Here is a 104,333-nt window from a genome sequence, read left to right on the forward strand (position 1 = left end):
TCTCGAAAATTTTCCACGCAAGAAAATGATGTAAATATAAATAATAACTATATGGTCTCAATGAGCCAAGCTTATCAATTTAGAAATGAACAAGTGAAAAGGTGTCAATGTGAAAGCAAACCGGGTTTTCTTTCATGTAAACTGTATCCATGATTCATGTCAGCCCTGAATTGATAAACACTACCTACCGTATTCAGTGAAATGGAGTACCAGAAAAGGAAAGGAGAAACAATTCCTGTGAGAAAATATAAAAAACAAAGGTAAGAAATATAAAAGATATGGGAACACAATGTGACATACGAACTGAAAAATCAACAGAATTCTGTGTAAACTGTAGATCAAGAGAAAACCCTGGTCTAGCAACATCTGATCCCGGATATTAAAAAATATTCTAGGATATTCTCTCAACATCAGAAACAAACACTATTTTTCTCTCATCAACAGCTGAGAAATCTGCACAGTGCTTCTCGTACACATTTGAATCGGATGAATTAACGCCTGTCAAATTAATTACTACCAAAGCTGACCCACATTTCTCTTTCATTTCATTAGATGAGTCAACAATTTTATCAAATTTATCAAGTAATAAATAGCAAGATGTTAATCCTACTGAGGGTGCAAAATTTATTGTCTTTCGGTCATGTATCAAATCTCTTTCTGTATGTTAATGTGCCAAGTTTGCAAACAACGGTTTGATGCCAATACTACAAACCATTATGTCAATGGGACAGGATTGTCTGTGGAGTTTAATTGCATGAACAACAATAAATTTACTTGGAAATCACAACCCTTGGTAGGGAAACAACCCATTGGTAACATTATGTTATCAGTAGCCACATATTTTAGTGGATTAACTTTCTCAGGCATTTCAAAATTTGCTAAGTGCATGAATTTACAAATAACATCTAGAACAACTTTTATCAATAACAGCAAAACATTAGTGTTACCTGTCATAGATATGTACTACAGAGAATAACAATAAAAATAAATAAAAAGAAAACCACTAGTAATTTGTGGAGATGGTTGATGTGATTCTCCAGGGTTCAACGCTAAAACCCAAAAGTCCAAAGTTGTTTTAAAAACACAAAATGACAGCGCTATTAACAAATATTGATATTGATATTCATGATTTGTTAATCTGAGGAAGATATGCTTCGACAAAGGTAGATTAATATTGAAACAGAGGAAATTCAGAATAATTTTTTCATTTTTCTTATTTTCTCTTAAAAACTTTCTGTCGCTATGCTATTGCAAATGATAAGTTTCTATATGTTTTTTCATATCATTTTACATATTTCATGGTTGTATTTACTCGTCTATAAATTTAATCATTGGCTGGCACGCGATTGGAAAAATACTTAAAATACATTATATCGATTCAAGATAAAATAACTCGAAATTTTGACCTTATATAATGTTAGTGTCAACATAATACAGGCAATAAAAACAGTTTTAGGCAATCAATTGTTTGGAGCTCCTATTAGTCAGTTTTTGTGAAACTCGATCAACAATGGATACAATTTTGGAAATTAACAGAGGAAATTCGGACTAAATTAAACTCAAAACATGAGCTTCAAACGATTCATTCAAAAATAAAATTAGTAAAGGTATTCATATTTTATAATTTCCCAACCTACAAATTGTTTTATTGTATCTAATAATAACAAAATAAAGAAAACCTTGAAAATGGTGGACAATTCTGACATTTTTGACAATTTTTTCAAAAAACATTCAGAGGTCACTAGCAGAAAAAGTAGGTCATTGACCTAGTATTTTGAAAGTGAAAAATAGCACCACCATAGTGGGGCTACAATGTACAATACGTAGTTTTTTGTTCCTATTAGTGGATTTTTTTTCGCCCCTGAGTAATCGTAATCCTTTGGGGTATGTTTGGAATCCACTCTGTTATACTGTACCTTTCAAATACATTAAAAACAATGATTTCCATTAAAACTTATTTGCAATTGAGATATATTTTAAAGTACTCCTAAAATACACTTTCACAAGCTTTGAATAATAAATCTAATTAGTAATCACATTCCTTCCTTTTCTATAATTCATGTTGATAATTTGCGGAAGCTCTTTTCATTTTAGACTCTCTCTCATGGCTTTTAACAAAAATATTGAACGTTTATATATAAAATGATACCTTTTTGACGGCAAAGTTATATAAATGTGTATAAACTTGTAGAATTAGATGAATCGCAAAGGTCATGTTGTTTTCAGCAAGATGTTATTACTTAAAATCAAATATATCAATGATTTTTTAAAAGCTAATTTATGTGTCGATTATATTTAATAGCATTAAAATAATTATGTTTTCTAATGCTGCACATCCTCACCGCAGCTCTGTTTTTTCTGTCTGATAAATGAACTCAACACTTGTGAGAGTTAAAATATGTCATAAAGAAAAATATAAAAAGAAAAACAAAATATAAACAAAATAGTAGAGGATCAGACCAAAATCTGTTCACACAAAATGTTAAAAAAATGTGCCAATATGCCAATTTTCTTAAATTACAGATATGAACAACATTATTCTGGTCAAAATTGTATGCAATATATATAAAACCAGCAAAAAGATGGCACCTCGAAAATAAAATATGCACCAATCGGAATTGCCTTATGAGTTTAAACCACTGTGAATGGTTCGTTCTACATTAATTATTTATATTGAGAACCATTTTATAAAATTGTAAATATTTACAATGTTTTCAGCAATTATTATTTTTCCCATCCACATTATATCACCGAACAATATTTAGGCGGACGATGTATGTAAAATAAATCCAACAGATGTTGTGTTACTTTTTAATAATTCAGGGGGGGGGGGTGTACATTTAAAGTTTTAATATTAGATGGTATGCTAAATTTTACAGTCAACTGCCTCATTTTGGGTTTTACATCATAAAAACAGAAAAAAACAACAGTTGTTCAAATGATACATGTACATACTTTTTCTAAAGCATTTCAAACTTTTGCAATTTTGTCTTCCTAAAAAGCGTACAAAACAGGCTCATACGTACATGAAATAATATCAAATTTTATAGTGCTTGCGATACTTTCCCGCTGCAACACATTACGATCAAAGCCTGGATGCGAGAGATCTGTGGAAACCTCCGTTGAAGAAGTATATTTGTGACTAGGTCTAGAATCATCACCGGAACAGTAATTTTTTGTGGTATCGTTTTTCGTATCTATGAAAACTTGTCTTTGCTCTCGTAGTGGTGAAATATTTTGAGATGTTCTCCGTTTTATAACATCTCGATTTTTTAGTCGCCAGATGACAAGCGTGATAAAAGCTGAAACAAAGATGGATGACAAGACAGAAACAGCAACAATAACTGCCATAGAACTTTTTTCGGCGTTGTGTTGCATCGTGTTGTGTTGCGTCGTGGTTGTGTATAAGTAGCCAGAACTCTGGTTAATATCTAAAATTAGAACAATTAAAATTATAAGTAGGAGATTATTTCTCTTGCTCTGTTAAAATTTTATGGTTAAATAAGAAACTTTTATTAATTTTTTTTTTATATATTGGTAAACTCATTTTATTTGTTTATCCGTTTGAATTTGTGGTTACATACCTGTAGAAACGTAACATCCAGTCATGAAATTGCGGTTTGGTTCGATGCACTGACACGCTTTCTGACAGTCCTTCCCGTAGGTCGGATATCGACATCTGTTCACACATCTGTCACCAAAATATCCATTTTTGCAACCAACTGTTGAGTTGTTTCATTAGTTTATTTCGTAATATTTTTTATTCTATAAATACCCCCCAAAACAACAATTGTTTTCAGAACATTTGATACTGAAACTAAACATTGATACAATTGAATCATCTCAAAATTCACTTCAGCTGATATGCATATACACGTCTGAGTTCTTTCTGTCCTTCCTACAGTTCGTTCTTTGCATTCACAGAGCCCCTGACAATATTTTCCGTAGTTAGGATAGCGACATTGCTATGATATCCGGGTAAACAATCTAAATCCAACAGAAGTTAAAGCAAAGGTTATCTAATCTCGGTCTCAATTAATTTTATATGTTTTATTTTTCAGAAAAAAAATGTTTTCAAATATAATTCAACACAGGTATACTTTTACATACATTGTATTACTCTTAATTAAATACAAATAAATAATTGTAAGCAACCATGTACTACGTATTTCATCCAATATAAAATGTTGTGTTTCAATCTAATATCTTATCATATTGAGTAAGTGTATTATTTGTTGATAAAAATGAAACATTACCTTCATTTTCAAGATTTTTTTCATCCATTACTTTAAAGCAACCAGTCCTTTTTCAAATGAATAATTTTTCTAGTTCAAATAAAATGCATCAAAATCGGTATCATTTTGTTTTATTGTCTAGTTTTGACAATCACGGTGATATTTATTTTGGCAATATATTAGAAAAACTATTGATTTACAAACAACTACTACATTGTAAGGGGCAGAATATGGTATGGGAGGCTTTACCCACAAAAGCTACAAAGAGTTTAATTATATGCTTATAGATACTAAATAATCATGTTATTAAAATTTAGATAATGAAGTACTTATACGATATAGAAATCATAAAGTTAATTTGAAGTCAGGAATAATATCTTCAGTTAATTTTTTACTTGGGTAGCCTTGTAAATTTGAATTCAAAAGGCCAAATACGTCAAACAAAAAAAACTGTTTTTAATTCTGTTCAGTAAAAAAGAAGGCATCTGCCCATGTTTATGACGTTATAACCCATAAAAGCTGCTGGAGAAAAATATCTTGCAAAAACTATTTTTTTTGTTTACTTTTAAAGATATGCATTTGATATTGTAAACATTTTTTTTACTTTTATTTGACTTTTCCCTTTTGAATTGAAAATGATTTTTAGATTCAACAGCAAAATTAAAATATTAATACTGAATTGATAATTTAATGCACAACTTCATATTTAGCCATTTAAATGTATTACATGTTCATGAGTTGATATAACATTATCAATGTATATATCAGAATCAAAAATACATATAACAGCCTTACCTTTTGCGGCAAGTATAGATGAAAAGAAAACAGAACAACAAAATACGTGTGGAATCCATTTTGTAGGAATAGCTATCATCTGTTAACGCTATGGTGTCGTTTTTTTCCTTTTTTAGGAATACAGACCCACACCTATATCCGTCGGAAACTCAAATAACAGAGTTTGGCAATAATTCAAGTTCCTGTTTTTTACTTTATATGGTTCTTGCAAGACTACATTTTAATGTATATTTCCCTTATTTATTTTTACCCTGTGACATTCTGATGTCACGTATATGCACTTACAAACTAAAAAAGTAAACACAACTATTTTATCAATCAAAGCAGCATGTTGCCATGTATCTATCTATCTATCTAATCTATCTATCTATCTATCTATCTATCTATCTATCTATCTATCTATCTATCTATCTATCTATCTATCTATCTATCTATCTTTTAATTCACACGTTCAAAAACTGTCTAATTAAAAATCAACACCTGCTGCCAATGGGTTTAACAGTAATTTGTATAAGAAAACCAGTCTATCGATTTCCCTTTAGCAGAAGTTTATCAGGAAGAGAAATACTCTTGCAATTTTTGGTCGCCGTAATGACTACCTACTGAGAACAAACATTTGTTGGGGTTTGTTTTACTTTTCAAAGAGCTAGCTAGCTAGAAATTCATTGAACAAGAGGCCCAGGGGCCACATTGCCCACCTGAGCAACAATTGCCTTTACACTAATCAAATAAGCATTACAGTATAAAAATCACAATATCTTGACAACTAAGTACAGTAGATGTTTCCATAAAAAAATCTAGCAATTTCTATCCATATATTTTATGGTAAATATCAAGCCCCTTTTGTTGTTGTACCTGTAAGAAGATTTTTCTCTATTCCTATATACCCCCCCCCCCAATTTATGCTTTATGCCCCACTTTTCTTTCGAGAATCATGGTTTGATTAAACTTTAATCTGCACAACCCGTGCTTTCACACAAGTTACTGCCTTTTGGACTAAAAACTTTCCCAGAATATTTTAAAACATTTTCTCTATATATTCCTACGTAAAAATTCAGCCCCCATTATGGCCCCGCCCTACCCCAAGCGTCCATAATTTGAAGAAACTGGAATCTGCATTAGCTGAAGATGCTTCCACTCCAATTTGAGCTTTTCTGGCCTAATAGTTTTTAAGAAGAAGATTTTTAAAGATTTTCTCTATACATTCTTATGTAAAAATCCATCCCCCCATTGTGGCCCCACCCTACCCCCGGAGACCATGTTTTAAATAAACTTGAATCTACACTACCTGACGATGCTTCCATACAAGTTAAAGCTTTTCTGGCCAATTAGTTTTTGAGAGGAAGATTTTTAAAGATTTTCTCTATACATTCTTATGTAAAAATCCATCCCGCCCATTGCCGTCCCACCCTACTTCCAGGGACAATGATTTGAACAAATTTGAATCTACACTACCTGATGATGCTTCCATACAAGTTACTGCTTTTCTGGCCAAACAGTTTTTGAGAAGAAGATTTTTGAAAAATACCAACAATTTTTCAATAATTCTACATTATCTCCCCTTTATAGAGGGTGTGACCCTTCATTTGAACAAACTTTAATCCTTTTCACCCCGTGATGCTTTGGGCCAAGTTTGGTTGAAATCTGCTAAGTAGTTCTGGAGAAGAAGATGAAGATGTGAAAAATTTACAACAACGACAACTGTATATCAGTAAAGAACTCTTACTCTACTCATCGATTCAAAATATACGACGACTAAACGGGTTAGTTGGCAAAGTTTTGATCGTACACATAAATGGACCTAGCTAGTGCATAAATGGAACATTGATTGGCTTCTAACTAGATAACTGGTTTTACCCTTAAATGATTTACAGGGACATTTTAATCGTACGGACTAATAACATTGATTTTTTACTCTGACTTAAAATGTTAATCATGGTTGTCTAAGATATTTCTAACTAGAGCAATGGTTGAACCCTAAAATGATTGCCAGGAACATTCTAATCGTAAGGGCTACTAACATTGATTTTTCACTCGGATTTAAATGTCAATAATGGTGTTTTAGATATTTCGGTCAAGTTCCTTGAGATATTCGACAATGATCTATTTATTATAAATACTAAATTTTGAGATCATGTTCTATTGTGACACAATAAGACAAAGCGGATGGGTTATGTCAAAACTTTAAAATAAAAAATAAATAAAAACGGCGCACAACTTCAATTAGTGGCGGAAAGTACTACAACTTTGTCATTTTCTTGGTAAATACAATTTGCCAAAGTATCTGAATTTTGAACTGCAGGATGATTCTAGCCAGTCACACAGCTATGAAGTTGATTTAATATACTTTGGTTGTATGATTATGGTATTTTCTAATTGTTTAACTAGTCACAATTCCTTATAAATTGTGATTTTTCTTTTTTAACCTAAAATATGTTTTGCATGTTATAAAACTTATCAATTTTATAAAACTCATTAATTGGCTTCAAGAAAAGCGTTGAGTTATATAATATCTGAGTTTTATTTAAATGAACAATGCAATGTAATTTGTTCCACCTAACATCATTATGATAAAGGTATTGAGGACAAGTATAGAGCTTGAAGTACAAGTTTGTAAAAAACAAACAGGACTATAGCTTATAGAATGACATAACATGCAAGTTTAAGATAACAGAAATCTTTTCAATTTGTTTTAATTACAAAATTGATAGAGTACAGGTATTGGATAACAAAAATATCTAACACTATTACGGAGTAAAACTTTTATTACATTAGTAAACTTTGATCTTGATACATACTCTTTGTTTCCTATCTTATTAGTTAAATCCAAAAACGGAAACCACATTTATTTTCACAATAGAACTAGCTACAAACAGGCTTCAGTCGACGAAGTGGTTTCCGTTTGTACATGAATAAATGCAATTCAACATGCTGCACAATCAGGAAAATTGTGCATTCGAGAATTAAATTTCCTTGTAAGAATACTTACAACTTCTAAAAAACTGGAAAATTAAATAAATGAATTTCTAAAATACAATTATAAAAACACTACAGTTAATATGGAAGTATTAAAGGCTTTGTACATATTTACAGCAATTTTTAAATTCCTCACTCATGTATAATAACTAAGTAATCGTGGCGTTTCAGAAAAAAAAACGTTGCCTTTTCAAGTAATATATATATATATATATATATATATATATATATATATATATATATATATATATATATATATATATATATATATATATATATATATATATAATTTAAAGATATTATGTTTTGCTTGTCTACAATTTGCTATATTAGTTATAAACGTCTCCGACAACTATCTTGATTTGACTATAAGAATTTAATAGAAACACTTGATATGCATGTCCATATTGTGATTTATGTATTTATGACATCCTTTTTTTTGGGGGGGGGGGCTAATATAGCCATGAATTTTCAAATACACAAACTTAATTATGACCATTATCAGCCAATATACAATTAATTGGAACCTGACATATTAAGTACAAGCAGTGTCTGAATACGTTACATTAGTGAACATTGCCATTATGGTGAAGTAGTTTTAATAAAAATGTATTTTGATGCACATTTTAAAGACCATGTATATACATTATTGAAAACCGAGGACACAAGGTATCTGAGCAATATTTATAAAAATTATGAATCTATCAATCCTAGAAAATAACATCTGCATCAGAACAAGCTCCGTTCAAAATAACAATATAGTATTGTATAAATATTAAAGCAAGGAATTTGTGCGAGTTTATTTAGATATAAAATCTAATTACCATATTTTAGACTGTATCAATTTATCATATAAAATAGGTATGGACAACTGGATCAATGAAAGCAGTTGCAAGATTATGTAATTAGGTGTATGTGAGAGGGAAATTTTATTGTCCGATTCAGGAAACAGTTGAAACTGAAGGTTAGAGATTCTCGCGTATGCTACGATTGAAAATGTGAAAATTATAGTTCTTGATTTAACGATGTGAGAGTTTTCGTTCTTCCCAATGATTATATGCGTGAAATAACAGGGTTTAGCCATTCTCAATAAAAACTTCTTATTGATTGTTTGACATATTTTCTTTCAATGATAATAATGTCAGAATGCATAATTTCCAATCTGTGAAACTTGTAGTGAAATGTCAAGAAAGAACTTTATATGATATGAGTTGAATTTGGCCCCCATAATTCGCCATTTTTAAAGTGTTTCGGGAACAATAAAATGTTATGTTAATTTTTAGAAGAGTTGATATTAGATTTATTTTTCACCTATTTATTTGATTTATTTGCACTCACTTGCAGTATATGACGTCAGAAGTGATGTTATTTCTATAATTCAATCAAAATCAGTCAAAAATTGACATTTTTTCTTATCTTTTAACGAGCGATATAGAGCGCATGCTTGAACAAGAAAAATTTGTTTGTTAGTTATTAGGTTTGGCTAGTTACATCTCTGAATAAAATATTTTGTTTGTTCAAGCATGCGCTCTATGTTTTCTGAAAGAAAAACTGCATGAGAACAAGCTGTTTTATGCTCAAAATGCAAAATTGGCGGGAAAAGGTTGTCTTTATGATATCATATTTCTAAATTTTAGGCATTTGAATCAAAATGAACCTAATGTAAAAACATCACATATATATCTGTACAAAGAAAACAAAGAATTACAGTAAAATGATGATGTTCATTTTAAGGGGCCATTTTAGTCCTTTAAATATACTGTTCTGTTAACAAAATTACTTCTCAAATCAGAATATTAAACTCTTGCATATCTTGATACATGAACTGGTAAAACGTATAAAGGATACTGATAAAAAAAATAACGGATTGTTTTTTCTTTCTTGAAAAATAATGAGACTTACAAAGATTGATACTCATAACAACTTTTTAAAAAGTGTAAAATGTTACTTTTTTTACCCTCCCTTCTGTACATACAATTAGTGCCTATTACATACATTGGCATCAGAATTTTTACATGGGACATATTCCCGTTGAAACACATTGAAATGTCATTCTGGGTTATTTAGGCTGGTGGAGATTTCTATCGGCGAACTATAGAAATGACTGAGTCTAGCATCGTCATTGAAGCAGTAAGTGTTTGCTGCTCCCAGCGTCGTTGCTTTGTTCGATGTCTGTTGTTCTTGTAATGGAGAAGACGCTCTCATGATTGTCCTATCTGGTCTTTTTAGTCGCCAGATGACAAGTGAGATGATAGCTGACATTAAGACAGAGAACACGACAGATACTGAAACAATGATCGCCATTAAGGGGTTTCCTGTGATTTGTTTCACCATTGATTCATGGGACTCGTCCAACTTCAAGACATTATCTAAAATAAAATAATTTTAACTAAAGAATTTACCTTCACAATATGTTTTTCTTTTCTATGTAAGAAAAGTGACTATTTGGGGTTTGTTTGTCTTGTTAATAAGATATACGTACGTTTGAAAGTGTCACATCCGGTTGTAAAATTGCAAACAGATTCGGCACATTCACATAGTTTTTGACAATCTTTTCCATATGACGGATATTGACAGCTTTGTCTGCATCCTTCGCCAATGTATCCATCAATGCATCCTTCTGAAAAAATACATTGATATAAGTATTAAGGAACAACTACCCTTATTCGTATAGAAAAAATATTAATTTTCCATACGAAATTTGCCAATTTAATAGAAAGGAGTCAAATATCAAATTCATATCATTGCTGAAAATATGTTCATTTGTCTATGAGAAACACTTTACACAGAGACCAAAAATCCCTCCTCAACTTTTCAATTAATATAAATATTCATGAAAAGATTTACTCCATATTAAATGTTGAACATGTTTCCTAGTTTAGTCTTCACATATTCAATTAATAATTTCTTTATTCACTAATACTCTCTTGTAATATAACTCCATGATTAAAATAATCGATTCCACATGGCTATGTTTTTTTTAAATATTTCTTGCAGAATTATTGGAATCATGTAAAAAGTTTTTCTTTTCTTTGCATAGGTTAAACTTATCTTTTTATTTAACTAATAAGCTGAGTATCTTTTAAGAATCATTTTGTAAAATTAGTCATTTCCTGAGAATTTTTGGTTAATATAATGTATTGCCTATAAACAACTGACAATTTACAGATTATCATTTTCGTTTCTATAATGCATCTAGTTCATAGCTCAGATAATTGTCTAATAAATTCTTGTTCATTCTAAGAAGTTTTTGAACAATTATGTTGCATTTCTGCGTTAATAGGATACTTCAAACAAAAATGAAATAAAACCAAATGTATGGATGTAGTTAGATCATATTTAAGGGTGTTCACTGTTAATTACGTTAAGAAAATGTGTAAGAATACCTCCTACGCTTTACAACTACAATGTAAAATATATTGACTAAGAAAAAAGAAAACTGTCAAAAAATCATCAAATAGTATCTTATCTAGGATATGAAAATTTCAGATGGTGTACCTCATACCGGCAGTAGGATATACTCCCGGAAAACTGGATATATAATACCCCTTCCCCCATAGGAAAACTACTACAAAGTACTATTTCCCGCTCATATGGCCTTCTTCCTAACGTTTTTGGTTCAGTTTTTAGAAAGACGTTTATAAAAAGACAGGATTTGTGCATCCCTAGGAACAAGTTATTGCTTTTTAAAAAGATACGAAACTAGAGCATTTTGATGTAAATAATCATAGAGAATTAAGTTGATAAAGTGAGGTTTTGTGTTGTGTCAGAATATTATGTTGTACTGAATGTTTGAAACGAAACTTTGCTGAATTGGTTATTTTCTTATTGAATAGTTGGAAGGCTTCAATCCCTTCATCAAATTTACAATATATAACGCTCTTGTTAGCAAAGACGTTATAACGTTCAGTGAATATTTTAACAAGGCAACTTACACAAACTAATATATAAATTTTGGTTTTTGTCTTTCATTATAATTCGTGATTGATACTAGACACCCTTTACTTCCTTTAAACAAGGGAATACTACATTAAAAAAACGTGTACTATAACTTAAACTTCAAATCATTCTACATAAGGTGTTAAAAAAGTGGTAGTTCAGTTAGTTTAAAAATTAATAAGTTGAATTGTAATGGTTAATCAGGTTAAAGAGGGAACGAAACATTTAAGTTCTTGTCAATGGAGGTAAATTACGCTGAATATAAATAAAAAAAATCAAATCTTATTTTTAAAGTTATGTTCTATTTTGATGAATGATTTCAACTTTACAAAAAAGGAAAACGGTACCGTCTGGTGAAAAACACCCATTAGCGATATCACAAAATCGCTCCTCACACTCGCAGAATCCCTGACAATGGTTTCCGTAATTAGGATAGTTGCATTGTTTTGAACAGTTATGACCTAGATATCCTGAAGGGCACTCTGTCCGTAAAAAGAGGAAACAATTAATTTAATTAATGAACCTCTTTTATAATCCGTTAATTAGCCACAATCAAAAGTTAAACTAAATTTTGATTTTGTATTGATTACCAAGGACTTTTTCTTACATTTTTTAATAAACCTTTACTTTATTCATAATTACTTTCATATAATTTCATAAAAGTGTTTTCTCAACGCTGCGTTAATGCACTTATCCCAAAGTTCATTAGCAAGTCTTTTTGATAAGTGTTTTGCGCAAATCACAATTCAAACTAAAAATTTATCAAAATTGATCTTGATACCGATTTACAGTTTTAAAAAATAAACTCAAGAGTACCGTCAGCTGGTGAAATGCATCCAGTGGCGACATCACACAATTTCTTCTCGCACTCACACAGTCCTTGACAATCTATTCCGTAGTTAGGATAGCGACATCTCTCCTGGCAGTTTTGACCAAGATATCCTTGGGGACAATTTGTCTCTAAAACCAGGAAACAATTATTTTGATTAACCTTAGATAGTTAATTACACTAAAACTTATAAAAATATTGTATCGAAAAACAAAGAAGAGCTTTGCGTTTGTTTAAGTCTTGTTTTGTTTTTGTTTTTTGGTTTTTTTTTTATTTTTGTTCGTTCTTTTTTTTAAATATATTTTTTCATGAATATAAGTATCCATATTTTTTTTTTTAAAGTTTTTTTAACTAAATATATTTTTCTATAGCAGCTATCCTAAAAAAAAGTATGTTGATGGTTTTTTCGTTAATTGCACCAATCATAAGATAATTTAATATCCTTGAAAAAATATTTATTGGTGCGTGTCTAAATTTTACAAAAATAGACTAAAGAGTACTGTCTGGTTCTATGCATCCAGTGGCGATGTCACAGAACTTCTCTTCGCACTTGCACAATTCCTGACAAAATCTTCCGTAATTAGGATAGCGACATTGCTCTGAGCAATTCCAACCCAGATATCCTGGATAGCATTCTGCAATATGAGGAAAACAATAAACAGCACATTTTTAAAATGCGGTGCTCTCTCTCTCTCTCTCTCTCTCTCTCTCTCTCTCTCTCTCTTATTAATAGAATTTATTCATAAAATAAAATTTGACTTGCAATTTTGACTTTTCAACGCGATTTTTTGTAAAATAATTTAATTTAAAGCATATAGAGTTATTGACTAATGTTAAAACAAGACTTCCTGGTAATAATACTTCTTTTGGCGAGACAGTCCATTCAAAAAGATATCTTCGAACTGAACTTGAAGACCACTTTTCCAGTGTCGATTTTAATTCATCTTAATGAATTACAGTAATAAACATATACACTCACAACGTGAAAACCATGCATTCACAGCACATATATAAAAAAGAAAGTTCTAAATTAAAAATTAATTCAATTAGTGGACTTTTTTATGGCATGAATGATTAAACACACTGGATACTTGCTACAAAGGATTAAAGGAAGGAGTCTTTTCTGGTTTTCGACTTATCAAACGTCAATTTGATTAATTGTCCATTAAATCAAGATGAAAGGAAATTAAATAACATATTTTTCTTTCTTATTTACTATCATACAACTTGGCATAGAAATAGTAAATAATGTTTAGAATCTAAGAAGGACTATATTTTAAGCGGAGTATTGACGTAGGAAAATATCAAATGTTTCGCAATTCAGAATTGCTGTAGATTAAAGAGTCTGTTCTAGCATTTTTAAAACAATAACATTATTGTTTGATTTTTTTAACTCATTCAAACTAATGATATGATACTTGGGTTTTAGAATTTGTTTTTAAAATAAGATTTCCCTATCAAAATACTTTTTTATTAGTTTTTTTAAAGCGCTCATTCTATACATTGATTTGTGTGAAACAATCACTAAAATCTGTTTTTCTCTCTTATAAGATTGGCAATATATTAGGTTTTCTGTCAATTTATATCTTTCTATAAAGTCCTTATAATACATAAAAATCAGAAATATTCTAATATTTGAAGCATAAAAAAAATAATCAAAATATTTTCATATTATTTGGTTAAATGATCTGTTTTACTGTGTCAATATTTAATGAATTTCTTATTATAAGAAGAATGTTTCATAACGAGAAGACTCTTTCCCTAAGATGTTTTTTTAATTTACAACAAATAGACCCTTATATATTTAGAAAATAAAATTTCATATACGGGTCAACGATGTAATAATATATAACAGTTCGCAAAAGGAAAATTTTTCTATGGATATCCGTCTAAAAATAAATAAAAATGTTTAGAAAATAAAATTTCATTTACGGGTCAGCGATGTAATAGTAAATATGTATAACAGTTCCAAAAAGGAATATTTTGATACGGTTATCCGTCTAAAAATAAATAAAGATGTATCAATACACAAATAAACTTAAAGTGTTTTTTTGCATTAGAAAAAAACATAGAAACAGTTTATCTGTTGATAAAGTCTATTAATATGGAGACTTTTAAAGAAATCACCATTTTCAATAATATCTTAATCATTTCAAGACTCTTTTTTGGAAAATAGTTTGATTGAAATAAAACTATCCAAAAATATATAAAATAGTTCATTATACAAGGTTTTCAGACCAAAGGTAAATACAAAAGTTTTCAAAAAAGCAAAGATAGGTATTTCAAACCATCCTTTACCTTTGCAGTGCAAATGTTTTTCGTCCCAAATTCTGCAACATTCAGTCCTGTATAAAATATATAAAATCGTGTGTGCCTATTAAGAAATAAACCTACCTATCATTATCTAAACTCTTAAAATCACACTTACATTTAATCAGAAGAGAACTATGATTTGAATTTGTATAATTTTTGTTGAATATAATCTTATAATCTTAAAATATAACTCATGCTACAAGCACATTCTTACCTCTGACAGCAAATATTTATTAAAACAAAACAGAAGAATGCAAGATAGCCACCATACATGTCCATTTATGGTTCGATATTATACAAGGTTTAAGGAACCTTCGTATTTCCTTTTTGTAAGGGCAAGAAGCATCAGAAATATTGATCGAATTATAATTTCCGCAAAACTATATGTAAAATACGATCTGAACTGTAACCCCTTGAATGCCGTTTGAATCGATAGGAAAACAATCATTTTTATATCTGAATGTTTAATTACTTTATTTTTTCCTGGTCCGCCGTATTAAACCTTTTCCTGCTGTTTAAACGTACTTGAATAACAAGTTGGTTTAAATGTCTAATTAAATTAAGTTTTCATAATGTTTTAGATACATATGAAATTAATTTATACATGTGATTGTAGTTAAAAAGTTTAAGTATATGATAATAGCCGGAAACTGTCCTTTCTGTGAGAGAAAGAACTGATCATAGGTCAGAATGAACAATTTGGGCATATATCTGACTTAAAACATTTACTTTTGTTACAAAAATGGACATCAGTTCAATTTTTAGATAATGCTGATTTTTTTAGAGAAGAAAACCATCTGTTTCATAACCTTTCTTTATTGTACGTTAGAATGATGTTGACACAGAATGCAAAAACAATTGATGATAATAAAAAAATGTAGTACATGTATATGTTACAGAACTTTAACTATTGTGATATATTTTACTTTCAATAAACTGGGTCAATAACCGGTATTTTGAGTAAGAGGTCATTGAATATTTGTGGATGTTTTCAATCGAAAAGTGTTTTTACTATTGTTGCAATTTTTTGGTTATAGATATTGGCAAATAAATTCTTTCAAACAGTGTTGCTAAATAGAAAGAAAAATATAGTTATGGAGAAAATATTTCAGCTCAAATTACCTCTAAAAAAAGTTCTACCTAGCAAATTCTCCATTCAATTTAACATCAATCTGAAAATTGATAAAACTAAAACACTTATAGTAAAAAAAACTTATTTTGACTTTTTCTACTGACATTAACATTTCTATGAAATCAATAATTAATACTTTCAGATATACTTATTTTGACTAACAGATTAAAACTTAGCTTTGTGTCAAATTATGTTAATTTTTGGGTCTGGGAGTGGTGGGAGGGGACAGAATTAGAAATCAATGTCAAATTTTCCTTTGTTCTGCCACATGACTATTTCATGTATAGTTTGTTTAGAACACATAAGTAATTAAAAACTAAACAAGAGGCCGATAGGCTTTAACGATCGCCTGAGTAGCATTTAACCCATGCACAACCTTGTCGAGGAGTCTTATAATTATATGCATTTAATTAAGTTTTTTTCTGGAATAGAAAAAAATAGTTCCAAAACTCTAATAAAACAGATTTCCCTTTATTTGTTTACTTTTATGATAGGTTCTATGTGCATATGTTTCGTGGATAAACTAAAATAATGTAGCTATCGGACATGTTTTATCTAAAACAACCTCCAATCCCCCATCCTCAAGGGCAGACAGTCATTCTGCCTGTGGCATATAGGCAAAAGACAAATAAACAGCTTTAAAAGCTATCATGAGTAACTTACTTCTCCTGTTCCAGCTTTTGAACATTCAACCTTCATTGACGATTAATCACCATCTGGCATTTATATACTAAAATCATTTTACATATATCAGCGATTTTAGTTTGCCAATTATTACTTTACTACATGTATTAAGAAGTCTATTTATTTATCTAGAAAGTTAAAAAAAATGTTTTTGCTTCATATGATCATACTACTTCTTTATAATTATATTATATTCAATGATAATTAATAAATATGATCCAGCAAAGAAAAATAACTCCATTATGAAGAAGCAAAGGAAAATAACTTCACTTACTGTTACCCCCCCCCCCCCCGAAATCTCTCCAAATGCTTTCACAATTTCTAAACTTTGATAGACAACTCCATTCTTACTCTTCTCTATATTTGTGAATTAACTTATTTCTTTTATTGAAATTCCTGAGCAGAATAAAATAATAAGACAAATATATACCCCCTCCCAGCTTAAACCCTTGCCTTATATGTAGGGGACAATACTACTCAAGATGACAGCTCAATTTTTGTTATAAATATGCAGACAGTTTTTATTCTGTGTCAGTAGGCGTTTTTAACATTGTATATATTAACACTAAATTACTATTTTGGCCACATCCTGCATTAAGAACCCTACCCTACACACTGTGTTTTGACCCCGCCATAGATTCAAATCCCTACATTGGGTGACATGCAATTTAAAATTTTGATAGTTGGCTTTATTTTGTTTCTTTATATGCAGTCAGTATCAATTCAGTATCAGCTGAAGTTAAGAAGACGAGTTTGTAAACATTAAATGCATTAACACTATATGAATATGTTGGCCTCGCCCAAGAGTCAGATCCCTACCTCGGGGGGCATGAAATTAAAATTTTTGGTAGAGGGCTTCCTTGTTTACAAATCTTGCATTCAGTTTTCCTTACAGGTGTGTGGGAGTAGAGAAATAATTTTTAAACATTTTATGCATTAACACAATAAATACATTTTGACCCCTCTCTAGATTCAAAATCCATACTCCAGGGGATATGAAATTCAAAGTTTTAGTAAAGAACTTCCTAGTAAACATAATTATGAAGTCAGTTATCTTAAATATTTGTGAGAGTAGGTAAGAATGTTTTAAACATCATATGCATTAACACTATATGGCAATATTGCCCCCCTTTCGTAGGTCCTGAACCCCTGATCCAGGAGCCATGAATGTCACAATATAGGTAGAAGAGTTATTAGACATCATAACCATGTATTCAGTTTTATTCCCACATATGTAGGAGTAGAGATGAATATTTTCAAAGATTTAATACATTTTCACTATATGGCTATAATGGCCCCGCCAAAGAGCCTAAAGTGCTGTCTCAGGGGTCGTGGAGATCACAATTTGGGTAGAAAACTTAATGGACACCATACCATATATTTAGTTTATAACAAATATATTTGGGAGTAGAGAAGAAGATTTTCTAAGATTTAATACATTACCATATGGTCATATTGGCCCCATCCTTGAGTCTGAGCCCCTGATCTAAGCGCCATGTATTCTAAACTTTTGGTAGAGGGCGTCATGGACATCGAAACCATGCATTTTTTCCTCTCGTGTGGGAGTAGAGGAAGATTTTCAACAGTGGGACGGACAACTTCGGAATGGACATTTTTCCGGCGTTGCGCACCCCTTTCCATTCACAATATTGACCAAAGTTTAGTACCAAATGGTGGGGTTTTTTATTCTAAATAAATTTATGGAAAAAAAATTGAAACATTTTTAGATAGTTTTTTAGATATTTGAACTTAAAAGTTCCAACCCCATGGGATTTAAGTTTGGAAAAAATACCCCACAGAAAACCCCATGCAAACCCCATGGGGTTTTGCAATAAACCCCATGGGGCAAGAAACCCCATGAAATTATTTATGGGGAAAAAAAACCCACCATTCCCGAAAAAAATCAGATGGGGTTTTTATCCCCATATTTAATGCTTATGTTGGGTTTTTTCCCCCATATTTACTAAAGTAATGATAATGGGGTAAAAAAACCCACAAAATATTAATCTGAAGTGAAGTAATAGAATCTGCTTAATGTCTGATATTAGGCCGATTGCATAGTTGATATACCTTACAAATTTTTACTAGGCAATTTTCAAATAAAGTTGAATTTACTCATCAAATGTATGATGGATCTCTTTGTGACAGAACAGGTTGCAAGTGATTTTAATTTTTGGTTGTTTGAATAAATCTGTAAAATATTTCTATATTAGCTAGTTTATGCTTAAAATTAGCATTTAAAAATCAAGGAAAATATATAGCAGCCCAGGTGAAAACTTAACTAACCTAATGTCAATTGTTGGAAAGTACCTGTTCATGTATTCTTACAAAGTCTACTTATTAATTAATTTCCTAAGTTATCCTAAATTAATTGTGACTTTCACATTGCAATGGCAAGATGTGGTATTTATCAAAATTTTGGTCAGCTAGGACGTATTACATGTAGTCTGTAATGTTGCAATCAAAAATTTTGCTGGCAATGAAGTTTTAAAAGTAAAAATATTTCAACAGCAAAACGATTCGGTAAAAATCACAAACAGCAAAATAAAACTGGACCAGTTAGCCTATTCAATATCAATCTACAACATATATATACTGTCTGGGGTTCTGTGCTCGTCAAGAAGAAGAACTCGTGATATTATGAGTATATAATGAACTACGAGAGCAAGTTTCACACGCAAAAATCTACAATCCCTTATTTTGTACTTACAGCAAATGAATTCTTTGAAGGTGTTGTTTAGTGAACTGATTTTGTACTTACAGCAAATGAATTCTTTGAAGGTGTTGTTTAGTGAACTGATTCACGCCATCGAAAATTAGATTCTCGGAAAATTATTTACACGAGAAACAATTTACAAATGCATGATTCAGTCCAAACACTGTGACTCTTGTTCAAATGTTGCATCGTGTTTGTTTCAGATTGTTTTTTCCAGACTGATAATAACGTAACAGTAAGCGCTTTTAAGACTATGACAGGTGTTGACTAAAATCAGAACATGCAATTGGGGAAGCTAATACACGAAACTGTCTGTTTTGAAGTTATTTCATTTAAAAAAATATATTTTAAAATATTCTAGAAATAGATCAGAACATTGTATAAGGCCGGCGGAACTGCGGTACGTGACGGTTGTTGTCTCAGAAAAAAGATCGTTTTTTTTTACATTAGTGTACAGTTGTATCCTCGACCATATATTGGAGTACAGTACTGCAGTGTAATGGTGAATATATTGTACAACGGCTGCATCAGCGAACAGTGGTCATAAACTCTGTTGTATACACAAGCGCGGGGCGTGGTAAAGATATTTACTTCCGAGGCAAGTGTATGTTGACATTTAACATGGCATTTTAAATTGGGTATATCTTATTGTAGTAACTGCAAACTGTTTGAACTTCTCTGAGAGCTAGCTAGCAACTTAACATTGCTTATTGTTGTGATTACGTAATATTGGTTACGTAATGTAACGTAAATAAAAATATCCAGTTTTAAAATTTAGAATTTATTAAAGTTCAAAATCACAATTCAAGAAACATCATTTTAAAAAGAAATCCAAAGTGAGAGTGTATAATAATTATCAATCCCGCATGTCTCATCTTTGACAACTCCTCCCCTTTTTCTATAAAGGACCAATGAAATAACTCCAAGATGGAACCAAAATTTGGGGAACGCTCAAAGACATAAATTCTCAAAACAGGATACAGGAGGGAATTACTATAATAAATTCAAAGACACGCAAGTCTTAAGATCTGACCATCAATCAGATAAACGAAAATAAACAAATGGCAATAAACAGGGGATCACTGTGAGAAATGGATAAGGGAGAGGAGGGAGATGTCAACATGAGAGATCACAAACAGATGCGGCAATGTATTTCTAAAATGATCAAACAAATTAAATTTCAAACATAAAATACCACTCGGTCTACAAAAGGAAATTAATTCAATATGAATGAAATATATAAAAATGTTGTCTTTATCAATAAAATATACGTATGTATATAACATCCGCCCCGAAAAAAAAATTGACATTCAATTTTAGATATAAAAAAAATTGATAAAGACAATAAAATCATACTGCACAAACATAAAAAAAATAAACATTACTCACCATATAAAAACACAAAACTCAAGTCATGCAAGTAAACATTAAACACAACTGAAAAGATAATGATCATGTCACCCGAAAATTATTTTTATCACTTTCACACTGTACATGATTTGCGCAGTACATGTACTCACACATTCTCCTTACACTGCAATGTCATGGTCATTATCCTAACTTTTAAACTTTTTTTTTTTTCTTTACTTTTTTATTCTTTGCACACAAAAACTACTGAAAAGTTTAACAACTAAATTATATCAATCTTGTCTTGAAAATATTTCAGTCACCATAGAAATGCATAAAATATAACCCTGTCGGAATAACACATCCTTGGTTAGAAACAGCAATAACTATGTCAATTATTCAAGATATCTCAAATACTATAGAATTGCATAAATTATAACCCTGTCGGAATAACACATCCTTGGTTAGAGAGAGCAATATCTATGTAAACCACAACAAAAAGTTGCATATATTTTTATATGACATAAACAAAATGAACTCTCAATATATCTCGACTTGTATCATAATTGTTAAACCTTGTCGATGCATCCATCTAAGTTAACACAATACAGACAAGATACATTTCTATTCTAAACAATTCATTTACATTTCAAAAGTTGTACATGTAATCCTTTTGGAATAAAACATCCGTGATTACATTCAATGACAAAATTTGTAAACAGTTATCTTCATAAATTACTACAGGTCAAACATACTCTGCAGTAAAATGAAAATACACACAACTAAATATAGCACACTGTCAATAAATATATCAACAGAATGCATAAGAAAATTACAGATTAGGTGGCGGTCTTATTTCAATTGCGCGTCTGGCTTTGTTGTTAAGTGCAGACCACGGAACCCAAACTGCATTGTCTGCCGGTTCACCAACGATTTGAATTAAATAATTTGAATCGCGTTTTCCTAAAACACGTTTTATTTTATGATAACCGTCTGATTCACTCGAAATGGAAAAGTTTGGAAGTTCGTTTGGATTCACATGATCGTCGTCTCTAAATCTTATGGGTTTTCTTCTTGCTCTGTCTGACTTACGAACTTCAGTGAGCGATGGTTGATGTTGTTTTTCTGTTTGTGTTTCTATCGATTTATAGGTTTTTGGTTTGGCGCAATTTGAAACTGTGAAAAAATTGGTTGGTGTAGGTTCCCGTATAAACGCAGTTTTGAGTCTATCCCGGTGTACAGGGTTTAGGAGCTTGTTAGTCGCCGGGTCACGCAGTACCACCATGTGCGGACTTGACAATTGTTCAACAACATACGGACCACTGAATCGATTTTGTAGTTTTTGTCCTTCTCCTGATGTTTCGGTTTGTAGGTATACATAACTTCTTTCTTGGATATTAAGTTCTTTGGATGTTTTATTTGCCGATGTTACCATTTTTTCTGCTTTGTATTCCACATTTTCCTTTGCAATTTTTCTAATAACATTAAGTTTCTCTGTGTGTTCTTTCATGTAGGTTTGTATACCTTTGTTCATTGTTTCAAAATTTCTAATGGGATTTGTTAAGGGAAATTTTGGTCGCTGTCCATAAATGATTTCATAAGATGAAAATCCTGAACTGGAGTTCGCAGACGTGTTCATTGCAAACACCACAGCTGGCAGGAATTTATTCCAGGATTTTCTATCATTTGAAATATATGGTGTTAATTTTTCAGCTAATGTTGAATGCGTTCGTTCGCATGCCCCAAGACAATGATGAACAAAGCTTGGCGTAAACTCCTGAGTGACATGGAGAGTTTTACACAGTTCCCTGGTAATTTCTGCGATGAATTCACTGCCTTGGTCACTAATAAGTGTATTACACACACCAAAATATGTAAACAATTTAAACAGTGCATTAGATACCGTTAACGCATCTTTGTTTCTAATTGGTGTTGCAAACAAATACTTTGAAAACAAATCCACAGCTGTGAAAATGTAAGAATCGCCATCCGATGTCGGGGGTAAGCGCCCATATAAATCAATCTCCCAGACTTCAAAGGGTTCTGATGGCATTCGAAATGCTGTTATGTTAGATTTTGTAGCATCTTGTGTCATTTTTCGTTTTTGACAAAAGTCGCATGATTTGACATATTCATACACAAGTGTGGCCAATTTTGGACAGTAGAAATGTTCTTTTATTTTGTCCAATGTGTCCTGAATTCCTCCGTATCCGCCCATTGGAGAATCGTGGTATATCTCTAGGACTTTTAATACTAAATCATGGGGTAATACCATCTGGTATGGATTTAAAGTTTTTGATCTCTTAGATTTCACGATTTTTGAATGATACAGAATGCCGTCAAAGATTGCAAAGTCTGTATGTTTCAGTAGAATTTCACGGGCTGCTTTTTGAGATTGCGGTAGTTCACCATCTTTCAGATAAGAGATAAGCTGCATAAGGGTTGGATCATTTCTTTGTAATTGGATAATAAAATCCTCAGTCACACCAATTTCATTAATTATCTGCGGACGCGAGCGTGTTGATGTATCCAATTCTAATTCACCACGAACGGGCTGATCGGAACTGACCTCATGAGAAGTGTGCTCATCAGTTACATCAAGATGGTTGTGACCAGTACTGCTGCATTCCCCGCCGTCGGTCGCAATTAAATCATTATCGATATTAGGCGCTAAGTCCTTAATTTGTATAGACGTTTCACGCATGTGTGACTTAATAGGAAAATTTACACCTGCTGTTTTGGGATTATAACAGGGAATTTCTAAATTGTCCTCAGTGTCTGCATCATACACATTTTCAACATTTACAAAATTGCTACAAACAAGATCTTGGCTTAATAAAGACTTGAGGCACTGTCCGTTTGGTAAAGTAATTGACGTTTGTGGTTCCGATACATACGGGAAAAACGGGTCGTCCTCGTCCGGACTTGCTTCCATCACTGACGGAAAATTAGAATTTCTGGACAATGCATCAGGTACCACCATCTGGGCTGCGGGTTTGTACTCGATGGAAAAGTCATAACGTTGTAACAAAGCTAGCCACCGTTCATATATCGCACCGCGTAACTGCTTTTGAAACAAGGGTTTCAAAGCTTGGTGATCACATTCTACTATAAAGTGCTTCCCGCTTAAATATGTTGAACAATCAAGAATAGCGGTAACCATGCCTAAAAGTTCTAATTTTGTCGGTCCATATGAACTTTGCCATTTTGTTAGTCCTTTGGATCCAAATCGTACGACACGGGAAGTACCATCAGGATGTTTTTGGTATAACATGTAGCCTATTCCTTTGCTAGACGTATCTACTGCTAGTCTAAATTCCAAGTCAAAACGCGGAAAGGCCAGCACAGGACTTTGTAGCAATAAACGTTTTAATTCCACAAACGCTGATTGTTGCTCATCAGTCCAATTATATTTTGTATTGGACTTAAGAAGTTTATTCAGCGGGTTAGCAACTGCAGAATAGTTTGGTATAAATTTCCGAAACCAGTTAAAAAGTCCAAGAGTACGGCGCAATTCATTAGTGTTCTTCGGTTCAGGTAACGTTTCAATAGCTTGTAATTTGTCGGATGGGGGACTAATTCCATGTTTGGATACAACATGACCAAGAAACTTACACGAAGATTGGGCGAATACGCACTTTTTAGGATTGATTTTAAGTCCGGCGTTTTTCAAACGTTGAAAAACTTCGTTGAGGTCTTTAATATGTTCTTCAAATGTTGATGAGGCAACAATTGCATCATCAATATAGCACAGTACAGATCGGAAAGTCATTCCACTGAAAACTTTATCCATCAACATTTGAAATGAATTCGGGCTCGTTTTCAGTCCCATCGGTAAGCGTTTGAATTTATAAGTTCCAAAACAGGTGTTAAATGCAGTATACTTTGTTGATTCCGGTGAAATACCCATTTGAAAGAATCCGGAACTAAGATCAATACTACTAATGTAGTTCGGTTTTTTCTCAGAAAAGGATTCTGTGAGTTCTTGTAAATTCGGTATATTGTACCGGAAATCCTGACTTTGCGAGTTTAGGTATCGAAAATCGCAGCAAAATCGGTATGATGTCATACTGTACTCTTTTGTAATAGATTCCGGTTTTTCGACAGGTTTATTTCGCTTTGAAATTAAAACAATGGGACTTGTAATCGGCAAATCTTCGTTTTCATTCACAGGTACGATTATGCCTTGACGTAATAATTCATCCAACTGGTGACGTAACACTTCCCGTTTTTCGGGTGGAAGTCTGTACGGCTTGTGATGTTTAGAGATCGCGTCTGGTTTGAGATGAATTGTGTGTTGAACAATATTCGTGACACCAATATCAGGATTTTCAGCGGTAACAAAACAGTCTTTGTTTGCCCAAAGTGTATTTTGCAACGTTATCTTCTCGTCAGCATGCAATTCAGCATTAACGGTAAAATTTGTCATAAATTTTTCTAAACTTTCAGATGACTCGCCACCAGTATTATTAACACATACATTTGCACACATGTTTAAGGCATCATTTTCAGACAGGTTGGAGATAACATGATCATTCAAAGGCTCAAAATAAGCAATAACATTGTTTCTACCTATATTTACATTCTTGTCAGAAACATTCAAAACTTTGACTGGCATAGTATGCCCTATATCTACTAAAGCAACTGACTTAGCTACCATCAAACCTCTATTCATCATAGCTTCACTGGGTAAACATACACCAGTTAAACCAATACTAACATGTTTTGGTATTTTTGCTTCGACAATCATGCTTGAATGCGGAGGTAATGTTACAAAATTTGCATTCCTTACCTTAATATGCGAGTAAGAATCCATATATACAGACATTGATTTAAAATCTAACACAATCCCTAATGACATTAAAAACTGAGTTCCAAGAATAATTGGATGAGATAATTCCTGAAGCACAAACACTGGAATCACTGAATTGGATTCCCTATCGGGTAACTGCATATGAATTCTGGTAGTACCTAAAATATTAACGTACTGGCCATTTGCTAATTTGACTTGAGGATTTTCAGAGGGTGAGAGAGCACTTTTTGATTTTGAGCCCAAACTTTGGTAAAATTTTGATGAAATGATATTGATTGTACTACCCGAATCCAAAAGTGCAGAAACTGAATTAGAACCAAAACGTACAGGTAAATACACAAGTTTTCCTTGCTGAGAAATGTCACACTTATCGGCACCATTTGACACGTAATTCTTGGAGCCCAAGACAGATGCCGCATTTATCCCGGGCGCTGTGCGTTTTTTGGTTCGGAATTACGGACTGTTTTCTTTGTAGCGAACAGACGACATTCCGCGGCGGTATGTCCGGTCTGGAAACAGATCTGGCACTTTGCTTGAGACTTTGGGGAACCGTGCCCGGTCCAATTACAGCTTCGTTTCAAGTGGCCTGCTCCCCCACACGCGTGGCAGGTAGGCAAATCCCGGTCACGTCCAGTCCGCGGTCTAGAAGTTGGTGCCTCTAATTTTTCTAGACGGTGACTGATGTCGCGCAACATGCTAAAGAGGTGTTGATTATGGCCCTGGTTGATGTTCGACTCTGCTGGCTGTACGGCTGCGACCATTGGTGCTGTGGCGGAAAGGGATCTATATCCATAGGCCTCGCCTAACTTGGCTTGTTGCAAAGCATCCTTGAAAGATTTAACGGACGCTGTTCGTACGAAAAATGCCAACTGATCAGGTAGTTCGTTGACGAATTTTGTGATTAAATCTCTTTCGGGTTTTTGCAGGCGGGAACCCTTTTCCATTATCTTACTGTGAAAATCTTCCAAGGGTTGTGAAGATGCCAACCTCAGCGCTTCGAAAACTGCACTCTCTGCAACCATATCAGGGTCAAACATTCCCTGTTTTGCATACTGCTCTGTAAACGCATTTTTTAAGGTAAACCATGTGCGTTTTACAGGGATCTCTAACGAATTAAACCAAATCAATGCCGGTCCAGATAGATGGAGATGGAAAGCTGCAACACGTCTATCATCAGTTGTAAGATTTTGGTATATACAAAATGATTCGAATTCCATAAGAAAGTTTTTGCCATTTTCGGAACTAAATCCACTGAATTTTTTCAAAGATACTTTGTCCGAAATTGATGAAACATTGTTTCCTCGTGAATAATTTAGTGAACTTCGAGGATTGAAGACAGGAGTGTCATCTAGCCCTGCTTCCATATTGATAACAGTTGGAGGTGTACTAAAATCACTGTTTAGTCCTCGTACAGGCGTAAACATTGTTTTGTTTTTTTTAACTCAATAAATTAACGCAAAAATAGTCCAAAAGAAGCACAATACGAATTTAGATTCTCCACCATGTTGTGATTACGTAATATTGGTTACGTAATGTAACGTAAATAAAAATATCCAGTTTTAAAATTTAGAATTTATTAAAGTTCAAAATCACAATTCAAGAAACATCATTTTAAAAAGAAATCCAAAGTGAGAGTGTATAATAATTATCAATCCCGCATGTCTCATCTTTGACAACTCCTCCCCTTTTTCTATAAAGGACCAATGAAATAACTCCAAGATGGAACCAAAATTTGGGGAACGCTCAAAGACATAAATTCTCAAAACAGGATACAGGAGGGAATTACTATAATAAATTCAAAGACACGCAAGTCTTAAGATCTGACCATCAATCAGATAAACGAAAATAAACAAATGGCAATAAACAGGGGATCACTGTGAGAAATGGATAAGGGAGAGGAGGGAGATGTCAACATGAGAGATCACAAACAGATGCGGCAATGTATTTCTAAAATGATCAAACAAATTAAATTTCAAACATAAAATACCACTCGGTCTACAAAAGGAAATTAATTCAATATGAATGAAATATATAAAAATGTTGTCTTTATCAATAAAATATACGTATGTATATAACATTATTTCTGGCAAACCCTATTTCATATACTTCCCAGTGTAAGTGCATGCATTTCCAGGTTAAAAGAAAGAACAAACCCCAATTAAGATACCTAAAGACACCCCCCACACCTTCCCCTTAGTGTGCTAATTACCCCTTAAAATTGGTTTTCATCCTCCTCCTCCCTCCCTAGGAATTCCCCCCCCCCCCCCCCTATTACTTCTACTGGTCTGCATGGGTTTGATCCCTAATGATGAATACATCCCTGAATGTTGAACTTATTTTATAGACAATGTCATATTAGACTGATTTTTTTGCAAATTGAAAAACCAAAACTTTATGATTGCAACATGTCATATAACCTGGAATTAATATAGCAAATGGTATAATATATATTACATAAGTAAATAAGGTTTATCCCTTTCCATTTTTGGATTTATTATATGATTTACTGATTTTATTAATTGTCTTGGTTTTTATATGAGGATATTAAATTTAATAATTAAACTAAAATATGAATTATACATGTTATATGGCAGCAATTTTTTTAAAAAAAAGTTTCAGTTTGATATGAATACAAATCATAACTGCCATGAATCCATATTTTTGTGAAAATTATACTAAATGAAAATGGATCAGTAAACTTTCATTAAGTTATAATAAGTGCAGTTGATTAACAGCAGAAATGATCATAAAACTGTAACAGTTATTTTAAGTAATTACAATTTATGAAATGCATTTAACTTGGAATAGGGTTTCAATAAACCTCATAGACCCCTTTACTGTAAGAGTGGTACTGCTCTCTTGCAGGTAAATATGATCAATTATGGTGAAGTTTAAGTACTTGTGATGTTCATGCAGACCAGTTCGAATACCGGGGCGAGATAGCTCAGTTGGTAGAGCACCTGACTAGAGAATCAGGAGGCCTGTGTTCGAATCACGACCATCATTATTTCTCCCATCCTGTTACATTTGGTGCCGTGACCAACCCCTGGAACTGACAGGTTAACTCCTGCCAGGGGAAGAGTCTGGGTTGATCTTCAAGGGCGAAGATCATTTAAGGGGGGAGGAATGTGATGGTCAGACCTGTTCGAATACCAGTGCCAGATAGCTCAGTTGGTAGAGCACCTGCCTAGAGATTCAGGGGGCGTGGTTTAATGGTACGTCATGTTTCACCCAATAAAGTCATTTTGCCCTGCAAAAGAGCAGTCATCACAGTTACCGTGAAGGGGTCTATGACCCTAGCACAAGTGTTTGTTTCTGTTACAGTAAAAAAAATAATTTTGAAATTAAGTTGACATATAGACAAACAAAGTTATCATAGAAAACAAAATGAGAAAAAACCCATGTTTGCTCTGTTGCTTCTTCTGTCCAAAAGTTATATTTGAATAATATTAAATACATCTAGTACATGCGGAAAATCACCTCATCCTTCAGTTAACATGTAGAAATGTAAATGTATCTTTGACTGTAAAAATAACATCTACTTTGAAAATTATTTTCAAAATGAACAAAAAATATATACTGGTATATTTGGAATATTTATTTAATATACATGTAGAAAAACATAGGTAAAACATTTTTCCATGAAATTCTATTATCACCATGCAGCTATCCAGCTGTATATTAATCTTATTTTACTTAAAAGCATACATCACACTGGTAGCTATACATGTAGGTCTTATTGCTTTAGCATGGTTGACAAGAGAGTAGAAACACCATATAGCTATAAGTATATATATTAGATATTCACTAAAAATTTTCATGGAATCAAGAAATATCATATGCCGGATGGAATGTCTCTTTGTCTGTGGCTATGTATAAATATATATATGTAAAATGCTACAAATCTAAAGGTCAATTTTTAGTTTCTATGACAATTGTTTTCAAATGTGTGTGAGAATTGACTCGAGGAAATTGCCATAGGTTTTATGATCCTATATGTGAAAGGTTTTTAACATCTAGCTGCACTAAAGTTCATGAAAATCAAAAGATAGGGGGAGGGTATACATGTAAGGGTATTTCTATGTGATGTTATGCTTTTATCATCATGATAATATCATGAAGATACCAGGTACTTGTAGTATTGAATAATTAAGGTTTCTTATTAGAGGAGACTGAAGAGCAATTGACTTCTTAATGATTATTTTAAATAGTAAAAATGTTTTACTGCAGGAAATTTAAACCCCATGAATCTGTGCATGTTTATACTTATAGAAAGATGATTAAGTGAAGTGGAGATAGTGGGATCACTTAAATGGTTATATTTTTTCTTAAACCTCAATGGAAATGGCATTATGGGGTTTACTTTTTTTTTTAGAACTGCATATTCTTTCTTATTATAATACAAAACTCTTTTTTATAGAAAGTTAGTGTAAGTGAAAGGTAGCAAGGGACTGTTTTAGATTATTTGTACTGTCAATTATTTGGTGAAATGGAGAATTGCTCTACTTTCAGGCTTATGTTGTGTTGCAAAAAGTCATAAAATAGTTTTTAATGATTAGCATTAGTTAGAGAGATGTCTCCTATTGAAATTGGTATGTGATATGTAGGTCCTTAATGACTTATATTAGGTTCATTATGATCCAAAGTACCGGTAAACTTTTAATTGATCATCTTGCAGCTATGACTGTTGTGTTGACTTTAGACAAGGGGTAAAATATAACATGAAACATTTTATTCGAAGGGGAATAGTCAATGTGTTTACATCGTTTAAATGTACAGAATTCTTGCATGATGTAACTGATTGTAATAAAAATGGCTTTTGAATTAAAAGTGGTCATAATTAATCTTAAAAGCAATTTACAGAAACTGTTATTACACGGTACAAGGTGATTGGTTCAGCCGGGAATGGGGATGTTACTAAAACAGAATTAACTTTTTTATTTTTAAATGAAATAAGATTAAATTTGAAAATTTCGACTTAAAATTGCACAACCTAAGCATTCTGATTATAAAGTGTTTTTGTGAGAAATAAACTCTTAGACTTAATGTCAAAGATGGCAGTGGATATATTTATAGTTTTGTCTGAAAGACCTGTCTAATTTATGAAAAAGGAGGGGGGAAACCAGACATTTGAATGGTTATTTTAGGAGTACAGTCAGAATAATTATTGCAATCATTTGTTTGGGAGTGGAGCACATGTCCATTGTTCATATAATGACACTTTAATATTGCATGGTTGTTTATTTTATCGAATAGATTAAGAAAATGCTACTGTAACAATGTTGCCAAAATTTTCACTTTTTGATTTTTGCTTGAAAAAGAGGATGTATGGGTCCCCCCAATAATTGATAATTTTTTGCATGGGTAGACAATATCCCAAGTACAGTTGCTTCCAGCAGTTACTTGGGGCTTGTGCATGCTGGCCAGTAAGAAAGGTAAAATTTTTAGAGAACAAATTGAGATTGGGCTCCTCTAGTTAGTGTTTACCTTTGCATGCAGAACAATTTTAACAACCCCGCCCCGACCCACATGTAAGAAATACACTATATCCACTACATGTATATATCTAATTGACATATTTCTTTAATCGACAAAAAAACCTGTCTCAGTTGTATTTAGAAAATTAACATAGATTGTATCTCAGTATGCATGTATGTGATAAAATTATACATGTATTTAAAAAGTTTAACTAGTTCTACATATATAGTTACATGTAGATTGCGGCAGACAACCCTTATTCTTGAATATATATTATGAGGTGTAATAAGGTATCGAATACAACTGATAACTGATCAAGAACTTCTAATACCGGTAGTGCATTGGCAGCTCATTTTCCCTGATTGTCAATATAAATATTAATTAGAGCAAATAATTGTTATCTCAATCTTCATGTTTAAAAAAATATTAGAACCTTAAATTGATCTTCACTAATACAAAAAGATTGATAAGAAAATTAGCCACTTAGTCATTGAATGTATTTTTCTCCTCCTTGACATTTACATGTATGTTTACTTAATGGATAAAACAATGCAGTCATAATTTGAATTTCATTATCAAAAAATCCTGCTGGTATGATTCCATAATATCAATTTTATAAATCTGAGTGACAAGTACGAGCTATTCGGTTGAATATAAAATTGTATTTTGATATTACATGTACATCTACATGTACAATCCAAATTCGCCATTAGGTTACTGATTATCTGGCATAGTAGCATATGGCAGTGTTTGTTTTATTGCAAAAATTATGTGTTAATTATGATCAACAATTTTGTGTGACCCAAATAAGACTTATCATCTGAGCACTCAAAGAATACCAGAGATACATGCAAATTACATGTAGTTATTTATAGCTGACCGAGTTTATAGACTTTTGAAATTTTAACTTGTTTAGTTTAAGTTATGCATTCCCAATAGGATAACATATTAATGTATCAAGTTACAGAGCTTGATTAATAATGAGATTATGAAAATAGCAATAATTTTAAGAAATAACCTCATTACTACAAAATAATGCATTGTATGATAGCATATATCAAAGACTGAACTGGACATTTTTCTAGGAGATTCAAGAAATGCACAATGGGTTTGCGTATTTTTAGAAACACTTCATTGAAGAAACAATGTAATTTGTTTGCATATCGGGATAATTTTTTCAGGATGTATAAAATTGAATTAAATTGATTGAGGCCAGGATGATATTGATATAAATGAAACTTGACATCCATGTAAATACATGTATGTACCCAGAATATGTACATGTATAGATACATTGTACATTCAATTAGAGATTTAATAGTCTAATATTCTAATACTGTAAGATTTTCTATCATTGAAAACCTAGGTGAAATTAATCTGCAAAATTTGGTGTTTGTACATATATTATGTCTAAATAAGAGTATGAAAGTTAAAAAAAATTCCAGAAATCCTTCCCAAATTAAGGAAAATGCAGCATGTATGTTTTAACAATTTTACATTTGTCTTCTAATATTGTGTTTGAATGAATAATTTAATTTCTAGAATGTAGCCTGGTGTGTTTTTGTAACTGAGAAGATGAGAGTGCTGGGCTGGCCTGAGATGAACCAAGGAGACACACTGTGTATACCTCATTAGCACCTATTGTTCTTTCACAGACCTTGCAATTAACTTAGAAATCTTATGTGTCTTTGTAATGGGCACATTCTGTGTATACCTATTGACCACCCTATTGTTCTCCTAATGCTACAATCAACAGAGCAATTAAAGCACTATATACACACGACATATGAGAACTTGAGAATTTGTAAGAAATTACAAACCAAAGGGAAATTCTGAATGAATGAAATTAAAAAGTTTTTATAAGAATTTATAAAATAAAAATGAAAACATTATCTATAATCGGAATTAAATTTTAACATACATTGAAATAAAACACTTAATAATAATAAACAAAGAGACTCCTTAGAAGGTGAAATTTCCTTTGTGGTTCGATCATTAAATTAAATTTAATGATCGAACCACAAAATGTCCTATCTTATTCCAAAAAACTTGATAGAATTCTGTTGTAAATCCATCACTGCCTGGACTCTTATTATTTGCCATATTTTTTATATGGGTACATGCAAAGTTCGGGAACTATGTCAAACAGAAACAAGGAATAAATACCCGTATCCCAAAAGATGGTATTTTAACAAGTGGAGACCAATAACACTTCTAAACATTGCTTATAAAATAAGATATGAGTGTAATGCTCAGAGAATTAAAAATATGCTTGATATAATTAGTAGTCCCGATCAAACAGGTTTCATTCCAGGAAGATATATTGGTGAAAATACTAAGCTGATATATGATCTTATGCAACATATGGGTGGGGGGGGGGGACATTTCTGGTGTATTATTCATAATTGATTTTAAAAAAAAAAAGCATTTGATACTTCACATGGAAATTTATTCACAAATATTAAGATTTTTTCAACTTTGGAGCATCCATTCAATCTTAGATATCTACTTGTCAATGTAATATAGAATCATCAGTCACACAAGCTGGAAACCTTTCAAAATTTTTCAAACATAGCAGAGGATTTCACCAAGGCGACCCAATCTCCCCCTATTCATTCCTACTGTGTGCAGATATTTTGGCATATAAGATTAAAATAACTTTTATATTCGGGCTACACCCTGAGCCTATTTCTATAGACATTTATTCTATCTTCTTGATTATGAAATCCCATATCTATTGGAAAAGGTGTCTTAAGGAAATACTATCAATTCATGAATTAATAATAGATATTGAAAGACATATATCGACTCTAAAATATATTGCTACAAAACATTGCAGATTAGATGATTTCTATAAGAGATGGGAAACTTGGCTTTTTCTTCTTTCTTTTTAATAGACTTACTCAAATTTGACTGTATAATAGAGATTATATAAAGCTGTCAACCAACTACTAACTCATGTTCAACAACTACTCTCTCTCTCTCTCTCTCTCTCTCTCTCTCTCTCTCTCTCTCTCTGTCTCTCTCTCTCTCTCTCAAGGAACAATTTGGATTTGAAGTAAACATACTTAAAAGCTGTTGTGATCACTTTATTTTATACAAATGTATTGGATTGTTCAACTTTAGATTAAAAAAAAAAGAAAAAATAGTCTAATAATGTAAAATTTTCTATCACTGAAAAGTGGACCTAGGTGAAATTAATCTGCAAAATTTGGTGTTTGTACGTTACGGCTAAATAAGAATATAAGAGTTAAAAAAAAATCCATAAACCCTTCCCAAATTAAGGAAAATGCAGCATGTGTGTTTTAATAATTTTACATTTGTCTTCTAATATTGTTTGAATGAATAATTTAATTAGAATGTAGCTCTGGGTGTTTTTCTAACTTAGATTCTTTCACAGACCTTGCAATTAACTAAGAATTCTTACCTGTCTTTGTAACGGGTACGTTCTGTGTATACCAATTAACCACCCTATTGTTCAACGGAGCAAAGGTACATACACACGACACGTGAGAGCAGGTGTCCGATCGAGCTGTGCACGTGTAAGCAGGAACAAAGTAATGGACAGGGGGCTGCAATTAATCTGGATGTCAACTTGGGGGCCGGGTGGGGGGGGGTCTATTTCTGTAGCAAAGATTTTTATTATAATTGAGTTATCATAGAGCCCACCCACCCCCACCCCCACCCCTCCCACACACACTCTTTTGGGGGAGAATATTAAAAATTGGAAAACAAGATGTTAAGAGAGGAAAATAAAGTTAAAGGTAGATTACACGCTATCACCCCCCCCCCCCCCCCACACACACACGCATTTTATAATCGATGTTAAAATATATGCAACTTGGACCTTTTCATAAAACAGTGCATTTTGAACACACTTAAACGGCTCTGATCAGGATGTATATCGCTACCGGATCGGGGGGTTGGGATTAAAGGCAATGGGTTGGGACGTAGATTTAAATTTTAAAATAAAACTGTACTGGGTACATGTATGCGCTTGAAATTAATCCCTGGGTATTCATTTAGTTGAACTCCTTTTGGTCGCCCTTATTTTCTAGGGACTTTTATCAGAGCAATAATTGAATGGTTAAACGATATGTTATGTTAACCATCTATTTAATGACCTTCGTCGGATTTTTTCTGCAAAGATGTATCACTGTTGACCAGTTTATTGCAGCGGCAATGATTGCAGCGATCTGTGTTCAATTGAGCACTGAACACTGGTGAAGTGTTTCTGGCGTGTGATCACAATTAACAGGGCATTAATTAGATAAAAGTAAAGAAAATACGTTCACTAGCTTTTATGATTTATAAAAAGATGCAGGCCATTTCCAATTATCGGAGAATATTACTGTAACAATGAATAAGCATATCAAACATTGTGCATTGTACTGAAAGTTAGTGTAGTAAAAATATCTTTATACATCTTAAACAACTTAATACAATTATCAGTAATGAATTATTTCTGCATTCTAATATCAATACTGGAAGGATAAATATAACAATCAGTATATTTCAAAGTTTTTTCGGCAAGAATTAGACGTTCTGGATGTGCAACAGAGACTAATAAGTAAATGATCATACATTAATATAAACTAATTAAATTAAATGTCGTAAAATGGAAACAAAGATCAAGTACAATGATTTTGCATTGGTTCTGATAGTAGTAAATATGTAACAATGATATAACATTAAATGTAAAAATCATTGGACACGTCGTAGAATATATCATTATTTCGAGTCAAATTAGGTTTAATCTCGACCCCCCCCCCCCCCCCGCTGTTATCGATAAAATTTGCCGCACGGGTATGAATACCTTCCGACGCCCAGGGTAATTAAATAAACGATTATTGAATACTAAATCATATCTGATGAGTATAAAAATAGGTAATGAGATTTTAAAATATCTTAGTTAAAAAAACACCATTTATTTATCATTTTTCCGTAATCAGTTAATGACCCTTTTTGATATCGTTTAAATATTTAATTACATCAGAAGAAATTAATGAGCGCCGTGGCGCATATGGTAGCGCATTGGCCTTCAGACCCAAGGGTCGTGGGTTCGGATCTCACGGCCGGCAATGATTTTTCTCCAAATTTTCTTTCAGTAAAATGCCACAAAAATTAAAATAATATCAATCCAGTAACAGTTCCTTCTCGGCTCGATACAAATTTGACAACATAAAATCAAGCATGCATTGATATATTTAGTATACACAGCGTTCCGATGATATGTATACACATGTGTTGAAATATAGACAGTGAATACAATTCAATTCAATTTCAATTCAATTTATTCTCTCAAACCATTATCATACAATGGTACATGAGGTACAATAACATATTTACATTAAATTGTGATGTCAAGGGTCTAATACATTATATATAAATTATAATACAACATAGTATTACATGTGTTAGTAAGCATAAGTAAGTAAGAGAAAAAAAAAATAGTAATAATACAAAAAGTGGTAGAAAAAAAAAAAAAAATAGATCATCATATAAAAATTTAATACAATGTTTCATTGGTGTTCAATACGCGGAGAGTAATAATAATAATAAATGCTAATATAGTTTAGGCTGGACAGCAGAATTGCTCTTGGATATTCAATATAAAAGAGCTTAATTTTTTCAATGTTTTGATGTTCGTTGTCATCAGCAGTTCCCTAAATTTTAATGTACTTGGTTTTTGAAAATACTTGGTACATAGAAATTGCTTACGTAAAGTTAAAAAAAATTTACATTCAAGAATAAAATGGTATTCGTCCGCTAATTTACCACTATTACAGAGTGTGCAGCTTCTGTCATTTACAGGAATTCCATACCATCTACCGGTTTCAATCGGTAAACGGTGATTTGCTGTTCTGAATTTAATAAGTGGTTTCCAAAATTTTTTAGTAAGAATGCCTAAGTATTTTTCAAAACCAAACTTTTGTTTATAAATTTTATATATTTGACCTTTAGATGAATTATCTATATCTTTTGCCCATTTCTGAATGAACTGGTCCTGCAATCTTTGTTTGATGGCGGCAGAAATCCACTTATCATTAACTATTGCAGTACATTGTTCTGTCCAGATATTAGAGAACCCACATGAGTCTAAAATATGTCGTATAAAATCAGTCCATGGATTTACACAGTCATTATTATACATATATTGGTTTGCTAAATATTTGTAAACAGTAAACACAATCTTATTGTCTTGACCTTGGATCATTTTTGTCCAATAAGAAATCATTCGAGAATATACAGTTACGTATAAAGGATAACGACCTGATTCACCGTAGACCATATACGATGGAGTACTACTTTTCATACATAGAATATATTTTAAAAATTTCAAATGGATTTTTTCAATAATATCTATATTCTCGTAACCCCAGATTTCACAAGCATAGAGCAAAACCGGCACTACTACTTTATCAAACAAATCAAACTGTTGTTCCATGGGTAGATTAAAAAGTCTTATTTTTCTTATAATACTATACATAGCTTTCTGTGCTTGCTCAACCAAGTGTTTTTTTGCTTTACAAAAAGATCCACTTCTGGAAAATACAGTACCCAAATATTTGAATTCACTCACAATTTCAACAACGTTATTATTATAATAAAAAATGTTTTTTGGCTTAGGGCCTTTTGAAAAAACTAATATCTTTGTTTTTTCTACATTGACATTTAGTTTCCATTGGGAACAGTACACATGGAATTCATCTAGTGCTTTCTGGAGATCATCAGCGGTCTCAGACATAATAACCGTATCGTCTGCATAAAATAATAGGCAAAGTTTCAAGTATAACATCAACTCATCTTCAATGGAAGAACTAATACTTTGTAACCCAACAATATTTTTATCTAATAAAAAATCTTCTAAGTCATTAATATACAATGAAAATAAAAAAGGAGATAAATTTTCTCCTTGACGCACACCTATATTACAACAGAAAAAATCAGATGACATACCGTTCATACATATCTTAGATTTTATTCCTTTGTACATATTTCGTATAAAAGCATAACATTTCCCCCCTATTCCATTATCTAATAGTTTATACCATAGACCATTTCTCCAGACGGTATCAAATGCTTGTTTAAAGTCAACAAAAGCACAGAATAATTTTTTCTTTCTACATAGTAAGGTATTTGATAAAAATTGAAGAGTTAGAATATGGTCCAGAGTTGAATGATTTTTCCTAAAACCTGCCTGACTGCTAGTAATGAGGTTGATTTCAGATGCATACGTATCTAAACGCTTGCTCAAAATGCATGTAAATAATTTTCCGAGGCAACTAAGCAATGTTATCGGTCTATAATTTTCTGGCTGGGTGGGGTCGCCCTTATTCTTAAATATAGGTTTAATAATTCCTATCAACCACTCGTCTGGTACATAACCTCTATCGTAAATTAGATTAAATAGTTTCCTATAAACTGGTAAAAATATTGTAACTGTTGTAAAAATGTGTTCATTAATCACTAGATCATGTCCTGGTGATTTATTGTTTTTAAGTTTCTTAACCGCTTCTAAAATTTCTTCGTCGCTAATAGGGAGGTTCAGAAAGTCATATGTATCCGTAACGGCCACTTCTGGTAAATTTTCATTATTGTTATCGACTTCACACTCATTCATACCTTTCAGAAACTCGAACATATCATTAATATCTACAGCACTCGAGTTGTTTTTACTACCTGCATTAAGGATTTTCCAATAATCTTTTGGATTATTGGAATGCAAGTTCACTAATTTTTTTGTTAGCTCCGACTTATGGTTTTTAATACACTTATCCATTATGTTTTTATAATTTTTGTTCGCTGATTTTAGAGTTTCTTTGTTTTCGGCAGATTTACATTTAGAATAGTTCTTTGTGGCTGAGTGGAACTTTTTTCGTGCGGATCTACATTCCTGATTAAACCATGGTTTATTGCATCTTACATGTTTGGAATGTGGATAAACGACACCAAATGTTTCCTTAGCAGCGTTAGAGAAAACATTACAAATATCACTAGTTATATCAGAAATATTGTCTTGATTGAAATCACGCGTTCCTCTGGCTAGGTCATCTAAATTGAGGTCAATATCATTGACGGCCGCGGTATTAATGTTATGGCAAAAGTCCTTAGCTTTATCCTGTGACCATAATTTTACGCTTGGCTGAGTTTTACCTGTGATATCATTCAACGGTGTTTGTGTGTTATTACAACTTGAAACAGTAAAAGAAATTGGATTGTGAACATCAGAATATAAATTATTAAATTCTACAATATCAAAATCCTTGAAAAAAGCAAACATGTGTACACTAGATAAAACGTAGTCGACCGTGCTACTGCTCTTACATGTAGTACCACCTGTATACTTATCATTGCCTATACGGCTGTTTACAATATAGAGTTCATTATTTTTGCAAAAATCTATAAGCTTATATCCAAAATTGTTTACGTGAAAATCTTGCACTTTTCGTTCCAGTGGTATTTTCAGCATTTGAAAAGCTTGTGAGCGGACTGCTATATCAGTATTATAAATATCTTCACACATATTTAATTGCGTTAAAAAATCATCAGATATAACATAATCATGTAAACAACCAACACGTGCATTAAAATCACCGAGTAAACATACATACTTAGAATCTTTTGCAATATTGATAAGCTCCTGTTCTAATTCAATAAAACAGTCAGGTGAAGAAAATCTACTACATTCAGGGGGGATATAAACGATTCCACACAATAGATCCTCGTCATAGTTTAACAGTTGTTTGCTAACTTTGAACCATAAGACATTTTTGCAATCAGTTTTCATGATTTTGACATGCTTGGCTAAGTTTTCTTTAACTAATAATATAATTCCACCAGATCTAGTTTTAGAAAGTTTCTGCCTATTTTTCATAAAAGTAACAAAACCAGGAATAGCTATTGTATCCGAATCATCTGTTTTCGTTTCTGTCAAACCAAGAATGTCAAAGCCAGATATGAAATGGTTAAATTCATCATAATTTAATTTATTTTTAATGCTACAAACGTTAAGTGAAAGGAAATGAAGTTTTCTATGACAGTCATCATTAAGTGGAGTTCCGGTCTGCTCTCCGGCGCGTCCCTAGTATCGGTCAGGCGTCGATCCTTGGCGCTGCCTCTTTAGTGGTTGGTGATCCTTGGCGGTCCCGCTCTGATGACTCTGAGCTGGGGTTGTATAATTCGACACGGCGCGATCTGGATAAAAACGGGGAGCGGATTCTGTTGATGGGTCGTATTTTTCTCCCTCAATGTATAGAGTATCACGAATCAGACTCGCGCGTTTGTGATCTTTCTTAGCTTGTCTTAACACTGGATAAAGACGCTTTCTTTTTTCTTCAATTTCTGGAGGGAATTGTTCATTTACCCATATACGACTTCCTTTGAGCTTCCTTGCAGCATTTTTTCGGATGAATTCGCGATCTTTAAAGTAAGAGAATTTCGCAATGATATTTCGGGGCTGCTCCTTGAATTCTGACCATTTGCCCATTCTATGCACTCTCTCAAATGGAATATCGTAATCTAATTTGTATTTCTTTTGTAGGAGATCTTGGAGTACCGCCTCTGTATTTTCCCATCTCTCCTCTGGAATTCCAGTGAAGATAAGATTGTCCCGCATGGAACGTGTTTTTAAATCCGTCAAGGATTCTTTAATACTCTCACTGGCTTCTCTCATTTCTTTCAGTTCCTTATTCACTTTGTCTTCGAGGTTCTTTTGGGCTGTGGTAGTTTTTAGAATTTCATGTTTATTGCTGTTGGCAATTTTTTTACTACTTTGTGCTTCTTCTTTAACAGGGTCAAAAACATTTCCAAGATCTTTTACGTTAGATTCCAGACTAGAAAGATCCTTTTTTGTTGTTTCAAGACCATTTTCAACATAGGCTATTTTGTTTTTCATAGTGCCAAGAGATTTTTGCATTTCGTTCACGACGACAACTTTTTCTTCGATCGCTGACAATCTTTCTTCTAATGCATTGTTTTTGGTTTCAATATTGGATAACTTAGAGTTTATTTCTATGAGGATAGTATGGATGGACACCAATGATATCTGATTTTCGTTGTCCTGAACACATTCTGCATTTTCACTGCGTTCGCCATATATGATGGAGTGACTTTGGGACAAAAGTGCCGTAGTGTCGGACACAGACATTTTAAATAAGTAATATTGGTTGTCTTTTTAATGCAAACTAGGGTACCCGAACTCACAAATCGAAATATTAGTGATGTCGTACACCCTGGGTGGTGTCTAGTACAGAATAACACACAACACACTGTATTGTATACGGTGCGGCTCAAGCTAGACAATGCTGAGTGAGTTGATCTCACGGTCACACACACACAATTGAAACCTACATTATGTACATAGCAAGTTTTTTGATAGCGTAGATTATTCATACACTATAAAAAATACAAAAGTTTCTGAGGAATTGGGTTCTCATTCACATGGCACAAGCATATACAGAAATACAGTTCTTTTGTAGCTGATTAAGACTTGTATTTTGAAGTTTTCGCCGGAGCCCAAAACAACAACGACTTACCGGCTCGGTGACCCTTGACTATGTCCGTGAATACAAAGTACATGTATACACAGGGATTGGTCTTGTTCAGTTTATTATGAAATCGTGGGGATACATTAAACGATACAAATGTGCAATGGGCCTCATCCTTTGACTTAGATTGTGATGCCTTTTTGTCGGCCTTAGACTCTGTTATTATTGCCGGTGTGGAAATCACTCCAAGTATTCTCATGATTAAGCTTTAAAATCATTACAAAGACTGCATGATTTGTTCTCCATGACTATGTATTTCAAGCACTGGTTTATTTTGTATAAAGGTTATCCTTTATATATATTTGCCAAATTAATTGCAATGGGAAATTCGATTTTAAATAAAATTCCAGCTTTTGCTACAGCTTTTGCTCGCTTGAGATAAGTCCTATACAATGGAAGAGTGGGAAAGAAATAGATAAGAGGTACTTACCGGTATACATGCTATGAATTAATTTAAAAACAAAATAATTATTGTGAGAGGCTTCTACAGTATATTTAAACGCACTGATTTTGTCACATGCCTCTGATGTACTATAGCCATGGTATCTATTTTTTATTATCCAAAATAGCTCCTGGACATTATCACAAAATTTATACTCTTTCACTAAAACATTCTACGGAAAAGAAAAATCAACGGGACTTTTCATCAAGTACCCCCCCCCCCCCCGCCATGAGAAAACATGTACACACATGCAAGCTGAAATTATCCGTCGAAAAGTATTATTGTACATATATACCTTGATAACCACCTTACTATCTCCTGTTAAATTAAGAATTTTATAATAATTATTGGTTTTACTAATAGTATAATGATATAAAACATTTTGCACACTTTATTTATTAGTTGTTATAACCCCCCCCCCCCCCCCCCAACCCCCACCATTGACACTAAATTCATCATGTTTATAGTTAGATGAATAATCTATATAATAATACGGTGTTCAGGATGTTAAATAACTAATAGGATTTTCGAGTTCATTAAACGGCATTATACTTGAAATTCATGAAATTTCGACTGCTCTAATCGAAATATCTGTGTCCCGATTTGTCTAACTATTTCGACATCCGGTTTTCAACTCCATCGCTTGGTACTTGATAAGTTGGTAGGGCTAGTGTTGCTAAGTTTGTGTTTCTTCTATCCATTTCCAAAGGTAATTCCATTGACTGCAAATCAGTTTCATTTTAAATTTATACGTCTATATATTCTTTAATAACTTCCAAGTGAAAAGCTAGGTAATGAAAAAAAAAACCAACATTTATTCTTGGACCGAATTTTCTCGAAATAGTGAGACCATAGATTTAAGACTGTTTTAATATGCTATGATATTTAACAGAAGTTTAAATATTATATGTAATCTTTGTGATTGCATAAACCATAAATTTATGCATTTATTAGTGGATCATATAACATTGGTACATACAATACAGTTCAGTATTGATAAATATTTACAACCTGTCAGATTTTAAAGAATTTTATAATAAGCAGGGCAATACTTATTTTGAATTAGTTATATCTTTTAAACATAATTTACATAGTTTTCATGACATATTTTTAGGCAAATTAAAGGATGACAGAGCATACCTCTGATGCTGACACTTGTCATTTGAAAAAAAGGCATTTTTGGAAGACATTACCAACATCTGTGGATTATAATTCAATGCAAGAGAAAATCTAGAGTCATTAAACTAATGCAAACATGAATAAATCAGTCTCGAGTAACTTATTATTGAGAATCTGATTTATTTGCTTGGATTGGTTTAGTTAACGTCACCCCATACTGTCTGCACTGTGAGTACTGGTATTTTAATAGATTGGTAAAATATTTTAGTAATTTTATATTATGAACAAATGGGATAAAATACCCCATGCATATGTGGGATAATAAATCCCATGACATCTATTTTATGGGATTAAAAACCCTAAACTGTTATTTAAGAAAAAAGTGGGTTTTTAAACCCCACATTATTTTCATGGGGTTTTCTGCCCCATGGGGTTTATTGCAAAACCCCATGGGGTTTGCATGGGGTTTTCTGTGGGGTATTTTTTCCAAACTAAAATCCCATGGGGTTGGAACTTTTAAGTTCAAATATCTAAAAAACTATCTAAAAATGTTTCATTATTTTTTCCATAAATTTATTTAGAATAAAAAACCCCACCATTTGGTACTAAACTTTGGTCAATAGTGTGTATGGAAAGAGGTGCGCAACGCCGGAAAAATGTCCATTCCGAAGTTGTCCGTCCCACTGTTTTTCCAAAAGTTGGCATTTTTCATAATTGGCCCCACCTGTGGCGCCCCGAGGTGGTAGAGCCATAAATTTCAAAAATTACATCTCTAGTACCATAGAGATGCTTCACACCAAAAATGGTAACAACTGGCCTTGTCGTTTTAAAGCAGAAGTTAAAAAAGTAAAAATTCTTTAGGCACGACGGGCGACGCACGTCGACGGACAAAAACAGATAGAATAGTTTTTAATTTTTACATTAAAAATGAACATTAAAAAATATAGATGTTTTAGTACAAAACCTTAATGTTGCAGTAGAAACATTGTTATTATAAATTAATTGCTAAGATATAATCTTAATACATTTATTATCCAATGATACAACGTTCATATTAAAATATAGAGATTAATTCCAGACATCTTTTTATATAAAAAACACAATTCATTCAATGCATGCATGATTTGAACAAATTCTTCGATAGACAGGGAATGTTTAATAATTCTTATCAATAAATTTACCAATCACATTTCCATTATTGATACTTTATATCAGACATCTAATGCATTCATTATTTTTCACTTAGGTTAATGAAAGCTAACCAGAATATCACATAAAATGTAAAACAATGCAGTTTTCAGTCTTATTTTTTTTTACTTTTCCCATCTTTGCATGATATGTGCATTTTGTTCGCTAATATTGCTAATTCCGCAAACTTGCTCCATAATAGTCTGTTCAGTAGTATTTTGACATTTACATTCTCATCGTTCGTTAACGTATACAAGTATCAAGATTTGTAGAGTTATGAGTCTCTATGACGACAAGACCCGACGATTACGTCACACGTTCTTTAAAACATTGTATACTTACTAAATCAATATACGAACACGAGAATTGCTACCCACAGAATCTGAGTTGTGTTTTACAAAAGAACTTACAGCTTACGACCAAATTAATAAATGTTAATTAATCACCAACTGAACAATGATTTATTCTTATGGTTTGAAAATACAATTATGGGAATTGAAATATTTGTAAACAAATGATTTTATGTCAATTTTTATCTTTCAAGATCATTTTACGAGGCTGTAAATATTTACGACTTTTCGTAAGTACTTCTATAAAATGCAGCCCTGACATCTTGCATGACTGTAATGAACTTCCTATAGATAAATATTAACTTTAAAAAAATCATACCTCAAATTCTTTGTAGTACAAACGATCATTTGTGATATAAAATCTTATTTTTAGATAGAAATTACCACATATGAATTGTCTTATTAATAACATTACAACCTGTTATAAGAATTGTTTGCATTGATAAACTTTCAAGGATGGAATAAGATAAAAATGTACAGTGTAACAATTTACTTATCTAGTACTTTAATGCTAATGATGAATTCCCCAAGTTGCTTTAACAATTTAGCAGCCTTTCCTCTTGAGCATAAGTTTGTTACAATGCATATAATGAATATAATATTATGCATTATCACTCTCTATTTCACTCTCCATCGCTTTTGTAAACTCAGTAGACTCAAATCAGTTCAGCAGATGATATATTTGCGTCGTTTTCTTCCTCGTCTTTGTTTTCATTCTCTTGTGCTGTAAAATAGAACAATTCATGTATTGTCTTTGAAAGTTAGATTTGTTTATGCATGCACTGCCTATTACAAATAGTGACATTGTATATTACAATCTAGGAACAAACTCTCTACTTGATATTTCATACTTTGTCGATTTTATAGAAATTTAAAAAAAAAAAGAGCATCATTTTTGGGAAAATCGGGAAAATAAAAGTCAAACCACAAACATTACATGCTAATAATATCACAATTCCGTACAAATAACATATTCTAGAAGTTCTATACTCTGTTGTTAGAATGTAAACATAAAATATGATTTTGAGAGGCAGGGTCACCATGTCAGAAACTAAAATTAAAATCATCAAAAATGAAATAACAATTGCCATTTAAAGTAAGACAAATTTGAGTTTTATTACAGTAAGATAATGTTTCAATCCAATTCTTTGTTTAATAAGGATTGTTTTAAATATATTGTTTAGTAAAGCTTATTCTAGATGAGACGGGTTGAAGATTGAGTTAGTATTGTTATTGCGATGTTAGATTGAATTTGTAGTGTTAGTTTGATATCGATGCAAACAACTAAATTTTGCAAAGACTTTTAAATTCAAATTCTGTAGCTTTTCTCCAGCAAATAAAAAACAAGAGGACCATGGGGCCACATCGCTCACCTTAGCAACAATGGGCGTTCAAAAGATATTGTGCCATATGGTTCCTCGGTAGAATATCAAAAATAAATATTGTCAAGTATTCGAATTTTACACTTATTTTTGCATACACGTAATCTTTGACATTGTACCTTCATGAAATACTATTTTTACCAGAATAAGAAAATCCTTCGCAAGATATAAAACTAAACATTTGGTAGGGGTACACTGGTAAGTTGTTAACTTCCTATTCCCTATATTTTCGTTCTACCCCCCTCCCCCCCCCCCCCCACACTTTGTAAAGCGATCAAAATATATGAGAGCATATAGGTACATTTTTTTCATCAACTACATACTAGTTTTTGTATTTTAAAAAAATATAATAGTTATTGTATTTTATTTTTAAAATCCTACATGTATAGATGTGAAGAAAATTGTACCTCAATGTGCTCAATTCCTTAAATTAAAAATATACATTCAAAAATTTAATTTGTCTTCTCCATTGTAATTAAAGTAAATCCACCCTCCTGTGACGTCATACATTTTACATAAACCATGAATTCATTAAAATTCTTGCCAGTAGATTTGTAATTTCTATGTTATCATAGGTGCACATCAAAAACTCAAATCATTGTTTACTTGGAGATATTTAAGAAGCGTTTTTCATCCTTATATTCGACATAATTCAATAATGACAAAGGGAAATAACTCTTTTCTACTTTTCTCTAAGTGATATATCTAAATGCTACAATTTTTCTAATGTAAACAATTTTTTCTTTTTTTTTGATTCATTTTAGTTTTCTGGCTTAGTAAGCAATTAAATTTAAATAGACAAACAAGTATCCATCCACTTATATTTAATTTTTAAACAAAAAAAAGTGTGATTTTCAGATGATAATTTCAGCCTTTGGTTTTTATTACCTTCCATCTTAAATAGTATGGATACATATATATTTTATTTATTTTTTGATGAAATTCAAGTCCAATAAGTTAAAAAAAAGTTAAGTTTTTAACTTTGAACCCATGATTTTATAGGTACGGAGTTACCTTAAATGACTGTTATTTACCTCGCGTACAAACCAGGATAATTTTCCGCTGTGATATTTTCTTAGGAATAGCGATAATTACTTTATCCCCGCAACAGAAATGTGTCAGACCTATGGAAACTGTTTTAAATATGTCGTTTTTATTTACTCGTGTCTGAAAAACTATCAAAATTGATGTAGATTTCACATTATTTATTGTATAAAGAGGGGGCCCCAGAGAGTAGGTATATACAGAATATCATTCTTTAATTTTGTTTGTACAAGTATTTAACATACTCTAATTCATATAGAATTTCTAACGTTCAACCAAAATTTCAGCGTCAATCGTAGAATTATAAGCAAGATACAGAGCTCACAGTTCGCCTAGCTTTGAGTCATATTTTGTTCACATGAGTTTATTACATTCAGCTTAAGATTTTTAACTTGGTTTTTCCTATTCAGCATTTAAAATGGAAAAAAAGAATGGCCTAAGATTTTCAATTCTTTTATTCACTCAAGACCAGTTCATTGGTATTTGAGGCTCAAAATGAGTTTATACAAATGTACACAAACACAGTCAAAGATCACATGTACAGTAGGAGTAATAATGACGAAAAAAGGTTAAGTTTACAATACAATAAGTTGTTAAAGTTGGTTTCAAATATGGTTAGTAAATAGAATTCGTAAACAATTAAACACAAGAAACATGCACTATAACAAATAAAGAACACAATTTATTTTTTCGAAATGAATTATATATATACATGTATATACCTACATATTTCCATCAGCGATATCAAACTCTATTTAAACTGAATAAACTAGGGAAAATGCCGAACATCTCAACAAAACCTATTGCATTAATATACCATTACGCAAAAGATAATGCCGAATTACCGATAGAATGAATTGTATTTCAGTACTCTTTTGATACATCAGATTTTGCTTAATTTGCACAGGTAAACAGTTAACTGTTTGATTTACCGAAGTCTCTGTTTGATTTGATACGTAAAAATCACGAAATACAGACGATAGTTCCCAGGTTTCAAAGCATAAATAATGAAAACGAAACGAAAATCAGAACAATCTAACACCAACGTTATGTGTGAAAACTGTCAACGCATTGAAATATTTAGCCTCAATTTACTTCACAAAATCGGCACCAATATATTTTGCATGTTTCAAAAATTTCCCTTCATACGCGAACTGTTGCATAAAAAGCAAATTCATCATAGTCAGATCGACCTTTTTTCGTATAATTTTATGGCTGCTTTAAACAAAGAACCTCGTTTTAGAAGTATGAGTACGAGTCTTGGTAAAATGGGTATGCAAACCCGGGCCGTGGCAAAATAAAAGCCGGGCAGATCGGCAATCGTCAATTCCAAATACGCACTATTTTGCAGCAATATTTACAGCGAATACAAATATACTGGTCCATCAAATATCCTGAAATTTTAATGAGATTGGCAGATTAATAACTGCCAATCTTTTGTTTTGCCCAGGCCAAGTCTTGCCTACCCATTTTACCGGATGCCGAACTCGAAGCTGAAACACGCCTTTCCTTTATTATTATTTTCGTAATAACTCAGATTTGAAACAGAATTAGCACTTAATTTTTGCAATTTATATATTTTCCTTCCCATAAGGATAATTTATGCTCAACTACGTTGAATTGGAGTCCGTAGTTCGTGAGAAGAAGATTTTTAGCACCCCCCCCCCTTTTTTTCTACAGTTTCAAGGTTTTCACCGCTTTGAATACAGATCGGACTTTTATTTCTGCAATTTATATTCGCCCTTCCATAAGGATGCTTTGTGCCAAATTTGGTTGAAATTGGATAAGCGGTTTTAGAGAAGAAGTTCAAAATGTAAAAAGTTTACAGACGGACGGACAGACAGACGGACGACGGACAAAATGTGATCAGAATAGCTCACTTGAGCTTTCAGCTCAGGTGAGCTAAAAACTCGTCATAAGACGTTTTTCGGCCTTGGATTACCAACCACATATAGGATCACCATGCACATATATGACGTCGTAAAATAAGAAAGAAGAACCGCTGCTAGGATAAGAAAAATGTTGAATACAGGTATTGGAAAAATTTTAGTCCGCAGACAGTATATAATACAGGACATGCTAGAAATCGTTTTCTTATAATTTTCAAATATGTGTCAGAAAACCAAAAACTGCATAGTGAATGGATAAGCTTGATAAGTAAAGAATGTTATCTTACCGGACATTTTCGGATATAGATCGTAAATGTTACTAGAATAGTAAATGATTGAATCTTTGCTTTTGTTGGGTTTTTTTTTTTTTGGGGGGGGGGGGGGGGGGGGTAAAAACATAAGGGCTTGTAATTATTCGAAACTGCAATATGCCGCCTAACAATACACTGATTTATAAATTACTATTCTTATGTAATAAATCATGCATGCCATTATCATTGCATTCGCTTTTTATATATTGTTGAATAAAAAAAATACCTAATATATTTCTGTTTTTCTAATCACCGAATCTTACTAAGTGAACATTTGTAACTCTAAGTAGGATTGGTTTGCATGAATACATGTACAAATAGATTAACATGTAAATGGCCGAAAAATCGAAATAATAAAATCTATATTATAAATTGATCTTCGTTGTGCTGTAAGCAGAACAATAACACACTATTTGCAGAACAAAATCATTATCATAATCCTATTACAATGTAATAATCAAATTCTATTATTTAACCCTATCGCTTTGATAACATTGTTTGTTATAGCATCATCAATTACGATTTCCTAACAGTACCAATGGCAGTTTTTTTTTCTACCAAAGTCAATGTTTCAACAATGATTTTAAACACTATTCATTTTAATATTTAAAATCTTTTATAAAATATAACAATTTAATAATTAAACTACTGAGTATGAAATCGCAATTCAAGATAACTTTCAATGAGTTGATTATGTTTAATACATGTAATAACATTACCTCCTGAGTCTTTCTTGTTTCTTTGTGGAAAGTTGAAATGTATCCAACCAATCTTGTATCCCAGAAGAACTATCATCACCAAAATCATCGATATGCACGCAAAAATTGCCAATAAAACAATTGAAATAATTGGAGTGGATTCATTTCTATAAAAATGGAAAAAATAATTTGGCTTTTAAAGAACATGCATAGAGTTCCTCGTCATGAATCGAACGAATGTAATTTTATACTGAAAATATATTTTTAATAAAATTGGGTTTGCTAAAAAATCTTACTTTTGTAGATCAAATCTTGAATGAGCTTCAACATTTTCACCCGCAGTCTTGTAGCACATTTGGTCTAAAAGAAAACATGTCATTTATTCTTTTTTTCTATTTTATTTGGGCAAGCAAAGCACAATCTTCCTTCCACACAAATGATAGACACAATGAACACAAAACAGAACTTTTAAGCAAAACTTCACTACGTACACTTGTAAGATTCATTGGATGGAAACCTTGACGGACAGGGAGGGTCGAACTTCGTACAGTCCAGGCGCGGATCGTTAATGATTCGTGTGTCAACCTCACTGAAACGGGCGCAGTACCCTAAATGTAAAACGTAACAAAAAAGTAGAATGAAATGATGCATGTAAAAGCCAAATAAAAAATAGATCGGTCAACTTTAAAGTTACTGTAGGTTTGTTATTAAACAGGACATGTATTTTGTGTAAACTATTTCTACATCAGTAAAAAGTATTACATGTACCAGTAATTTGCACGGAAATTTTTTTGCTCAAAAAATTTTTTAGTTTCGAGTCGCTTCTTGAACCATTAAAAACTTAAAACAGATATGGATGAATTAAAAAAAGCACAGGAATCCAATTCAACAATATTTATTCATTTTGTTTTGAACAATCCACGGATATATTCATTTGGTATTATGTACGAGAAACAGCTTAATATCTGCACATCTGTAAACCATTCTGTACTCGACTCAAACTGGGTCAAAACTGCCACATCATTGACAATTATCCAAATAAATTGTAAAAAGATAATTTTAGGTTTTTTTTATTTATTTTGAACTATATTGAATTATGCTTTATTCACAGCAAAAGTAAAAACTTTATAACCTGTAGCTCCTTTTTGTTTATTTGTATCTTCTGAAAGAATGTACATGTATATCAATGTATATCAAGATATATATTGACTTAAAATCTTTATTGCAATTGATTTTGAGTATGTTTAGTTTAACTAATTTTTTTTGCTTTAAACAAAGAACACCAATTTTGGGGTTTGTTTAACCTTATACAAAGAATGATCTTTCTAAGGTTGATAAAAAACCTACCAAAACATAGGGCTAGGACTTCCAGGAAAATACATTATCATCTCTTTTAGGGGGAACTAAAATTCAGCCAAAGACAAAAGGTCTATTAAAAATTCGATTTACTCACCGTTCATAAAATGCACTGGTGCACACAATTCTAATAGCATTGTTGCTTCTTTATTGAGGACGCAATGATATGCAAAGGTATCAGACTTTGTAGTACACGTTTGGACCTTTCCTATATCATTGCAACTTTTTCTTCTTGCAGCCGATGACCATTCCATGGCATTGGAAGGACAGTGGGACACAACGGAAACCGTCGATATGGACTCGGGACACATATTCAATTCAAGTGACTACAATTGCAAATCAAATGTTGCACTTATGGTCTTTAAACTGAAAACATTCAAGACTGCTTAATTCATCAATACTTACAACAAGAATTAAACTTGCAAAAACTGTAATTTGCAGTACGGACATTTTTATATCATTGCTGATCGTCCTTCTTTACTGAATCCTAGAATTTAAACAAAAGTACATGTATTATAAGACATGTTTGACTATAATTAATCAAAGTACAGAAGTACTAACGGGAGTTGATTTTATGGCTTATCATTTATTTTAAAATCAACTTATCTTGCATGGCAATTAGTTTCTAGTCTGTATTTGAATTACGCTTTTTTATATTATATGAATTTTTATACTTTTCCGACAAGAATTTCGAGAAACCCCATATAAATCATGTTGTGTAATATTAAGAGATAGATTTCAAACTATGTATAAGTAATCGAAACAATTCTAAGAATCGTATGGATCCAGGCACTATTGATGTCGAACTCTAGTCTCGTTCAACCAGACGCTCGGCTGTCTCCGTTAATCTCCGACAAGCAAGAGAGCCTTTCTGCTTGTCGGAGATTAACGGAGACAGCCGAACGTCTGGTCGAATGAGACTTTATTAAACTCTAGCGTAGGAACACACGAGACTACAAAAATATCTAAATTGTTCGTATTATATAAAATCTGACTATTTTCAAAGTGTTTATAGATAGGTTTCCTTGAAAAACAATGCTTCAGCAAACATTACATCTAATTTTTCTATTATTTTCAAGAACTGAGTCTTGTCAGCGGTGATAATTTGTGCTTAGGTCCAAACACTGTTTCGATCACTTTCGGTTTGCCAGAGTAACTGCATAGGAGAGTTGATTAAAATCAAGTCCCAAAAAATGGTAACCATTGCTTGTATGGTTTGATTTTAGAGACATTTATTGAATTTGGTTACATTTATCTGAAGTGGTGTACGTAAGGTTTGTACGTCATATATAGAAACCAAAAGTTAAACAGAGAGAGAGAGAGAGAGAAAGAGAGAGAGAATTTGCCAAAATCATACATGCATTAAATGTATATGTGTAATAGACACATAGAGAATGAATATTTTGTTATTAGTGTATTAAACATGTAACAAAAGATAAACTTACTCCATGAATGGCGATTTCAAACGTTCTCTGCAAAACCGAAAGTATGAAAATATTGGGAATACCCTGGTACTTTCGTTTTCTACGAAAAACGTACTATACATTCCTTGCGAAATTTCAATTTAACTAACTTAAAGATTTCATTGGTGCTTAAAACATGTATTTTGGGGATTTAGTTTGTTTGTATTGGTCAAATTACAAACCTTGATCAAACACGGACCTCCATTACATTGGAGGTGGGATCAGGTACCTAGGAGGGTAGATAGAATGTTCTATCGTTAGAATGACAGATGTTCTACAGACCAGGTTTAACGACAGAATCCCCTATACTTGCTTCGTAGCAAATGAAAAACAAATTCGCATTGTATATCGCCAATTTTTTTTATATGATAGGTCTTAAAACCATACCTACAATGTTGCTCTTTTATTATCCCATTTTACCACATAAACTGTTTTTGCGAGGAATTACTGCCACATTTAACATCATGTTTGAAAATTCGCTGTTTACGGTTGCCATTTTAATGATAAAATCCGAGATATTCCTTGTGCGATTTCCGACAAAATGGCATGCAAATTCAATCGACCCATTAAATGAATATTTATGGACTTAACCACATATGCATGATCAAAAACGTTTGTAGTATATAAAAATATGATTTCCCCTGCAGATTATTTTTAACAAACATAAAATCGACGCAAAGCAGATCCGCTTGGCAGTTGCTACATCGCAAGTATTTTACACGAATTCTTAATTACGTACTGTGACATGGGCATAGCCTGGTCACGGTAAGATTATTTTTTCTATGGGGAGTAAGCACCCACTGCCAACCGGTTGCATCTCCCTTGTGCTCATTGTCAAGATCATGAAAAAAGGAAGAAACTTTAGTCAGTCCGCTGTATATATATTATATTCAATGCTTGCTACCATCACACTCACACAAATCAGCAAATATAGCATTTCCATGTTAAGTTAGTATAGTATATATGTATGTTACATCTACAATATAACTACGTTTAATGATGCATAATGCATACACAGACTGACGCCCGACATCCAAAAAAAAAAAAGTTGCAATAGATTCTATATTGAAGGAATATTATTTCTTCTTTTTTCTTTGTTTGTGATACGTAATGATTGACAAAAACAATAATATTCTAACTTTTATTCAATGTATATGAATGCTTTAATAACGACACAAAGAAAAGTAAAATCACGTGCATATACACAAATAGGTTTTTTTTTGTATTTCTTTGTTGATATACAGGTCTTAAAACTCTTTTCATTGCTTGCTTTCTTCACGCCATCATAATACAGTAATGAAAAAACATTCTATTGTTTAATGAAGTAAAAGTGTGGTTGCAAAGAATAATGTAGGCCTAATTACACATTATATTATGTTTACATGTACTTTCACTGATAATTGATTAAGACAAATGTTTTAATAGTCCAAACAGGATTGCGATATCATAATACTGTTCTATAATCTAAAAGTGTATATTCTATATATAGTCGACTAAAACTTGTTCTGATTACATTGTGTTAACAAACCAACAATATTTTTATTAATGAGAGCATGATTATTGTAATTAAAATATTTCATAGTTTTACAGATACACAACATAAATCATTCGCATTACGCAAACAGTTCTGCACATTTTAAGCATTTTCATCTTACCAATCACTACAGATTTCAGATATTACCTGATGTTGAAACTCAGTTCTTGGAGAAATAAGTTTCATGAATCGGCACTTAAAGTAGTGCACTCATATTTGTCGTTAGCTTATCACTTGTAACGATGTTCCTGGGGTGCTTTCTTATCAGAAAGCGTACGCTCTACACAACTCTGTCCTGACAAATTGAAAAACTCAAATACTGCTGTAGCAGTTGCTTAGCAACCTGCTCAAGGAAACACAAACACAAACGTGAGTATCGCGAGAGTGGCACGACTGTTTCTACGCATTTTTTTCAATATTTCTTATTTTACAAAGATGTATATACAACACATATACAATGAGAACTTGAGGATTGGGAAGCAACATCTACATTTCCTCACGCAATTTGTCCCTCACTCTGGTTAGGATCTCTCCCAGCAGATTTTTTCCTTGCCATGTTGATTTACTCCATGCTCTTGGATCATTCTTGCGTAATCCTATGCCCCAAACTTTGTCATATGGGCTAGCTTCCACCAGTGTTTTTGGATATGTTGAAAACAATGTCATTTTAAGGTCATCATTTTGTGAAAACTGGAAAATATAGATAGATTGAAGTTAATTTTGAATGATTATATACATGTACCTAATTGAGAGGGATTTAATATTTATAACATGATAGCACAAGAAGCACTAGTATATTCTTAAAGATTATTGTTGTTGTTATTCATCAGTAACTTTTATGGTTTATTTTTCAAATGTAAGCAAACTTTAAAATTGCAAAAAAAAAAAATCAGTTCTCAAACACCGTTAAAATAATTTATCCAATTATAAATCGATTAAATAGGGTCAAGCAATAATATGATTTTTTAGTTTTTGTCATAAATATCAACATACAACATACATATATATACATTTTAACTGTATTTTACTTTTTTAATAATTTATATGTTGATACATCTTTCTGATATTATTCTATACTGAACATTTAAAACAGCTATAAAATCAGTCTTAACTGATATTGTTTTGATTCACTTTTATCAAGGGCTCAATAATTATTATCTTAATTTTAAACTTAAAAATCTGTTTTTAACCATATAGTACATTTCGGATCCATGTCGTGTATTGACCATACAGACCGATTTATGATGAAACAATACCTTAGCTATGTTTCCTTTTTCAACAATTCTCGTACAATGTTGATCCCACACTGTTTGGTTAAAATTCTTGACATATCTCCCGGTCTGCTTCATTTCGTTGGGTGCGTCCAACGCCATGATGATATCAGCAGTCTCCATATCATTCATCAAAACTACAGTAGATAACAGGTTGTAGTGTTGTTATTGCCTTACATACGACCAAGGAAATATAATTTGAATACAAGTTATAATGCAATGCTTAAGTGAAAAAGATGTAAAAACTATGATATACTTAAAAAAAGAAAGATACTCCCTAAATCTTCTACCACTTGATGAAATATATATATATATATAGAGAGAGAGAGAGAGAGAGAGAGAGAGAGAGAGAGAGAGAGAGAGAGATGAATAAAGCCTTGGTACAGCAAAAAATACTTAAATAAATAAAACAGAATGCAACAGTCCAAATTGAATTAATTTAATGTCGCATTCTGTTTTTATATATATATATATATATATATATATATATATATATATATATATATATATATATATATATATATATATATTTGTTAAGCAGGTGCTGCAAATTTAAAAAATTGCAAATTTGTATTGTAATCTGGTCTAGTATATTGTGTCGGTGACCCTTTTCTTCTAAGATTAAACACATCGGAACGATATCAGTGCGGAATGTTGACTTTAATAGATTAACACGCAAATATTTGAATACAATGAGAGTACTGCATAATTAAAACACTTTAATATTCAGAACCAAAAATGTAGTGCAGCTAGATTTGCGATGACAATTAGAACAAAGTAACATCGTACTTGCTTTCTGCTGCATCATGTACTGCTCTGCACAGCTATACTCTACTCCATCGACCACGAATTTACTTGGGTACCACTGACTGAACACTGACTCTTTTTGCCAAAAATATTCATACTTGTCTTTCTCGTTCTCAGGTTGTTCATTTTCTTCACGAAAATAGCTATACTCCGGAGTAGTTGGTCGTCTACTTTCTCTTTCAAATTCTTCAAATAAATATTTGGTTTATTCTTTCAAATTCTTCAAATAAATATTTGGTTTTTAATGTATAAACACATGCACTGGTTTTTTGTAATTATATTGTTGATAGCAGGGGCAGATGACAGTTTATCATGTGAATTAATACCTTTGATCATTTATTTTGTTATAAAACGTAAATATATCGTGAATACCCCTATCAAACTTAATGATTTAATTTAGTTGCAGTATGAAGTTGTCTCCTCTTATTCAAATGCAAATAACCTTTGTTATGGACATCGTTTACAATAAATGCTTCTTTATTTCTTTCAGCGTCTTCAGTCTCCTTCTTTTCATCTGTAAAATGTATATAAATAAATAACTGCACAATTCAAAATTAATCACAGGCACTTTAATTCCAGCAAGCGCTCATACATTTGGAAATATGCATCTATCCTTTTTCCTCTTTCTTTAAAACTAAACAGGATGCTTATTGATTTTCAGTAGTCACCGTGTTATCACTGGTAAGCGTTATTTATTGTGTTTTATTCTGACGTACCTTTTTCACTTTCCTCTGCATTTATTTCATCCATATCCCTGTACAAAAGACAAAGCATTTTTTTTTACATTGTGTCATCGTTTTTTGAGCAAAAACCCAAGGATATTTTGTATGCCTGGACTATGCTTACACATTAACTATTATATAAATAGTGCCTGTTTGGGAGGATAACAGTTGAAATTGACACCCCGAGAAAACCATTGTCAACCGACGCGAAGTGGAGGTTGACAATGGTTTTCGAGGGGTGTCAATTTCAACTGTTATCCTCCCAAACAGGCACTATTTATTTTGTTATACTGAATGTCTTAATTTTTAAGAAAATTTTACTGCTTTTATATAGGAATAACGTGAATTCTACAGCGAACCGTACGCGCATAATTTTCGCGCATGTAACAATTTGTAATGTTACCCGTTGCTAAGTGCGTTGCTAACGCTGAGGGTAATAGAACGGATTATGAACTGCGTCTTAACCAATCATATTTCAGTATTTAACATGAAAGTATAACAATATGTTTTGTTCATAATTTGCCTTGTAGCAGTAATCCAACTGCATAAACAAAACTTTCACTTTAATTTCCAAAATACATTACCTTTCTTTGTCCACGTTTTCTTTCTTTCCAACTTCGTTTTCTTCAGTCGCTGGATAAAAGCAAATTAAAATGTGTCATACCTCTGTCATATATATAGTGTGCAGTTCTCATTTATATAACTATGGAATATGCATGACTGTGATGCTTGAATATGTTACTGACCTTTTGAAAGTTCAACATGAAAATTTGATATTTTCATTTCTTCATCATTTTCATCTGTCAGATCTGTAAAATTCAAATATACTGGCGCATTGATAGTAAGTAGGTGCTTGTGTGTTTTTGTGTATGTGGGCATTAAAGAAATTCACTACATGATTTGTGTACTAGTATAAAGCCTATATAACCTTTAATATGCTCACTTTTTCCAACTAGAAAACCTTCTTCTTCCGCGGTTCTTTTCTCATGCTTGCCATCTGTAAATGGAAAACACATTAACTATTATCATTAGAACCATTTTAACAAGGCCTTGGACTTTCATTAGGACGTTACTATCAATTTCTTGCGTCAAAAACAAGTAAAAAATGACGCTGGTTTCGAGTGAAATATACACCGATTGCGTAGTCGTCTTCGCCCAAAAGCCAGACAAATCTTGTTGAATTCAAAGAGCCATGGCTAAGTAGCCTAAAATGAAATAGACAGGCCTACGTCACATTGCTGTTTGACACAACTAACCAAAGTCCAAGCTCTTGCTAAAATGGTTCTCAAACAAGTCAGAATGATTTAAAATCTTTCACCAGATCAATAACAAATGCTTGTATAGTTAGCTATTATTACATGTACTTTGTATAATTAAATTTTGGAAAACAAACAAAACTTTCTTTATTGCATTTTGGAAAACAAACAATAACTATTTTCCAAGATGTGTACTATTTCTACTTTTTCACTTTGAGCTTTTTCATACCACGATTAAATTCAATCCAATGAAGCTTAAATCCGACAAGGATCAGAATTATCAACGCTACTGTGATGATCACAAAAATCGCCAAGAAGGTATTGACAATTATAGCAGCGGTGGAATTGTCTCTACAAAGGAAAAGGTAACATTATATAATGCTATATATTTTTCTTGTAGTTTATTCTTGTACAATGTTAATTGCTAGAGATGTTGTTAATATTGAGTTAATATATATTTTTATTCGGCGAAATAGTTTTATTGGCAGTTTTATACTAGTTATGTTTAAAATGAAGAATATTTGCATTAAAGGGTTGTATTTACTTTTCTGTTTGGTTTTCCTGATGGTGATATTCTGGACTGGAGTTGATAAGTTTAGGTATAATCGAATAGCACGCCTGATCTAAAACAGTAAACGGCTAGGTACATGTATATAGTTACATCATTGTTCCATAATTTACGATTAAAATCTAATTGCTTACAAAAAAAAATAATGATAGAATTGTTAGTAGCTACATTAGCATAGCTGTTTGCTACGTTTCACCACCTACACTTGTAAGATTCGTTGGACTGAAACCGTGTTGGACAGGGGGAATCAAACTTGGTACAGTCCAGACCTGGGTCGTTGATAATTCGTTTATGTCGTTCACTAAACCGAGCACAATACCCTGAAACAAAAAAAATGAGTATGTTATAATGCCTCTGCCATATAGTCAGTTTTCCGGACTTGTTAGTTTAAATTAGAATCATTTTAACAAGACCTTGGACTTTCAGCACGGCGTAGCTATCTATTTCGTGCGTCAGAACAAGTTAAAAATGACGCGGTTTCAAAGCCAGACACATCTTGTTGATTTCAAAAAGCCGTGGCTGAGTGGCTAGCAATGAAATAGACAGTGCTTTTTTGACACAACTACCCAAAGTCCAAGCTCTTGTTAAAATGGCTCTATGTTGACTGCATGGCGGTGCTTCTTATGTTGGTGTTTAATTTTTTTTTCATAAATTAAACGATCTAAACATGAATACTACCTGACATGTAATGCATCGGAGCACAGACTTCCAACAACATTGTAGCGTCTCTGTTGAGAACACAATGGTACATGAATTTGTCATCCTCTGTACAGTTCTGAATCTTTCCGAGGACATCACATTTCTTCTTCTCCGCTGCCAATTTCCATTCCATGGCATTGGAAGGACAGCGAGGTACAATGGAAACGGTGGGTATTGATTCGGGACACATCATCGATATCGATGCCGATACCTAACGTACGAAGTATAATTAGGTTGATGCTTGCAAATGTAGGCTTGTACATAGAGAAAAATGATCGGTTGAACTAGCAGACACTTACCATTAAAGTTAAACAAGCGAAAACGATGACTGATATGAGGGACATCTTCATAATTTCACAGCTAGCTGTTTTTTCACTGCACCATGCAATAATAAGTAATACATTCATTAGTTTAAAAGCTTAGTGTTAAGTTTATTTATAAGTAATTTCACCGATCAATTGTACATGGAATTCTGTAATACAGTTTTGCTACCTATGTTAAACGATAAAACACAATCTTGGAACAAAGCCGTTTCAAGCGTTAAGTGACCAAGGTTAGGAACGCCAATTGAAAAATACTGATGTATGAAGACAATGTGGCTGTCTATCATATATTTTTCATAAAAGTCATAACTGACAGAATAATCTATACACTAACACTAATTTTATTGATTTGTGAAGTTTCATTCCATTTAATAAAAAGATATTTTTATACTTCATTTTAAAAACGACATGTTTCGTCACCACGGCGCAAGGTAACGTTGAAAATTGACGTCAATAAGATGACGCATGCACAGTTTAATAGAAATACCCAATCTTTATATCACCCTGAGTCTTTTGTGCTTTTCGCCATACAATTGAAATCGGCACTATACTAATTGAAATATAATTTGTTCACATTAATTTTGTTCGAGTTAGTTCCTCGAAATTTTCATTTTTACCGCATGTTTCTTAGTTTACTGTAAAAACAAAATAAAACCTTGAACGTCAGATGACGTTGTTTATCCTTTTGACCAAATATTTAGAGATATTATACTCTCTTTAGTACTTTTGATGTTCAAAATACAAATAGAAAATCTTCCCAAAAAATAAATTACAGTTAAACACAAACGTACAAATAATTTTTGACTTATTTTCACTTATTACATCGGTCGTTTCCCCAAGTTAAATCCACAGGTTTATAAATACTTTTTGTTGCGCTGTGACGTCTGGCGACGTCAATGTTTTTAGTATTTTTTTTTCAGTCACTGATATCTGTACAACGAACATATACATCTCGTCGTTATTTGGTACGTATAATATCATGACAAATCTTAATTCGAAGTTTCAATATCATTAGGTTTTAAGCCAAACTTATAGAGATCAGTACAAGAGGCCAATCCATAGGTCACTTCGCTTATCTCTGCAAGCCAACAGTTCTTAAGTGAATTTTTGTACCTTTTTATATGAATGAAAATGGAGTACGTTTTTTTTAATAAATAATTATGATTTCCTTTATCAGTGATGTAGCAAAATTACCGCAACAGTCATATGCATCGCTGCTTTAAAAAAATCTCAGAACTGAAAGCAACACGTAAAAATGAAAGTAAACATAGGTGGGACTTTAGGCGAAGGAAATACATTTAACCATCCCCACCCTTATCCCCTGGTTAATAACAGATTATAGGAAAAGAGCTCAAGAATGAATTCTGAATGACTTTTAAAATATTCATTTACTTTTCAATTTACGCGTACATTCATACGGTAATTACTCAACAAATTCTCAACAATCAGCTGGTTCCTGGCAAATTGAAATTAGGCTGAATGTGATTGACGTATATATGTAGCAGCTTGAAAAAAGCTCGAGAAATAGTTTTCAAAATGTGGGATATATTACACAATTGTATTTTTTTCAAACATTGGTTTGCTTTTTCTTTTCATTGAAATTTTGTTTTTCTTTTTAAATATTAAATGTTTCATATACTACATATTAATCATTGTCTTAACCTGCTTAATTTTATTTCAATTTCTTTCCATGTTCCCTATTTCATTTGCATTTTTGTGTCTTTAATAGGTAAATTTAAAGTAAAACATTTTGGTGCATAAAGGTATTTTTTAAGGACTGAAAACACAGTACTACCTTGCGAAGGAAGTGTAGGGCGACAAAGCTAAAAACACCTCTCTTTCTCCATCCGTTCATCTTACTGTTCGGAAGACCTTAAAATGAAAAAGAATACATGTATCACAACTTCTCATACGTACAAGTACATGCAAGCGGATGTCTTGCTTTTTTCTAATAAAACGCAGTTTTGATTTTGCGTTGACTGTAAAACGTCTTTATTTCCGTTTGTTTCAAACCATGGCCATGCGCCAATCCAAAAATAATTCTTAGGGAGGAGGGGATTCTGATGGTACATGTATCTATGTTAATTTCCAATGGGGGGCAGTGACTATTATAGTATTTTCGGTAATTTTATTATGTAAATTAACTATGTCTATAGATATTTGAATTTTCCAGGGACGAAGTTCGGACACACGCACACACCCTCTAGATCCGCGCATGCAAATGAACGTACAGGCATTTTTGATCTGTTTTGATTTTTAAAAATGCAACCAACCGTAACTATAATCTTGAAGGGAGTAAACATGCCATCAGTACTTAATAATCGATTGTTAATAATTTCATCTCTGTTATATTTAGTTTCTGAACGAACGAGTACATTTGTACCGGGAAAAAATTCCAAATAAAGATATACGTGTACTTCTTGTTTCGATTTGTGTTGATCTTTAGCCGTATCAATCACTGACCAGATAATTTTGGTCACATAAAACAAATGATCATTACATTTCACTAAAATGATATACATATTTTTAAAACGTTAGTTTTTGAGGTTTTCTTTCACTGATTGGTTGTCAGAAAGTAAAGAAGCTTACCTTAACATGTCAACTGAGATATTAAACTACGTAAAACGAAACTGAAAGTAGGGAAACCCTAGACATTAATAATAGGAGAACCTGTCTTAAATAACTTGATGTAATTCTAGACACGGTGATTCTTGGTACCTTTTTTCACACAACCATTGATGACTTTATTCAGTTTAAAACTGAATAGTTTCACTATAAAGGATAGAAATGGAAGGAATCATTTTACAAAACGATTTTACAATTGATTTTGTCAAACGGCAAATAACTATTGTAAGAAACTAATGGCACTTATCAATAATCGGTTTTTCTAATTGTTTTTGATACCAATTTAATGTTAAAGCAATAACTTTAATTATATGTAGTTATTTAAAACGTCTATACATGACTGTGTAGTTTAAAGATTTACCTTTCGAGTTTTCTTTCCTTTTTCAGCACTTGGCGTGTGTTTTAAGATAAAGACATCGACGATGACAAGTATTTTTGGTGCATTATCGCGTGGGTTTTAATCTTGAATTTTTCTAAGAAACGCTAGCTTATAGGGCGTGTGAAAAGGTGTTCGGAGATTCGTACTGCAAATGTAATCAGGGATTCAATCTCACATTACTAAAATATATATTCACAGAATAACAAACGCTGATACAGTGTATGTGCATGTATATTTAATACCCTTCACTTTTTATATCATGAGAATTATGCAACTTTTATCGACACATATATATTTACATTGGCCATTATCACTTTCTTATAAGAGTTGTGTTCTTAAATTTACATCTGAAACGGAATATGAATATTATACAATTAATTTAATGCTTGAGCAGTCAATAAACCAGAATATTTTTCCCTTGGTGCAGCGGGGAACAGCTCAGTATGATCTATTGTCCGAGGCCAACTGCTGAGGGCAATAGATCATATTGAGCTGTTACCTGCACCAAGGGAAAAAAATTCGAAAACTATCTTTTTAATAAGAGCAAGTGTGTAAAAAAATTAATGTAACAAGTAAAAATATTATTAAACAAAATCCATTGTAACTTTCGCCCAACACTTTTCTTACTCTTTCTCAATTTATCACTTCAGTCTATGAAAAATAAAATCAAATGTGTTCGTGATTTTGATTAACATAAGGTACTAGATGATGACAGATCGACCCTTACACAAACAACAATTCTTAAATGTAGATACATGTAAGACATACATGAAATGATTTTAAATCTATTGAATTATTTTCATTTAAACTTCTCATGGCCTAGCGATCAATTGTATGCAGAGGAAAAGTTCGGATAAAACACAAGCTTTCAGGCTGGAACGCGGCAAACAAAGTAATGGTGCCCAATTTGCATTTTATTTGATGCCTGCTAATACTGATTAGTTTGCGTTCATTATTCTTTGGGAGCGCTAGTTATCTATGATAAAAATAATTTTCCAAAAAGGCCGCGGGTCATATATATTTAGCATTTATTGTCACTTACATTTATATTGCATATGATCTTATTTTCGGTAAAAATGGTATTCCATAAATGTACCGGTAAATATGTCAAAAATTAAGTATTTGCAAAAACAAGTGAAAATTCGGATATTCATTTTTGGTTAATCTACCGAGGGGCCACATGGCAAAATATCCTTTGAACACCCATATAAAGCCAGTGTTGCTCAGGTGAGCGATGTGGCCCATTAGGTCTCTTGTTAGCATTAATATGATAAATAATTTTATGAATTTGAATGTTGAAATGTTATTCCAAAAGTGGACCTATTTTTCTTTAACAGCATATTCTATAGATGGAGGACAAACCTGATAGACTTTTGGGCCTATTTCTCCATGATTCTTGTTAGATGGTGGAAACCCAGACAGAAAGAGGGAAGATTTGTTCATGACTTTTTCCAAACTTTGTCTCCTTTATCCTGAGTAGGTAAATTCTTTGATATAACATAGAGAACAAGAAATCATATTGACACAAGCGTCAAATGGGCCGCAAAAAATATAATTGGTGTATGAATCATTGGTCGTTTAAAATGTACATAAAAACACACTACAAAGTAAAAAAAAAAGTTGGTTGTACTTATTTTTATGGTAAATTTTTTAATATAATACTTTCAGCAACTTTTTTGAAGGCAAACATTTTATTATTATCATAAAGAATCGAGATACTGTAAGCATTTCTAACGGTAATTGTATGATCATTGCCATAGTATGAAGTAATGGAGGACACATTGATTTGTACATTACTCAATACAAAGTTCAACTCATCATTTTTCTCTTGGAGATTAATTATTTCAAAATATTATGGATTTTTGTTGTTGCATTGTATTGAATTAAAACTTAATGCAGTTAATTAAGTTTACATGATTTGAAGGGACCACATGATAAAACAAAAATGGATTAGTTCAATTCAAATTTTCCAGTCAATTCAAAGTTTCATTTCTGTCATATTTTTTGCGTAAATAATTGATATGGATGTCATTTCATGAAATTTTCTACCACATTTTACATGTAAATATAATAAATACACACACAAAGCCATTTTATTTGACACGGCGCATAGATCATTGATATAAAATTTAATGACATTCAGGTCATTAGTATTTCACGTCTTTAGTATGTCCCGGATACCGATCCCGATGCATTGTTTTGAAAGAATGAAGAAATACCTTAGAATATTGGTATTTGTATAGTCTTAAATTCGCCTGCTAACAACGAGGGCGAAAGGGGCAAAAATAATATTTCCCTGTATACAGTAGATGATATATGGTTTTATCCAACAAGTTGTACGTTTCCCGGGGCCTTTGTGAGGAGATTGAAAATGCACCAGCTGGATAACAATCAAATCCTATCACAAACTCAAAATATTCTCTTTACTATACATGTATGTTTGAGAAAGATTAAAAGATGGGGGTTTTTTTTCAATGAATGCATAAATGATCAACAATATTACATGTATTAGTGGCTACATCTTCCAAATTATATTTGTAACTAAGAGTACTAATACAGCAGGAGAAAATGAATTTTCAGCAGTCTTTGATTTTTACGAAAAATCCAAACTTGTATAAATATTTCTGCTTAGGTTATTACCCTTTGAAGTAAACAAATCTGTTGTTCTACTGTATGTGTAATATAAATTATTTTAATTACATGTATATAGTAAGTAAATTGTCAAATAATGGCAAAATTGATAAATTTAGAATATTTAGCTTATTTGATGAACATTAACCAACATTTTTTCGATGCATTTTTTTCCACGGAAGATAGCAAGTACATTTTCAAATCACAATTTATTTTATTACCTCTATAAAATTGTGTATGTACTAAATAATTTATAATTTGCTGATGAAAGCTGTTTGATATTTTCGTTTGTAAATGTTTTGCAAATGGCTAAAAACGCGAAACGCGGGGCGAGTAATAAGTAATATCCCTAATAACCGGACCTTAAAATTAGCGGCTTTGGATTGAAATAGTATAATAGTCGAAAATTAAGTTCACTTTTTAAAATCAACGATAATAATAGTATCTCTATCGTAAATCAGTATTCTGTAATGTTTTCAAAGAAAACATTATATGGGAATCAATCCCGTGTTCGTTTAAATTGCCAGCGTACATTAATACACATTATGCTTTCTATGACAGCCGTGTATTGTACAAAAGTTGAGTTTAATTACCATGCATTGGAACGATTTTATTATTACATCTCCCAGTACAGAAACAGTTCAAGGTGTCTTCGTTACAGTAAAACCGTAGGGCGTTAAACATATGAACGGCCAGCTCTACAAGACATGCACCGTCGTCTGGACAACGGCCTGAATACAGCTAGCGACTCTCCTATCGATCGGTTACCTAAGTCTCGAAATGCATCTAAATATAGAAAGGGGCACAAATAAGGTCATAGAGGTTCATCTCAATGAAATGCAAATGTAAATATGAATAAAAACATTTAGAATTTAATGTCGAATCATCTTTACGCGCTGCATGTAGCAGTTAGTGCATTACAACAAGCCCTTTCATAACTTCCTAAACGTGCACACACCCACAAAAAATGGACCGAACTGACACAAATTGTTTCTATTGACTATAAATTACAAAAACGTAAAATTGAATACTACGGAAGGATTTGGAATTAATTTCTTATCAACTTTGCTTCAATAATGCATTTGAAATTTTTATTCCTTTATAAGTTATTGACAAAAAACTGTTGATGCCTCTAACTCCCTAATTATATGGGTAATCCCCCTTTTCTGTATATCGAATGAAAGGTATCGGTAAGACCAAGAACTTTTAAATTAAATGTTATAACAAACTAGACACGATCTCGTTGCGAGCAACGAGGAGGTCTTCCGTCCGATTTTTAGAAGGTGAAATGACGTCATCGACTTTAATTATCGACAACAAAACATGATATGGAAATAGGGGCGAAGAACTAATGCTTTCCTGTAATGCTTTTTATAAGTTCTTTTACGTTGCTTTTTCAAATAGAAAAAAATTTTCCAATTGAAATAGAAAAGATTAAACTATTTTACCTCTGGCCCCTAATATCCCTAGTTAGGTAACGCATGAGAAAATCATTATATTGTTGGGATATATAAACGTATTATACATAAAGTCTGTCCCAAGATATTTTTGCCACACATTTTCTCAAATTATTCGATATTTGTAAATATCTCTTGATTCAGACGAGGTTCATTCGATAGTATGAAAAAATCCCAAGATTTCCCTTTTGTAACGTCCCCTCTAGCTTGTCAGGTTTCAATACACGGCTAAAAAAAGAATGTCTACGGGGATTTTGCATTGCATCGGCCATTATAAAGCCCGGATGAAAACGTTGAAAAATTGTACTAGATATTCCGTGAGACTTCCGAATTGAGAAAAGATGTAAACATTCCCCATTATAAATCTCCGTAGGAAATCTGTTTTTGATCCTGTGAATGTTTACGAAGGAAAAATAGTAATTTCTGAATGAAGTTTGACCCCCTAAAAAACGTTAATACCTAATTACGTAACACATGATAAAATCAATAGATTTCTTGGATACATAACAGTTGAGATCGACACAAAATTTAAAATTTTGATTAATTCATGTGATTTTGAATGACCATAGTTGTGAATGGAATTGTAGATCATTTTGGAGAATAAGCGGGTATTGAACATAATTAATGCACATGATCATGCACATGACAAATAAAGTGTCTTACACATGTAAATCTTAATGTAAAAGCTGCTTGGTCCAATTTTCAATAAAATAATTGTATGCTTTTAAACGATGGTTATGCTAAGTATGTGTGCAATAATATACGTTGCAGTAGTTTTCCCGGTCAATTAAGCCATATTTAAATAAAAAAAATTATGTACATGTTGAAACTCGTTGAATCCGGATGTTGTGTATTACGGCATGCTGCCCAATCCGGCGACATTATTCAGCCCCTTGACATTTTCCCATCATTTTTGTTTTAAAAAAATTCTGCAATCCCGATCCTGTCTATTCTGTAAACCGGCGAAATGAAAAAACATACTGCTTATAATTAGTGAGAGTTATCTCCCGTAGTCCGTCTACTTATCGATCGGTCGGCCTTCTGCGAGATATTTTAAATGCTCAATTATCGACCAATTTTACTGTCGTTGCTATTGATTTAAATAACTGTAAATATAGATCCAAACTAGCAACTCATTTTAGTTAATACCGTAAAGTCTTGTTATGAATTGCAAAAATTAGATAATTAGATTATGATTCACCCCATTTTTTCAGGCCGTGATTCAGGATACTGTGAGAGTAAGACTGCCGATATTGTCTGTTATCCCCGTTGTATGGCTACACGTACAGAGTTGCATATTATTCTAGATCTGTCAAAATGCTATTTTTTTAAAATAAAATTCTCATTATATTAATATTCATCCATTGTTTCCCTGTATCATAACAGTTCTCGCCATCAGGTGTTTCGGCCACCTGTTGACTTGTTAATGTTTTGTTTAACAATTTACGGTTAAGCATGCACTTTACAGGTAGATCGGATGTTTGAAAAATTATCAATAACGATGATTTGATTCAAAAAGTATTTCCATCGTATGTATTCCGTTATGGATTTATTGTTTCAAAAAAATGATTTTAAATGAAAATTGGTACCGTATAGATAAGATCGATGAAATCTAATATATTTCAGAACAATTGAAAATTTTACAAGAATACACGATCAGGACCTACTGCATTAAATACTAAAATTAATTTCAAACAATGTCCTCTAAAACGGATGTTGCCTAATCCGGCCATTTTTTTTCAGAACCACCCTCCGCCGGATTAGACAATTTTTGGTGTATATCTACAAAATAATCGACATAAAAGGGTTTTGCGTTATTTCGCCTCGTGTTTAAACTGGCCCCTTACGTTGAAGCTAACATGATTGTATTACGACTTTGACATCTGTCTTTTTTATATAATCTATTATAACATATGAAATATACAGCATGACTATTTAAACAAAAATAAAGCAGTGTACATTTGTTCATTAATAGGTTTTATGTTTACATTGTTTATAATCATTGCAAAACATGCAGGATGAATAAACACAATCACTCGAAGGATGAAACCCAACGGTTTCCTTTTTTAAACATTCCAATGATGTATTTTGAGGGTTTTTTTGTATGCCCAAAATTTATTTTTATTTACTTTGAATATTTCTAACGTTGAAGGGAGAGCAATTCCGTGTAAATACATCTATAACTTTGTAAGATCATTCATTTGGTTTGCAAGGAAAATTATTTGATACTGTAATGGCCGACAAATCGGAACATGCAGCTTAAAGAAATTTCTCAACATTTTGTACCTCGAAACGTTATTTCAAATCAGGCACCAAACAATAAAGGGAAATGGAAATATTCGGCGGATATAAACGTTAAAGTATTCTTATGATAAAAAATTGTATTTTTGGCAAACCTAGATTTATCATTTTTTATCTCCTACAAGATATAATCGCACCTGTGTTTTGTATCCATCTCTTTTAAACTCTTTTTAGCCAAACCTGTACAAATTCGTGGTCGTTTCACCGTCTTGTTGTAAACCCCGCTGAAATGATTACAATCGATTCGCTGTTGAACGAAAGACTCAACTAGAAAAACTTGCTGCATGGGCCGTCTAACATTATTAATTTTAATGATGAATTCAGAAACTTATAGATTTCAAAAAGTGTCATTTTTTGTTAAGTTACAGGAACATTGTCATTCATGCACATAAATTTGTACAAAATAAGTTATATGTTATTCAACCAGTGTTTGAAATTTAAGACCGTTCTTGAAATATTTGGGAAAGAAATTTTAGGGGTCATCCTTTCATCTTTTTATCGGGCCCGTGTAACAAAATTTGAGCCATTTCCGAATAACTGTGTGCACAAAAATCGTATATTAAAAGAATGCAGGTAACGGGAGCTTTTAACAGGGGAGCAAGGAGTGCTTTAAAATTCATATTGACATGTGTAAAATTATCAATCATAGGCATTAGATAACTGCTATTGCCTGATTGGCGAATTTGATTTGCCTATTGACTCCATGACATCTACAATTTCGCTTAGTTAAACGATAACATTTTTAAAAAAAAATTTATATAAGCATGTACTCCAATCAGGTGTTGTACTTTACAGAACGTTTAAAAAATTACGCGATTGCCGAGCGCTTCTTTTTTGGGAAAAATAGTCCTAATCAGACAGCAAATACATAATACAGCATACAGACGGTTTTATTAATATATATATATAATTTATGTATTAACTATTTAAGTGTGCTTGAATATGCAAATTTTAAAGCCAATTCGATTTGTATTAGATAATTAATCTACTAAGTAGTATTTTTAACCATGTGTTCTCTACTCGATTTTTAACTATCCGAATACAATCAAAATATTTACAATGAATGGCACATGTACATAAACTTTTTATAACTCACATATTCTTTCAGAATCAAAAATAAAAATAAAATTTGATTAATAATAAATTAATAAAATCAGCAATGAGTATGCTTTTTAATGAATCTGACCACCATTGAGAAGAGGTTATTATACCAATATTGTGACCCTTATTATTTTACGGCCTGAATGTAAATAATTTTTCAACTTCTATAAAATGGTTAGTTTTATCGTGCCCGCACCTACCGCAAGCATGTAAAATTGTACTTCTTAAGCTGCCTTATCTCGAACGCTTTTTAAATATATTTCAACTTTCACTTACTACATCCTGCTTAACTCTCTCTCTCTCTCCCTCTCTCTCTCTCTCTCAACTCATAAAAAATTCTAATACTTTGTTAGACAAATGAAGAATCACATTATCATAGATTACAGATACTTATGTGAATATCGCCAATATTTTGTTGAAATTGGTAGTGTAATGCATTTAATTCTCAGCAGCAAAATGTCACAAATAGAAACAGGTGAATTCATTTACATTTCAAATCGTACGACTGTAAAACGTATTATATTAATTGATGGCAGATTTTTTCCTTTATTTTACGAACTATGATTTAAATCAATGGTTTGATGCATCGTTAACCGATATCATTGGAAATGAACATAACAACGAATCAAAGAGCATTGAAATGTGTGATAACGTATAAACACGAGAAGCATGTGTCCTACAGCGAATCGGCTGTCCACTAGCGCGGCTTCTCCTTGGCCCGTGTGATGAAAATGTACACTCAACGTGGTGGGTTTGAAATGTTTGCAGTTTGATAACTAAATTTTATTTTCCAACAATAAAACTATTTCATAACAAAGACAAGATCACAAAGAACGCCCCTTGTTCAATGACAGTCATACAATCTATTTTTTTTTTATTACGAGAGCAAAAAAGCAATACTTCGTAGGTAATGGTATAATCTTTTTCCATTCACTCTTTAATATCGTTTAAATCTGAATTCTTTGTGTTTGCAGCAAAATAAATAAACCCGTGTGTGTATTACAGTAAGGCGCATATCTTGTGTATTGGATAACGGTAGACCGTTCGCTAGTCCAGCCGCTACCCATTTCCTCGGCCGCGGGCAAGGATCGGATACGTATAATTGTTTACATACATGAAGCTCGGAAAACAGCTAGCTAGATTTTAAATGCGACTCAAATACATTGCATAGAAGTAATTCTTTTACCCATAATGTGTTTCCCCTGAAAAGAATTAAAATGTTTCAACACTTTCCGAATGCAAGCTAGTACACTGTCTATGGTAGTAGGTAAAGGTATAATCTTTTTTTATTTACTATTAAAATCACTAAAATCGGAAGTTTTGTGTTTGCAGCTACATATAAAAATTCATGTGTGCATTACAGCAAGACACAAATCTTGTGTATTTGATAACGGCAGACCCGCTCGCTAGTCCAGTCGTGACCTACTTCCTCGGCTGCGGGCAAGGATGGATACGTAACTGTTCACATACACAGCTCGGAATACAGCTAGATTTAAAATGCGACACTAAAGTCAAGCTAGCACGCACTAACTTCAACGCACTAACTCCGTTCTAAATATGCTTATCGACTAGTTTTTCGATCCCGACGGGAAAATATCCCTCGGTAAATAGGCGCAAGGCGCCTAAACTAGGACTTGTGACAATTAGGTGACCCCGGATTCCTGAGGGTGGGGGTCCTGCCCGGGGGTGACCGGTCTCAGAACCTTCAATAATTATGCCGTTCTTGGCGCCACGGCCCCCTGAATAATCGTTATAATAACTATATTATCATATTATATAGGGACATAAACAAGGCGCAGGGCGCCTAAACTAGGACTTGTGACAATTAGGTGACCCCGGATTCCTGAGGGTGGGGGTCCTGCCCGGGGGTGACCGGTCTCAGAACCTTCAATAATTATGCCGTTCTTGGCGCCACGGCCCCCTGAATAATCGTTATAATAACTATATTATCATATTATATAGGGACATAAACAAGGCGCAGGGCGCCTAAACTAGGACTTGTGACAATTAGGTGACCCCGGATTCCTGAGGGTGGGGGTCCTGCCCGGGGGTGACCGGTCTCAGAACCTTCAATAATTATGCCGTTCTTGGCGCCACGGCCCCCTGAATAATCGTTATAATTACTATATTATCATATTATATAGGGACATAAACAAGGCGCAGGGCGCCTAAACTAGGACTTGTGACAATTAGGTGACCCCGGATTCCTGAGGGTGGGGGTCCTGCCCGGGGGTGACCGGTCTCAGAACCTTCAATAATTATGCCGTTCTTGGCGCCACGGCCCCCTGAATAATCGTTATAATAACTATATTATCATATTATATAGGGACATAAACAAGGCGCAGGGCGCCTAAACTAGGACTTGTGACAATTAGGTGACCCCGGATTCCTGAGGGTGGGGGTCCTGCCCGGGGGTGACCGGTCTCAGAACCTTCAATAATTATGCCGTTCTTGGCGCCACGGCCCCCTGAATAATCGTTATAATAACTATATTATCATATTATATAGGGACATAAACAAGGCGCAGGGCGCCTAAACTAGGACTTGTGACAATTAGGTGACCCCGGATTCCTGAGGGTGGGGGTCCTGCCCGGGGGTGACCGGTCTCAGAACCTTCAATAATTATGCCGTTCTTGGCGCCACGGCCCCCTGAATAATCGTTATAATTACTATATTATCATATTATATAGGGACATAAACAAGGCGCAGGGCGCCTAAACTAGGACTTGTGACAATTAGGTGACCCCGGATTCCTGAGGGTGGGGGTCCTGCCCGGGGGTGACCGGTCTCAGAACCTTCAATAATTATGCCGTTCTTGGCGCCACGGCCCCCTGAATAATCGTTATAATAACTATATTATCATATTATATAGGGACATAAACAAGGCGCAGGGCGCCTAAACTAGGACTTGTGACAATTAGGTGACCCCGGATTCCTGAGGGTGGGGGTCCTGCCCGGGGGTGACCGGTCTCAGAACCTTCAATAATTATGCCGTTCTTGGCGCCACGGCCCCCTGAATAATCGTTATAATTACTATATTATCAGGGACATAAACAAGGCGCAGGGCGCCTAAACTAGGACTTGTGACAATTAGGTGACCCCGGATTCCTGAGGGTGGGGGTCCTGCCCGGGGGTGACCGGTCTCAGAACCTTCAATAATTATGCCGTTCTTGGCGCCACGGCCCCCTGAATAATCGTTATAATTACTATATTATCATATTATATAGGGACATAAACAAGGCGCAGGGCGCCTAAACTAGGACTTGTGACAATTAGGTGACCCCGGATTCCTGAGGGTGGGGGTCCTGCCCGGGGGTGACCGGTCTCAGAACCTTCAATAATTATGCCGTTCTTGGCGCCACGGCCCCCTGAATAATCGTTATAATAACTATATTATCATATTATATAGGGACATAAACAAGGCGCAGGGCGCCTAAACTAGGACTTGTGACAATTAGGTGACCCCGGATTCCTGAGTGTGGGGGTCCTGACCGGGGGTGACCGGTCTCAGAACCTTCAATAATTATGCCGTTCTTGGCGCCACGGCCCCCTGAATAATCGTTATAATAACTATATTATCATATTATATAGGGACATAAACAAGGCGCAGGGCGCCTAAACTAGGACTTGTGACAATTAGGTGACCCCGGATTCCTGAGGGTGGGGGTCCTGCCCGGGGGTGACCGGTCTCAGAACCTTCAATAATTATGCCGTTCTTGGCGCCACGGCCCCCTGAATAATCGTTATAATTACTATATTATCATATTATATAGGGACATAAACAAGGCGCAGGGCGCCTAAACTAGGACTTGTGACAATTAGGTGACCCCGGATTCCTGAGGGTGGGGGTCCTGCCCGGGGGTGACCGGTCTCAGAACCTTCAATAATTATGCCGTTCTTGGCGCCACGGCCCCCTGAATAATCGTTATAATTACTATATTATCATATTATATAGGGACATAAACAAGGCGCAGGGCGCCTAAACTAGGACTTGTGACAATTAGGTGACCCCGGATTCCTGAGGGTGGGGGTCCTGCCCGGGGGTGACCGGTCTCAGAACCTTCAATAATTATGCCGTTCTTGGCGCCACGGCCCCCTGAATAATCGTTATAATTACTATATTATCATATTATATAGGGACATAAACAAGGCGCAGGGCGCCTAAACTAGGACTTGTGACAATTAGGTGACCCCGGATTCCTGAGGGTGGGGGTCCTGCCCGGGGGTGACCGGTCTCAGAACCTTCAATAATTATGCCGTTCTTGGCGCCACGGCCCCCTGAATAATCGTTATAATAACTATATTATCATATTATATAGGGACATAAACAAGGCGCAGGGCGCCTAAACTAGGACTTGTGACAATTAGGTGACCCCGGATTCCTGAGTGTGGGGGTCCTGACCGGGGGTGACCGGTCTCAGAACCTTCAATAATTATGCCGTTCTTGGCGCCACGGCCCCCTGAATAATCGTTATAATAACTATATTATCATATTATATAGGGACATAAACAAGGCGCAGGGCGCCTAAACTAGGACTTGTGACAATTAGGTGACCCCGGATTCCTGAGGGTGGGGGTCCTGCCCGGGGGTGACCGGTCTCAGAACCTTCAATAATTATGCCGTTCTTGGCGCCACGGCCCCCTGAATAATCGTTATAATTACTATATTATCATATTATATAGGGACATAAACAAGGCGCAGGGCGCCTAAACTAGGACTTGTGACAATTAGGTGACCCCGGATTCCTGAGGGTGGGGGTCCTGCCCGGGGGTGACCGGTCTCAGAACCTTCAATAATTATGCCGTTCTTGGCGCCACGGCCCCCTGAATAATCGTTATAATTACTATATTATCATATTATATAGGGACATAAACAAGGCGCAGGGCGCCTAAACTAGGACTTGTGACAATTAGGTGACCCCGGATTCCTGAGGGTGGGGGTCCTGCCCGGGGGTGACCGGTCTCAGAACCTTCAATAATTATGCCGTTCTTGGCGCCACGGCCCCCTGAATAATCGTTATAATTACTATATTATCATATTATATAGGGACATAAACAAGGCGCAGGGCGCCTAAACTAGGACTTGTGACAATTAGGTGACCCCGGATTCCTGAGGGTGGGGGTCCTGCCCGGGGGTGACCGGTCTCAGAACCTTCAATAATTATGCCGTTCTTGGCGCCACGGCCCCCTGAATAATCGTTATAATAACTATATTATCATATTATATAGGGACATAAACAAGGCGCAGGGCGCCTAAACTAGGACTTGTGACAATTAGGTGACCCCGGATTCCTGAGTGTGGGGGTCCTGCCCGGGGGTGACCGGTCTCAGAACCTTCAATAATTATGCCGTTCTTGGCGCCACGGCCCCCTGAATAATCGTTATAATAACTATATTATCATATTATATAGGGACATAAACAAGGCGCAGGGCGCCTAAACTAGGACTTGTGACAATTAGGTGACCCCGGATTCCTGAGGGTGGGGGTCCTGCCCGGGGGTGACCGGTCTCAGAACCTTCAATAATTATGCCGTTCTTGGCGCCACGGCCCCCTGAATAATCGTTATAATTACTATATTATCATATTATATAGGGACATAAACAAGGCGCAGGGCGCCTAAACTAGGACTTGTGACAATTAGGTGACCCCGGATTCCTGAGGGTGGGGGTCCTGCCCGGGGGTGACCGGTCTCAGAACCTTCAATAATTATGCCGTTCTTGGCGCCACGGCCCCCTGAATAATCGTTATAATAACTATATTATCATATTATATAGGGACATAAACAAGGCGCAGGGCGCCTAAACTAGGACTTGTGACAATTAGGTGACCCCGGATTCCTGAGGGTGGGGGTCCTGCCCGGGGGTGACCGGTCTCAGAACCTTCAATAATTATGCCGTTCTTGGCGCCACGGCCCCCTGAATAATCGTTATAATAACTATATTATCATATTATATAGGGACATAAACAAGGCGCAGGGCGCCTAAACTAGGACTTGTGACAATTAGGTGACCCCGGATTCCTGAGGGTGGGGGTCCTGCCCGGGGGTGACCGGTCTCAGAACCTTCAATAATTATGCCGTTCTTGGCGCCACGGCCCCCTGAATAATCGTTATAATTACTATATTATCATATTATATAGGGACATAAACAAGGCGCAGGGCGCCTAAACTAGGACTTGTGACAATTAGGTGACCCCGGATTCCTGAGGGTGGGGGTCCTGCCCGGGGGTGACCGGTCTCAGAACCTTCAATAATTATGCCGTTCTTGGCGCCACGGCCCCCTGAATAATCGTTATAATAACTATATTATCATATTATATAGGGACATAAACAAGGCGCAGGGCGCCTAAACTAGGACTTGTGACAATTAGGTGACCCCGGATTCCTGAGGGTGGGGGTCCTGCCCGGGGGTGACCGGTCTCAGAACCTTCAATAATTATGCCGTTCTTGGCGCCACGGCCCCCTGAATAATCGTTATAATTACTATATTATCAGGGACATAAACAAGGCGCAGGGCGCCTAAACTAGGACTTGTGACAATTAGGTGACCCCGGATTCCTGAGGGTGGGGGTCCTGCCCGGGGGTGACCGGTCTCAGAACCTTCAATAATTATGCCGTTCTTGGCGCCACGGCCCCCTGAATAATCGTTATAATTACTATATTATCATATTATATAGGGACATAAACAAGGCGCAGGGCGCCTAAACTAGGACTTGTGACAATTAGGTGACCCCGGATTCCTGAGGGTGGGGGTCCTGCCCGGGGGTGACCGGTCTCAGAACCTTCAATAATTATGCCGTTCTTGGCGCCACGGCCCCCTGAATAATCGTTATAATAACTATATTATCATATTATATAGGGACATAAACAAGGCGCAGGGCGCCTAAACTAGGACTTGTGACAATTAGGTGACCCCGGATTCCTGAGTGTGGGGGTCCTGCCCGGGGGTGACCGGTCTCAGAACCTTCAATAATTATGCCGTTCTTGGCGCCACGGCCCCCTGAATAATCGTTATAATAACTATATTATCATATTATATAGGGACATAAACAAGGCGCAGGGCGCCTAAACTAGGACTTGTGACAATTAGGTGACCCCGGATTCCTGAGGGTGGGGGTCCTGCCCGGGGGTGACCGGTCTCAGAACCTTCAATAATTATGCCGTTCTTGGCGCCACGGCCCCCTGAATAATCGTTATAATTACTATATTATCATATTATATAGGGACATAAACAAGGCGCAGGGCGCCTAAACTAGGACTTGTGACAATTAGGTGACCCCGGATTCCTGAGGGTGGGGGTCCTGCCCGGGGGTGACCGGTCTCAGAACCTTCAATAATTATGCCGTTCTTGGCGCCACGGCCCCCTGAATAATCGTTATAATTACTATATTATCATATTATATAGGGACATAAACAAGGCGCAGGGCGCCTAAACTAGGACTTGTGACAATTAGGTGACCCCGGATTCCTGAGGGTGGGGGTCCTGCCCGGGGGTGACCGGTCTCAGAACCTTCAATAATTATGCCGTTCTTGGCGCCACGGCCCCCTGAATAATCGTTATAATTACTATATTATCATATTATATAGGGACATAAACAAGGCGCAGGGCGCCTAAACTAGGACTTGTGACAATTAGGTGACCCCGGATTCCTGAGGGTGGGGGTCCTGCCCGGGGGTGACCGGTCTCAGAACCTTCAATAATTATGCCGTTCTTGGCGCCACGGCCCCCTGAATAATCGTTATAATAACTATATTATCATATTATATAGGGACATAAACAAGGCGCAGGGCGCCTAAACTAGGACTTGTGACAATTAGGTGACCCCGGATTCCTGAGTGTGGGGGTCCTGCCCGGGGGTGACCGGTCTCAGAACCTTCAATAATTATGCCGTTCTTGGCGCCACGGCCCCCTGAATAATCGTTATAATAACTATATTATCATATTATATAGGGACATAAACAAGGCGCAGGGCGCCTAAACTAGGACTTGTGACAATTAGGTGACCCCGGATTCCTGAGGGTGGGGGTCCTGCCCGGGGGTGACCGGTCTCAGAACCTTCAATAATTATGCCGTTCTTGGCGCCACGGCCCCCTGAATAATCGTTATAATTACTATATTATCATATTATATAGGGACATAAACAAGGCGCAGGGCGCCTAAACTAGGACTTGTGACAATTAGGTGACCCCGGATTCCTGAGGGTGGGGGTCCTGCCCGGGGGTGACCGGTCTCAGAACCTTCAATAATTATGCCGTTCTTGGCGCCACGGCCCCCTGAATAATCGTTATAATAACTATATTATCATATTATATAGGGACATAAACAAGGCGCAGGGCGCCTAAACTAGGACTTGTGACAATTAGGTGACCCCGGATTCCTGAGGGTGGGGGTCCTGCCCGGGGGTGACCGGTCTCAGAACCTTCAATAATTATGCCGTTCTTGGCGCCACGGCCCCCTGAATAATCGTTATAATTACTATATTATCATATTATATAGGGACATAAACAAGGCGCAGGGCGCCTAAACTAGGACTTGTGACAATTAGGTGACCCCGGATTCCTGAGGGTGGGGGTCCTGCCCGGGGGTGACCGGTCTCAGAACCTTCAATAATTATGCCGTTCTTGGCGCCACGGCCCCCTGAATAATCGTTATAATTACTATATTATCATATTATATAGGGACATAAACAAGGCGCAGGGCGCCTAAACTAGGACTTGTGACAATTAGGTGACCCCGGATTCCTGAGGGTGGGGGTCCTGCCCGGGGGTGACCGGTCTCAGAACCTTCAATAATTATGCCGTTCTTGGCGCCACGGCCCCCTGAATAATCGTTATAATTACTATATTATCATATTATATAGGGACATAAACAAGGCGCAGGGCGCCTAAACTAGGACTTGTGACAATTAGGTGACCCCGGATTCCTGAGGGTGGGGGTCCTGCCCGGGGGTGACCGGTCTCAGAACCTTCAATAATTATGCCGTTCTTGGCGCCACGGCCCCCTGAATAATCGTTATAATTACTATATTATCATATTATATAGGGACATGAACAAGGCGCAGGGCGCCTAAACTAGGACTTGTGACAATTAGGTGACCCCGGATTCCTGAGGGTGGGGGTCCTGCCCGGGGGTGACCGGTCTCAGAACCTTCAATAATTATGCCGTTCTTGGCGCCACGGCCCCCTGAATAATCGTTATAATTACTATATTATCATATTATATAGGGACATGAACAAGGCGCAGGGCGCCTAAACTAGGACTTGTGACAATTAGGTGACCCCGGATTCCTGAGGGTGGGGGTCCTGCCCGGGGGTGACCGGTCTCAGAACCTTCAATAATTATGCAGTTCTTGGCGCCACGGCCCCCTGAATAATCGTTATAATAACTATATTATCATATTATATAGGGACATAAACAAGGCGCAGGGCGCCTAAACTAGGACTTGTGACAATTAGGTGACCCCGGATTCCTGAGTGTGGGGGTCCTGCCCGGGGGTGACCGGTCTCAGAACCTTCAATAATTATGCCGTTCTTGGCGCCACGGCCCCCTGAATAATCGTTATAATAACTATATTATCATATTATATAGGGACATAAACAAGGCGCAGGGCGCCTAAACTAGGACTTGTGACAATTAGGTGACCCCGGATTCCTGAGGGTGGGGGTCCTGCCCGGGGGTGACCGGTCTCAGAACCTTCAATAATTATGCCGTTCTTGGCGCCACGGCCCCCTGAATAATCGTTATAATTACTATATTATCATATTATATAGGGACATAAACAAGGCGCAGGGCGCCTAAACTAGGACTTGTGACAATTAGGTGACCCCGGATTCCTGAGGGTGGGGGTCCTGCCCGGGGGTGACCGGTCTCAGAACCTTCAATAATTATGCCGTTCTTGGCGCCACGGCCCCCTGAATAATCGTTATAATAACTATATTATCATATTATATAGGGACATAAACAAGGCGCAGGGCGCCTAAACTAGGACTTGTGACAATTAGGTGACCCCGGATTCCTGAGGGTGGGGGTCCTGCCCGGGGGTGACCGGTCTCAGAACCTTCAATAATTATGCTGTTCTTGGCGCCACGGCCCCCTGAATAATCGTTATAATTACTATATTATCATATTATATAGGGACATAAACAAGGCGCAGGGCGCCTAAACTAGGACTTGTGACAATTAGGTGACCCCGGATTCCTGAGGGTGGGGGTCCTGCCCGGGGGTGACCGGTCTCAGAACCTTCAATAATTATGCCGTTCTTGGCGCCACGGCCCCCTGAATAATCGTTATAATTACTATATTATCATATTATATAGGGACATAAACAAGGCGCAGGGCGCCTAAACTAGGACTTGTGACAATTAGGTGACCCCGGATTCCTGAGGGTGGGGGTCCTGCCCGGGGGTGACCGGTCTCAGAACCTTCAATAATTATGCCGTTCTTGGCGCCACGGCCCCCTGAATAATCGTTATAATTACTATATTATCATATTATATAGGGACATAAACAAGGCGCAGGGCGCCTAAACTAGGACTTGTGACAATTAGGTGACCCCGGATTCCTGAGGGTGGGGGTCCTGCCCGGGGGTGACCGGTCTCAGAACCTTCAATAATTATGCCGTTCTTGGCGCCACGGCCCCCTGAATAATCGTTATAATTACTATATTATCATATTATATAGGGACATGAACAAGGCGCAGGGCGCCTAAACTAGGACTTGTGACAATTAGGTGACCCCGGATTCCTGAGGGTGGGGGTCCTGCCCGGGGGTGACCGGTCTCAGAACCTTCAATAATTATGCCGTTCTTGGCGCCACGGCCCCCTGAATAATCGTTATAATTACTATATTATCATATTATATAGGGACATGAACAAGGCGCAGGGCGCCTAAACTAGGACTTGTGACAATTAGGTGACCCCGGATTCCTGAGGGTGGGGGTCCTGCCCGGGGGTGACCGGTCTCAGAACCTTCAATAATTATGCCGTTCTTGGCGCCACGGCCCCCTGAATAATCGTTATAATTACTATATTATCATATTATATAGGGACATAAACAAGGCGCAGGGCGCCTAAACTAGGACTTGTGACAATTAGGTGACCCCGGATTCCTGAGGGTGGGGGTCCTGCCCGGGGGTGACCGGTCTCAGAACCTTCAATAATTATGCCGTTCTTGGCGCCACGGCCCCCTGAATAATCGTTATAATTACTATATTATCATATTATATAGGGACATGAACAAGGCGCAGGGCGCCTAAACTAGGACTTGTGACAATTAGGTGACCCCGGATTCCTGAGGGTGGGGGTCCTGCCCGGGGGTGACCGGTCTCAGAACCTTCAATAATTATGCCGTTCTTGGCGCCACGGCCCCCTGAATAATCGTTATAATTACTATATTATCATATTATATAGGGACATGAACAAGGCGCAGGGCGCCTAAACTAGGACTTGTGACAATTAGGTGACCCCGGATTCCTGAGGGTGGGGGTCCTGCCCGGGGGTGACCGGTCTCAGAACCTTCAATAATTATGCCGTTCTTGGCGCCACGGCCCCCTGAATAATCGTTATAATAACTATATCATTTATAAATACCAGGGTTCACGTCAAAACATGGCTGACGAAAAATAATCCCAGAGTTATTCCATTTACATCGGGTTATTTGCCGATGGCAGGGACTGAATTTTTTATGAGATAAAACTCAACACGTTAGAAGTCTGAGAGTCTGATACATTCTTAGTTTTTAGAAAAAAAAATCAAGATCACTAGAGGACGGTGTGGGGGAGGGGGTGGTAGTGAAAAGGCCCTGACTTGATTTCAAATTTGAAGGTGTGTGTGTTTCTTGCTACCAATGTTTTATTTATACAATGTAATTTTATTTGATAAACTGTTTACGGGAATATTTCAAAAACTTTGTTTTGATTTTACATGCAAATAAAGTTTTAAATATTTGGTAAAATTTTATATTTCATGCACTACAATATTTAATATTGTAGTGCTACCTCCAATCAAACTGTTTTATCCTTAACACTTATGATGTCTGTATATGAGATCATAACTTAAGTTATTTTTCATCTTTATGACAGAATCGTTTGTTAATTAGATGGTCATTTTATTTTTGGAAAGATTGTAAGCGCATATATATTTTCCTTTTGTGTGGTGTGAAATGGCTCGTTATCAAACACTGGTTGTAGGGTCATTCGAGTAGTCAGAAGGATCAATTCCATTCAATTCTTTATGTCTTTAAGCATTACAGCTTATCAGAGCAATACATGTATATATATATATATATATATATATATATATATATATATATATATATATATATATATATATATATATATATATATATATATATATATATATATATATATATATATGTCCAAATAAAATAAAGGACATACAGATTTTGTCAATGCATAAACATGATGACCTTTGCTCATCTCATTCCTCTCATTCACTTACACGCACACGTACACCCTCTCATGCATTAAAAATAAATGGTTAAGGTAAGGTTGTATATTAGAAAATAAAGGAAGACACATTAAAGAACATGTAGAACTGAGGGGGGGGGTGTTATTAGTATACTCACAAAACAGACATCTTTGAATTGCATAACTTTTTTGTGGAGCTGTGTTAAAAATGCTTCCTTTTTTTTTACTAATAAAGAGACGTTAAATGTTAATCAATTTCTGGTATATTTAACTTGTTGTAAGAGCTACAAATTCACAGAAGAAAACAAATTGGCTTGTTGTAATGCATTGCTCTTCTACATGTAAGCTTTCAACAAGTTAAATCATACGGCAATCAGTTGCTTAAAATAGAAATATCCCTTTCAAAGTTTATATAAATTATTACGATTGAATCAGAATCCATTCGTTTATACATACAGTTGCAACTCCATACACCTAGGAAAAGTTCCTTTTTTTCCCCCAAATAATTTGCGTATGAAATACATTTATAAAAAACACGTGAAAAAGAGTTCATGGGAAATATAAAGAACATGTATGCACGTACATAAGTTTATACGTAAATCCGGCAATAACATCCGAGTATAAATCTGCAGGCAAAACTCATCAGTGGCACTAAGCGGGATTCAAACCAGGGATGCACTCGGTCTGTTCAAAAGTCAAAACATCACCCACTCGGCCATTGAGAGAGATAACTGACGTTGCAAATTTTCGATATTGTTTCCTTTTGATAAAAATATTAACGAACTATAGCTTATGAAATACACGGAAAACCTGTAACACTTAATTTGTATCTTTAAAAAAAATATTTTTTTCTTTTCCAAATAGGCCCAAATAGGCCCCGTGGCACTGAACGTAGATATTCAAATAGGCCCAAATAGGCCCTGTGGCACATAAGTGGTTAAAATAAAAGAAATTAACAACACGATATATAAAACGTAAGCGCTTTCATTACATATACATATATATATATCCAAAATGTGCAGTCCTTGGTATAGGTAAATATAATTTAAATGAAAGTCGATGAAAACACGTTTTCAATCACTCTTTAACCACTTCTGTGCCACAGGGCCGATTTTGGGCCGATCACACAGTTGTCCAGAGTGCCACGGGGCCGATTTTAGGCCGATTTTAACTTTACACTTTTTCCATATGATTTATTAAATATACGTCAATAAATATAAAAGCATCGTATGTTATTATGAACAATAAAGTATCCAATTGTAATTTATTGACATATTAATTTATTATTTTGATTTTTAAAAGAGATTTATTGCGCTAGAATTAACGGATTTCTTGATACATAGTTACACAAACTAAGATCTTTTTATCTGCTATCAAAATTTGCATAATTATTATATCAATTGTTGAAATAAAAGTTAATGTGGTTTTTTTTATTGCTAAACATTACACTAAAACAGCATATGTTCATGTGCATTAATTTTATTAATTCATCGTAATTAACATATTGTTGCATAATTTTGTTCCGATTGTTTGTTTCTCAATAACTTCAAAAATTCAAGCAACAGATAATATTATTGCCCTAAATTATTTTTAAAATGTTTACGCAATGCATGCATGTATATTATTTTCGAAACATATAATTCTTAAAAATAATATCAACATTGAAAAGAATGACATAAATGACTTCCATAACGCGGTATTTTGTTATAACGTCATTTTACGTAAATGACGTCATAATAACACGTGCGTTCTGCCTTGCGCCGTACAAGATGGCTGGAGTGTGGTTCCGTGTATTGCCGCCTGAACCGGTGCAAAATAAGCCATTCACTGGGAACCCAGGGCCAAAGAACATGCCGGCGAGAAATGCATCTCCGTTGGAATATTTTCTTTTATTCTTCAACCTAAACCTAATACGAGAAGCTGTGCGTCAAACTGATAGGTATCGTATCCCATAATTTTTATAAATGATTTGGTATTGCATGATGTAAGACTGTACAGGTCATATACTTCGTGTACAAAATTGTATAGGGCGTATACTTTGTGTGCATAATTTGGTGTATACATTGGACCATATATAACCGATGATACATTGTGTATACTTAGTGTAAACGGTCTATACGCTTTGTACATTGGGTATACGTCGTGCAAACGGCCTGTACAGGGCGTATACTTTGTGTACAAAATTGTATAGGGCGTATACTTTGTATACCCAATGTACAAAGCGTATAGACCGCTTACACTAAGTATACACAATGTATCATCGGTTATATATGGTCCAATGTATACACCAAATTGTGCACACAAAGTATACGCCCTGTACAGGCCGTTTACACCAATGTACAAAGCGTATAGACCGATTACACCAAGTATACACAATGTATCATCGGTTATATATGGTCCAATGTATACACCAAATTGTGCACACAAAGTATACGCCCTGTACAGGCAGTTTACACCACGTATACCCAATGTACAAAGCGTATAGACCGTTTACACCAAGTGTACACAATGTAAAAAGCGTATAGACCATTTACACCAAGTATACACAATGTGTACATATATAACCGATGATACATTGTGTATACTTGGTGTACACGACCTATACGCTTGGTACATTAGGCATACGCCCTGTACAGGACGTATACTTAATGTAAAAAGCGTATAGACCATTTACACCAAGTATACACAATGTACAAAGCGTATAGACCGTTTACACCAAGTATACACAATGTATCATCGGTTATACATGGTCCAATGTATACACCAAATTGTGCACACAAAGTATACGCCCTGTACAGGCAGTTTACACCACGTATACCCAATGTACAAAGCGTATAGACCATTTACACCAAGTGTACACAATGTACAAAGCGTATAGACCGTTTACACCAAGTATACACAATGTACAAAGCGTATAGACAGTTTACACCAAGTATACACAATGTATCATCGGTTATATATGGTCCAATGTATACACCAAATTTGTGCACGAAGTATACGTCCTATACAGGGCGTATGCCCAACGTACCAAGCGTACAGGCCGTGTACATCAAGTATACACAATGTATCATCGGTTATATATGGTCCAATGTATACACGAAATTGTGCACACAAAGTATACGCCCTGTACAGGCCGTTTGCACGACGTATACCCAATGTACAAAGCGTATAGACCGTTTACACTAAGTATTCACAATATATCATCGGAAAAATTTACAGTAGCTTGTCAGCTTTTATGTCAGATTTAAACAAAATGTATCAATTTGAATTTTGCTAGAATGTTAAATGTTGACACCAACTTGAAAATAACTGGCTTGCCATGAACATCTATGGAAAACCCTGACCATTGTTGTTTGTCAATCTTCTCATGTGAGAGCAAAGATGATCAAAGATACATCCAGCTTCAACAACTATATTGCTGTAGGATATATGGCATTCAGATAATATTCAGAATATTGTTCCGTCAGTCCTGTTGTGACAATCAATGAAAACATTCGATTTCAAATTTTGTGTAAATATTGAAGCTTGTAGAATTTTGCTAGATTTCAGTACTCATCTGCTTTTCGGATGAGGTGGGTAATACAATACACCATCTTGTTACAATTGTAATGACCAGATCATTGGGTATATTTGACCAAAATTTTCTGCATGAGTGGCTTTGTCTCTGCTGTATATTTGGATATTAGAAAGAGAACTTTGTAATACAAGGTTTAAATTGTATTTTGGTCACATTGACCTAGATTTACCTAGGTGGTCATTTCATCTATGCTTCAAAGCTAAAAGAGGTAATTTTAGTTCACCTGATGTCTGCATGCAGTTAAGAAGAGAGCAAGCTTCAGATGTTGGCTGTGACCTACATTTCATAGTTTAGCGAATTATTAAGGGAGAATGGGTCAAGGCAATTTCTCAATTAACTGAACAAGTTGAACACAGAGTATTGGTGCCTCTAGGGATGCTGAGCAGGATGCAGGCTTTAGATACTGACTCTTGACCTACTTTTCACAGTTGATCAACTTTGATAGGAGGAATGGTTAAAGTCTATTTCTGGTACATAACTATATTGTTACATGAGATATGAACTACATGTATAAGATAAACTTGGATACAAGTTGTTTAAGCGAAAAGCGTAGTTCAAAGTGATCTAGTTTGACCTAGATGCTGATATACCACCCCTGATACATTCATATAACAATTTAACCATGTTTGATGATCCTACAATGTAAAGTTGTTAAGATATTAACTTGTAACATGAAAGTGGACACAGATGATGGGGGACGCTAATAGTTCTGGTGAACTAAAATTGTTAATAAGCTAGGCGACTCTGAACAACAATGTGAAATCTGTAATCTTTAGATTATCTATGTTTTAATGGCAAGTTCACTTTGTTACCACTAAAGTCACCAACTTGATACAAATATTACTCAGTGGTACATAATTTTAGATGTATCCTATATTTTTACGGTTCGCTGACTTTGGGACTTTGTCAGAGCTAACAGATGACAGAGATTGAAATTGGCATGCTTCATATCACATCCACATGCAATTAGGAAGAATGCATGCTTCAGAGTTTGGCTGTGACCTACATTTCACATTTGAGGGACTCATTTAGGAAGAATGGTTTAAGTCCATTTCAATTACTGACAACTATATTGGTACCACCAGAAACATATAATAAAGAAATGGAGCTGTCGTCCACGACTGCAAACCCCCTCGCCCATTAACCTAAAATTTAACCTAAGTAGTAAGTAGCTCAGCGTAAAATGTAGGTCAAGTGGACCTAATTTTGGTACCAACATTTTTTTTTTCAAAGTATAAAAACTCATAAGATTATAATTGATCAGTATCTTAACTTTTTAATGTGGATACTTGTATATAGTTTGTAGCAGTAACTTACAAAATCTCAAATCAGTGGACCTACATTTTGGTACCGATATTAGTTACTACCCAAGATGTATCCACTGACCAAATATCATCCCTCTACCACTTGTAGTTACTGGAATATGCACCTTAACCGAAACTTTAAGTCGCTCAAGCGCAAATTGTAGGTCAAGGTGATCTAATTTGGGTTTGGATGTTGGTTACTGCTCAAGATGTATCCACTGACCAAATCCCTCTACCACTTGTAGTTGCCGAGATATGCACCTTAACCGAAACTTTAATCTAAGTTGCTCAAGCATAAAATGTAAGTCAAAGTGACCTAATTTCAGTACAGATGTTGGTTACTACCCAAGATGTATCGACTGACCAAATATCATCCCTCTACCACTTGTAGTTGCCGAGATATGCACCTTAACCAAAACTTTAATCTGACTATTACTTAAGTACGCATGTACGTACTAACGAACGAACCAAACGCTATATACCCTCTCTAACTCCGTTGGGCTCGTTGATAATAACCAATACCTAAGTTTTAATGGCAAGTTCACCTTGTTACTACAAAAGTCACCAACTGATACAATTATATGTAACGACCTCCCAAAGTTTCATAAAGATTCATTAAGGCATATAAAAGTTATGGACCAGACAGGAAAACTGCACAGACGGACAGACGGACAGACAAAGTGATTCCTATATACCCCCCCCCCCCCCAAACGTTTTGGGTGAATTTCCAAAGTTGATTCAACAACTTATTTAAACTTTGGGGGGGAGGGGGAGATGAGCTAAAACTGTGGTGGTGTGATTTCCAGGTCCTCCTCACCAAATGATACCACATTATTGATATAGTCATTTCTCTCTATGTGTTTTATTAAGGCTTGTGCGCTAGTCAAAGGTCGATGATTACAAGAGCACTTGCACAGCACACCTGGATATTCTGTAAACATGCTTTTCAACCAGGTCCTCCAGGAACAGTCCAATAAATTTTTATTGCCAAATTTGCCGTCAGCACCTCTCCTCTGGTCCTTATTCCCTTTTGTTTTGTTCCCTTCTTCAATTTTTGCAGCAAGCAAGTCGATGTACCCGTCGAAACTCAATTTGTGGCTTTTCTGGGCTGCCTGCAAAAAAACATCTCCATTAGTCGAATGTTCAATAATCAAATATCCAAACACACTACTGATGATACACTGCGTTCTGGGCCGGTAAGGCCAACAAAAATAAATGTTGGTGTTATTAAAGGTTTCATAGCAACAAACAACCAAACAAATTAGGTTGAGTTCTTACCTTTCGTTTCTTCCTGGCCGAGTCCTTGGAGGAGGAGGCTGCGGGGGATTCCTTGGAGGCTGCGGGGGATTCCTTGGAGGCTGCGGCGGCTGCCTTGGCTGCCTGCAAAAAAACACCTCCATTAGTCGAATGTTCTAACATTACAAGAATTATACATGAACATTACAAAAATTATACATGACCGAAGCTTGAAAAAATAGGACCAAGGGCCCAGCGCTTACCGGCAACCGGGCAAAGAATTTTTTTCCAAAACAGACATTTTAGACATACATTCTAAAACATTTCACCAATATATAGGTTTTGACGTACCCGAAAGGCGGTCTTCTTCCCACTTTTCCAAGACTTTGTTGCTGTACGGGGGAGTTCAGCCACAGTGCCCAGCTGGCACACTATTGTTTCTGATAGTGTCGGAAATAACCCCACCCGTACATGGCCATCAGGCATAATGGCGACGACCTGCAAATGAAATGAAAAATTTAACCAACGTACATCACCGGTGTAGATCTATTCATTTCCACATGTATCAGGGCTGTTTTACAGTATTTGCACACAAGGTGTCTCACAGAGCCTCGAAAATGAAGTTATTTTTATGTCCATTTTGCATGTTGATATCATTACATCGACTATTACGCATCACAAAATCCGTTTCAATTTGGAAAAAGCCTTCATTTACCTAAAAATGGCACCTATCAAAGCAAGTGATATTGAAAATATATATAAAATATATGTAAAAATGTCAATACCATGAAAACTCTAATAAAAGTTTAATTGTTGGTGTATAATACCACTCAACATGCTCAAATTACTATACCCACGCATATCATAGAAGAAAAAACCTAAAATTCAGCATTATATTTAAAATTATGCAATTTTTTTTTTTGTCTTTATACTGACATTTTTTTTTTCTGTTCAGCTGAAACTACATGTCTAAAATACCTAGCTATATAGATAAATGATCAGTTCTTTCAAGTCACAGAACCACATGTATGTCCTGTTTGCCATGCAGACTATTTTGTTCACTATTCATTCTACATAGGGGCTGTTTCAAAAAAAATGACCCCAACATTATTACCATACCCTATTACAAATCATGATGATAAATACTAAGTATTAGATAATTAAAAAATGTATCCCACCTGTGACTATAATCGTACAAATTTTCGTGATGATATCTTTGATAATAAAAAAATGCCGGCAAAAAATAGGGCCAAAAATGTCAGGAGTGTAACACTTTTAGTGTGACATTTTGAAAGAAGCAAGTGCTTCAAAGAGCTGTCTTTAAAAAAAATAATGATGTCTAATATAAAATGATGGGTTTGTTGAAAACCTGTGTATATGCACTAAATTTTCTCATATGAAGTAATACATATTTTGTAATTACAATGGTAAAATAAGGTCTGTCAAATTTCCTAATGAGGGAAAAAAATGAAAAGGAAAAAACTTAATTCTTGATTTTAAATGATGATAATTCAAAGTTCCGAAAGATTTTGGACATTTTAATATTTCTTATACTTTACCACAATATTCTAGATCAAATTAAAAGTATTTGTAGATATCTGTGACATGTTTCTGGTGCACTTGATCTCATAGAACCACACCTGCTGATGTAGGTCAGGAGTGTAACATTTAAGTTTGCAATGTCATATTTTTGAAACACTGTTAGTAATTGTCATAATTATTGTTTTAAATTGACCAGCAGGTGCAGCAGTTACTATGAGATGCAAACATGACTGCCTAAATTTGATTAGTCCTTTTTTATGGCCTTGAAATAGGTGTCAGGAGTGTAACACTAAAATTCTGTGAAATGCTAGGTTTTCCACTTTTAGTTTCTGTCAACTTACAGGATAGGATCTGATCATTAGTGTTTATTTGAGGCATTGTAACACAATTCTGATACTTTCACAACAGTTTTATATAGTGTAATTGTTTTAAATGTCCTTTTAGTATTTATCGCACTTATTTTTAATATTCAAACACTGTATCAAAAGCAAATAATATATTCCAATCTTTAAATTTGACCTTATTGAAAATTTTTGAGCAAATTAAGTGTAAAAAATCTCTTCCAGTTAAGTTTAGAATTTTTTTAAACTAAATAAAAACTTTATCATTAAAGAATGGATAAATGTTACACTCCTGACATAATTTTCATTCATTATGCCATCACATGCCATCCTCCGCGTCAAAGTCTGCTATCACTTCAGATAAGGTCAGATTAATGGTTAAAGTTATTTTCATACAGAAAATTTTTATTTTGCCAATTTATCGTAATATATAGGGGGTTCTAATCCCGTATCACGTTAAGTTCTTTTGACAATTCCCATGTTAGGTGTACCAGTTCATGATTTCCCGCTTCCCAAATTTTGGTTCATTTTCTGTACATAAAAATTGCATGAGACATGTAACAATATGCACAAAGTTGATAATCTAAAAAAAATACAAGTTTTTGAGACAATAATGATTGTTACATACGAAAGCCTGCTATCAAAATTTTAAGGAAAAAATATTTTTCAATTTCTTGCTTAAGAACATTAATATTTTCCCAAATTCCCAAATCAATTTTGAGTTATTCCCAAATCCTTGTCTAATAAATTTTTGTTTTCTCGACAAACAATTAGCGACATCCCAGATAAAAAAAACCCCACTCAATCCCATGTCCTGCTTAGATCCCATTGAGACCTACTATATATGTAATCACACCCCCCTTTTTCCCTTTTTTTTTAATAAGCAATTTACTCTGAGTGTGGTCATATTTCAATAGCTAATCCTTTATTGGATTGAAAAATAGCTGATACCAATCTTTAGTGAACCTCAAATCAATCCTTAACTCAGGTGATGAAAAGAAGTAGCTGGACATTTAAATCTAAGGGCTATCAGTTTTTTTTACCTATAGACAAATCTCAAGTAAAAAATAAAAGGCTACGCTGAGCGCAGCAGATACGACCGCAGCATGTCGACCACTGAAATTCGAACAAGTGTAATATGAAGTGAATGTGGACACAGTAAAGAGGTTGACACAATAATTTGATGGACACGATAAAGAACTTGACACAGAGGCACACAGAATCTGCTGACTCCCAACTAAAAGCTTGCATCTAGAGGAATACATAAGATGAATGTAAAGATACAAATCATGAATACTACTGAAGCGCAATTATATAAGCAACAAAATAAAAGAAACCCCATTAAAATTCAATAAAAAATAAACATTTGGCAACTATATTTGCGAAAAACACCCAAAGTGGCCCTTTTTGGTATTTTTTTCTGAAATGGGTGAGGCCATAAATTCCTTATTTCTTATACAGCTTCGTTTTATGCCATGGTACATTAATTGTGTGAAAATTTCATGTTGATCCCTCCACTAAAACAAAAGTTATTCCACAAAAACGAATGTGCACGGACGACGACGACTGCGCCATACCATAATTTTTGCGGTCGTATAAAAATCAGTAGTCACCTGTACAGCTGGAGATTTAAATGTCCAAGTACTAATGAAGTTAGAGTTGAAAACAGCTTTTATTAGGATAGATTCAGGCAACTTTTAAATTTGATAGTGGAAAAGGTTTTAAATCATAATGACCACAGTAGATCCACCTTAAGGTTCCTCCACACCCCGTGACTTTTCCAATTTCCTTTACAATTTTAACGAAAACCGGAAGTTTCGTTTTGGCTGCGAACTAAATAATATAGGGCTGAAAATATGGTACCAATTTATGCAAAATACGATTATCTATAAATGCATATCAAGGACGACCAAATAGACGTCCTAAATTTTTTGGAAAAAAATATTTATGAAAATGAAAAATAAAGAATTATAACGATTATAAAAAAATATTTATGAAAATGAAAAATAAAGAATTATAACGATTATTCAGGGGGCCGTGGTGCCAAGAACGGCATAATTATTGAAGGTTCTGAGACCGGTCACCCCCGGGCAGGACCCCCACCCTCAGGAATCCGGGGTCACCTAATTGTCACAAGTCCTAGTTTAGGCGCCCTGCGCCTTGTTTATGTCCCTATATAATATGATAATATAGTAATTATAACGATTATTCAGGGGGCCGTGGCGCCAAGAACGGCATAATTATTGAAGGTTCTGAGACCGGTCACCCCCGGGCAGGACCCCCACCCTCAGGAATCCGGGGTCACCTAATTGTCACAAGTCCTAGTTTAGGCGCCCTGCGCCTTGTTTATGTCCCTATATAATATGATAATATAGTAATTATAACGATTATTCAGGGGGCCGTGGCGCCAAGAACGGCATAATTATTGAAGGTTCTGAGACCGGTCACCCCCGGGCAGGACCCCCACCCTCAGGAATCCGGGGTCACCTAATTGTCACAAGTCCTAGTTTAGGCGCCCTGCGCCTTGTTTATGTCCCTATATAATATGATAATATAGTTATTATAACGATTATTCAGGGGGCCGTGGCGCCAAGAACGGCATAATTATTGAAGGTTCTGAGACCGGTCACCCCCGGGCAGGACCCCCACCCTCAGGAATCCGGGGTCACCTAATTGTCAAAAGTCCTAGTTTAGGCGCCCTGCGCCTTGTTTATGTCCCTATATAATATGATAATATAGTTATTATAACGATTATTCAGGGGGCCGTGGCGCCAAGAACGGCATAATTATTGAAGGTTCTGAGACCGGTCACCCCCGGGCAGGACCCCCACCCTCAGGAATCCGGGGTCACCTAATTGTCACAAGTCCTAGTTTAGGCGCCCTGCGCCTTGTTTATGTCCCTATATAATATGATAATATAGTAATTATAACGATTATTCAGGGGGCCGTGGCGCCAAGAACGGCATAATTATTGAAGGTTCTGAGACCGGTCACCCCCGGGCAGGACCCCCACCCTCAGGAATCCGGGGTCACCTAATTGTCACAAGTCCTAGTTTAGGCGCCCTGCGCCTTGTTTATGTCCCTATATAATATGATAATATAGTAATTATAACGATTATTCAGGGGGCCGTGGCGCCAAGAACGGCATAATTATTGAAGGTTCTGAGACCGGTCACCCCCGGGCAGGACCCCCACCCTCAGGAATCCGGGGTCACCTAATTGTCACAAGTCCTAGTTTAGGCGCCCTGCGCCTTGTTTATGTCCCTATATAATATGATAATATAGTAATTATAACGATTATTCAGGGGGCCGTGGCGCCAAGAACGGCATAATTATTGAAGGTTCTGAGACCGGTCACCCCCGGGCAGGACCCCCACCCTCAGGAATCCGGGGTCACCTAATTGTCACAAGTCCTAGTTTAGGCGCCCTGCGCCTTGTTTATGTCCCTATATAATATGATAATATAGTAATTATAACGATTATTCAGGGGGCCGTGGCGCCAAGAACGGCATAATTATTGAAGGTTCTGAGACCGGTCACCCCCGGGCAGGACCCCCACCCTCAGGATTCCGGGGTCACCTAATTGTCACAAGTCCTAGTTTAGGCGCCCTGCGCCTTGTTTATGTCCCTATATAATATGATAATATAGTTATTATAACGATTATTCAAGGGGCCGTGGCGCCAAGAACGGCATAATTATTGAAGGTTCTGAGACCGGTCACCCCCGGGCAGGACCCCCACCCTCAGGAATCCGGGGTCACCTAATTGTCACAAGTCCTAGTTTAGGCGCCCTGCGCCTTGTTCATGTCCCTATATAATATGATAATATAGTAATTATAACGATTATTCAGGGGGCCGTGGCGCCAAGAACGGCATAATTATTGAAGGTTCTGAGACCGGTCACCCCCGGGCAGGACCCCCACCCTCAGGAATCCGGGGTCACCTAATTGTCACAAGTCCTAGTTTAGGCGCCCTGCGCCTTGTTTATGTCCCTATATAATATGATAATATAGTTATTATAACGATTATTCAGGGGGCCGTGGCGCCAAGAACGGCATAATTATTGAAGGTTCTGAGACCGGTCACCCCCGGGCAGGACCCCCACCCTCAGGAATCCGGGGTCACCTAATTGTCACAAGTCCTAGTTTAGGCGCCCTGCGCCTTGTTTATGTCCCTATATAATATGATAATATAGTAATTATAACGATTATTCAGGGGGCCGTGGCGCCAAGAACGGCATAATTATTGAAGGTTCTGAGACCGGTCACCCCCGGGCAGGACCCCCACCCTCAGGAATCCGGGGTCACCTAATTGTCACAAGTCCTAGTTTAGGCGCCCTGCGCCTTGTTTATGTCCCTATATAATATGATAATATAGTTATTATAACGATTATTCAGGGGGCCGTGGCGCCAAGAACGGCATAATTATTGAAGGTTCTGAGACCGGTCACCCCCGGGCAGGACCCCCACCCTCAGGAATCCGGGGTCACCTAATTGTCACAAGTCCTAGTTTAGGCGCCCTGCGCCTTGTTCATGTCCCTATATAATATGATTATATAGTAATTATAACGATTATTCAGGGGGCCGTGGCGCCAAGAACGGCATAATTATTGAAGGTTCTGAGACCGGTCACCCCCGGGCAGGACCCCCACCCTCAGGAATCCGGGGTCACCTAATTGTCACAAGTCCTAGTTTAGGCGCCCTGCGCCTTGTTTATGTCCCTATATAATATGATAATATAGTAATTATAACGATTATTCAGGGGGCCATGGCGCCAAGAACGGCATAATTATTGAAGGTTCTGAGACCGGTCACCCCCGGGCAGGACCCCCACCCTCAGGAATCCGGGGTCACCTAATTGTCACAAGTCCTAGTTTAGGCGCCCTGCGCCTTGTTTATGTCCCTATATAATATGATAATATAGTAATTATAACGATTATTCAGGGGGCCGTGGCGCCAAGAACGGCATAATTATTGAAGGTTCTGAGACCGGTCACCCCCGGGCAGGACCCCCACCCTCAGGAATCCGGGGTCACCTAATTGTCACAAGTCCTAGTTTAGGCGCCCTCCGCCTTGTTTATGTCCCTATATAATATGATAATATAGTAATTATAACGATTATTCAGGGGGCCGTGGCGCCAAGAACGGCATAATTATTGAAGGTTCTGAGACCGGTCACCCCCGGGCAGGACCCCCACCCTCAGGAATCCGGGGTCACCTAATTGTCACAAGTCCTAGTTTAGGCGCCCTGCGCCTTGTTTATGTCCCTATATAATATGATAATATAGTAATTATAACGATTATTCAGGGGGCCGTGGCGCCAAGAACGGCATAATTATTGAAGGTTCTGAGACCGGTCACCCCCGGGCAGGACCCCCACCCTCAGGAATCCGGGGTCACCTAATTGTCACAAGTCCTAGTTTAGGCGCCCTGCGCCTTGTTTATGTCCCTATATAATATGATAATATAGTTATTATAACGATTATTCAGGGGGCCGTGGCGCCAAGAACGGCATAATTATTGAAGGTTCTGAGACCGGTCACCCCCGGGCAGGACCCCCACCCTCAGGAATCCGGGGTCACCTAATTGTCACAAGTCCTAGTTTAGGCGCCCTGCGCCTTGTTTATGTCCCTATATAATATGATAATATAGTAATTATAACGATTATTCAGGGGGCCGTGGCGCCAAGAACGGCATAATTATTGAAGGTTCTGAGACCGGTCACCCCCGGGCAGGACCCCCACCCTCAGGAATCCGGGGTCACCTAATTGTCACAAGTCCTAGTTTAGGCGCCCTGCGCCTTGTTTATGTCCCTATATAATATGATAATATAGTTATTATAACGATTATTCAGGGGGCCGTGGCGCCAAGAACGGCATAATTATTGAAGGTTCTGAGACCGGTCACCCCCGGGCAGGACCCCCACCCTCAGGAATCCGGGGTCACCTAATTGTCACAAGTCCTAGTTTAGGCGCCCTGCGCCTTGTTTATGTCCCTATATAATATGATAATATAGTTATTATAACGATTATTCAGGGGGCCGTGGCGCCAAGAACGGCATAATTATTGAAGGTTCTGAGACCGGTCACCCCCGGGCAGGACCCCCACCCTCAGGAATCCGGGGTCACCTAATTGTCACAAGTCCTAGTTTAGGCGCCCTGCGCCTTGTTTATGTCCCTATATAATATGATAATATAGTTATTATAACGATTATTCAGGGGGCCGTGGCGCCAAGAACGGCATAATTATTGAAGGTTCTGAGACCGGTCACCCCCGGGCAGGACCCCCACCCTCAGGAATCCGGGGTCACCTAATTGTCACAAGTCCTAGTTTAGGCGCCTTGCGCCTATTTACCGAGGGATATTTTCCCGTCGGGATCGAAAAACTAGTCGATAAGCATATTTAGAACGGAGTTAGTGCGTTGAAGTTAGTGCGTGCTAGCTTGACTTTGGTCAAATACATGGTAACAAGTCTGGCTTTTTACACTCATATTACGCAATACCCGAACAAAATAGTATTGTTACGACATTAATAAGATCATAATGAACAACTTTTGCAGCGACAGCCATATTGAAATCTTAACCAATTTTGAGTTATAAAGTGAAAACTTTGAAGGGTTCTAGGCCCTTAATTTGAGGGGCCAGCCCCTTTTTCTAGATGTCAAAGAAAAGATCTTGTAAATATAAATTTTTTTTCTTCTACATGTCTTAACAAAATATTTGTGAGAAAAAAGATAATCTAAGAAAACCAGGCAAAATCACAACACTTTTTTAATCTCATTTTTCGAGCCCTACCGAGCTTTAGCGCCTTTTGTGCCTGAAAGTGATTAATGCCTTATTACATATCTACAATCTTTTGTCTATCATTCCTGAAAATTTGAACTAAATATCTTATATAGTTTTTCATAACTCTCTTGGACAAGCCGTCCCTCTGAAAATCAAGAAAACGTCGATATTTCAAAAACGGAAATGACGTCATCAACCAAAAAAAAAAATTTCCGATCAAGTTTAAATTAATATCAATAAGATCTGAAAATTTTATCAAAATTGATCAAAGAGTTTCTGAGTAATCGCTGACACAAAATCGGTAAGAAAAAAAAGGAGAAGAACTAGAGCAGAGCTCGTGGCAAAGCCACGAGTAGGTCTTCCGTTGTTGCTGCGAGATGAAAATTTATGTGATTTGGTGTCAAACGATTATAATGACTAATGACTAAAATTTCACTTCTGCTTTTGTTATAAAAACGTGCTGTGATTGAAAGCCTGTATAAAGACAGGATGAAAATGTTTTAGGAAAACTGTTTGTTGAACACAATTTGTGTAATTGTTTTGAAAACTCTTTAAGGCCCTGTCACACAAAGTTGCGTTCCTAGTGCGTGTTCACGGCGTTGTAAAATTAATCGCCGTAGGATCGCAAGGAACATTTAGAAAGGCGTTCTTACAGAGCTCCCAACTACGTTTCCTTAGAGTTCTACTTGGCGATTGACTGCCCTCTCGCTGGGTATCCGCCGAGCGCTCATGACGTGCTAGGAGTTTTTACCGCTCATCCACAGCGTGCTCTGCGCGCTGACTGCGTGCACATGCGCTGTTGGAGACTTTACGGCGCTGTCATGGCGACCTTACTCCACTTCTACGGCCTGTTTATCGGAACGCAGAGCCACGGCGCGTACTTTGTGCATGTTCAAAGTACGCGCCGTTGCATGGCGTTCTAAAATGTTCTAGGCTAGGATATCCCACCGCGGCGAACGAAGATGCCGTTGAGTTGTTACGGCGCTGTAGAAGACTCTAGTTCATTTACCATGGCGTTTTACATTATTCAATTACGCAGCGGGATCGCTGTGAGGACGCAGCTCCAGTGTGACGGGGTTTAAACAATGAGAAGTTTAAAGGCGAGTTAAATTTTTCAGGGTAGCATGGATTGTTATATATTACATGTACTCGTTATTCATGTAAGGAAATGTAACCAAAAACGTGCATAAAAACACGTAACTTCTGTAAATAAATCTTTCTAATTTTTTGAAGACTATATGCAAGTTTGAATTTGTTTCGTGCTGTCAAAATTTGGTAAATAGCCAAAATTGATGGCATCTATGAAAATTTATTCAGGGCTGATATTATTTGATAATACGAGTAGACTTGAACATTTAAAATAATAATCAGCTATCTAAGATCATCGGGAGAATTTATGCATAAGTGAGCGTCTAAATTTTACTCCTGATATACAGACACCGCTATGTAACGTAAAATTTAATAAAATTATTTACAGAAATGAATATTACTTCTCCCTACGATGCAATAATATTCAAAATCCCTATTTATAAGTCAGTTCTTTCTCCTTTATCGGATCAACAGTTATTCTCTCGGAGAAAGTTTACGTATGTATATTTAAAAAAAAGGAGAAACTTCAATAAAAATAAGCGGAAAATAATGGTGTTACGGTTTTTATTTATAGTTAATTTAATTAAATGTGACAAAGGCGCATATTCGGTCGGCTTTTTGGTAACATGTACATGAAGTAAATTTGATGCAAGTTCCATGTTTGTTTTTTGTTTGTTTTTTTTTGTTTTTATTTTTTGTTTTGCTTTTCCCTGCTTCATCATAAAGATATATATAAAAAACTACGTACATGTCACAAGCAATATTTGCCTTCTCTGTTTATCTTGTATTTTAATAGATTGGGGTAATCATTGTCAGGGGCGGATACAGGATTTGTAGTTGGGGGGGGGGGGGGCGTGGATAAAATTATTGAGGCAGGGGGTCTGGGGGGGGGGGTCCCGGGCAAAGCCCTGGTGGGGGCCCAGAGGGCGAAGCCCCCGGAAGCTCCTGGGTTTCGTGTATTTTGAAGGTAAAACCAGGCTCAAAATAGTGGTATTTTTTCAGTTATGTACACTTTACACAAAAGCCTATTACATATATATATATATATATATATATATATATATATAACAATTTGACACATATTGTTACTTATACCTAATACATGTATTGGATTAAAAACAAAAAAAATTGGGCATTTATGAACTCCTAAAATTAACTAGGTTATCAAAGTTACAACATTGTAATGACGTTACGGTATCCGACCCCCTATTAGCTGTTAGAAATATCTGATGCATCAAATCTTCAATATTCTTATATTAAAATAGTCTATTTAACTAGAAAAAAATTCAAAAAATATACAGTTATTCAGATATTTCTGCTTGCGTCGCAATATGGAAATGACAGCGCAGTCTACACTTGAAACAAAACTGCTGGGATTTCCAGTCGATTCTTGGTCGAAGCCCCAAGTTCAGGGCCCTGGCGAATTTGTTGCAGCCACCATAATGAAATGACCAACACTGCTTGTTTTAAACACAGTTTAATTGGTTTGTTATCAGAACCTGTCAACATGCATTAGGATTAGATGTTTATAGATGTTTATAGAGCAGCAGAATTACAGTCAGCATAGCACAGCTAATGTATCAATGAGGTGTAATATTGAGTCAGGCATAATTATCAATAAATTGAAACACAAAATGCTAACTTTTCTATGTAAAATTTATCAAATCATCTACAGTCATGCATACTTTGAAAATTTTAGGGGGGGGGGGGGGGCGTGCGCCCTCCACGCCCCCCCCCCTTAAATCCGCCAGTGATTGTTGACCTAAAATTAGTATTCCACTGGCTGTAGCTAAACTTGTAAGTAAATTAAGTTGCATGACATCCTCATACCACACAACTTCAATAAAACTTTTTTTTGAAAATCAATTTTCATATAATTAGCAATTAAGAAAATCCCCAAGAACACATGTCCATCTCACTGAAGTGTAACTTTGAGAAGCGCATATTTTTTTTGGAGGCAGATATGTCGCTATATTATAGTCTGTAAGTCAAGTAAACTAATCTGTCCTAACTTGAAATACTTTGATGATTTCTATGGCGACCACCTGCATAGCATAATGTAGTCGTATTTCATAACATCGTATCCCAAGAAAACATTACATTTGACTTAAAAACTTTTCATTATAATATATATCATTATGTTCATAACTATATATAATAGAAGTTTAGCGTGTTCGACATGTTAATTTATTATAGCCACGTTCTCAGATTACGATCCCGCACCTTTAATGTGAAAATGAAAGTCTTGTTGTTTGAAAATTGACCACTTTGAAGAAAGCACCCTTCGAACTGTTGATTAATTACATAACAATTGATGATCTGCAGCCATAAATAAGCTGGGGCTATATATGTTCTGAGCTGTTTGCGCTGTTCAAAGTGACACAAGATTTTCGGTAGCACGTGGCGATTGAATTTACGCAATAAAGAAAGTTGAAATTTACAAAGACTGACCGAATAAAAAAACGGGGTGGGAAAGAAAAACACGCTCAGGAGAAAATGTTACACATAAGAAGTCACTATCAAATGATTTTCTACAGATCTGGAATTTTAAAAAAAGAGAGCACTTGGCAGCGGGGCGGTGGGGGGGCAACACAGAAATAAGTTCGTTTTCACAATGAAACTAACGACCATGTAGAAACACTACAGAAGTTATTAATGTGTGACCGATAGAATCTAAACAAAACTTGTTTCAAAACTCATGTGAATATTCTTTAAAATAATCACAGAATGCCTTAATTTTAATTCAGGGCATTCTCTTATCGTGTCAGCACCTACCGCAAACATGGCACTTTGATCATAATTTGATTTGATTTTTTAAATTACCTTGTACGCTGTCGTATAAATCAATGCTAAATCAACTGTACGAGTAAAATAAATTTATCGGTTCATCTGAAACCAATATAATAGTTTAAAACATAATAAAAATAGTTGCTTTCGTACAAAATACCAAACATGCACGCGTGATAAGGTACATGTAGAGGTCACTTGCGCGGGATCTCCTCGGCCATGTGCGAGGGATGATCATTTTAATATTTGTGTTGTTGTTTTTTTGTTGTTGATTGAAAACATTATTTGTACATTTTTTAAAACATTTAAGACTTACAAACCAACCATTCAAATATGTCTCACGAGTATTTCCGATTTGGAGTAATATCGCTTTTATTAATTTTCAGAACGACTTTTTAATTTACTCTCCAATGTTTAATTTAACTAAATACAAAATGAACAAACTTTTATAAGATAAAATTAAAACAGTGTACAGTGTAATAACGGCTATATAAACTCAAACACGTTCATATTCATGTAAGTGTGCGGGTGCGAATCTTGTGTATTAGATAACCGTTTACCGCTAGGTAGTGCAGCCGTGGATGATTTCCTCGGCCGCGGGCGAAGGATAGATTACATAAAGGTTTAATGCATACACACGCACAGCTCAGAACCTAGGAAGATTTGAAAAGTTTGCAATTTAATGACTAAATTCTACCAAATAGAAATTCTTTTTTTTACTTAAAACCCACAATTGATATATATGTCTGATATTGCATTAGATTGAGAATGGCATTGCTTTTATTAATTAACTGAACGATTTCATAATTGACACCCTATCGTTTAATCCAATTGAAGAATAAACCTGTATGTGTAATCAAAACTGAAATAATTCTTCAGTTCGCAGCTAGATTAACTCATATATGAGAGACGCAACTCTCGTGTATTACATAACCGCTAACCGCTAGGTAGTCCAGCCGCGACCATGGTGACCGATTTTCTCGGCCGTGGGCGAGGGATAGCTTACGTAATAATACACATCTCTGATTCAAGGTGGATTTTAAATGCATGCAGTATGTTAACTAAAATGTAATGCATAGAATTTTTTTTCAATAAGTATTTTGTGTTTTACTAGAAAAGAAGAAGAATGTTTTGTTTTTCGATTCTCGTCTTTAAGGATTGTGCACTATAAGAACTAAACAACAATGACTTTAACTTCTATAAAAAAAAAAAAAACATGTGTTCTAATTTTTTTTCTCATGAATTAAAGCCTCCTGTATAAACCATCATACTTTCTGTGGTAACTTTTTGCCAGTTTTACGCGCAAAGACTTTCGTTAACTTGTCAAATGAAAGCATGTACATGTTAACATGTAAAGCTTTTCACACTCATACTACACAAATCACTTACAAAATAACATTGTAACGACCTTTATGAGATCCCAACAAACAACTTTTCCAGCGACAGCAATATCGAAATCCTAACCGTTTTTGAGTTATTAAGCAAAATCTTTTGAGGGCTACTGGCCCTTAATTTAAGGGGCCAGCCCTTTTTTATTGGAGTCTAATGAAAGCCCTTAACATTATGCACAACTTTTGTTCTATATGTATTTAGGAAATATTTCAAACTAAAAAGTTACGAAGCTAAAACATGAGAAAAATTTCGCTAATTTTAAAACATAGATTTTGATTGATTAATTCGAGTGGAATAATTGGAAGAAACTAAAATTCAAAAATCAGAGGACAATATTTAAAGTGTCAATAATAAAGATTTTTAACTATAAATTATTTGCTACGGACCATTTCGGAGCCTTTGTCTGGAAACTAACGCCCCTAACATTTTAGAAAAAGGGGAATAACTCAAAACCGGAAGTTGCGATTTCTATTTTTTTTGTGCTCTAGAAAACTAATTCAATTTACAATATACCGTGAAAATTTGAATGAAATCAGATGACAAACAAAAAAGTTATTGAGGATTTAAAAACGTCTAGAAGAAGAAAAATTATAATGAAGAAGAACCATCAGAATCAGTACAAGGTCTTCCGTTGGAAACGGAAGACCTTAATGAGAAAAAAAAACCGAAGAAAAACAATAAGGTCTTCCGTTGGAAACGGAAGACCTTAATTATTATCAGGTAGAAAACTAAAACGAAAAATACGTGAAATCTTATGCATTTTTTTCTAACCTTTGTTTTAACACCTATACCCCTCCTTTTATTTGCATTTAGATAAGAAATAAAATATGCCTTGCACCAATTCAATGTATCAACTTCCAACCCAGCCCATCTTTGAGACTATACCAGTCATCGTTAAAGCTAAACCCATCGGACAAAAGAAGTCGTTAAATTTTACTAGAAGGTGAATAACTCAAAAAATATGAAACGACAACATCGTGCGGTATGTTATCAGACCTGAAAATTTCAAAACATTCGATGAACAAACGAGCGAGATATTAAGGCGTCTAGAAGAAAAAAAATAAGAATTCAGAAAATTTTTCAGAATAAAAGTAGGGTCTTCCGCTCGGCAGCGGAAGACCTTGATAATTT

General features: G+C 35.1%; 5 protein-coding genes across 12 annotated transcripts; all 5 read right to left on the reverse strand.

The window, feature by feature from the left end:
* Positions 1–8,271: 8,271 nt before the first annotated feature.
* On the reverse strand, positions 8,272–16,012 carry LOC105329732 (cell death abnormality protein 1). Of its 4 annotated transcripts, none has more exons than XM_034479038.2 (7): positions 15,302–16,007; positions 15,073–15,119; positions 13,275–13,409; positions 12,762–12,905; positions 12,293–12,427; positions 10,489–10,623; positions 8,276–10,375 (listed from the first exon to the last, which is right to left on the reverse strand). In XM_034479038.2, the coding sequence occupies exons 1-7, from the start codon at positions 15,364–15,366 to the stop codon at positions 10,056–10,058; spliced, it is 981 nt and encodes a 326-aa protein (XP_034334929.2). In that variant the 5' UTR covers positions 15,367–16,007; the 3' UTR covers positions 8,276–10,055. The 4 variants fall into 4 exon arrangements, with proteins under 4 accessions (XP_065926818.1, XP_034334930.2, XP_034334929.2 ...); XM_034479036.2 differs by having other exon boundaries at positions 8,278–10,375; positions 10,489–10,626; positions 15,302–15,916; XM_066070746.1 differs by lacking the exon at positions 12,293–12,427 and having other exon boundaries at positions 8,272–10,375; positions 15,302–16,012.
* A 24,330-nt stretch (positions 16,013–40,342) lies between these two features.
* LOC136271866 (uncharacterized) lies at positions 40,343–41,407 on the reverse strand. The gene has a single exon (XM_066072429.1). The coding sequence runs from the start codon at positions 41,405–41,407 to the stop codon at positions 40,343–40,345; it is 1,065 nt and encodes a 354-aa protein (XP_065928501.1).
* Positions 41,408–44,383: 2,976 nt separating this feature from the next.
* Positions 44,384–53,467, reverse strand: LOC136271222 (uncharacterized). 3 transcript variants are annotated; one of them, XM_066070748.1, is made up of 8 exons: positions 53,437–53,467; positions 51,992–52,073; positions 51,684–51,912; positions 50,722–50,838; positions 50,527–50,590; positions 50,252–50,397; positions 49,509–49,540; positions 44,384–45,630 (listed from the first exon to the last, which is right to left on the reverse strand). In XM_066070748.1, exons 2-8 carry the CDS (start codon positions 52,034–52,036, stop codon positions 45,568–45,570), a joined length of 696 nt encoding a protein of 231 aa, XP_065926820.1. In that variant the 5' UTR covers positions 52,037–52,073; positions 53,437–53,467; the 3' UTR covers positions 44,384–45,567. The 3 variants fall into 3 exon arrangements, with proteins under 3 accessions (XP_065926820.1, XP_065926819.1, XP_065926822.1); XM_066070747.1 differs by lacking the exon at positions 53,437–53,467 and adding an exon at positions 53,032–53,145; XM_066070750.1 differs by lacking the exons at positions 49,509–49,540; positions 53,437–53,467 and adding an exon at positions 53,032–53,136.
* Positions 53,468–54,178: 711 nt separating this feature from the next.
* Positions 54,179–63,239, reverse strand: LOC105329780 (uncharacterized). Of its 3 annotated transcripts, none has more exons than XM_034479051.2 (15): positions 63,216–63,239; positions 62,025–62,101; positions 60,206–60,281; positions 59,886–60,117; positions 59,411–59,527; positions 59,184–59,262; positions 58,869–58,990; positions 58,312–58,380; positions 58,130–58,192; positions 57,968–58,016; positions 57,378–57,415; positions 57,104–57,175; positions 56,644–56,847; positions 55,840–55,991; positions 54,179–55,273 (listed from the first exon to the last, which is right to left on the reverse strand). In XM_034479051.2, the coding sequence occupies exons 3-15, from the start codon at positions 60,254–60,256 to the stop codon at positions 55,070–55,072; spliced, it is 1,452 nt and encodes a 483-aa protein (XP_034334942.2). In that variant the 5' UTR covers positions 60,257–60,281; positions 62,025–62,101; positions 63,216–63,239; the 3' UTR covers positions 54,179–55,069. The 3 variants fall into 3 exon arrangements, with proteins under 3 accessions (XP_034334942.2, XP_034334944.2, XP_034334941.2); XM_034479053.2 differs by lacking the exon at positions 63,216–63,239 and adding an exon at positions 62,819–62,870 and having other exon boundaries at positions 58,327–58,380; XM_034479050.2 differs by lacking the exon at positions 63,216–63,239 and adding an exon at positions 62,819–62,870.
* A 25,556-nt stretch (positions 63,240–88,795) lies between these two features.
* On the reverse strand, positions 88,796–90,693 carry LOC117690590 (uncharacterized). Its single transcript, XM_034475031.2, has 3 exons — positions 89,619–90,693; positions 89,310–89,411; positions 88,796–89,143 (listed from the first exon to the last, which is right to left on the reverse strand). Exons 1-3 carry the CDS (start codon positions 89,751–89,753, stop codon positions 88,811–88,813), a joined length of 570 nt encoding a protein of 189 aa, XP_034330922.2. The 5' UTR covers positions 89,754–90,693; the 3' UTR covers positions 88,796–88,810.
* Between the last annotated feature and the right edge of the window lie 13,640 nt (positions 90,694–104,333).

Source organism: Magallana gigas, chromosome 9 (genome assembly GCF_963853765.1).
Source record: "Magallana gigas chromosome 9, xbMagGiga1.1, whole genome shotgun sequence".
NCBI lineage: Eukaryota > Metazoa > Mollusca > Bivalvia > Ostreida > Ostreidae > Magallana > Magallana gigas.

What these genes read in the sequence shown, in the direction of transcription:
- LOC105329732 (XM_034479036.2), bottom strand. Translation starts at nt 15,366, where the DNA reads ATGGACATGTATGGTGGCTATCTTGCATTCTTCTGTTTTGTTTTAATA. An exon ending in TGGATGCATAGAACCAGACA is followed by an intron (nt 12,906 to 13,274) that starts GTACTCTTTAGT and finishes TCCTGGTTTTAG; the next exon opens with AGACAAATTGTCCCCAAGGA. An exon ending in TGGGTGTTTTTCACCAGACG is followed by an intron (nt 10,627 to 12,292) that starts GTACCGTTTTCC and finishes GTATTTTTTCAG; the next exon opens with AAGGATGCATTGATGGATAC.
- LOC136271866 (XM_066072429.1), bottom strand. Translation starts at nt 41,407, where the DNA reads ATGTCTGTGTCCGACACTACGGCACTTTTGTCCCAAAGTCACTCCATC.
- LOC136271222 (XM_066070748.1), bottom strand. Translation starts at nt 52,036, where the DNA reads ATGTCCGTACTGCAAATTACAGTTTTTGCAAGTTTAATTCTTGTT. An exon ending in TTGCAAGTTTAATTCTTGTT is followed by an intron (nt 51,913 to 51,991) that starts GTAAGTATTGAT and finishes TTGCAATTGTAG; the next exon opens with TCACTTGAATTGAATATGTG. An exon ending in AAACAAGAAAGACTCAGGAG is followed by an intron (nt 49,541 to 50,251) that starts GTAATGTTATTA and finishes TTACTATTCTAG; the next exon opens with TAACATTTACGATCTATATC.
- LOC105329780 (XM_034479051.2), bottom strand. Translation starts at nt 60,256, where the DNA reads ATGAAGATGTCCCTCATATCAGTCATCGTTTTCGCTTGTTTAACTTTA. An exon ending in CAGGAAAACCAAACAGAAAA is followed by an intron (nt 58,991 to 59,183) that starts GTAAATACAACC and finishes TTTCCTTTGTAG; the next exon opens with AGACAATTCCACCGCTGCTA. An exon ending in TGCAGAGGAAAGTGAAAAAG is followed by an intron (nt 57,176 to 57,377) that starts GTACGTCAGAAT and finishes TACATTTTACAG; the next exon opens with ATGAAAAGAAGGAGACTGAA.
- LOC117690590 (XM_034475031.2), bottom strand. Translation starts at nt 89,753, where the DNA reads ATGCCTGATGGCCATGTACGGGTGGGGTTATTTCCGACACTATCAGAA. An exon ending in GGAAGAAGACCGCCTTTCGG is followed by an intron (nt 89,412 to 89,618) that starts GTACGTCAAAAC and finishes GTTTTTTTGCAG; the next exon opens with GCAGCCAAGGCAGCCGCCGC. An exon ending in CGGCCAGGAAGAAACGAAAG is followed by an intron (nt 89,144 to 89,309) that starts GTAAGAACTCAA and finishes GTTTTTTTGCAG; the next exon opens with GCAGCCCAGAAAAGCCACAA.